We start from the raw sequence: 144,179 nt of genomic DNA on the forward strand, positions 1-144,179 counted from the left end.
TCCTCACCAGGTGGCACTGACGCAGGACTCTGGGATGTTCCAAAGAGGGTCGGGAAACAGTGTTGAGGGCGCCACAGGGGTGGTCCTGAACGTGCAGCGCTTCCCCGCTGTCGGCAAGGCGCCGGCAGCTGCTGCCCGCTGTCTGTGGGCAGCGTGTCTCACCGGCGATGCAGACGTCCCCTGCCGTGGCGTGGCCGCTGGCGGGTTGCGCAACACTGCCACGCAAACTTTTATTTCCAAATCTGGAAAAGTTGCACTGCTGCAAAATTGTGGTATCTCAGGCAATAGCTGCCCATTCGTACAGTTGTGTTAATTACAAAGTCTTTTACTCAGGTTTCGCTCTCGAACTTTTCCTCACATTGAATTAATTAATGTTGCTTTTGATGATCATTACAGTAACTGAAATATATATATTACTTAAAATTCATAATGTTATTACAGTTCTGAAGTATAATTTGCAAAAGAACACATCTTAACTGGAATATTTTTTTGATGATTTTGTGGACAGACGACGCCCACTTCTATCTGACAAATTATGTCAATACACGGAATTGTCGAATATGGGCAACGGAAAATCCACACGCAAATCAACCAGTGATTACTATATTTTAATGTTTCTTTTCTCTCACAGTGTAAAACAGATTTCGATTATGATGATTCTGTCTGAGATGTCACTACCGACATATCTGTAATTTCGATATTCGTAAGAAATGTTTGTTATTTTTTGTCATTTAATCTGAGAATTGACCGTATGTAGTTTTAGATAAATCTATATGCCCTATTTTCTTTCACTGTCTTGTAACAGAATATAAGTACTTTGTGAAAACAGCACATTTATCGACTTGAGTAGAGTTATTCTCTGCACTGTGAGAAAGTTCGAAATATTATAAAGCTTTTCTTTACCACGACATGCCAAATCGATTATCGTGATTTTAGATGACTGCACATACATTGTATTAAAATGACATGTAAATACCTTTTGTGAGCGGTGTGGCTCTGAGTTGTCACTGGATTTATTATAGACACGTACTGCACCCACATAGTGTGCTGTCAGCCGCCTCCCAAACAATCACGATACGACGCTTTCACACGATGGGATATTACAGCGTCATAAGTGCTGGAAGACACTTCAACGTGTGTCACTTCATTTACTGTGCACACTCGTGTCAACAGCTTCGTGTATGAAAGCCACGAGAAGTTATTGCTTCGATACATGTTTGCTACGGCTAAAAGACAATGTAATCACAATCAGTTACACGAGATTTTGTGCAAAATAACGACAAAGAAAAATGCCATGAATGTCATTTTTTCTCACAATTAATGACTTTGCCACTAGTGCACACTAATGTAGTGCACAATTTGTTTTTACCCTGTGCACACTTCTTTCAAACGGAATGTAAAGTTTTGTAAGTAAACCTGAACACCAATATAAACAACATTTGTAACTTTGTTTGGAGTGTACCTGAGCACGAAATGTACAAAAATTTTTGCAAATTAATTTATAAGCGACTTAGCACCACCACTTTTCATCACTTGTTTACAGTGACTATGTGCACGTGACATGTATATTTTGTATATTCCATAATCTTTTTTATGTTTCTTTACAAAATACAGTACTACTTCGAGGCTTACTACTATTTTCGTATAATATGACACAGGCGAATGTTTCAGTACAATCTTTGCCATATGTAAAAATCCTCCTGCAAAATTCTGGCCGGAGAGGCTGTGGAATAGTGAAAGAGTTCTACTGGGAGTTTGTTATTGGCATTTCAGAAATGTATACGTACTATGTAAGTCTCAGACGCTAAACGACAATCTTGGATCGCTTACCATTCGCGCGCAGCCTGTGGTGAGAGCAGCCGAGTCCCTGGGAGATGTGTTTGTCCTACCGTGGCTGGCTGGCAGCGAAGAGCGGGGGAGTTGTGACGTCAGAGGAGTAGCGAGGCGGGCGCCGAGCAGGGGACTCGTGGCAGAGTAGCCGTGGAGGTGGCTACGTCTGTGTTCAAGGAAAGAGATTTGTGTTTCAATGTTGTGAAACAGAGGAGAAAGAATTGATCAGTGTTTAGAACGGAAAGAGATGTAATGAGATTAGAAAATAGTATGAAGAGGAATGAAAGCAGCATTTCTTATTTAGTGACACCGCAGTCGCACGTAATTAGATTCACTGTTGAATGAGACACTCATATAAGGGAACTTTAGATTTTTCATTGAAGATCGTGCAATTTTAACTGTGATGTGTTTTTGATGTCTGTTAATTATTTGTCTAACGTTTGCAAGAGTAAAAGCTTGGTATCGGTGTCGTCCTTTGTCAGTGTTAATAAATGTTGTAACATGAACTGCATACAAGTAATAATATATCAGATAATTTTGAAAAAAGGTGGTTAAAGGGATTTTCACCTATGGGCATTGTCCACAACCTCGATCCAAATGATTTTCATTTAAAAGTACCTCACTCAGTGATGTGTGTAAAATAGTTTACTTGCTGTCTGGAGCATTGCATTGGGCTCTCAGCGACTGTAGTCAGAAATTTGTAACTGACGAGCACAGAGCAGCAAGCACCGCGTTTCCAAGCAATTACATTACGAGGTGAGGTATTTTCATTTCAGGAGCCGTTCGCTATGAAAGTTATCAACGGAGACTGACCATTTCACGAACAACATTATTTACAGACCATTAACGCACGGGGACCACTTTCTTTCATAAAAGATGTTAATAATAACGTTCACATTTTTTTAGAATGTTTATACAACAGGGCCAGAATCATGTCGCGTTCTGGCAGACAGTTATATTACGTTACTTTCGCAGTAGAACAGATCACCCGAAGCTAAACAACAGCAAACTAGTACGAAATCTCAAATCAAATGAAAGGAATCATTTTAATACTACATTTCATATAGCAATCTGTAAATAGCATTTGACGTAGCAGAATGTAATATTAAAAATGTTATCCGGATGTAATTACTTAAAAAGCGAAAGAAGGAACTACTCTTTTTCTACATTTGAAAGCCAGGTATCGAGTAGGGCATCTTAAAAATAAAATAATAAGAAAAATGCTGTCGATTGCATAGTAAGTAAATATTGGCAATCAGAAGAAGCTCGTTAACCTGCTGATAAAGAACAGGAGAACAACCCTATTACTACGTTGCATACAGGAATCTGTTGATTGCATTAATGCAATTTTGTAAATGTTAACCAGACGTAATTAGTTACCAAACGAATCAGGGAAGTACTCATTTCCCTACGTCTCAAAGCTATCTTTTGAGTAGGGCATGTTCACTTTCCAAATAAAACACACTCGATGGCATACTTCTCTTCCAGAAACACTATTGGGAAAATTTAGAAAACAGGCAATTGATGCTGACAGCCGAACGATTCTATTGTCACCAACATACGTTGTGTGTAAGATTCACGAAGAGAAGATATGAGAAGTTAGCAGTCATACAGAGGCATATGGAGAGTCGTTTTTGTCTCGCTCTCTTTGCGAGTGGAACAGAAAGGAAAATATCAAGTAGTGGTACAGAGTACCCTCAGCTATACACCGTACGGTGTCTTGCGGAGTCTCTGTGTACATGTAGATATAGATGTACTACATTTCATATAGGAATCTATAGATAGCACGTGAGGTAGCAGAATGTAATAGTGATAATGTTAACTAGACGTAATTACTTATCAAACGAATGGAAGAAGTGCTAGTTTCCCTACAATTGAAAGCCAGCTTTCGAGTAGGACGTCATCCGTTTGCAAATAAAATGCAGTCGACGGCAGAGTTAATGGTGGCGGACAGGTGGTACTTGTTATGTTGCTGATGAAGAACAGGAGAATAAGCGTATTACTACATCATGTGTATGAACCTGTAATGAGTGAGTGAGATGACGGAAATTAATTTGTAAAACGTTTATCAGATATAATTACTTACCAACTAACAGAACATGGTATTCCGTCATCCACATTTCAAAGGCAAAGTTGGTGTAATTTATCTTTTTTTTTTTTTGCAGAATTGCAATAGCGAGCTCTGTGGAGTTGTGGTACCCGTTGTTCATGTCCTGCAATGAAAGTCCATGGGTGAACACACGGCATGGGTTCTTGAACTTCTGAGTGCAGACCTAAGTGAAGGAGACACGATGAGTGAGGAATTACTTGTAGAAGCACAGGCTGCTCCTGCAGGGGGACCGGAGGTGGAAATTAAGTTTTGACTTTTGGTTTGTAAATAGAAATTCGAGAGAAAATGTTTGACAATTAGTGAGAGGAAGTGCTGATGACGTTCGGTCGTATTACCATACATCGAATCACTCCCGTCTCCATTAAGAATTCAATTTTCCCTGAAAGTATTCCGGCGTTTGCTCTGAACAACGTACATCATCTGAATATGGGCAGAAGTAGTACAGCGCACTTCCATAAAAACGCAGAGTTCTTTTAAGAGTTTCACGGTTTTAATGTCACTGCCGTTGAACTGCACCTGCAGTACAACTGATGGAGGAGAAAATGTATCTCTGGCTCCAAATTAGGTGATTTATTGATTGCTGCTCTGTTCAACTAGCGCAAGAATCTTTTCTCTACCATTATAAAAGCACTAAATATTTTGAATACTATTCCATGGCAACGGTGACTATGGAACGATCCTTCCATAGCCTACGAACAGTCAAGGCTTAGAACCGAATCGCTACAGGGAAGGGAGACTAGTTGCGTTGAACTACGTGAAAGAATATGGCGAGGTGTTAAAAAAGAAAGTATCAGAAAAATCTGAATCCGATCCAAGAATTAAAATTATTGTCTTGTTATGCGAATGCATGTTTAAAGTATTTATTAAAAGCAGTTTGTCACCAGTTTCCTGTTTTATTTATCAAGAAATGGTGATTGTTTTGCCTACTCCCTAATCTTTGAGAATAGTATGACCTGAACCTACTTAGACACTGACGACACTTTTCATTTGTCGTGAGTAGTTCTTTCCCAGGGAAATTTTGAGAAAAATTAACGTACAACCATGTCATACACCATGAAAGATGCTATAAAGGCATATAAGCTCCAATGGCGTAATCCTGAGTCCTTGTTAGGAATGCCGAAACTGCCTTTGTCCCCCACCACTCACTCCAAAAATTAGGGGAGGGTAAAAGGTTGGCAACAGGAAGGAGCATCCCGTGACCCTAAACCACTGACAGATTAACGTACTGACGTCGAGGTAGGGAAAAAAGAAAAAGAGCAGACAGTTTAAATCTCAACACCATTTTAGTTGATACGTTACAGTGCCCAGTCGGTAACATCCTTAAACAACTGCAATGCATTTCAACTCTTGTTTTTCTGCGAGTATTAACAGACATACGAAATTTTGTTATTCACTGCAGATAATTTTTGTTAGCAGGTGTTCCATACGTAGTGACGTTCGAATTACTGATTAAAATTGCAATATAAATCGCTGGTGTGTTTTGTGACCAATTTCTAGCGACATTGCTAGCGATATATTGCTCGCATGTGTGCTCGTAGGTGAACACGCCGTCGGCGAACCTGTCACATCATGGGATACACAACTGTGCAAATGACGGTCACTGCTATAAGTTACATATCACCGAAATCAAACACAGCATTAAACAATGACGAGCATAGCTTTTGAATGATATTTCCACCTTATGACTGTATAAAACTTCCTTATTCTATATTAATATCATGATCTTATATTGAGCAAGCAGTAAAAGAAAGAAAAGAAAAATTCGGAGTAGGTATTAAAATCCATGGAGAAGACATCAAAACTTTGAGGTTCGTCGATGACATTGTAATTCTGTCAGAGACAGCAAAGGACTTGGAAGAGCAGTTGAACGGAATGGATGGTGTTTTGAAGGGAGGATATAAGATGAACATCAACAAAAGCAAAACGAGGATAATGGAATGTAGTCGAATTAAGTCGGGTGATGTTGAGGGTATTAGATTAGGAAATGAGACACTTAAAGTACTAAAGGAGTTTTGCTATTTGGGGAGCAAAATAACTGATGATGGTCGAAGTAGAGAGGATATAAAATGTAGACTGGCAATGACAAGGAAAGCGTTTCTGAAGAAGAGAAATTTGTTGACATCGAGTATAGATTTAGTGTCAGAAAGTCATTTCTGAAAGTATTTGTATGGAGTGTAGCCATGTATGGAAGTGAAATATGGACGGTGAATAGTCTGGACAAGAAGAGAATAGAAGCTTTCGAAATGTGGTGCTACAGAAGAATGCTGAAGATTAGATGGGTAGATCACATAACTAATGAGGAAGTATTGAATAGGATTGGGGAGAAGAGAAGTTTGTGGCACAACTTGACCAGAAGAAGGGATCGGTTGGTAGGACATGTTCTGAGGCATCAAGGGATCACCAATTTAGTATTGGAGGGCAGCGTGGAGGGTAAAAATGGTAGAGGGAGACCAAGAGATGAATACACTAAGAAGATTCAGAAGGATGTAGGTTGCAGTAGTTACTGGGAGATGAAGAAGCTTGCACAGGATAGAGTAGCATGGAGAGCTGCATCAAACCAGTCTCAGGACTGAAGACCACAACAACAACAACATCATGATTTTGGCCTTAAGTCAACAATGTTAGGTAAAATTAGATATTGTTAAGTGATGTCGTTGTCAAGATCTATTGAAACGGATGTCCCAGCGTGCAGAAAGTGCAGAATCGTATAAATCTATGGCAGACTGGTAGCAAATATGTTTTGCAGTCATTAAACAATCGAACCACAGAATGAACATCAGTACAGCAGTTAAATATGTAGTGAGTTTGATCTGAAAATATACTATGGAAAATGATGGTTGACATGGCCAAATATGAATAGCATAGGTTGTAAGTCCATGATGGACAATCCATGTTCACAGGAATATCATAGGTACATAAAATCATCTGTTAATAGTGACCACAAGGTGTAAATAGCATGTTCATAGCACAAAAATATGACAGCATGTCGAAAGAAATACCCACATCATATACCGGTTTAAATGATAAAAATGTCCATGTGCCATATATAACCATGGTACAGACAATGGCGAAAGTTTGCCATTACAATATTTGTAAGCAATTTGTTGCAGACCACTATAGCGTCAGATCTATGGCCTGAATGACAAAGCTGACAGCGAAATGAACCAACATATCAGCAGCTCGAATTGGCGCAGTCTCTACTGATTCAATTCTAGAGAGGTGGGAGGCCAAGATCATGCGACAGTACTGCACTGGTGTTAAGGATACGAACTACACTGGCACGAGGACGATAAAGACGCCCCATTTAATGATACACAAACAGAAAGAAACAATGAACAAATTCTAGTGTCCGATTACACTGTCGGTCTTAATCACAGAGTGCGCATTCAGATGCACAGAACTGATTTTCTGTTGTCGACACACATTGCCACCGTGGGCACGTGATATCGGGGCGGCGTACTGAGATGTGACAACGTTTCAAAACATCGACATATCTGTGCTTTGGGAAAGTGGGCATTTGTTCCGTTATCGTGAAACGTAAATAATTTTTCGCCTTCAGATATCTCACGTTGCTTGTGTAACAATATCCAATGGAATAAACATCCAAGTCGTCATGGTACATCTACAATTTGCCACGAAAACAAAACACAATAACGAAATATAGATTAAGAAGTTACAAAAGCACACAATCCACTACTATACCACGAGTGAGCGCGGCAGAATAGGTTAACTTACGATGTTAGCAGACGGTGATACCGTCGATACTTCCTTCCCGAGAAACCTTGAGCTGCCGTGACGCGACGTGACGGTCTGTCGACGACTTGTCTGAATGCCGCCGTTTGAAGTGCATTGTGCAATCTTTCGATCTGTCGTGATGGGACCTGACGCCCAAGGTGAACTCGTCTTAAAAAGAGTCATCCCGAGATCACGTCACAATTTCAGCTTAATGTTGACAACGCGCGCAGCACGCAATGCTTACTCCAGAGATTTTTCTACTCTATGGCTTTGACCGACGTCATATCTGAGTCACAGATGCTACTTAGAAACAATATTTAAAGGCAGTGGGGTTTATTCCTAAACCAAAGAATGTATCACGGAAAAGAAAGATAATACACATACATATAATAAAATTCCATTGCAGCTCACGTGATTAATTACATAGCCAAAAGTTATATCCCAAAAAAATTGGGGTAACAAGAAAGAAAGTAACAACATAAAAAAACATACATGCATTTGTGGCAGTGATATTTTTCATGTCTAGTGCAAAGTGAGATCAAAAGTGCGCGAGAGTTTTTTTAGTCATGTGTTGTTTTTTATCTTTGCCGTAAGACTATAGAATCTCCTAGTTTTTGTTACTTCTCTGTTGTTTTTAGTTTTCTTCTCAGTGTGAGTTTTTCACGAATAAATTGTACTCCGTTAACTCATTATACCGGACGGCTATGCAATTATTTGTTGTAGGCTAGTCGGCTACATAATTGGTGACCTCCGATTAAGGAACTTTAAATCTTTCGTTAGCTACGTCGAACATTAACTGCAGAAGCAATGACCGACGACGGCAAACGATACGGTTCGATAACGGAAGAAATTCATAGGCTTCAGAATGAGATAGAAATTTTACAGTTGCATATTTCGAAAGATATGAACTTAAAGCATATACCGGACCGAAGGAATGACGTTGGTTCAACAACCATGGCAGCACAACCACAGCAAGTAACAGCAACGGAAGTACCCGTTGGTTTCAACGCTTCACCAACTCAACGGTTGCAATTACGAACGCCCCCATTCATGCCTTCTCAGCCACACACATGGTTCGCGGTAATGGAAAATATATTTCTACAACAAAGAATATTCAGTGATCACGAGAAGTTCACCTAGGTGATAAGTAATTTGGACCATCAGACCTCGGTTTTGGTATCTGACATTATAGTGAACCCACCTACTGAGGGAGCATACTGTAGACTGAAAGAAGAATTAATTTCTCGGTGTGTGAAGTCAGTCGACATCAGAGTCAAACAAGTACTGTACCAAGAGAAACGGGGAGATAGGACCCCGTCAGAATACTGGCGTCATTTACGCAGCCTGGTAGATAGATCGACATTCTCTGATAGACTGTTACTCCACGTATGGAAACAACAGCTACCAGTGCAAGTAAGAACTACACTAGCTATATACGACGAAAGATCAGTTGACAAGCTGCTGCTCGCCGCAGACAGAATCTGCGAGACGCACGAGCCTACTGAAACAGTCGCAATGACGTCGACAGATGCCACGTACGGTAACTACCATTACCAGCAAGACCAAACTGACGATATAACAGTAAACTGTGCCGCGGTCGCAACGCGACAAACACCAAAAAGTTCAAACGAAATTAGAGATTTAAAAACTGCAATAGATGATTTGCGAGCGCAACTAAGCACGCTACAACGACCACAAATTATCTTTAAGCGCAAGAGAGACCGGGCTGGGCGTGAAACACGAAGTCAACAAGAGGACGAGCGTAAGGTGTGTTGGTACCATATACGTTTTGGGAGAAATGCTACAAGATGTACATCACCATGCGCCTACTCAGACAACCAAGGTATGTACAGAAACAGTGCAGTGTTTTCATGTCAGCGACAACAGTCGTCAATACATATGCCTCCTGCTTCGAAAAGATTGTATGTATCAGACGTACTTACGGGTACAAGGTTTTTGGTGGATACCGGGTCAGACATTAGTTCGCTTCCTGTCAGCCATGCGCCACACAACGAAAAAGACATACAGCCACGTTTGAAGGCAGTGAATAACTCGGTGATTAACACGTACGGATGTAAAGTGTGCAAGATTGATGTGGGTTTTTCCAAACAGTTTATCTGGACTTTTGTGATAGCTGGTATATCGGAACCTATTTTGGGCGCTGATTTTCTGGCACATTTCGAGTTGGCGGTCGACTTACAAGGAAAACGTTTGTTAAATATGACGGACAACAGTGCAATATCAAGCACTAAAGGGCATACAACTTGTGAGAAGCTACAGGCGATTGGCAACTCTGTAGTCGAAGAGCTACATGACGAAGAAAAGATTCGGAGATGTTCTGACGGACAGACAAAATAAGTTAAACATAGCACGGTTCACTATATTCGTACCACGCCAGGACAGCCAGTTTCACAACGAGCACGTAGAATCGCACCAGAGAGAGTGACAGAAACAAAGGCGATATTCGAGGAAATGTTACAGGCGGGAATAATTCGCCGGTCAGACAGTCCGTGGTCTTCACCCCTACACTTAGTACGTAAGAAAGATGGATCATGGAGACCGTGTGGGGATTACCGAGCATTAAACTCAAGAACCATTCCAGATAGATACCCAGTACCTAATATACAGGACTTCACATGTGCTTTGGCCGGCGCGAAAATTTTTAGCGTCCTCGATTGCAAGAAAGCATACAACCAGATACCGGTGGCTCCAAGAGATGTTCAGAAAACACCAGTGATAAATGCTCACCAAGACAGTTCCGTTATATTGAGTTCATAAGTCAGTTCACGACAGATATACGCCATTTAAGAGGCGCAGAAAATTTAGTGGCTGACTATTTTTCACGTATTTGCGGGATTTCAGAAATTATAGACTATGATAAACTTGCAGTGGAACAAACCAAGGATGCAGAGCTACGACAGCTGTTAAACGACCCGTCTATAGGTCTGAAGTTCGAGCAAATTCTGGTGCCTAACTCCAAGCGGAAGCTGTGGTGCGACTTTTCTCAGGGCAGACCAAGACCATTCATTTCAGAAATATTGCGCAAGACGGCATTCGACAGTGTCCACACACTATCGCACCCAGGAGCCAACGCTACAATAAAGCTGCTGACAGACCGCTATGTGTGGCCTTCAATGAAAAGAGACGCGCGCCTTTGGGTACGTTCCTGCATTCCTTGTCAACAGAGTAAAGTAGGACGACATGTGCGTGCTGATATTGGAGATTTTAAAGGTACCTCTGCTAGATTCGCACACGTTCACGTAGACCTGGTTGGACCTCTCCCACAGTCAGAGGGTTACAGATATTTGTTTACGGCCATAGATAGGTGCACAAGATGGGCAGAAGCAACTCCAATAGTCGATATTTCAGCCGAAACTACTGCTAAGACGTTTCTGTGTACGTGGGTTGCCCGTTTTGGATGCCCCCTTCATGTCACAACTGACCAAGGACGTCAGTTCGAATCTACGTTGTTCCTCGAGCTATCCAAAATGTGCGGTTTCCAACGCCACCACACGACTGCCTATCACCCCGCCAGTAATGGTATGGTCGAACGATGGCACAGAACACTCAAAGCAGCATTGATGTGTCACCAAGAGAGATGGACGGAAGCATTACCATTAGTGTTGTTAGGCCTGCGGACAGCTCAGAAACCCGATATTGGTGGATCAGTTGCCGAGATGGTTTACGGCGAGCCGCTACGGATTCCTGCAGATTATTTAGTACCAACCTTACTACCTGGATCAGAGTGCCTCACACACTGGGTGCAGCAGCTAAAACGTCACTGCACAAATATACGTTGCCCGCCACCTTCTCGCCATGGTAACCGTAAGGTGTTTGTACACAAAGACTTGTACAATTGCTCTCACGTAATGTTGCGAACAGACTCAGTCAAATCGCCTTTACAACCACCATATACGGGCCCATTTCAGGTGCTGAGTAGAAATAAGCATACCGTGGACATAATGTATAATGGTGTTCCGACAAAGGTATCGATTGAACGTGTCTAGCCAGCATGGGTTTTACCCTCTCCGACCTCTGACACCACGCCTGTGCATCAACAACTGATGGACGCAGAGCATACCCAAACACCGCTCAGTACATCGTCTGAGACAGGTGGATCACCACCACAAACAACAACGTCACCGCCCCCGAGACATCCGACGCACACCAGAGCTGGACGTCAAATAAAATTCAAGTATCAAGATATCCCTGGGGCTCCGCACTTTAAGGGGGGGGCTGTGTGGCAGTGATATTTTTCATGTCTAGTGCAAAGTGAGATCAAAAGTGCGCGAGAGTTTTTTTTAGTCATGTGTTGTTTTTTATCTTTGCCGTAAGACTATAGAATCTCCTAGTTTTTGTTACTTCTCTGTTGTTTTTAGTTTTCTTCTCAGTGTGAGTTTTTCACGAATAAATTGTACTCCGTTAACTCATTATACCGGACGGCTATGCAATTATTTGTTGTAGGCTAGTCGCCTACACATTAAATGAATTATTACCACAGTTTATGCGAGCAAGTAAAAGAACAATAAACGGCCTTTCAAGTCCACTACAATATCACTCGCAGTAAACTAGTAATCTACATCTATGTCTACATGGATGCTTTACGAATCACACTTACATACTTGGCAAAGGGTTCATCGATCCACTTTCACAATAATCCTCTATTATTCCAATCTGAAACAGCGCGCGAAAAAAACGAACACCTACATCATCCCGAGCGAGTTTTGATTTCCTTATTTTATTATGATGATCATTTCTCCCTATGGAGGTCGGCGTCAACAAAATATTTTCGCATTCGGATGAGAAAGTTGGTGATCGAATTTTTGTGAGAAGTTTCTGCCGCAACGAAAAACGGCTTTGTTCTAATTATGTCCACCCCAAATTCTGTATCACGTCAGAGACACTCTCTCCCCTATTTCTCCATAATACAAAATGTGCTGCCCTTCTTTGAACATTCTAGATGTACTCTGTTAATTCTATGTGGTAGGGATCCCACACCGAGCAGAAATGCTCCAAAACAGGACGGACAAGGGTAGTGTAGGCAGTCTCTCTAACAGATCTGTTGAATCTCCAGCTAATAAGACGCTGTCTTTGGTTCGCCTTCCCCACAACATTTTCTATATGTTCTTACCATTTCATGTTGTTCATAATTGTGATTACTAGGTATTTAGTTCAATTTACTGCGTTGACTGATCTAACCAAAATTTAACAGATTCCTTATAGCACTCATGTGGATGAACTCACACTTTTCATTATTTAGGTTCAACTGCCAACTTTTGCACCATGCGGGTATCTTTTCTAAATTCTTTTGCAATTTGTTTTGATATTCTGATTACTTTACTAGACGGTAAATGACAGCATCATCTGCAGACAACCTCAGACAGTTCCTCCATTCTCTCCGAAATCGTTTATATGGATAAGGAACAGCATTACTTGGGAAACGCTGGAAATCACTTCTATTTCCTTCGATGATTTTCCGTCAATTACTACGAACTGTCAACAATGTGACAGGAATCTTTGTAATAGCTTCGCATCTATTGACAAATAGTCCATTGCTAAGAAACACAACTCCTCTCTCTGTTGAGCTTGTATTTCTCATGGAATATGAAGTATTCATACAACTTACAAGAATGCAGCCAACATCTTTCACAATCTCGTGTATTTCAAAACTAAAAGCCCAATCTCTTTGAAGGCCAAACGCCAGAATATCGGTGGTTGTCTAGCACACCACCCAACTCCATTAGCGTTTGTTGTTTGAACCAGTCCCCTACATTACCTGATTACTGGAACCTATTTGCTGGCAGCATGTATGGTCCTCCCTTAGATTAGTGTAAACTGCACCATACTCAAATTACTGCCACATAAGCTGTGCCGGGGCTAGCACCGTGTTTAGCACTAAATTCAGCTAAATTCGCATATGGAAATGATGCTCTAAGATCCCGTTTCCTAACTCCGACTTTTCCTTTTGCACATGGATTAATAAAAGAAATGCAAACTTATTGTTATTGACCCTGCAAGCGGAGTAGATAAGAATTTAATTTGAGAAATATTAATTTGTCAGTGGAAAGTTTAATTAATGTCATGACAGATGAAAGGATTGCTCTACCTAACTATAGAATGAAAGTCCTGTTCAAGATAACAATTGGATTTATTCTGACAAAATTCAAAATGAAAAATACATGAAACATTTACAATACACCAATTCGATAGACAGATAATCGCTGTGAAGGTGAAGTTGTCCGTAAACTAGCTTGTGACATTTATGATCAAGTGGTATGTGGAGCCAATAACGTGCAACTCAAATCTTAAGAAAAACACCCAGTAAGCAGAACATTAATTGCACTACAACAGTAGTGAGAACTCATAAATGAAAACCCAAGACAGAACCAAGATAGGAAGAATGGAAACAGGTGTGCTCCGCTGAGCTCTGATTATCACGTAGCAAAATTCCCTAATCTGCCGCTGCTGCAGGCATACATCACCAGGCTGTCTCTTTACTGCAAGAACACGATCTGGCGTACCGGAGGCGATGGCTGGTTGCTTCGACGTCCCGTCATGGTGGTGATAATGTCGCGAGTATAGCCCAATACTAATTCTCGTGGCCTGGTTGTTCCAGACTTAAGATTTCCTAGCAGTTTCAATGCACCTCTGAGGGAAACGAAGAAGGCTCGCCACACAATCACTGACGGCAGAGTGACTGATTTTAACAAGCGAAGTCACACTGTAACTCCGATACAATCAACTTTAGTCAAAACTGCTCAAGACCGACCACATAGGCCGCTTGTGCGCAGAATGCTCAATTGCCAACTGTACTCGGAAAGTTGCGTTGAAGTCTAAACTTCAGTAACTTCGTCAAACAGGTACAATTAAATGAAAGTACGTTAGACAGGCGACGGGAGGCAGGTTGTCCAGAGCAGTGAGAGCTCAGTCTTGTAAACTACTCAGACCGAAAGGCGAGGCTCTGCACTGCTAAGAGCACCCGTACAAGTCGAACACAGGCCCCATCACAGTGGCCGTGGTTAAACGTGCCAATCAGCAACTCGAAAACCGGTGGAAAATTCCACTCTATTGCCGAAGCACTGCTATTCCACCAATGGAGAATCTTGGCGCCAATTTCTGCGCCGATTTTGCTACGTTACGGAGCTATCCCCTGATCAAGCCAATCGCAGTTATGATTTTGCAGAAAAGGCGGGAATTTGCCCGCCAAGACTGCCTGGGAACACGAGTCATTCTCACACCTTGCTCGTAGCCCTTCAGACAGCGTTTTCACAAAGTTTCTGCGAAGTAACGGAATCCCTGGCCCCAGCCGCTCCTTCAGGCCCCTGTGGGCGTGTCGCCGCCGCTCTTATGACAATGTCGGCGTCTGGACAGCACCACTCGGCTCCCTCACACCCGTCGGCATAACCCTGTCGAGATCAGCAGAACCCACCTGTCACCGGACCACCCGGGTGACGAGAGATGATAAAATGTCTGGCCATAGATGATAAAATGTGTGGCCATGAAGAGTAAATTTTAAGTGTCCTCTAACTTTAGTCTTTTGTACTGGGATCGTAGAGCAAGAATTACTGGCATTGCGTTTATTACATGCTGCATCACAGAACAGTGTAACTGGAGAGCCGTAGTCAGTTGGTGCGGTGAAATTATGTGAGTCAGTTTGTACGTTTATAGCCGGATGGTACACATTCATTTGTTGCTGTTTCTTTGTCCTGCAATAGCGTGTATCTTATGTCTTCCAACGAGGTGATACGTTCTGTTACTTTGTTCATATTGTAAAAATGTGCAAACTGATTAAATCCTGAACTTTACTGTTAATCTCTTGAATTAAACAAAGTTGTCCCTGTGCTTCAATGGTCTGCCAAATAATGTTGTATATGAAATGGTCCTTGTGCGCTGATCATTTTCGTAACAAACAGATCGTGAAATGGAAATGTCTCACCTCATAATGTAGTTGCTTGGAAACGCAGTGCTTGCTGCTCTGCGTGCCAGTTGTGAATTTCTGACTACAGTTGCTGAGAGCTTACTGCCGATGCTCCAGACAGCAAGTAAACTGTGTTGCACACACCACTGAGTGAGAGGCTCCTCTAAACAAAAATGACTTGGACCGAGGATGTGCACAACGCTCTTAGGTGAAATATGCCTGTAACAAACTGTTTTTACATTATCTGATATATTATTAATTGTACGAAATTTATGTTACAACATGCACTAACATTGAAAAAGGACAACATTTATGTCATATGCTTACTCTCACAATTGTTAGAAAAATAATTGGCACAGATGAAAAAACCCTTACAGTGAAAATTAAACAATCTTTAATGAAAAATCTCAATTTCCTTCACATGGCTGTCTGATTCAACAATGAATCAAACTACGCGCGACTGCAGTGTCACAAAATAAAAAAATGTTTCCTTCATCCTAGCAGCGATGACAAAATCGAGCACACCTTCCAGCGACATAGTTGCTCTGAGCAAAGACTGCGAGCGAATAATGATAAGCGATTCAGAAGTGTCTCTTAGCGTCTGAGTCACACATAGTACGTACAAAATCCAGAAGTGCAAATAACAGCGATTACGTCTTATTAACGATTTTAACGTCGAATGCTGTCTACCGATTCCTGTATGAAATGTAGCAATGGGTTTGTTCGCCTTCTTTTTATCAGCAGGTTAATGAGCATCTTATGGGTGCCGCCACTTACTCTGCCATCGACTGCGTTTTATTTGCAAAGAAAGGGAAGACGCGCTGCTGCAAAGCTGGCTTTCAAATGTAGAGAAATGATTACGTCCTTCTTTACTCTGGTAAGTAATTACATCTGGCTACATTTTTAACATTACATTCTGCTATCTCCAACGCTGTCTACAGATTCCCTTATGAACTGCACTAATAGCATTGTTCTCCTGTTGTTTTTCAGCACATTTATGAATATATTCTGGCTGCCACTATTTTCTCTGTCAACAACTGTGTTTTATTTCAAAATGAAGATGCTCTGCCCGAAAGAACGCTTTTAAACACACAGAAATCAGTACCTCCTTCTTTCATTCGGTAAGTAATTACATCTGGTTAACATTTTTACTATTACGTTCTATATATTAAAAGCATCACCTCGGTTCCGAGAGTTCTGGAAACTGTACATTTCCGCCCTTTCTATTGCTCACGAAAACCACACATTGCATGTTGTACCACCATACAGCGAGACCTTCAGAGGTGGTGGTCCAGATTGCAGCACTCCTAAACGGCGATTCGGCGTAGATCCCTCAGAGTGGTTGATGGGGTCGTCCATAAACAACGTTTTCAATCTATGCCAGGTATGTCCGACAGGGTTCATGTCTGGAGAACACGCTGGCCACTCTAGTCGAGTGAAGTCGTTATCCTGATGGAAGTCATTCACAATATCTGCACGATGGGGGCGCGAATTGTCATTCATGAAGACGAATGCCTCGCCAATATGCCGCCGATATTGTAGCACTGTCGGTCGGAGGACGGCATTCACGTTTCGTACATCCGTTACGCCGTCTTCCGTAACAACCAGTGGCGTACGTCGGCCCCACATAATGCCACCCCAAAACAGCGCGGAACCTCCACCTTGCTGCACTCGCTACACAGTGTGTCTAAGGCTTTCAGCCTGACTGGGTTGCCTCCAAACACCTCTCAGACGATTGTCCAGTTGAAGGCATATGCGACACTCATCGGTGAAGAGAACGTGATGCCAATCCTCAGCGGTCCATTCGGCATGTTGTTGGGCCCATCTTAATGACACTGCATGGTGTCGTGGTTGCAAAGATGGACATCGCCAGGGATGTCCGGACTGAAGTTCCGTATCATGCAGCCTATTGCGCACAGTTTGAGTCGTAACACAACGTCTTGTGGCTGTACGAAAAGCACTATTCAACATGGTGGCGTTGCTGCCAGGTTTCCTCAGAGCCAAAATTCATAGATGGCGGTCATCCACTGCAGTAGTAGCCCTTGCGCGGCCTGAGCGAGGCATGTCATCGACAGTTCCTGTCTCTCTCTGTATCTCCTCCATGTCCGAACAACTTCGCTTTGGTTCACTCCGAGACGCCTGGACACTTTCCTTGTTGAGAGCCCTTCCTGGCACAAAGTAACAATGCGGACGGGATCGAACCGCAATATTGACCGTCTAGGCATGGTTGAACTACAGACAACACAGGCCGTGTACCTCCTTCCTGGTGGAACGACTGGAACTGATCAGCTGTCGGACCCCCTCCGTCTAATTGGCGCTGCTCAGGCACGGTTGTTTACGTCTTTTGGGACAGTTTAGTAACATCTCTGAACAATCAAAGGGACCGTGTCTGTGATACAATATCCACAACCAACGTCTGTCTTCAGGAAATCTGGGAACCGGGGTGATGCAAAACTTTATTTGATGTGTGTATTTTAAACAAAACATTTAGTTCAAAACTACTGACCAAATATGCCTGCTTAGTCAGCTTCATACCTGTTATCGCCAATAGTGCGGAACGAAAGACTTCGTTTCAAATAAACTAACTTCCTAAACGGAAAAAATTAATAGATGCAAATTTCTCCACAGACCTGACAGAAATAGCTTCATTAAGACATTAATGGTTGATTGCTAATAAGGTGGAAATAATACAAAATCAGAAAAATGAACCTACTAACTTATTTTAATCTTTCATTATTAGGAGAATGTATATTAATTCACTTGATGGCTGCCAGACACAGAAATGTGTTTCCTTTTCATTTGACGTAGGAGCTGTAAAGGAAGAGAGACCGGCAATATCACGTAACATACACACGAGTCACGTGGAGAATGAACCCGCACTGTAACTCAGCTTGCTCTGCGCATGCGCGAATCTGGCATTATTAAAAATATTTTCTGGGTAGCATCTGACTACTCGCTGCTGCTGCTCATACGGCAAACAGCCGCGTTTCAAGTGGCCAGGAGCGGGAGAAGGCACTGCTCATACGCGAATTCAGCTCTGCGCATGCGCACGAACGCGCTGGCAACTGCTCACAGGAACCTCGGGCTTGCTACGTAGTCGCCGCCGCGCGTGCGCAGTGGAGCCTGTTTCCTGGCGCTCGCTGGCAGCTGCTCAGACGGACGTAAGCAGCTGTAGCAAGACGAAAGGCCCCAAAGAATTGTCGCCAGAAATAGAAAATACTTTTTTCGTTGCAGATGTGACACAGGCTGAACTTAATTTGTTATCAGAGTATGACGCGGAATGTAGAAAGTAGCTGTTTAGCGGAAGAGTGGAACTGTTTTCTGGCAACACTTCGATGGTTAATTCTGGTTGGGAAAGACGGTGGCTTTTCAGTTTCATTTCGATCTGCTAAACACAAATGTATAAAGAAGAGGGATATGCTTTGTGAAAGCGGAAGGAAAGCGTGATGCATTACGACTGTAACAACACTCATGTTGCCATTTTTCCAGATATCAATGAGTCTGTCACTACTTTGCACAAGTCCTGCACTTTCCAGCCGATTGACACAGGTAACAATGAACATTGAGCCATCCAGAATGATAATGTATAATACCTTGTATAGAAATGTGGGTGCAGATACTGACTGCAAATCCGCCTCTTTACGCCTCTCAATGAAAGCGTCCTTTAATCGCAAATTCAGAGACTGGTTTCATTGTTCACGGTAGAGTCACTGTAAACAGCGGTCCTATTCTTTACATATCAGGCAAGATGTACCAACACCTAAATATGAATTATATACTTTTAAGACCTTCTTCTCGGTACCTTCTTTATTATCTTTCTAGACGTGAATTTCTGCGATGTTTTGGGAGCGGATAGTCCAGCTTGGTGAAGGTACAAATTCTTTCGCTCCTTATATCGTTAGCAATATCAGAAACCATGTCATACAAGATGGTGTTTCTGTCACTGATTGACTTTCCTATTGCTTCATAGGAATAGGTCCAAAGTGTGTATATTAAACGTCGCGATTATTAACGACCGGATTTCTCGTTATTCTGCATCTCCCTATTCATCGGATTGCTTTCCATCAGGGCTACCAGTATGTAAGCATTCCTTACCATCCAGTTCTCAGCACGTTCCTTCATCCCGTACACCAACGCTTTCCGTACTTGCGGCATGCAAATTTTAACTCTTAAAGTTATTTCGGAAACATTTGCTGGTCATCTACGTCACTATCATTGGCCGTTTCTTTACGAGAGTAACTGCCTACGATTTCTTCACTTCGGAGAACCAGCAGTCGGTTTTATCGAGCATTTCAATCCCAACGAACCACATACTGCACTATTTAAACGCTCATCTGGGAGGTTAACAACAATTTTGTTCTTCACACAGTCCTTACAGGTGTTTGCCATCGATGCGTGTTTGATTTTGATGCATTCAGTTGGCGCCAATCCTAAATCTCCGTAGCGAGCTGCGAAACATTCACGGCACTCCCTATGACCTGGGTGGCGAGACCGAATGCGAAGAATTTTTTGAACACGAATTACGCTCATGAGGTGATGGTACAGGTTTATTCTCTGCTGGGCGTAGTGTAGCTGTGGCTGTGGATAAATGACGAAACGTGTAAGCAGTGGGCGTGGCGCGAATTGTGTACGACGTGAGATCGACTTAACGGCGCTACTTTCAGTTCTGCAGGCGCCGGTGTGTGTTTTGCCGTAACCTCTCACACCTCGCTACAGGCAGCAACTGGGTACAGGAGTGCGCTGTGTCAACTCTACACAGAGTGTTCAGTACGACGGCGACGGTGTGGAAGATTGCGTGCGACGTGGTACGAAATGGTTAATGCAGTTACTACCGCAATGTTGGGTATAAATAGCAGAGGACGCGAAACAACAAAACTTGGGTCAGCGGACGAGAGTCGGTGTATTAAAGAGGTACGGCCGTGTGGGCGTCTCTGCAGACATACAGAATTCACAACTGTCGGCCGAAACCGGGCAATATTTTATGCAAGGATGGCATTCCTGCATTGTGTAGGATGCGGCAATGAAGTTACGTGTGTAAGTGGTGGTGAAATGTTGGTCTGTTTCTACTGTACTCCACTCCGTTCCACCCTCGATTGGATTCAGGAGATGATATTGCCGCTAAACTGGAGGCACACACTTTTTGGAAAATGCCCATAATGCAGAAATATCTCGTGTTGGCACTTAAATGAGAAATGGAAATGGGGTGTCCTATTTGCTGTGTCAATTTTCTAGAAGTCTGCGCCATAAATGTGGGTGTAGTCGTGAATTTGACAAATGCAATCAACTTCTGTAGTATCGGTACAACCATATTCATTGTAGTCTGTTGCCGACAGCACAGGTGTTGCTTCCTTTCACGGCAGTAGCAGGCAGTGTGTGTCTGGCGGTCTGGCTGTGTACTCGGCTGGAAACTGGCCTGCCGTGTGCTGGAGACAGCGTTAGGTCAGGTGGATTTTGTACCGACATACTTCGAGTAATGAAAACATTTCCGTATTTCACATACTTGTAACTGTGTAGTTTGTTATTGTTATGACATTGCGTATGGCTGAAGTTTTCAGCAGAAATTTTATATTGCAACGTAACGTTTTGTGTCATAAGTGAAACAACTGTTATCGAAATAGTGTTTAGTGTTAGTACACCGTATACGGCCATTAGGTAGACGTAAGCTGCTGAGATACAACGGCGAAATTACTGGTACATCGGGAGAAAATATCTTTATAATTGCCAGCCGGACGCTGGTGTCTGCAGTCACGGCTCAATTTTAAACTGTTGAGTAGAACTGGAGCTCGAATCGTCAAACAGTGTTGCAAAGTTGCCATGAGAAGTGACAATCCCGATTTAGTTTCGGCTTCACCGTCGCGTGGCCGGTCTTCTCTCTCTCTCTCCCTCTCTCTCTCTCCCCCTCTCTCTGCTCGCAGCGCCCCTACCGCCTGTTCCCGCCCTGCCCGCTGCTTCTGCGCATGCGCGGCCCTCGGCCGGATTCGCTGCCCACATTGTGCGTCGCGCCCCCACCTACGAGTTTCCCCGCGGCGTAAATGTCGCCCCCTGAAGCTACTTGTACGTGGATAACAGTGCCGTAAGCGTTTTTGCCTAACCCACCAGACCGAATGTTGACGCAGGTTTTCGTCACGTAGAGAGTAACGCACCATGTTACAGGTGTGGATCGCTTCCCACAAAGAACTCTTTCTTTGGCTCGAGTTCCATTGTTGACATTCGGTTGTCTGACATTTCTGTAGACTGTTCTCTCGTGCTCTGGCGTGCGCCGAGGCGCACTTGTATGGAAATCAGTGCCTTAAACTCATCGCTCTAATCTTAAAGCGTACTGTACGATACTCTTCAACTTCTTCCATTGATACCCACGCTGTTTGTGCTGCAGAGGAAATTTTGGTGCTGAGTGCTCAGGTAGTCTGAAGCCTGTTTCTCGTCGCTCTTGCTGAGCAGAACGACCTTCCCACCTTTCTTTGTGTTCCTGTTTACGGTCGTATTCAGCGACTCTCTAACGGTCTTGGGATCACTGATTCCCTGTTCTACCCTAACACATTGGAAAAGTTCGAGTCTCTTTGTTACCGGCAGGTGTAAGATGTTATCTTCACCAGTCGGTTCTCAGATTAATGGCTCGAGGTAGTTTTTGGGTAAAGCACTTGGATTACTTTATTATGATTTTCTGGCTCTACCACCAATTTTAGACACCTGAATCTCCCTGTGTACATGGCAGCATAAAGTTTCCACCTAAAACTATAACATGGCCAGCAAATTCACGCGAAATATTCTCCAGCTTCCGCTCAAATTGTTCCGCCACTGTTGCTGCTCAGTCTATAGAAGCGTCTCATTACCACATTTGAGCCAACTTAACGCTTCTCTTGATACAAATCATTTTACATTCGGGATCTCCACTGATCTCTCTAATGTGATCCTACTTTTCACTGCTTTAGACACCAGCGATCGACCTCTCTTTAAGACCTACGTTGCGACCCGAATTTAGAATCTCGTTGCTACTGACTTCGCGTTTCACCCAGCTTTCCGTCCCTACTGCTGTGTGGACATTGTTACCGCTTTTAAGCGAGATTAGTTCTGAGAACTTTCCGTAGACGCTCCTGCAGTTAACTAATACCACGTTGAGACAGTGAGAACAATTCAAGGCCAAGTTCTCCAGATTATGGCGTGCTGCATGCGTGACGGCGCTGGATCGGTTGCAATAAACACGTCACGAGTTGCGCGGATTCTGGGAGCAATGGCCGGCCACCGTCGATATGTCGCCAAAGGACGAAAATCCAGACAGAGCTCTTAACAGACGAGTAGTCCAAAGATATTTCTCGCGCCGTCCCTGAGGTCTAACCTGCCACAGCCTTTTACTTACAGAGTACTCTAGAGTCCTCCGTTCCGAATCATTGATACCTGTGAAGAGAGTCAATACAAACGGCACAATTTCAGCTCCGTTCTCGATTGGTTCCTGAGTTACAGTAAGCCTAGCGTGAGAATGAACCTTGTCCACTACAGCTGTCAAGCAGCTTTTTGGAAGAGGAGGACAATGCAATTTCATAATCTCAATACAGTGCAGCAGAACTGTACAAAAAATAAATTTTGATCGGAAGTATGTAAAGGATGCGCTTGGCACTTCTGCTAATCGTAATGGGAACTGATACTTTGAGCTATAAGAAAGCTGTTAACCCTTGTGGGCGTAAAGATTCTCAGTCGAGTTCAAATTTTTTGATGAGACTACAACACATTCGCAACTGGAACAGGACAAGGCTGAAACACCTGTGGTACTCACAAGGGAACCTCCCCATAGCACCCCCCTCAAATTAAGTTATAATTCGGCACAGTCCATAGGCCTTGAAAAACGGAACACAGATCAATCGAGAAAACAGGAAGAAGTTGTGTGGAACTATGAAAAAAATAAGTAAAATATACAAACTGAGTAGTCCATGCGCAAGATAGGCAACATCAAGGATAGCGTGAGCCCAGGAGTGCCGTGGTCCCGTGGTTAGCGTGAGCAGCTGTGGAACGAGAGGTCCTCCGTTCAAGTCTCCCCTCGAGTTAAAGGTTTACTTTCTTTATTTTCGCAAAGTTATGATCTGTCCGTTCGTTCATCGACGTCTCTGTTCACTGTCATAAGTTTAGTGTCTGTGTTTTGCGACCGCGCCGCAAAACCGTGCGATTAGTAGACGAAAGGACGTGCCTCTCCAATGGGAACCGAAAACATTTGATCGCAAGATCATAGGTCAACCGAATCCTCCACAGGAAAACACGTCTGATATATTCTAGACGACAATGGTGACGGCATGTGCGTCACATGACAGGAAAATGTTGTCGACCTACCTAACTTGTACACTTGACGAATGGGTAAAAAGATTCTTCTCCTTGCCCGATTTAGGTTTTCTTGTGGATGTGATAATCACTCACAAAAAAGTGATGAAAACTAAGTTTTTCACATAAACTGCAACAAATGAATGCATCAGTTTCACAGTCGCACAGTTTTCCTTTTGGTCTGTCAAAACATATGTTTTTTACGTTTTCAAATTTTTCCGTGTGTGGATCGTCAAATCCTGCATATGTCCAAGCAAATCTGAACATGTCCTGGAATGTTGGAGAGCGAAGTTGATTGTGTGTGAGTGCCTGAACTTTGATAATTGACACACGATCACGAAAACAATACTGCTCTGTGTACCTGTGCAGCTTCGCAAAATCATAGAATCTTTTCACAAAGTATTTCACTTGCCGAAAACCAAACACATCTAACGGTTGCACAAGAGGTGTACAACCTGGAGGAATGGTAATCACTAATCACGCCTACTCCCACACTAACATTGTACAATGCCTGATCCTTCTGTCCTGTATAGCTGTCAAGGAGTAAGGCAAAATCTTGTCCGCTTAAGGAGCAATCACACGTTCATTAAAGCCTTTCACTAGTCTTTTCTCCATTTTTCCTGACGCTCTGCAATTCACAATGACATTTGGCGTTTGCGCAAGTACCCTATTCACTTGTTGCTGAACTTGCGGTCCAAATACACCATATTTTTCCTGCAAACGTAAATAAAATGTAGGTAAAAGAAATACTGCTTTGTTCAGAGCGTATTGTATGGTATAACTATGCGAAGCGGCATGCAGCTGGTCTACAGTACATTCCGTGTCGCCTTGTGCAACTAATGATAACGTGCGGGTCGATTTCATTTCATAGTTAAAACCGGACTGGTCTGTGTTGATAATATATGCGTCTTGGAATCTGACGTTAGTTTCCGTAACAAACGTCTTGGAACACTCTAAAAGTTCTTCCAGCTGATTCGCGTAGTTCTTGCTTACATATTTCGTAATCTTCCTGCTCGTAATTTTGTGTTTTCTTTTGAACGTGACAAGTCAATGAGATGAAGCGTTGAAGTCCAGGCCGATTTGTTTAGCGTAATGCAATCCCCAAATCTGTAGGTCTGTATCATGCACTGCACTTAATTCATTTCTGGCTTTAATAAATTGTCGGTATACATGGTTTTCTAGTTCACTGAACTTCTGTCTTCGGGTTCCACCTCGTTCCACGATTTCTTTGCAATATTTAATTGTGCTTTTTTCCTCCATCCCTTTCAATTTCTTAAATTTATTTGTTACTTCACTCTATAATCTATATTTGCGTCTTTTAACTGGTTTGGACAGTAAGCTGTATTGGAGCATTTCCTTCATGTAACCCAAAGAAGTACAATCAGATTGAAGTCGCAGTATTTCCTCTTCGTGTTCTTCATACGCATCGTCAACAATCCCATCATCTGGTACATACAGTAAGCTATCGTCATCACCACACATAGTGTTTATCAACAAATGTAGGAAATAATCATACAAATGTTCGACAATCGTTCGATCCCTTAAGGAACTTTCCGATTCCTTACAGTTCGGAAAATATTCACTGACTTTGTTATTGAAGTCGCGAGTTATATTTGCTGGATTGATATTGCCCACGGAATACATCTCACGTATTTAATTCACTCTCGTCCAAAGTAGCGAACAGTCAACTGCCAGTCAGGGAGCCTCGTTAGCAGGAATACTCTCTCATCCGTGCGCTGTAGTCGACTGACGTCGTGTGTTTCGATGTTTGTTTAGGTGTAGCGTCCCCATACTACGGCGCAGTTACCTCGCATCGGACGGGCCGACGGACAGATAATAATTGTCTGAAAATAAAAAATTTAAACTCTTCACTCGAGGGAAGACTTGAACCAAGGACCTCTCGTTCCACAGCTACTCACACTCACCACGGGACCACAGCACTCCTGAGCTCACATTATCCTTGATGTTGCCTATTTTTTTCACAGTTCCACACAACTACTTCCTATTTTCTCCATTGATCTGTGTTCAGTTTTTCAAGACCTATCCACCGTACCAACTTCTAATTAAATCTGAGGGGGGTGCGATGGGGTGGTTCCCTTGTCAGAGTATCGTCCGTCACACACCAGATTGAATCTGTGAAGATATATCATTTCAGAAGTTTCAGATCGGTAAATTGTTTCAGAAAGATGTTATCTTGTGAATTTTCATACAGTTTTGACACAAACTCAGATGCGTTAAATTTTATGTTGATTTTCACTATAAATACAAAAGCAGTTCTAGTACAGTCATTGTTTGAAAGTGTGAAGATAGAGATTGACAGTATTCAGAGCCAACATTTTAATCTGAGTTATTTGTTTTGTAGACAAGTAGCGCATGCAAATTATATTGTAAAAGAATTTCTCTCTCGCAGGCGAATTGTTTCACGTGCTGGCTAGACAGGATTTCGCATCATGTAGCGTGTCCTTCACATACTTCCGCTCAAAATATAATTTTTACACAGTTCTGCTGCACTGTATTGAGATTTACGTATTTCCATATGAAAATAAATTTCAACAATTTTTCAGGTACCAGCCAGACACTTAAAACCAAGAGTTTAAATAAATACGAACACATTTTAAAAGATATGACGTTACTTTCGTCACCAGATGTATGCGGTGAATGTCGTTGTGTTTGGTGTTGGAAAGAACGCAGATGGAGTTCTGGGCTGTTCCCCCTCTGCTGAAGCGTGCCGTACCGCTGCAGTGTGCCGGAATAGCAGAGAACAACAGACGAAGGCCGTTAAAGGAGCGTTCCGAATTTTCGGCAGTCGCCGTTCTTCAGCGCGCTCTAGCGCCGTCACCGCTCGTTGTCAGAAAATCAGACCTGATTGGTGCGTTTTGTAGAAGAGTTTGACTGCTGTAATTTTGTGCAGGGTTTTCAACTACGAGAAACGCATAGTCTTCGTCAAACGGACGAAAATCTGAGAAGAGATCGAAAATTTTGAGGCTTTCCGGATCTTTCGTTGTGAAGCCGATCTCCTACAATGCACCGAAACACAAAATTTGGATTTAGCATCACACAACACGTAATTATAGAACCGCTGAGAAATTATGTTCCGCTGCTTCGTTACGGGACAACCTCCAGTTGACTGGGCTACATTCAGCGGCAGAGGAGAAAAACAAGACATACACACAACGTTGTATTGTAAGAATCTGGCAAACTAAAGAGGCCTAAAACTAAATTCTAGAATATTTGCAGAGTCATTTAGCGCCATTACTTTGTAGATTTTTCCATTTTTTTCGATGGTAGTGCGCTCAACACCGATTATATTAATTACTTTTCCACTTTACCTCTAAGACATTTTTTGTACAATTATATATCCAGTGCGTCATTTGAATTACATTACAGTTTCGAAATTACGGTTGAACCTTTCTTCACCTGATTGTTCTCTAGTCTACTAGAGATTGTCGCTACCTGTAAGAACTGTTCTATAACTGGAGATACGAGAAAAACAAAGTATTTTTCCTAATATCAGCCTTTACTGTGCAGCTGTAAGTAAACATATACAGGGCTGATAATATTTCGTAATGATTTTCTCATGTAGGGTGTGGGTCGTCCAGCACTGCATTCAGACTCAGTTCTGGAGACATATTGTGCTGGAACAGCTGGAGGTTGTCAACCACAGACGTATCAGTAAAAATACAAAATGTAGAAACTACCCCAAAACCAATAACAACCAGCAAACATTTCAAATATGGAACGATGTAACCAATCATGGTGGCAAGGTGGACGACGTATTTTGGATAATAGCACAGCACTTTAGTTATCAAAGCTACATGCAAAATCAGAAAACATTCTGCGGTTGGCGGATGGTGAGTTGTTTTAAGTATTTTACACGTAGTATGTAAACGAGTCGCACCAGCGAGTGTGCTTACGTGTAGTCGTGAGAACTTAATGAAAGGGTGTGTTGCTGTTGTGGCTTAATGAAACATAATTATACTTGTTCTTTTTCCTCATTTATCAGTCGTTAACTTCAATTCCTCTTTTTTCATTCTTTAACTTTATGAATGTGTTTGCTTACTTGCGTGTTGTGCGCTGCAGAAACACAATTATGAAACGTGATAAGATACCGCCTTGCATTGCATATAGCTAGCTGGTACGATAAATGGAATTTGGTTTTTGACAGTTCTATCATTATCTTAATAGTAAATAGGTTGCACAGGTAAGCCAGTAAGTTCATGCCCACTGTCACATAGTGTAATTGTCAGGATATATCTGAGAAAATACATCATTTCAGACGTTTCAAATGGCTAAATAATTTGAGAAATGTGTTACATTGTGAATTTCCAAAGAGTTTTAACACAAAGTCGGATGTGTAAAATTTTATGTTCATTTGCTCTGTAATTACCGTAAAACTGTTGGTTCAGTGATTGTTTGCAAGGCTAAAGATAAACATTAACAACATTCAGGGCCAACATTTTAAGCTGTGTCATCAAATAGCATTTGTAAGTTTCATTGCAGACGCCATGCTCTCTCGCAGGCGAGTTGTTTGACGTGCTGGCTAGTCTGGATTTCGCATCGTGTAGCGTGTGCTTCACATACATGTGCTTCAAAATTTAATTTTAAAACAATTCTGCTGCCATGCTCTGAGATTAACCTATTTACAAATCAAAATAAATTTTACCAATTTCTGAGATACCAACCAGACATTTACAAACACGAGTTTAAACAGGAACACGTTTCAGACTATTTGGCGTCCGGTTATTGAGCGATATGAGCAGTGAATTCCGGCGTGTTTGACTATGCGAGGAAAGGAGTGGAGTTCTGGGCTGTTTCCCCTCTGCTGTAGCGTGCTGTGCCGTTCCAGTGAGCCGCAGCAGCAGACAACACCAGGTGGAGGGCGTCAGGCGCGTCCCGAACTTTCAGCGAGATGCGTAACATGGCTCTCCGTTACCTCCACAAAGAGCGTTTAATATCACAGCGGAGGCGTGTAAGATTGTGTCTCACATGGAAGTCATAGTTGCACCCAGAGCAACGAAACGTCAGCTTACATGTACCACCTGTGGGGAAGATGCGGCAAAAAGAAGCACTCGAGTTAACTGCGATACTTCCCCATGACGTTTCTCCTCTGTCTCCAGTACAACTGCCGTTTCTAAGAAACTCATTTAAAATGAAAGTGGCAGCTATGGAAAGTTTTAAAAGAAAATATCGGCAACGAGAGGGTCTGTGTGGGTAGCTGCCATGCATCCATTTGCCGAGAATTGGCCAGGATTACAATGGGCGGTTGAACTTGCTAGTAACCTGGACTGCGGGAGCAACACATTGAACTAAGGAGCATTCAGAAGTATTTTGAAATTATTACGTGCAATAAACATACGTAAAGTTTTACTTCAAAGCAGAGAAACATATGTTTCAAGTAGTATTAACAAGAGTCTCACGGAAGAATTAAATCAGCTGAGAAATGTTGGGAGACTATTTACGCAGGAAGTTACGAAGTAGCAGAAAATATTGGAATATCACCTGAAGTGAACGTAATTATTGATGACGGAGAGAAACGACAAGGCAGAAGAAAACGCTTTGTTGATGAAGCAGCAGGGGACGATTTAAACCATAGCTCAAGGAACAGTTTTCAGCTAAATGTTTGCCACGTTATTAGACAGCTGTAGGGAACTTGACTGTACCGCGTGCAGCCACGTGCAACACGGACACATTCCGTTTCCCGTGGAACTACGTAAGCGAAAACGATTCTCCGGTCCAAGAGCTTGTGGGAAACGACGAATCTTCCTACAGTGTAGACGTTAACAACGACGGTCTCGGAGAAGAAGTTTTACTGTTGAAAAGATTCGTGAAGGCAATGTTGTGTCTGGGCATTTCTTCTGCGCCTTGTCAGTACTCTTTGTGAGTGAAGTGTGAGTGACGGCCTCACGGACTGTTCTGCCGTTCGCCTCACAAGCAGAGAGGCGGCTGACAGTTGTGGCAGGAGCCACGGAGTGGCGGGGAGCGGCGAGCTGCGTCAGCTGCGGCCGCAGGGAGTGGAGTGAGGCGACAGCAGCCGAGTTGACAGGCGTGCACTCTCCACTACACTTATTTACTCGATGTACGAGTCAAAGTAAGAGTAATTTTATTACCTGTAGTTCCATGACTTGCGTCACTGTCTCAGCTTTGCCGTTGTGACCGATGAGTGTCGAGACTCGTGTGCGTCGTTGCGAAATTGCTTTCGTGTGCTGAAACTCGGGCTCAGTGTTCTGTCTCGAATACAACTAGAATTACTTTGCTCGTTGCAATCTTTTACGTCAAGTACAGACAACAGTACCAGATAGAGAGGATTTCCTTCACATTTTGTATGCGTGTCATGTTGTGGTCTGATCGTGTTTAGTTAAATGTGGACTGACTGTATGGTTCCAGATGATAGTCGCATTATGTAGTGTGAATACTGCTACTAATATCTCATTGTTATTTAACACAACAGGTACGGTAGAGTAGAATGTTTGCTGAATATGGAGAAGTAAATTGAGTCTGATATCAGGAGCGAAAATTCTGGTGATAGAACTGATGTAGCGTTAATCTCGGTATGTTGCAGATTAGAATAGTCTGATGCAGCACCTTGCAGACTGCTGTGAAATACTTTTCAGCGATCAGATATTATAGAGCAGTTGTGTTTGTTCACAATGAACTTCACTTTTGCCAAGTTTAGTCTGGAAGTGTACTCGTGAGATTTTTCTTGAGAGAAGGATTGTCCATTGTTATATGAATTATTTTACTTTTATCTGGCGTTGTCTCAGTTTTGCTACAGCATTGCTTAGAGTATTTGTGTGCTGTATGTTACTCGAGGAGGGCTGAAATTAGTGAGTCACAATAGGATTGAGTTTTTTCGATCTTTATTTAAAAAATTATGAATATTGCTCTCGTACAAATTGTTTCAGTTCCTGTTTCTTTGCACAGAGTTCGCTGGACGGGCTGCCTCATGACAGCATCCCCACCAGCCGCCTCCGGTTGCACCGCCTGGCGATGTCCAGCGCTGTCTCCCCACCACGAGTTGTGGCCCCCCTGCCGGCCCCCGCGTCGAGCAGCGCAGCCGCCACTTCTGCGTGGCCACTGAGTGCCGCGTAATGCAGCGGCGTCCACCCGTCATCATCCCTGGCGTCCACCGCCGCCCCCGCCCCCACCAGCAGCCTCGCCGCCTCGACGCCTCCCCTGCGCGCTGCCCAGTGCAGGGCGGTCTGCCCACCGCCGCCCCTCGCCGCCACGTGGGCCCCTGCGGCGATCAGCGCCCTCAGCTCCCCCACTGCCCCCTGCTGAGCTGCCTGGACGAGCCTCCTGCCCCTCTCCTCTGCAGAGGGGCTCCTGCACAAAACACACAAACTGCCACTCTCTGCTGCAAACACACAGCACACAGAATGAGGAAAACACCCACACGAGGAAACAACTGTTGCGAATACAAATCTGTCCTGAAACAAACCTACCGTATTCCCCCTCCCACAGTACAAAACAGTGCACAATTGTGTGTATGTATTAAATTGCAGTACATCTGTTCTATCCCCCTCATAAGAAAATCTTCATTCATCGTCCATTACAAATAGCATTATACAACCTCTGAAAGAATTACATTGTCACATTTTGTCACACTCATTCCTGCAAGTCAGCTCCTTTGCTCTCGGCACGCAACACCTAACCAGTCGCTCACCTCCACTACAAAACAGGCTTCTTGCAGCTGATACTGGTCTCTGTCTGCAGCTTCACTGCCAGACGTCACACACAAGAAGAATCCCATCTCCTGGTTTTCAAACAGACACTTTCCTGCTATGCAGGCAAAAAAATTTCACTGCAGTTACCGGCAGTTTTCTTCATTCAGCCTCACCAAACACTGAAACTTTCTGACACATAGACAACAATTTATTCAAAACATGATAGAGATAAACACCAACTTGGCAACACCACCCTCATAAAAAAACTGTGTGTGTGTGTGTGTGTGTGACATTTTATGGCCTCATAGCATACGCACATGTATTTAACATGTGCTATCATGCTCAAAATCATCTGAACGATCTCAGTTGTCGTCCATCTTAATGTTTTTGCGGCGTAAGGACTGTTCCATAAAGTTTCTGGCGTGCAGCGGCATAAATTCAGTGGTTCGGTCCTCGGGTTTAAAAGAACAGACCAACTTTACGGAACGATCTGAATTGTGTTTCGCCTGATTTGTAATCAGTCCTCGTAACATTGTCCCTCTGCTCTGTTTTCGGTACAGTCTTTGCCTGTACAAAATGTTCACTGCATGAGGCCACAAGAGACAACTGCTCTGTGCGACCATCAGTTTACATGCAAACTGACACTTCGATAATGCAAATACCAGAAAACATGTTATTGGACATTACACAGCCATTACGCTTGCATATTCAAACTTATTGTAATAAATGAAACCTCAGAAAGCAGCATCCTCCTTTAAATGACACGACGAAAGTTCTCTCACTGCGCTATTATCCGGGAATGCAATCTAACAAGTAAAGAAGGAATATGTCAAGTATGGTTTCAGTCACAAGTAACGAAGAGTGTGCAAGTTCAAACTCGAAATGATTTGCCATAACGTTTTGTGTTTCCCGCATATTCGAACGCAGCACTTGATCGGATGGTTAACTAAGCACAATGAAACGTCAGAAATCGTCATTTTTAACCAGCAATGAGATGACAAACTGAAACCAGGAGACAAAAGTGTTTTGTGTAATTGGCATTCGAAACCAACACCTATCCACACTGACTTCTAGTCACGCATAGACGTTGAGCAGCGAAATGTGGACATGTCATAATATTTAGTGAGGGTTGGAACGTGTATCGGAAAGACAGATTAGACACCGTAGGAGGTGGTGTCTTCATTGCAGTTGACCGTTGTGTCTACTGAGGTCGAAGTAGAGTGTGATTGTGATGTTATCTGGACACGTTTAACAGGGCTATGGGAAATAATAGTGGGGTGTTATTACCGGCCACCAGGTTCCACCGTGACAGTTCTAGAATCATTCAAAGGGAGTCAACATTCTGTATTGCAGAAGTACCCAGATCATGCTATATTAGTCGAGACGACTTCAACCTACCTAGTATAGACTGGGATCTCTATGGATTCATTACAGGTCACACGACAGACAAGCCGTCGTGTGAATTACTTTTGAACACATTATCCGAAAACTGTGTTCAGCAGCTAAATCGACAGCCAACGCGTAATGGAAATATTTTAGATCTGGTAGCCACGAACAGACCAGACCTCATCGACGGTGTCGGTGTTGAGACAGGGATTAGTGATCATGATGTTGTCATTGCGACTATGGTTACGAAAGTTAAAAAGTCGGTCAAGAAGGCTAGCAGAGTATTCTTACTAGAAAGAGCAGATAAGCAGTTGTTAGCATCCCACTTCGTAAATAAACCGACTTCATTGACTTCCGGTACGATGGATGTGGAAGTATTATGGGCAAATTTTAAACACACTGTAAATCATGCATTGGACAAGTATGTGCCGAAAATGTTGGTTACGGACGGAAAAGACCCACCGAGGTTTAACAGCGCAATTTGGAGAATGCTCAGGAAGCAAAGGCAGTTACACTCGCGGTACAAGAAAGATCGGGAGAATGAGGACAGGCAAAAGTTAGTAGAGATTCGTGCTGCTGTAAAAAGGTTGGTGCGCGAAGCATTCAACCACTACCACTGTCATACCTTAGTAAAAGATCTAGCTAAAAACCCAAGGAAATTCTGGTCTTACGTAAAATCGGTAAGCGTGTCGAAGGCTTCCATCCAGTTACTCACTGATCAGTCTGGCCTGACAACCGAAGACAGCAAAACGAAAGCTGAAATTTTAAATTTAGCATTTGAGAAATCTTTCACGCAAGAGGATCGTACAAACATACCGCCGTTTGAATCTCGTACAGATTCCCGTATGGAGGACATAGTGATAGACATCCCTGGGGTTGTGAAGCAGCTGAATGGGTTGAAGATAAATAAATTGCCAGGTCCTGATGGGATTCCAATTAGGTTTTACAGAGAGGACTCTACTGCACTGGCTCCTTACTTAGTTTGCATTTATCGCAAATCTCTTGCCCAACGTAAAGTGCCGAGCGATTGCAAAAAAAGCGCAGGTGTCGCCTGTATATAAGAAGGGTAGAAGGACAGATCCTCAAAATTGCAGACCAATATCCTTAACGTCGGTTTATTGCAAGATTCTTGAATATATTCTCAGTTCGAATATAATGAATTTCCTAGAGACAGAGAAGTTGCTGTCCATGAATCAGCACTGCTCCTGAAAAACGCAACTTGCGCTTTTTTCACATGAAATCTTGCGAACCATGGATGAAGGGTATCACACGGATGCCATATTCCTTGACTTTGGGAAAGCGTTTGACTCGGTGCCCCACTGCAGACTCCTAACTAAGGTATGAGGATATGGGATTGGTTCCCAAGTATTTGAGTAGCTCGAAGACTTCTTAAATAATAGAACCCAGTACATTGCCCTCGATGGTGAGTGTTCATCGGAGGTGAAGGTATCATCTGGAGTGCCCCAGGGAAATGTGGTAGGTCCGCTGTTGTTTTCTGTCTACATAAATGATCTTTTGGATAGGGTTGATAGCAATGTGCGGCTGTTTGCTGATGATGCTGTGGTGTACGGGAAAGTGTCGTCGTTGAGTGACTGTAGGAGGATACAAGAGGACTTGGACAGGATTCGTGACTGGTGCAAAGAATGCCAGCTAACTCGAAATATAGATAAATGTAAATTAATACAGATGAATAGGAAAAAGAATCCTGTAATGTTTGAATACTCCATTAGTAGCGTAGCGCTTGACACAGTCAGGTTGATTAAATATTTGGGCGTAACATTGCAGAGCGATATGAAGTGGGACAAGCACGTAATGGTAGGTGTGCGGATGGTCATCTTTGGTTGATTGGTAGAAATTTGGGAAGATGTGGTTCGTCTGTAAAGGAGACCACTTATAGAACGCTGGTGCGACCTATTCTTGAGTACTGCTCCAGCATTTGGGATCCCTATCAGGTCGGATTGAGGGAGGACATAGAAGCAATTCAGAGGCACGCTGCTAGATTTGTTACTGATAGGTTTGATCATCACGCGAGTGTTACTGAAATGTTTCAGGAACTCGGGTGGGAGTCTCTAGAGGAAAGGGGGCATTCTTTTCGTGAATCGCTACTGAGGAAATTTAGAGAACCAGCATTTGAGGCTGACTACAGTACAATTTTACTGCCGCCAACTTATATTTCGAGGAAAGACCACAAAGATAAGATAAGAGTGATTAGGGATCGTACAGAGGCATATAGGCAGTCATTTTTCCCTCGTTCTGTTTGGGAGTGGAACAGGGAGAGAAGATGCTAGTTGTGGTACGAGATACCCTCCGCCACGCACCGTATGGTGGATGGCGGAGTATGTATGTAGATGTAGATCTATGTTATCAGTTGTTTAAAAATGACTGGGTACTGCAATTCTTTTTTGTAGCCACTGGTGAAAACTCAGTGTTTGCTGTGTCACCGAATAATAGGCAGCCAACGTAAGTTTTCAATTGAAAGACACTACAATACATATCACAAAGACGAGTGTAGTGTACTCAACAGTGAAGAACGGCAAGCAAAATTAAATGTCCTTAAGAAAATGGATGAGACACATCAACTCGATTTTACAGTACGTCAGAGTAACTGATACTTCTTAGTTTCTTGTGTTACATTTATGTCTATTTTACTGTATGCTGTACAATGTACTCTTTTCAATTTTCCAGAATGACAACCACACTAAATCTTCACTGCAAGCAAGTTTTAAAATCGCATGAAGAATTGCACAATCTGGGAAACCCTTTTACGAAGGGGAGTTTGTGAAAGGGTGTCTCAATGATGCAGCAGAACTTGTGTGTCCCACGAACGTCAGCAGGGTTCAAGAAATCAGTCTATCCAAACGAACAGTGACAAAGACGTATCAGTGCTATGGCCGGAAATGTGCACAGGCAGCTAATAAATAAGCCAAAGAATCTGTTGCTTTCTCTGTTATACTCGATGAAGCAACAGATCTTACAGATACAGCCCAAGTTTTGATATACATACTAGCTGTCGATAACGCACTTTGTGTAACAGAGGACGTTTTGGACTCAGTACCTTTGAAAGGGACTACTACAGGTGCGGACTTACTTCAAGCTGTCGAGCAAGCGATTGATGGTGTCGGTATGGATTGGAATCTGTTAGTCTCAGTGACCACAGATGGAGCCAAAAGCTAGGGCGCACAAATGGGACGTATGGAATTCACTGCATTCTGCATCGAGAGGCGCTTTGTGCAAAATCAGTAACCTTAGCAAACGTCATGCAAATTATTGTGCATACTGTAAACTACCTGAAGACACATGGGCATAAGCATCACCAGTTTCGGCAGTTCTTGGAGGAATTAGGAGCGGAGTACGGCGACATAGCTTACTATACTGAAGTACGCTGGATCAGTTGAGGTAAAATGCTGAAAATATTTTTTGATTTACGTTTGGTCATAGTAACATTCTTACATGAGAAGGGAAAAAGTGAACCTATGTTGAAAGACCCTTGTTGGATATCAGACCTTGCATTTCTTGTGGACATTACGTCTCACATGAACAGCCTGAACATCAGATAGCAAGGTGAAAATAATTTAATTTCTGACATGTTGGAAAAAGCAAATGCCTTAGAAAGGAAGCTTGCGCTTTGGGAGGGCCAGCTAATGACAGAAAACACTGCACATTTCCCGACTCTTGGACTGGTCCATGGAAGTGCTAGATTTCAAGAATACGTATCAATAATTGTAAAAATTAAGGAACAATTTCGAGCACAATTTGCAGATGATACGAGTTTGTCTCCTGCCATTCGCCTCTTTGCTCAACCGTTCTTGTCATCAGTTGAAGATGCTTCGAATGTTCTACAGATCGAACTGATCGACCTACAGTGCAATACAAGACTGAAGGATAAGTTCTTTGCAGTGGGAAGTTCAAAAGAATTCTACAAAAATTTTTCACAACAAGAATTTCCACGCCTGCACAAAGATGCTGTGATACTTATGTCCATGTTTGGGTTGACATATGTTTGTGAAAGGTTTTTCTGGGTGATGAAAATGAATAAATCAAGGCTTCTGTCAAGCATAAGTGATGAAAATCTACACAACTGCTTGCGTTCGTCAATGAGCTGATATTTTATGCCCAATATTAACTATATCATTCCTCATAACCAGTGATAAACGTGTTTGGATTTATTCCTTTCATAATTAAAAATTATTGTTTACTAACTGTGCATTATTGCATCATTCTGCTCATGGTACATTATTATCAGGAAAATTGCTCATTAAACCGATTGTTCCAATGTATACTTACATTTAGGGTTTTTTTTTAATGTGTAAAGGGCTACGCTCAGCTGCAGTCGATAAACAATAACCTTCATCTAATTGTCTGTTATTATGCAGATTTTAGACGGAACTGATAATAGTATTGAAATAGCAGGTGATCAAGAGGTCTGCAGTTATCATTCTGTTCAGAGGTCAGTGAGACAGAAATTATGTGGGTGTAACAGAGGGCACCAAGAATTAGTTATAGGAAACCTTGCATTAGTTTAATGTTATTTGAAATCATGAATAAGGTTCGCTGTAAGTCGCTAATTGCTCTCTTTCTTAAGTACTAGATCAAAACATTACGCGTATTTGCGTGCCGTCAGTCAAGCTGCCTTCATAAAAATGCACGGCTGTTAACTGTATTACTTGTCTTACTAGGTTAAACTGGTAACGTAAAAGTAGACGTCTCAATGAGTAGACTGTGACAGTATTTTAAATGTTTTAATACGCAAAATACCTTCCCATGGTTGGCTTGCAAGCTGTGGAAAGAGCACTAGAATGTGCTGGTACAGAGCACCCCAGCAAGTGCACAAAGCGACATCTGTGCATAGAAACATGCAGTACATGAACGCTGGTGGCTGCGGCATGCACGCTGTGACCCGGAAGTTGCACATGTGCAGGAGCACCGCACGGGCGTAGAATTTCTGGCCGGCCCTGAGAAAGCGAAATCTATTACTATCTTAGAAAGCAACAGTAGATCATTTTCGGCTAACCCGGACTGGCTCAAAATTTTGGATACTGTATTGCTACTCTGGATCATGGTCCTTTCTTTGTGGAACCGTATTCGGTACCTTTTTCTAAAAAACAGGCCGTACAGAATGAAACAGATAAGATTATGGAATGAGGAGTGATGGAACACAGTAACAGCGAATATATCAGTCCACTTATCATTGTAAACAAGGATGGAGGAGTACATGTTGCCATTGATGCACAAACTCTGAACAAAGTAAAAACAGAGGAGGACAGGCCTGAAAATCTGGACAAAATGTTGCAAAAATTTCATAATGAGGTGTTTAACCAGCTTCAACATGACTACTGGGTACTGGCAAATCCCATTAGGTCTAGAATCGCATGAATATAAAGCAATCCTGTTTACCGGGAAATGTTATCGATACAAAGTAGTTCCATTTGGACTGAATGCCTCTCTGGCCGTGTTTATTAGAGCTCTGGACTTTGTGTTAGGAGAGGAGTTAAGTTTCAGGTTAACTATTTATGTAGATGATTTATTTATCTCCAATGAAAACTGGCAAAAAAAGCTCCAAACTGTTGCTCTTCAAGCAGGAGGCATCACTTTAAAATTATAGAAATGTGAACTTGTAAAATTAGAAATTAAATTCTTGAGCCATATAATTACTACTACCGGCATTAATAAGGACCTGGAGAAAGCTACGTGCCTTAGAAAAATTTCCCCCACCAAAAAATAGGAAACAGTTGTAAGCCTTTTTAGGTTGGTGTGGATTTTACACAATATTTGTTAAGGGGAAACCCTTCAACAATCCACACTTGAACAATCTATAAAAAGATTTAGTGCTTTTGTTTGGACAGATGAGAGTCGGCAGGATTGTGAATCTTTAAAGATTAAACTTTGACATTATAATGTTTTACATCACCCAGTACTGTCAGAGACTTTCAATATGAATATTGACAATAGCACCTATGGGATTGGTATTGAAATTTTCCAGGAGATAAATAGTACAGGAAATTTAGCACATAGAACTATAGCTTTTGCCAGCAAGGCATTGACAGGAAACAAAAGGAACCATACCATATCAGAGGAGGTAGCCTTGGCCATATTATGGGACCTAAAGAAATTTATAGATTGGTGGGGTTTTACGATCATCACACATTGACCACAAAGCTCAAACATTCCTTAAAGGTTGTTGCCTTCTAAATGGCAGGCTCACCCAATGGGCTTTATATCTGCGACAATTTAATTATGAAATCTGCTATGTAAAGGGTAGAAAAAATTATGTGGCAATGAATTGTCCCAATGGTACTGATGAAGTACCCAAGGAATGCAATGGAGATGGAACTTTCCAAATTAATTACATGAAGAAGATCAGGAAAAAATGAATTTGAACAGATTTGCAAAACCATGCGATATCATCAAAATGAGCAACCAAATTGGAAATCTGTATAAGTAAATTTTGATTTTTAAAAGTATCTTGTATAAGAGGAAAGGCTTCATTACTGAAGAATGGATGGTGTGTTGGCCTACCCAATTTGATACAGATGTCAGATTATTTTCACTAGCATTGGGCCAAAGGACTGTCTAGATAAATTGGCTAGTGTTATAGTGATTGCCAATAGTACGAGTCGAAAGGTAACTGAACGTATTAGGTCTTGTGACATCTGCCAGATAGCTAAGGTAACCAATAGAACTAATCAAGGCCCAATGCAGAACACGTTACCTAAAGATACCATGGATTTACTGTCTGTGGACCTGTATGGACCCCTCCCCACAACTTCTGGTAATTGTATATGTATTTTAGTGATTTCGGAAGTATTTTCTAAATTTATAAAATTGTATCTCCTGAAAAAGGTGACAGCAATGTCAGCATTTGATAGGATGATTCAGTATTTGAGAACCATTGGAAAACCCAGTGCAGTACTGCCCAATAATGGTCCCAATTTAATTTCAAAACCTGGAAAGATGGAATGGAGCAGAATGGTGTAGAAACTAAATATATCAATGAAGACCTTGCCTCATGGGTTTACTGAGTTCACACCTGGGGAAATTCTGCTCAGTACCAAGAGCAAATGTTTAAATGAGGAAAAACTAGAGTTCCCACCGTTTACAGATTTGGGATTAGCCCAGAAGAAAGAATTGGCAAAAGAAAAAACAAAGCCGAAACAAGATCTAAAACGCACAATAGCAACCTGAAGTTTGCCATGTTCAAAATTGGAGACTATGTTCTTCTGAAGACCCATGAATAATCAAGTGAACTTAAGGGGCTCCAGAACGCCCTATACTTGCAATGTTAAAATAACGCTTATAAATTACATCTTTCCTCACAAAGTATTTGAAGTAGGAAGTTGAACTTTTTACAGATTATTTATTGGAATATGGGCTACAACTTAACACAGGGATTTTACAAAATTTTAGTTCAGTTATTAAAGATGATTTTTCTTCAATTGTAATGAAAATTCACAACATTTTTTTGCAATTTTTTATTTGTATATTCAAAAATATACAGTTTTTTTGGAAAAAGGCTGTGTTAAATTATGCAGAAGGTACTGTGTAACATTTACTGAAAGTTTGAAACAAATATGTTTGGAAGATCCTTAGAAAACATGTAATTAGTATGAGAAAATAAAAGTTTTGGGAATCGAGCGACAAAGATTGGATTAACTTTTTAGTGCATTCCAGGTCCATAGGATGGATTATCTTCATCCTCTGCAAACTCCTCCTCCAGCTTCCTCTTGTTCCTCCTCCTGTTTACTCTTGCTTGTATTTCTAGACTCTTTACAGCCCTCTCTGCAGCCCGAAGGCGTTCCTTGTCTAAAGCAAGCATCGCTCATACCATGTTAGAACCTATCTTCATTCCCATATTTCTAAATACCTTGCACCTTACAATGTTGCCATCATTGAAAATTGCAACAGCATCATACACACCAAAGTGAAGTGTTTCTATTCCAACAAATACAGTCTTGGGGATTCTCGACCATATAACACTATTTACACTTTCATTGGGGTTTTGAGTTTTTCCGTGAATACACTTTTTCAACAGTTCAGGTGCTGCTAAGTCTCTGAAAATAGGTTTTATCACCTCCATTATAGCATGAGGCAGACTATGCTTACAAGTGTACACTTCACCAGTTAGCAATCCTCTGTTATACAGTATTTACACCAACTGTCAAGCTATGTTGGGGATTTTCATCGGTTGAAGAAGTATGAAAAAAAAAGAGCCCAAACAGCCTTCTTCATTTCGTCGACACTGTATTTTGCCTAATAGCCATTCCATAATAGTTCTGTATTTTGTCAATTACACTGTCAGTTAACCTTCCCTTCCCATCCAACCCTTTACCATCACTGAGTTTTTGTTTTTTGTACAAAGGTTTCAGTCGCCGAAGTCTTGTTCCCATTCACTTCTGTACGTGTCCAATACACTCAAATTTCTGCACTACAACATCATCACCATAGGGCTTCAGTCCTTGAACATGTTTGAAACTTTTAGAATCACCGTCACCAAGGTAATTAACATATCACACTTTATCACACGCCTCAGAACGCTGGAATATACTGGCAACACCAGCCACTTCCATTCCTCCACTACTGCCACTATAGTTAGCTTTGCAATTATTTTCATGTGTACCTTTATATTTTTGTGGACATCTACAATACTTTGATATTACTGCTACATCTAAAACTTTCCCTGTATACATACTGGTGGCAGATACTACACCATGAAGAGATGTGTGTCCCCGTTTATGCCAGGTACCATCGAACGCTGCAGTCAAATCTCTGTTACCATTATTTTCCATTACTGCCTCTTCCACAGCGTTCTTCATAGATTCTATACAGACATCTTCTACTTTAGACCCTATTAATTTATTATAGGTCGTAAACTTGGTTGGGGGATTTGGAAGATTCATGATGCCACAGAAAATTGCACCTGCAGTAGCACCCTTACCAACTGAACGCAAGGAATAAACAAATCTAATGTGTTCGTAGATTTTGCTACCATTTTCTTCAGTTGCAGTTACTGCAACACTGTTCCAAAAGCTGGTCATGTATGAACACCTATCACATTTCAGTTGTATTTCACTAGCAAGTCGTACGTGCTTTATTATGGAGTCCAGACCAACTTCACTACAATGAATACATCTTACACAGTTTGAAAAAATTCCTTTGAGAACCGACATATCAAATATTTCATTCACATCCGATTCGCCCATAAAACATTCATAGTTTTCACTCATTGAACCAAGCTTCTTCTGTGAAGTATTTTCTTTCCCACTTTGACTGCTATGGGCAGGTGTACTTGAGAGGTTAGGTTCACTCACTTGGTTATCGTCTTTATTGTTTGCAGTAATAACACATACCTTTGGCTTTCCAACATTTCTCCTTCTCTTAAAAGCCTTCAGAGGATTTCTAATAACTTTACTTTTACTCATTATTATTCGTCAACAAAACAGAGACTCAAGAAACAGAATTAATTACGAATACTTTCGAGATAACGACAGAGTAAATAAATATGAAACAATCGACAATCACACCAGCGATATATATTGAACCAGCACAGGTTAGCCACAACACATACTTTATCTCACATCACTAAAATGTACCTGATGAACACGGACTTTAATAATAACACCATTTGACAGCAGTTTAACAGCGCCACAGTGGGTCACGCCCATGTAGAACACATTTCAAAAAAAATTTAAAAATAGTTGTAGTCTTCGGAATTGAATAAATTATATATCTATTAAAAGGTAATAGTCTGCAGATTCAGAAAACGAAAAAAGTAAAAATTGAACTTTTCATGATTTTGAGCCTTTCCGGAGCCCCTTAACCACGAAATTTCTAAATTTATGTATATATAATGGGCCATTCACAGTACAAGACACACCTCACAACAATGCCTACTATTTAATCTACCCAGAGTCGAAGAAGCTCCTTGATGTCCATAATGTAGTGGATCTCAAACTGTATGTACCTAGGAATGAAGAAATCATACCAGACTAAAAATGTATATTATGCTGTAGATGAAATAATGTATCTATCTTATGAAGCTACCATACTGTATTTAACTGTAATTTATGTTCTTATAAAAATGTTGTTACCTATGCAAAATTGCTATTACTATCTTAGAAGTTTCAGATTCTAAAACCTGTTGTAAAATATGTGAAACCCTGTACTGAAAGGGCTACAAGCAAATGTTGTTAAATTGAAAAGAAATGTGGAATGCCTTAAATACAGAATGGGCAGCATAGAAGACTTTCCAAAGTGGGGAAAAAAACTATGTCTGTAATAGACTGCCAAAACCCAAAATGGGCAGCCAATTGATTAATGTGATATGTAATTTGTTAATGTTGTCAAACGCAGTGCAAGATGCCATTGCAGGTAGCAAAATTATTTTATTTTCATATCTGTTAGTGTTGTATATGTTTTGCTACAGTTTTCAAAGAGGGACTGTGTTTCAAATAAAGGCAGTAAGAAAAGAATAGTAGGTTCAGTTTAAATATGTTTGTTTATGTAAATATCAAAGAATGAACTACTATTATTAGAATCAGCATTGATAGTTTCCTCCTTTGTAAATTCAAAATCATGCTATAGGATGTGTTGCATGTACAATGTCAAATTGCTTGCGATATTTGTAGGGGGTATACTTTTATGTGTATACCTACATTTCTTGAATGCTTACAAAATGCTACTCAATATTCTTGGCAATACATATAAATTTTGCTTACTACTCAACTTACTGTTTCACAAAATGAGTCAGTTATGACAGGTGTACATAATTCAATAATGTTGCTTATGTCTTGTTTTGGTAATGAAGTGTATGAGCGTATAGTGTTTTAATGTGTTTTGTAATGTATTCTTTTCATGCTCAACTCTGCATTAAGTGATTACTATTTTTGACTGCTTGGTACCTTTAAGGTGTTATTGATGTTTGCCTAGCAAGAATCTTCAGTGAACCATGGGGCATATGTAACATCCATTTTTGACCTACTTTGTATTGATATTTCTATTTGTAGAGTTGCTTATGTAGAGTGCTGTATCTGACATATGTAGAGTGTTTTATCTGTCGTGGAAATTCTTTGATAATGTATACATATTTCAGTTATGTGAACTTTTGGAACAAAGTTTAAATTAAGCTTGTTAATGTAAATAACTACTGGAATGATTATTATATAATGTACTGTAAATTACTTGGTCCATAGTCAGGGAATGCAGGGTTGAATGTAAAAAATGTGGGGAATCCCTGCAGCTACAGAAGTAGCCTGGCGGAATGGAAAAGGTGTCGTTCACGCAAGCGGCAACTCGTCCCTTGCGACGGCTAAGGAGTCTCGCCTGAACACTGCTGTGGTTAATATCTCGCTAGCAGTAGCGGAACATTGTGGCTCATGTTCTTGCAGTTTTGAGGCAGAGGAGCCAAAAGCGTTATTTACGGACCTCAGATGCTGCATTTGGTGATACCATTATCATGGCATGGTTTTCGGCCCTGCAAAAATGTAATTCAGAAGATCTATAGCAGGGCGAGGCCAACAGTACTGCCACGACTACATCGCTGCCATGTTAACAGCCACTGCGAATCACGCCACCAGTGCCACCAGTCTTCCACCAAATTGTTTATATTTGGCACTGTAAATGAACTAGGTATTTGTGAAATTTGGTTGATTTTAATAACAATCGTGCTGTTGCTAAAAGCTCTATATTACACCTGTGATTATCCCAAATCACAAACCTTGAGAATCCTATCCTAGTGAATTTAATTCCGAGTGCGCTAATTTATTATGAAAAGACTATTAAGCAGCCGTAAAAATAGTTGTGATTGCTTTCCAATGTGTGGAGTTATTGTGTTTCAAGTTGAGTTTAATAATTTGAGAAATACACCACTTCCAGTGCATTTTTAAAACGATCTGCATTACTTTTCTTAAATTCTTTGTCTTACTTAAAAGCTGTCCAAAAATAGTAAAGTTGTTAGTTAAAAGAATAATAATACTGATTAGAAGTGAAAAAGATTATTAATTGTTGCATTTATGCACTTTGATCAGAATTACAAAGTTTTATTACTGTTCATTCCATGAGAAGGTGTTTGAACTTGAATTTAATGGTGTTGGCATTTGCCCAGCCAACTATATTTTGAGAAGGTTAAAAGACTAGTTTTCAAAGCACAGTTGTTATTTGAAGAGTTATAGTTTGTTGTGCTTCACTTAATGAATAATTATTGATGAGAATACTCACCATTTTCCATACACACTTGTGAAGATTTGTTAATGAGCATGGCTGTTCAAACCATGAAACTTTGTGGCCCTCATGTACTAAACTAGTTAGTTAATGAAGCAAAGCAAAGGTCCCTCCACAGCCAATGTAGTTAGATTTGCATTCTGTTTAATTGCCTCAAACTGGGCTCAATAAAGAAATATTTACTGCATTAGCTACTTTAATGCAAGCTGGGTAACGTAAAGGTATAGAGACCGTGTACCAGCAGTGATGTTATATGGTATGATAATAATAGACCTCCTGATTTAAATCAATCACTTCATGCTCTGCCCTGTTCAGTATTGCTATTAGTATCGTGTGTTGGTGACGGGTTCTATTAACTGCTGCATCTAGTTCATTCAAGGCAGGGCTTAATTTTTAAACTTTTAGGTGCCATAAGGCGCCCCCTTCTACCACTCCCCCCACTGGCCACGGAGAGAGACTTGTGATACGACTTACAATGAGAAATTCTTTCTTAAATACAGTTCTGAAATTCAGGTTTTTAAACCATAATATCTTATAATCAAAAACATAACACCACAAGGTTCCACCATCTGCCGTACCAGTGTCACTTTGCTCCATAGTTCTGCTTCACACGTATTGGCACCAAGTCATACTCACGACTTCACGTTTTCAAATGCTGCCAGCCACAACGTTCAAACAGTTTTTTTGTAGCTGCTCTATGAACGTGTGTTCAGTATTTATCAACAAGGCATTTAGCAGTTAATGACTAAGAAATTCCTGCTCCATCGGGTCTAGTACAATTTTGATTTCCCACATCTTCACGCAACGTTAATTCTGTGAGCAGTTTGTACCATAGCAGCTGATCGTTGCGTCATGCCCAAGTTGGTAACAATGCAAGATAAAGTTAAAACATTCCCCCCTCCCCCTTCCTCACCCTGAGGCTGCCGTAATCTTCCTCCTCTCCTCCCCACATCATGTTACACTGCCATGGGGAAAGACTATATGTAATGTTCTTCAGTCTGATTTTGTCATTTGAAACTTTCATGATAGTGAGTGAAAAAGAAATCACAAGTTTTATTTATACAGGTAATAAATAAATTCCCTTCTGAATGTAAAATGTAGCTAATAGATTAAAAAATATCTATGACTTAACTTTTGCACTTGTAAAATAATTAAGTAGTTCCTATGTTACTAGCCAAAGAGAAAGGTCTTTACCATTTAATTAACATGACACTCAACATGTAAAAATTGAACTGAAAAACCACTATTGTTCCCAGAATGAGATTGACACTCTGCAGCAGAGTGTGCGCTGATATCAAACTTCCTGGCAGATTAAAACTGTGTGCCGGACTGAGACTCAAACTCGGGACCTTTGCCTTTCGTGGGCAAGTGTTCTTTATGTTATAATAATCAGGAAATCATAAACTCGTCATAGAGATTACAGATTTGTTCTTTTCCATAAGCCCTTAGTGTCTTAACTGAGAAACATATTTCATGAGTAGCCGCTGCAAACTGAATATTTATTTATTTAACCACAAACAATCAAAAGGGACCTGTTATTATAAATGTTAACACATATGCTGCAGTCTGACCAAAAAACGTTTTACATGTAGAATACATCTTGTAGGAAAAGCAATCAACGCATTTGGCATTGAGAGAGAATTATTACAAAAATAAACATGCACTTATATTAAAATCAGCTTCACAGTGAAGTCTACCATTTCAGTCAAAGTCGCACTTATAACAATCATCCATCTTTGGCGAATATTTTACAAAAATGTCAAGAGTTCCATTATAGCTCTGTTAAAATTACTTTTTCATTTCCAAGAACATACTGTGTATATAAAAAAATTGGTTTGTACATTAAACCATTATTTAAACAATTTTACTGCAGCGGGCTGCACGAAGATGTTATACTGTTTCAAGCAGCAGTTCATAACTTCAAGAATCCCACATCTCAGTAGATTTTTAGCTCGATTTTTCATTCAACAATTAAACCGCTAATGACCAATAAACTGAATCGGTCGGATTGAGTATTGATCTGTTAACTCATTTATGATAAAATTACAAATGATTCCAAATCAAGAATATCACATTAATAATAAATTGTACTGAGCATTAATTTTGAGATTACAGTTTTGTAGTTTTAAATATGAATTTCATTTCCCTTCACTCACGAAATAACAAGTCCTGTCAACATGCGGTATATATCTTTGACCTAAGGGTATACAACTTTGTTTAAATATTTCCCTTTAAATTTTATTACACTTTCAACATAGCGTATTAACTTAAAATGACAAACATCTGTTATCCTGACAAAAGTCAGTGGCATATGACCAGTCAGTTTATACAGAATATACATCGTGTATTTATTGTTAAAAAGTACCTTTTTAGGACATATTATTAACTGAACTCATAGTTTTAACTAAGTCCATACTCAGTGGCTCAAATAAAGGAAGAAAAAGTAAGCACTGTGAAATTATTTCAAACACAATCAATGGAGATGGATTAAGAAAAACATTTCCATAATACAGGATTATCCTCATTATACACTATCACTTCGTGCTTTTGACTGTGTAGTAAGTGCAGAATGATATCCCTTCGCCATCCAAGACACCCATTTTCATATCTAGCTACAGGTGGTCCCAGAAGTCTGATGCGTAATGAACTACAAACAGTGCTGATGTAGAGTGAAGATCTCAGTGGTGTCATAATTAAGTTCATTGCAGAAATGCCACGTTCACACTCTGCAATCGACACTGCAATGCTGTTTATTATTGATACAAAATTTTTGAACATTGGTGGCTGTAGAAGGACAGTTGGCGTTTCTCCGCTTAGTACTGGTTTCAGACCCCGTTTGTACTCCCTGAAGTCCTTCATTATCTCAGAGGGCTATTAATCTTAAATCTTTCACACATTCGAAAAATCTCACTTTCTCCGTAAGTGATCGATATGTCTTTAGGGCAGAATTTCAGGTGAATGGCCTTCATGTAATTCATAACATCATCGTAGCTTTCAGATGCAACCTGGATGACAAATTATTTGCCAAGCTGCGATAAAACTGTTTATCAGGAATCTTAGAAATATTTCTTCTTTGAGAAAGTTCAACACATTGAAAGTTCATACCGTATTTACTCGAATCTAAGCTGCACTCAGATCTAAGCCGCACCTGAAAAATGAGACTCGAAATAAAGGGGAAAAAAAAATCCCTGAATCTAAGCCGCACCTGAGATTTGAGACTTGAAATTCAAGGGGAGAGAAAAGTTTTAGGCCGCACCTCCAAATCGAAATAAAGTTGGTCCATTGTAATATGAGACACAATTTAGATCGTATGAATGACGAAACAGCTACAGTAGTTTGGTTCAAGTCGTAAGCTTAGCAGTTAAGCTTTATCAGGTATCCATTGCCATGCGTCAGGCGCTCCGTACGTGTTTATACAGGTACCCTTCCTTTTCCACGTGCTTCGTCTGGTTTGAATCGATTGCTTATTTTGCTTTGATCTGATAAGTGCCGTTTTCTTTGTTATAGGTGTTTACGTCACTCTAAGCTGAAAATGCATTACTGTACTGTGTCATGCATTGTTTGTCGCACTCTGATAGTGCGTGTTTACGCCCTGTCGCCGCTTGCGGCACGGCTTGCTTTTGTGCGCGCTACCACAGCTTTCAAAAAGGAGAGAGAGAGAGAGAGAGAGAGAGAGAGAGAGAGAGAGGAACATCTCATTAGTGAAACAATGGCAAGAGACTGCCAATTGTTGTTACGTACACTGCTGCTTTCTTTGATAATGATCAACAAGAACCGAATTATAGATTGCGTATGATAGAACACGTTCTGAACGAGAGTTAGGCAAAAAATTTTCTCTGTTTGAGAATCTTTGCGGCCGCTTCTTTAGTTCATCAAATTTTGCACAGAAATTAGTCATATTAGATTTAAAAATCTGGTCAGTTGCGGTGCTTCATTTCTGACTGTATCACTATTAAGCATAAGAATAATACGAATATAAACATGACACGATACGTATATTCTTCTGCGTTTGCTGTTGTCTCACTCTAGTTTTGTAGTTTATTAGACAGACAGGATTTAAATGAGATAGCAGCAAACGAAAGAATACATGGCAAAATGTTTATATTCGTATTATTCTTATGGTGAAGATAATACTGCATGTGATTCACATTTCATCAGGTTCCTATTAGCTACCATCTCTTCTCACAGGTAGGAAAAAATTCAGAACGTAGAGTTGGCCATATTGACAAACATCTCAAACAGTCATGCCAGTCAAATTTTCGTAGTACACTGAAATTCTGCTACATTCGAAGATGAACAATACGGAATTTGTATTTACTTTATTGGATAATGTATGAAAATGCAGTGGTCGAAACTCGGGGCAGAGAAAAAAAGCTCGTCTTCCACCTCTTTTTTGTTAAATTTATTTATTGATGCAGAGGGAGGGTTTGGCGCCAGTATTTATCTTTGTGCCTACAAAGCATGCCTGTGTAGCGCTACATATATTCGACGGCAGAAGTTAGTTGTGGCAGCACCTGCCAACATTTTTCAGAAGTTCTGCTTGCTTTGCACTCGATTCTAAGCCGCAGGCGGTTTTTTGCGTTACAGAAACCAAAAAAAAGTGCGGCTTAGGTTCGAGTAAATACAGTATTTTCCAGTGCAATGTTAGCTACATTTGCATGTTGTCCCATTGCATCAACCAGACTTTCAAACACTCTTCTAAGGCATCAGACATTACAGCTAGGTTGGAGATGAAAGATGTAGATGAGAATGTATTAAAAAGCCCTTTGTAAGTAGACCGTTGTTTTGAGTCTCGTTTCATGTCCTCTGATGCTTCTAAAAAATGACTGTACAGAGCCCTGCAATCTTTCCACACAGCTTTTACTGTCAATAAACTGGAGGCCACCCAACAAGTGTCAAACACATGACCAATTTTTAAATTTCTTGCTCCAAACCTTTAGCAGCAACTGCCAACTCACTGCTGTTTTTCAGAGAGCAGCTGAAGATATTTCTAACTTTACCCATGAATATTTTAAAGTGATTAATTCCCACCACTTCTTCTATCGTGTTGTGCACAGTGAGTTCTGAACGATGATTCAAACAATGCCAGATGAATAAGTTTGGAAACATCAGCTTTGCAAGGTCAGACTTTTTTCCTAACTTGACAGAAGCTCCATCGCAAGTCAAAGCGATTAAATGGTCCTTCAAAAACTCACAGCCTAGTCCTAGTGATTCTAACTGCTTTAAAAGTTCTCTCAAGATATCAGATGCTGTTGTGTCATTTAGCCCAAAAAGTGTCAAAGAAATTGTCATGGCGTTTTCCATTCCTTTTAACAATGTTCTGAACTATACAGTCAAAGCTTTTTTGTGTGAAAGAGAAGTGGCTTTATCCAAAAGAAGTGAAAATTTGGAGTCGCTGTTTATTAAATTATTTATTAGATCTGTTGTCATCTGGTCAGAAATATGAATCACTATATTAGATCAAGCAACATTTGAACATAGTATTCGGCCCATATCCAAACCATTTTTAATTTGGAGATCAATTTCTGTCTCAAACTCATAAAACGGTCTATTTAACTTTGCTTGCTTATAAGGTGTCCAAAAACATGCTCAGTAACAACTTCTTGTTCCTTTACCTAGTGTAGATACACTTCTACAAACTTGGCCTTTTTTTTAATAATTAACCATGGGTTTTTAGCTTTATAATCTGTACATTGTTCGACAGACCGACAATCTGGCTTTTCATCATCATTACAATTATCAATACTGTCTATAGATGTTTTGTCTGTATCCATTTCCACCAACTTATAGAAATTTTCATTTTGCTACAATGACGTAGGAGAAGGATCATCTGATTTTTTGTTTGCATCTTCTTCTCCAGCCACAGCTGACGTCATGGATTCTACATCTAAACTGTGGTTTTCATTGCTCTCACTAACTTTTTGTCTTTTAGATTTAAAGAAGTCACTAATTTTTGTAGAGAAATACGTAACTATTAAACTCTTGTGTCCAATCACAGTCTCGCTGTGTAAATAAACACTACGAACAAACCGAAACAATGCTGTCGGTTCTGAGCAGAACAACTGAACTGCAAGCGATTGACCTACATAGAGTGACTGAGTAATATCGTTGAACTTTAATTCCTAAAGTGCCTGTTGGATTGTCTGTTGGCTTCTCTGTGAGGCAGCGATGGCTAACAAAGTAAACTGATTCAAATTGAAAAAGCCGTAGACACGACCTGTCTGAATCGTGGACTACAAAGACTGAATTCACAAACAGACATACAGATAGGCGATTGTAACGTGAGAACCACTTATGGGATTTACATGTTTCTTTCATTAACTTAGACATATTCATTTACTATCTATTAGTATATATTTCGCTACTTTAGGTAGCACAAGAAATAAGCTGTGGCTATAGTTATAAATCAAGTCGCAAAAAAGTGGGCCGCCTTCATACTCTCTTACAGTACACTACATAAACTATTAGAGCAAAATCATTTGATTTTTTAATGATTTTAGACCTCAAAAAGAACCACGAAAAGTCAGCAAGAGCATATGTTTGTCTTCCACAGTTAAGTCACACTCACACTTTTTCTGCTTTGTGGGTGCTGAAACAGGTAATTTCAGAAGACAAAAATCGTCATTATTCTTCAACCTTAATCTTTTATTTAGGTACATTTTTTTGAGCTCTACAGTTTGGCACTACATAACGTGATGTAATTCTTATGGACTACGTAATGTATTTCAAGAGAGCATGATGGCGGAAAACATTTTTACTTCATATAGCTCATGACATTTAAATGGCTGAACAGACTTTCAGAAATATATCTAAGAACCGTCCTGATTAAACCAGCTGTCAAGTAAAAAAACGGCTTTAAAATTGGAACTTTCGTTTGAGAACTATGTTGGGGCAGACAGACAGACAGACTTATGGGTCAAACATATACATGTCCGTTCTGCATTGGGAGTTCAAATTTGCCCCCTGTGGGAGCTCCTCTCTACTGTATAGTGTCAACCACGTCATAACAAGGGTGGGGGCAGATAAATACAAAGGTCAAGAGTGCCGTGGACAAAGGGACATATCGGCTCGAAAGACTGCCAACTTTTAGTCATTTTTGTTCCATACGCACATTTGATTTTTAGCTGTGACATAAATTGCAACATGGAATGAAATGATTTCATGAAAGCAAATTATAAAGACATTCACATTCAAACATGGCTTACATTATTTATTTCTCATTGACACACACGAGACGTTGCCTTGCTACTACATCGCTGAGGTTGTTGGCAGTTGTAAACAAAAGGCGATATGTACCAACACAACTTTGGAATGATACTCCACTTATCTTACACACACACACACACACACACACACACACACACACACAAACACAGTACCTCCTGCCCATCACATCACATTGGCATCCCATTGTCACGTACACTTGTTCTGGTGCAGCGGAAAAATATAGTTACGTTTTGATTTAATACTATTTCAAATCTCCAGTGCTGTACTGTAAAAAAGTGAAAAAAGAGAGAATTAGAAGAAAGGGAGTTTCTGGGAGGTGCAAGAACGTGTTCTGACCGAAATTAAGCCCTGATTCAAGGTACGTGTTGTTGTGAGGCATATGCTACTGTTTGCTATCTCACTGGCCATTTGTTTGACTTCCAGATTAGTACTACATTTATCTGCAAGGCTACGTTACTCTGTTGTAATGTGAACAGGTATAAAGAGAGTTTTGTGTGTGTGTCAAGGAAAGTTAGGTTAGCCTTAGCACTGCCTTCTGCTTTATTACATTGTTTGACAAGAATTCCTAATTAGGCTGGTGACTAATTTTAATACATAACTAATATTTAATTAATAAGACTTGCTTTTGAGCTGGAGAACATCTGTTCCTCACTCAAATTTTTAGTGTTGTTATTTTTTCAATAAGTTCTATTCATGAGCTGTTTAGCTATTGCACTTATAGGCGCTTGGTTGCTTCTGTAGTGCCTGGATGGTGTTTCTCTGGCTGGGGTGTTTCGGAAACGAATCCCAGTCTGTTTGTTCTGTTCCCATTAGGTTATCTCACAGTCACAACTTTCTCAAAAATTCCTCTGAGAGGTTTAATGTAATCACTGACTGCCATTTATGGTGGTCGGTGTTACCGTTACAAGCACTCCCTTTGGAGGAGCCCTCCTGCACCATTCCACCACATGTGGACGGCTGACTTGCTGCAAGGCTATGCCCTGTGTTCTGTGAAATTTGTGCGGTTGCTTCGGTATCTCAGCATTTTCAGCTCTTAAGGAGGGAGGCAGAGCTTTAGCTGGTAAAGACATTTCCAGCTGGAGTACATCACAACCAGACACACACTCTGGAATCAGGTATTGAATTGTAAGGTGTATCCAGGAACAGATGTGCACTCAGATCACAATTCAGTTATGATAATGACTGAGCCAGATCGCTGGTCGATCATCAGCAATCTGCTTATCTTTGGTGTGCCCCGGGCATGAGCATCTTTGCGTTTTCGGCTGGGACGCGCGGGACGGCGAAAGGCAGTCAGTTTGGGGCGGCTGGTGAGATTGACGGAGTTGTGGCTCGGGCGTAAGCACATGTGTGATGTCTGTTACACTGGGGCTGTTTGTGAATAGTGAAACTCCTGCGGCGATTACTGGTTGCCTGGAAGGCATTTCGTATAAATTGTGCCAAGCCTCACAGTGAGAGGGGAGTGCGGAGTTGGTGTTGGCCTATATATTTGTACAAATTGAGGTGCCTGTGTGAGAAGCACGGCGTGGGGCTGTTGGTTGCTTCGTCCTTCTGGGAGCCACCACAAGCGGATGTTCGGTAGGAATGTGTACAGTTTGTGGTGAGCATAGTGTTAACAAGTTCTCGTGGGATGTGCTCCCAGCCTGACTCTTGGCCTATGTTATTTGTGGGCGCCGACCCCTTGTCTGTTACTGCTTTCAGGTGTCCCGTAAGATTTCACAGCAAAACTGTGATTTTGGGGCATTCTGTGTTTCTGGCTCAGCCTCCGCCTAGAAAGGGGTAAGATTTGGAATTCCTTAATGATGTAGTTTAAACATACAAAAAAATTGTATTTTATTCCTGTTTAATGCCAGACAGATTCAAATTTAGTTTACCTGGTTATTGGGTTAACTCGCACTTCACGCACTGAATCAGCTGATTTTGAAATTATTTTTTTTTTATTCCTGTTTAATGTCAGACAGATTCAAATGTAACTTCATTTATGTATTTGAAATAAATGTGTTGGATTGACCTTAATGAATTATGTGCAATCGAAGTAAGGGATCCAGTCCTTCATAAGTGCTTAACAGTGGTGTGTGGTCCGGTATGTGACCCCCGTGCTCGGACCAGTTCGTGAACTAAATTTTAAGAGAATTGTTATGAGAATTCAGTGTGTAAATTATAGGATACTGAAGTACACAGGAATGGAATGGGAATTTTAACTTCTTTGAGGCTCTAGAGAATGCAATAATAAATGGCAATCACATGAGTATTCACATTTGTCTGCGCAATCCACGAGACAGGAGTCATAACAACAGACTGCCAGAGAAACACCATCCAGGCACTACAGAAGCAATCAAGCGCCTGTAAGTGCAATAGCTAAACAGCTCATGAATAGAACTTATTGAAAAAATAACAACAACATGCAGAAGAATGGAAGACAAAGGTGACAATCTGTTTGAGAAAACTGAATTTGGAGTAAAGGATCGAGGGACAGTGGAAGGGATGTTCAAGAAAAATCAAGAGATCTTTATTGGATTTCCAGATCTTTACATGACATTTGACAGCATGAAACAGTGAAAGTGCATGAAATTTTTTTAAAAGGTACATATAAGATATATGGAACAGCAGGTAACATAGAACATGTACAATAATCAACAAGAATTGGTATTCTGAATTAAAGATGGTTAAAGATAAGGATGCAGGAAATCTCCACAAATCTTCAGATGAACACTGAAGAATCATTGGTGGAACTGAAGAAACTTATAGCAATTTAATTAAAACTGAAGGTGAAAAGGATTTCATTGATAAAATTCACTGGTGATATTTCTGTGTTCACTGAAAGTCAGGCAATCACCAGAGTTGGTGAATGTAATGAACAGTTGAATGAGTGCCAAATCAGGATTAATGAATGGAAGAAAGAGGAAAGTATTGGGGTGTGGCAGAAATAACATTGGTGGCAAAGTTTACAGAATTAAGGACCACACAGTAGACCACTTTTAGGACTCTGGTACTCGTGATGCTAATTTACACTGAGGTTCAAAGCATAGTTGTTATAAGGAGTAATGTAGCATGGAAAAACAGGAGATTCCTCGCAAAACAAAGTTACTAATATCAAAGATAGGCCTTAATTTGTGTTAGACATACCTGAATGTATGCTTGGAGCACAGTACTGCATAAAAATTAATCATGGATTATGGAAAAAACAAGAGGGGAATCGGAGCATTCTAAATGCAGTGCTATTGAAGGGTGTTTAAACTAGGTGAACTCATAACAGAAGAACTATGGAACATCTCGACAGAATAGCTGAGGATAGTGTGATATGTGGAAAACTGTGACAAGTACAAGGGTCAGCAGAGTAAGTTATATTTGAAGGCATCAGGGAATAACCGCTGTGGAACTAGAAGTTGTTGCTGAGGTTAAAAACTGTAGGGAAAGACAGAGATAGGAATGCATGTAATTGTGGATTCTGGGAGCTCATGGCACTGCAAATCTGCTGCTCAGACAGACAGACACATTGTCAACAGAAGGCACAGTTTCCCCTTTGCATGTCTGTGTTTACCGAGACTGGCTGTTACAGCAGACTTCAGTGGGGCAACCAAGGTGCTCCACACCCTGGCAAGCTGAGGCTCTGCTGGCGTTTACTTCTGTTTGGTGATTGCCGAGTATATTTCTTGTTACTAACAGAAACTTTATAGCAAATTATTGGGTTCTTTCTCCTCTCTCATTCCTGACAAGCACCAAAAATGGTCTCATAAATGTCTGTGTATGAGTCTGACCTCTACTAGACCATTACAATACATCTAAAGTAATTGATATTTACCTCATCTGACAAGTGTTACACATTCAGTGCACTCATACTCTCCCCATCACAAAATTTTCTGGGCATGACATTGTCTGAATTATTGAAACTTCCTGGCAGATTAAAACTGTGTGCCGGACCGAGACTCGAACTCGGGACCTTCGCCTTTCGCGGGCAAGTGCTCTACCAACTGAGCTACCCAAGCATGACTCTCATTCTGGAAACATCCTCCAGGCTGTGGCTAAGCCGTGTCTCCGCAATATCCTTTCTTTCAGGAGTGCTAGTTCTGCAAGGTTTGCAGGAGAGCTTCTGTAAAGTTTGGAGGGTAGGAGCTGAGGTACTGGCAAAAGTAAAGCTGTGAGGACGGGGCTTGACTCGTGCTCGGGTAGCTCAGTTGGTAAAGCACTTGCCCACGAAAGGCAAAGGTTCCGACTTCGAGTCTCGGTCCAGCAGGCAGTTTTAATCTGCCAGGAAGTTTCATATCAGCGCACACTCCGCTGCAGAGTGAAAATCTCAGTCTGAATTATTGTTGGCATTGGTTTGCTGGTCTTGATGAATAAGACACTGAACTGTTGACAATAACTATTTTTCCTACCAACCTATTCTTAACTAACCTCTCTCCCTGATACTATGATCTAGTCGTGGGGATTCCACCTCTGACTGTATATTTTGATTTTATTACCAGTTCACTTTGCTGACCCTCATTAAATCTAGACTGAGCATTTACACTTTGCTTTTCAGTATTTATATCTTATCTACCATATAATGTTGTGTGTGTGTGCGCGCGCGCGCGCGCGCGTGTGTGTGTGTGTGTGTGTGTGTGTGTGTGTGTGTGTGTGTGTGTGTGGGCACGTGCGCGTGCGCTCTGAGGGAACTCACCGCATTTGAGAGACAGTGGCCTCATCAGGTTGAGGAGTCGTGGGCCGCGCAGCAGCAGGTGTCTGGCGAGGTGCTCTGGCAGAGGTGGTGGTGGCGGCGGCAACGGCGGCGGTGGTGGTGGTGGTGGTGGTTCTGGTTGTGGTTGTGGTGCTGGTGGTGGTTGTGGTGGTGGTGGTCCTCAGCTCTGTAACGACTGGTGCACTGCACATACAGAGAGGCAGGGTGTGAGCTGGCTGGGTGTGTCCTCGTGGGGATGTGGAGGTGGCTCACTACGGCCAGCACTGCTGAGGGACCACCCACACAGGGGATAGGGCTCCAGTTAATACAAATGAATTACCAGTAAGCTAATAACAATCAGTCTTACTATCCGAGCTTTCCACGGCAGTCGCTCAACCCCGTACAACAGGTAGTTCAAATCTAAGTGCAGCCAGAAGGTACATACAACGCCCAATACTTGCACAAAACATAATTACACAATTACTGGACATGTTAGCTCAGGTGCTATCGCCATCAAAACTATCCAAACGGCCTGAATTCCACTCCACCTAAATTGTATGATGATGATGACGTCCCATATTCCTTGACAGAGTGTAGGGGAACGACGCATGCACCCACATAATGTTACTGTCTTGCAGTTCCTCTGATCTCTTTTTGATATGGACATTTCACTCTACAAAATGATTACTACAAGACCCCACTTGAAGCAACTGATTTGTAACACTGAGTCCACAATCAGACTAATATCACGATAATGTGAATATCGAAACCTGTTATAATTAGATGGCAGCTTGTAAACTCAAGTTTATTGCAATAAATGACTTTTTGGAAACTAAGTTTCAACTTGAAATTAAGTGACGAAAACATTTCTATTAAGACTACCATCCAGGATTCCAATTGAGCACCTATTGTCTCTGTTAACTAAGTACGAAAGATCTTAAATATCATTTCAGCCACAGGTAAGCATGTGTGTGCGGGTGCATGTTGAAATGACTTGGCATTGTGTTCGATGATTCAAACCTAGCAACTAATAGGATTGTTAACTAAGTGCAATAATACATTACATATCCAAATATAGCAAAATGAGAATCTGAACTGTCGAGAAAAAGTATTTTGTTCCTTTACTGGGATCTGAATCCACCACCTCTCATTGTTTTCTAAGCACAAATACATGTTAAACATCTGCTTAGTTTAGCTGTAGCAGAATGTGCCCATATATGAACTGGAAATAACCTAACGGAACATTCTGTGTGGGGTGGGAATCTATCCCTGCATGCTGCATGCACCATCGTTGTTGGCTGCACACAAGATGATGTTGATTATCGAATTCTTTTTCGCCACTTGCTACGAGGTACATGTTTTAACGTTTCAAGCAATCATTTAAAGTTTTGTGAGACAGACTTGAAATAGACACCAGCTGTCATAGTTGACAAGACATGCAGAGGCGATAGAAATCAAAATATCTTTTCTCCTCTGGTTTTATGTGCACGACACAATGAAAATCTTTGCGGACAACCATGAATACAATGGATGCTAATAACTATGGACATATCTGTGGGAAGAATTTCTTAACACAAAAGAGCTTCATCACACCAGATGTGTACTGTTACATTCTGAGGACTCACATTAGCCTTGGATTTTACTTTTTTTGTCAGGACCAAACATTTTCGTTTTATGAAGGTAAAGCCAAATAGTTCAAATGTCCACCCAACCATCCTGTTTTAAGTTTTCCTTTATTTTCTTAAACTAAGCAATGCAAATACTGTGACCTTTCCTTTGAAATGGCACTATTTCCTTTCTAACATTTGAGAGCTGTAGATTCTACTTTGTCTCTAATGGTCTTGCAGTCGATGGGATGTTTGACACTTAATTACTTCTTTCTTTCTTCCTCAACATTTCCTATTGAATTAAAGTGCTGCATGATGGCTAATTGGTTACATTTCACGACATTTGGAAGTAGTCGATTGGGCCATACTGGTGAACCACCACATCAAAACAAACCAACTGAAAATGAGAAAATTATTTCCTGACATAATTTCTTTGACACACTTTCCACATACACGCACAATAATACAACAAAACATACACATTTCCAGAATACAAAAGGACTCACAAGCTGAAAACTTACAAACACACTCAACAAACACACACAATGGCAACACCACACAGAAAAGAACCAGATGGTACACCATAACCTACACACACACAAACTAACACACATAAGCAGAGTCAAAATAAAAAAATACCACACCATAACACACACACACACACACACACACACACACACACATAAATGCACGCACACACCAATGCGTACACAAACAGATCACAGATACTTCAAAAATTACACTCGAAAGTTTGACAATAACATTCGATCTTTGGTAAAAACATTTGACAGTCGGCAGCAGAAACTAAAACATTGCAACGAAACAATCTTTCAGTTCATAGTGCTGTGGAATGTTGGAAAAAACTGCAAATTGGCATTCATAAGAAGAACAACACCAAAAATGCAATGGGAGTGTAATACGTAAGAAATTGTCCACACAACCTGTAAGTACAGTTCAAAACATTACTACTTAATGGGAAATACCAACCACCAGAACTGTTTATAACCTATAGGCACAGTGACCAAAATGTAAATTAAAAAGCTAACATATGTACATATTCCAGGCCACTGATAACGCCTTGCAGAAAATAAACTCTAAACGCATATGGCACTAAAATTGTGTTTTATTCAGTTGCTGTCAGATGGTCCATAAGTAAAAATTATCAATATACCGTGATGCACAAAATACTTCATGCACCATTTTCGAAGGTTTAAACAATCCTTCAAGTGTACAATATTCAATAAGTCACTCCAAGAATACTTTATAGCTACAAATAAAAAATTATGATTGATAAATATACTTATTCCAACCTGTATGACAACACGTCAGACAAAAGTCTATGATATTGTGCATGAATCTACTTGTTTCAGTTAAATTATGGGTGGTCCTTTTAGGCTACATGCATCAATGTAGTATGCTACATGAGGAAAAATGATGGACTTTCTTACGCACTTGCACGGTACATTTTTAGGCCTCCTTTTTCCACATGGAATATATATGGAGGGATTATCTGTGCTACATTTACTGAAGACAAGCCTCGTCTTTGCCAAGATTGATGGTGTTAATAATAACGGAAGAAATTATAATAATGGATGATCTCTTCAAAAAACTATTATATTGGATAAACAAGGCTGCTTAGTAGCTTAATACTACTTCAAAGTAAAAAATAAATTCCTTCTGAAATTATAATAAAGGGAAGCCACTTCAAGAATAACAATGGATGCATTCTCAAACAACAGTCACTGCCTATGATTGACTTCCTTATATATCAAATGCATCTCTTCTTTTAGTAAAATTATAAGCCTCTATCACAATAATAAAGAACTAGAAAATAATTAACGTTCCTTGACACAATGGCACACTACTGCAGTGATAAATGTGACAATGATCCCTGGAGAACATTCTGGAAGTTTGATTGATACCTGTCGCTGAGTTTATTTTGTACGATCTAGTGTTGGTGTAACCTAAACTCTTACAAGATCACAGCAGCTCAGGTGGGAGAAAACACTTCCTGCAGAAATTTCTCTAGCCCACAATAATGCCAGTAGTGCAGCTGACAATTATGTGATTTTATTTCAGTGATAACAAAAACAACTCTAAAGTACACATTAGGTAGCTGAGGCAATTAGTGGCCATTGATATGGATTAACAAGGAAAAGAATGTTTTGTAAAGGCTGTAATGAACCTCCAGGGAAACGGAACGCTCATCCAGTGAGGAGCATCCTTCGTTAACGGCAAAACAGTGGCACTGCATTGAAAGTAGTTTGGTGGTCTGTTAAAATTGCTCTAGCTTCATTTGCTTAAGCTCTGTGTTCGAGTCACTGATCAGCCAAACACTTAACAAGTATTAACAGACCCTCTTTGCCTCCGGTGACTTCTGTTGACCAACATAACGTTTCCACTTTCCTTCCTAATCTACAATAAAGCCAACACTCCTTCACTACCTGCTGGAGGAGAGTCTGTGTATGTTGGGCCATGACAGAGGCAGACGTCCGGCTAGTGGAAGCTCACCATTAACCCTTCTTGCACCAGAAATTTTACTTCATCCCTGAAACAATTGTCATGTAAAGTCACGGCAAACTTATTTGAACTTGCAATGTTGAAAATGTTGGTGCTGAACTGGGAATCTAACTTAGATATCTCTTTCTGCCATTTTGAACACTTTTCGGACAATACAGTTCCATCGTTTTGTTGGGTCCCCAAGATTCCATAGTTATCCAGGTTTCAATGAAAGGGGAAGGTCTGGTTTTAAATACTGGTTGGGAACAAAAATTTTCATTGTGTGATTTCAAGTTGTAGCATTCGCACTGCAAGTAATATGTGAAAAGCAATTATGATTTTTAGCATTTGTGCATGCAACGTCAACAATAACAATTGGTGCCAATTTTGACTCTGAAACAGGCAGAGAACTTTTTATCCTATCATTTCAGATTTATAAATTCCACTCCTAGTGGCTGGTGGAAAAGTATTTGACAGGTGTGTAGTCAGTGGTGATGGCATATACAGGGTTGAGAGTCCCTGTCAGCACAGAACTTTTCCTCGCATAATTTCTAGTTCAGACATGAGCATATCTCGCTGGTGGTGAAATAAACTGACATTGTGTATCTAAATGTGGCTAGAAAACAATATGATATATGCTGGATTCGAAACGCAGCAGGGGAATACTTTGTTGTATAATCATTTCAGTTTCATCATCCCTCTAGCGGTGAAAAATTTCAATACATAAAATTGTAACATTTTATTGTGCTTCATTCACAATCCCTGCCCAAAACAAAACTTTATGCCCCATCATATCAAGTTTGAAAAATTGCATATGATGTTACATGTGGTTAAAATGATAGTTAAGATCTGTAGTGACTGGATTGGAGTCCTGGATCCCAGTCGAAATACAGAAGCATGTAGTTTGAAGCTGACTCTTGCTTTTTGAAATGTCATTTATTGTAATTAACTTGAGTTTACAAGTACTGAGGACCGCCATCTCTGGTAAAGGGTTTTCTGATATTTACATTACTGTGGTATTGGTTTTCATATGGACGATAATAGACAAAGTCAAGAAAGTTATGTGCCTGCATACAAAACAGGTGGAACGCAGTTCAGGAAATTTGGCTGCTTCTGAGCATGGTAACACACGCATATAAATTTGACAGGCACGACACTCGTCTGATTGTCAAACATTTCGTATTGTAATTAATGTGATACTTTGATCATCAGACATCGTTCAAAGCCTGTCTTAAAACTGGTCTTTGAAAGGTACAGCTAACAAAATGGTTGACAGCGTGTTTTGAATTGAGCTGGAGAAGGAATTCAGTACAGCGGGCAGTAAGGCACAGTGAAACTCTTGATTTGACAATAGAAAGAGGCTGTGGTTGTGCAACAGTTACGTGTCATAACAGTATTACCACATTCATCTAAATTTCATTCATTAAATACGGTTGACAGGAATTTACATATTTTTCAAGTCAGCATCCTCGCTTTGTAAGCACACATGAAACCATGGGGTAGTTAAAGTAAGCCGTGTCATTCCCCAGTGATGGAAAAACACACACTAATTGTGTGTGTGTGTGTGTGGGGGGGGGGGGGGGGGGGGTGATGAGCAATGTTTGTGATTGGTGATGTAAGTTGTGCTGTGAACTTGCTACTGAAATAAAATTAAGTTTGTCCTCCACATACAGTAGGTATTAATGGTAAATTCTGTGTGAATCTGATGTCTATCTAGAAGGGCTGGCATGGATACAAGGGGGAGTAGGATGAACATGGGATAGTGAGACATCCTCCCCAAAAAATGGGAAAACACTGTATCACTTCACTGTGTAAAGTGGACACTGTATGAAGAAAAAATAATTCTGCTTACATGTGGTTTTATACATCTTATTTTAATTATTAAAATCATAGGCACCTGTGGTGTATAAAATTTGAGTGTGACACTATGTATAATTTTGAGAGGTTGTGGGGTGGGGGGGGGGGGGGGGTCGAGTGGAATCAGTGAAAGACAGAGGTAGTTCCAGAACCAAACATTGTATGTGTGTCTGTAACTGACACCCAATAGTGTGGGAAGTATGAGGCAGTGAACTAGGTGAAGATCACGACAAGAATCTATTATACATCAAGAGAATTTTTAAAATGTACACAAAGATTACTGTCAGTAAAAAGATTCCCGTCAACAAAAATTTTTTCAAACATAAGAGCTTGAGTCATTTCCCACAGCGTGCATAACGAGTTTGGAATAATGTAATGATTTAAATTTTTTTCAAGAATGTAAATAACAATTGTAATATGTTTATTGCTTAAACAATGAATTTTGATGTTAATCTTTATAGAATGAAAGAGAAAGACACTGAATGATTTACAACAATGGCTCTATGTTCATCACAATTGGTTCAGGGAATGCACAGTGTCATCTCGAACACAAGATTTCCAATATGTCAAATAGCACATAAAATACTACATAAGTATTAAAATCTAAACGAAAAATAAATGATCATTTATCAGTGTTAGTGGCTATTAGACTTGTATGAACATATGTAACTGTAAGATGGTGCAGAAAAATGGTAACTGGTCGCAGAGACACTTTAAGGGTCACAGACTATCAGAGTTGGAACAGCAACAACAATGGATGGGATAGATAATGTCATAAGGTGTGCCACAGGAGAATGGAAGCCTGTAGTGTTCACTGGGTGGCTATAGTAAAGCCATAGATCAACTGAAACACACACACACAGGGGTGGACACCTGTTCATCGAATACACAGTAAAGCACGGTATTCTGTGTGTCACAGAAGGGAACGTATCCAAGCACTGCGTGAGCTTTATGTAATGCTGAGTACAGAGACGAACAAAATGAGGTGGGAAGACTCAATTTTATGGGACCAGCTGGAACTGCTGGTAGGTCTGGCCTGTGATCCTGCGAGGTGGTCTCCGGCTGCAAGAGGTGTGAGCAGTCAGCCACTGGGGCACCGATGCTTACTTCACCTGGTTTTCTGAACATCTTCCATACAAGCCCTCACAGCAGAGCATTCTCTTATATTTAGAGCAATTAACATCTTCCGTGTACCGTCTGGATTTGGAGAGAACTAAAAATTATCTTGGGATAGTTACTGGCACATGGCTTGCACGTGGAAAGAAAGTGAGAGACAACTACGTAAGAGCCAAAGCTGTAATACTAAGGTGTGAATAGTGATTACTCCGATAGTCTCCTTTACTACACGAAGAAAATTCCACAGGTCAACATCAGCAATATAAAATTGTAGATAAGTTGCCGCCCTCCTCTAATCATTCTGCAGTACACTACCTTTCTCGAGGTGTCGGCTGTAAGTGACTTACTCGGTCATCATCTTTATGCAGTGTGGCACTATTCAAAGGTGTCTCATTGTCATCAGCCACAGAGGCAATGGACAACTTTAGCGACTACTTTATGGGAACAGGCCTACAGCAACCAGTACAGGCTGCCGGTTGCAAACTACACCCATCACTGTATCTGAGCCTGTGCTGGGCAATACAGCTTTGTGTCCACAGCAGTCTGGCTCATGCTCTATTCACACAGTGAGTGTACCCTCTGACATGACAGTTTATGCTAAAACCTACACAACCACTTTCTGTATACATGTAGTTTAATATAATGCCTACAAACTGGGTCTTTGATGATTTTTGTTAGCTAACATACCTGGTAATGAACACTGTTCAGTTTAGGTGTTCACTGAAACTGCTACACGAGGGTAATGATAGCATTGTGAGCTATCGTGAAATGACTGTCTATGATGGTGTATTTTACAGAAGACACACATCTACGAAAATTCAGTGGGAAACACACAGTTGGAAATACACACACCTAGAACCGAGAGACACGAATCAGTGGGTTGTCTCACACTTACCTGGTTTGTGGTGGTGGATCGTACAGCAACCGGCTCACTTCGATCAAGTCTTCCGGCTGCTTCCGCATGGCATCCGCCCACCCCTGAGTGGCCATCACCTCGAAGGGACAGGTCTTAATAAATTCGATGGCGGCTCGCCTGAGGTCACTGCAGGAGTGGCGGACTGCGAGGACGGCCGCGGCCGCCGCGGTCTCCACGGTCAGCTGAGCGGCCACCTGCCGCTCGCACTCCGCCTTCAGCCCCGACACCCCGTACTTATCCGCTGCGGCCAGCAGCTGGGGGGCCGTGCCGCGCAGCTGGGGGGCCCGCAGGGTGTACAGGTAGGAGACCAGCTCCCTCAGCACCGGGCCCCCGATGTCGGCAATCCTCACCACGCCAGTGCAGGCCTCGAGGGTGTCGTGGGCGAACATGGCCGCGAACACGGGGCTCCTGTCCGCCAGGACGGCCCTGTGCACCACCAGCCGCGTGTCACCTGCCTCGAGTATCACCATGGCGTCGTCCCCAGCGTCCAGGAGTGCACCCACGTTGACAGCCACCGTCTCTGTGATGTCCTTAACTGCTTCCATTGTGGACGATTCTGAAACACGGCAACACGGAGCAGCCCTTTCAGCATACAGGTGACTGACGATACTTCTACAAGTGACAGCCACACCTGTCTCCAGCGACAGTTGATAAATACAGGGTGAGTCACCTAACATTACAGCTGGATATATTTCGTAAACCACATCAAGTACTGACGAATCGATTCCACAGACCGAACGTGAGGAGAGGGACTAGTGTAACTGGTTACTACAAACCATAAAAATAATGCACGGAAGTATGTTTTTTAACATAAACATACATTTTTTTAATGGAACCCCGTTAGTTTTGTTAGCACATCTGAACATATAAAGAAATACGTAATCAGTGCCGTTTGTTGCATTCTAAAATGTTAATTACATCCGGAGATATTGTAACCTAAACTTGACGCTTGAGTACCACTCCTCCGCTGTTCAATCGTGTGTATCGGAGAGCACCGAATTACGTAGGGATCCAATGGGAACGGTGATGGACCTTAGGTACAGAAGAGACTGAAACAGCACATTACGTCCACATGCTAACACCTTTTTATTGGTCTTTTTCACTGACGCACATGTACATTACTATGAGGGGTGAGGTACACGCACACACGTGGTTTCCGTTTTCAATTACGGAGTGGAATAGAGTGTGTCCCGACATGTCAGGCCAATAGATGTTCAATGTGGTGGCCATCATTTGCTGCACACAATTCCAATCTCTGGCGTAATGAATGTCGTACACGCCGCAGTACATCTGGTGTAATGTCGCCGCAGGCTGCCACAATACATTGTTTCGTATCCTCTGGGGTTGTAGGCGCATCACGGTACACATTCTCCTTTAACGTACCCTACAGAAAGAAGTCCAGAGATGTAAGATCAGGAGAACGGGCTGGCCAACTTATGCGTCCTCCACGTCCTATGAAACACCCGTCGAACATCCTGTCAACAGTCAGCCTAGTGTCAATTGCAGAATGTGCAGGTGCACCATCATGCTGATACCACATACGTCGACGCGTTTCCAGTGGGACATTTTCGAGGAACGTTGGCAGATCATTCTGTAGAAAAGCAATGTATGTTGCAGCTGTTTGGGCCCCTGCAATCAAGTGGGGACAATGTTTCAAGCGTCAACTTTAGGTTACAATATCTCCGGATGTAATTAACATTTTACAATGCAACAAACGGCACTGATTACGTATTTGTTTATATGTTCGGATGTGCTAATAAAACTAACGTCGTTCCATTTAAAAAAAACGTTGGTTTGTGTTAAAAAACATACTTCCGTGCATTTTTGTATGGTTTGTATTACACAATTACACTAGCCCCTCTCCTCACGTTCGGTCTGTGGAATCTGCTCGTCAGTATTTGATGTGGTTTACGAAATATATCCAGCGGTAACGTTAGGTGACTCACCCTGTACAGTCCATCCTTAGTCGGTTCCAGCAGTATCACACCCTTTTTGTCCGACTGATGCCATTGGTGAATAACAGCACATCTTTAATAATACCATTTTCAAGCTTTACCTTTTCTTTCAGCATATTTCATTTGGAGAACAAGCTCCAGAAGCGGCAAGGACATTATTTCCATCAGTTTTTCTACAGTGCAATGTTATTTGGTATGGAAATGGTTTGAAATAGACGTCTACCAAAATACTAAATAGGCTGTACAGAACTATAGTATTACTCTATTCAACGAGATGTTCTCTTTACTTCTCCTGTTATTCAAGAAAACAACACTGTTTTATGACCTGAATCTGTATTATTCGTCATTTAACAAGCAGTCATGCATGAACCCTTGCAGGAGTTGCTTCACACAGGGGATGAAGCCTGTGTGTCGGGAGACTGACTCGCGCGTTCACAGTGAAAGATCGTGAAGTGGGTTCAGCCGAGTACGTAGTTCAAATTGTCATCCACCAGAGTACAGTAGCGGACAGACACATTCAAGAAACAGTCAAGAGTATGTTTTTGTGAATTGTAATGTTTATTTCTTGAAGGATTTTTCTTTTATGGTTGTACAGTTTTGTGTATGTTTTTAGTAGTGTGGATGATGCGTGAATGTGGTCTAAAGTAAATATGTAGATCACTGTTACAGTGACAAACGCCGTACGAAGTAACGTGAGAAATTTTTAATACACTGTGAATGAAGACGGGGAATTTTGTATTATAGTGTGTCAAGTAAGTTTATGGTAAAGGGAAGCTAATTTCAGTGTAAATGAAAACAGTTAATAATGTAAAGTATAAATAAAGTATCAGAATGTTAAATATTTTGGAAAAAAGTACAGTTCGAGTGTGTTGTTTATTGATTTGTTAGTCATGAAAAAAGCGCGCTAACACAGGAGAATAATATTTTTGTATTGGCCTTAATGCAGACTGAGCAATCAGAACAGAGTATTCTTCACGCATCTCTTCTCTTGCAAATGGAGAATGCTTACACCAATCTAAGTAGTCAGAGCCCAGCCTTTCAATGGTACGGTCGTGTGTAGTATGAGCTCCGAAGGAGCTAGAATTTGGGGGGTTATCGCTACTAAACAGTACGATACTCTAGATAAATTTAAAGAGGCGTTTTTTAAAGAATATTGGGGCAAGCAAAAACAAATGGAGTTGCTAAACAACTTCTGGGCTAGGGAAACGTTTAATCCCAGGAAGGAAAGCTTAAGAAAGTTTGCGTTAAAGTGGACGACAAACTTATCATATTTAAGCCGAGACAGAAGAAATTGTTATGGGCCTGGAAGGAAAATTGCCCATGAACTGGCGAAACAAAATTATTGCAGCTCCTAGGGATGACGTTTATAAATTCATTGCTACTTGGAGAGAGTTGACAAGTTGTTCCATGAGGAGGAGCATGCAAATCGTAACATCAGACCACCAAATAATGCAGAACCGCGGCAGAATGCAAACGATAACAGAATTGGTGTGTACCCCGGAAACAGCGGGAGGTGGCGCTACCCAACAAATGACAGGCGAAATAATGGGGAGCAGGTGCACAATTATCGGTCGTATTCTCCGGTGCGAGAGGATGATGATGCGCCAAGGTGACAGCAAATGGTGGTAAACTTAAGAAATGGTACAGAATCCGTTAAACTAAATGCCGTCTGTGAAAGGGCTAGCGTTTACAAGATGGGAAACAGTAATTTGAACCTGCTAGCAAAACCCTTTGTACGTGTTAGATAAACAGGCTGGGACTGTGAGTAAGGAGCAGAAGAAGGTAGTAACAACAGACGAAACGAGCTATATACACACATCTGTACATTTAACGGAGGTCTAGGAGATTTTTTGGACAGATATAAAATAAGCACTGTATTGCAGACGAAACGGGTGATGAATTAGCGGAGAATGTCCTTAGCAACCAAGTTGAAGTCTAGTCATGTTCTGGGGTAGGAATAAGTACAGAAGCTGCAGAATTACAAGAGATTGGTGATGTCAGTATAGAAGAAATACTATTGTCTATAAATGACATTTGTGAGGCTATAAGGGAGAGGCAGGAAAATGGTGACCAAAATGGCGGTCAGCCAACTAATCGTGAAAGAGAGAGAGAGAGAGAGAGAGAGAGAGAGAGAGAGATTGGGGGGGTGGGGAAGGAGAACACGGAGAATGGCGAAACGCCGGAAAAAATTTTTGAGCTGTCATTAGTGAACAGAATAAATAGTATGGGGGAGAAAAGTGATGTGGGTAATTCTGCAAAAATCTGTGTAATTTCTGGAAACAGGGAAGATTTCGATAGAAGAGAGGTTGTGAACGATTTTTTGGAGCAGGCTTCTGACACCAGCAATGAAGGGAAGGTGTTGAGTCAGCCAGTAATCAGTCTGCAAGTGTGTAACGAAGAAGTGCAGTGTTTAGCAGATAGCGGCAGTGATTTACGTGCTGTGGGTAAAAGTTTGTTAGGATCGTTGCCAAGTAGAAATGAAGTTGTAATAATGCCAGTAACGGGGCTGCAGATAATTGTAGCTACAGGAAAAGTTAAAAACCTGTTAAACAGGAAGTTCTGTTGCGAGTAAAAATAAAAGGTGTACTCCATGACTTCCTTATAATCCCTGATCAATGTATAAAAATGCCAATTGGCGTAGATTTCTTTAACCAGTACAAAGGGAGATTAAGTTTTAATGAAAATGTAATTTTTTAAAGTAATAGAAAATGACTTAACATTTAAACTAGTTGCCCATCCAGCGGAAATAGTAATTTTATTTCCTCAAAAATGTGAAGGCACGTTTTCAGAAACTCACTTTGGACTAAAAAAAGGAAAAAAAAGACAAATGTGCAGGACTGGTGGTGTTTACGCTGACGCCCCCCCCGCCCACCCACACACACACACACACACACACCCACACACACACACACACACACACACACACACCACACACACACACACTTAGCGTTAAATGAATGTTGCTTTCGTTTACATGGCTAATTTGCTTAACAGAAAAAAATGATACGCGTAGCAAATTCTTTCTACATCAGTGTCAGATCACTCGTTCTTCAACATCTGTTTATAACTTTGTACTCCAGCTCGTGTGACTTCCTTCACAGAGCCAAAGTCATGATATTTGAGGTGTTTGTTTATGTTCGACGCTGCCTTTTATTATACACTTGTACAATTGAAGCTTCAATCTAGGATTGTGGTTACACCAAGACAAGCTGCATATGTATCTGAAACGCTGGAGGGTTTGCAAGGGAGTCAACTGACGGACTGTGAGTACTTTCATCATTTTGGTCTTACGTTTCTACTGTTCTGTAGTGTGAGTCATTCTACAGTCCAGACCCATTGTGAGAATGTGTGTAAGGTTTCCGACCAACAGATACAATAAAATGTTTATGAACCCCAAAAATGGCACGCCACAAGATTATGCAAACGCAAACAACAACGTAACACACGAATCAGCTGAATTTTTTCAACGAACCCCGCGGCAGAATGGAAGGAGTCACCCATGAGAAAACTCTTCAGTTTCGATTGGAAAGCGCTTGGATTACTGCTAAGATGTTTGAATTCTTGTGGTAGCTTATTTAAAGTAGGCGCAGCAGTAGACTGCACTAGAGTCAAGGGAGTGCGATCCTGTAAAATTACTGATTCTTCCTACAGGGAACATTACGAGCTTTCCACAAATAACTTACTGTAACAGAAAACGAGTACTTCTGAACATTTTCATTTATGACATCGGTAGCACCTATTATCAGATTGGGTAACGCAAAGTTCTTCAATGCGCTAACAGTTTCGCAAACCGTCGACTTTTACACGCATGTTCGGCACAAACTGTTCTCCGGGTTTTCTGACGACCGACTTTCTCTCTCGTGGTATTAATCGTGTTTCGACGTCTGAGGTCCTGGTTCGGTTCTCGCCTGATTGGTTCGTGACTGCAGTCCAGAAAGGCCTGCCGCTTCGATCGCGTGGACTGTACGGCCGGCAGAAACCTTTTTGTTCTAACTTAATCAGATTTTTATGTTTTGCACAAACTGCAACACCGTTAAAGGTTTTCACGCTAATTAAGGCCGTGTAAGCATGGTCTCTCCCGAATGTAGTTTTGACCAAAATGCGATTCCGGTAGCCGGTAGCTGGAGTCCAGAGTTTTTCTTTATCGTGCCTTCTGCGTTGCTCTGCAGATATTTCCATAGCAAGTTCCATACCGTGACAAATATTTCTTTATACCTAACCCAGAGGTGAAACAGCAACTTTCATAAATGCAGCTTTGAAACTTTTTAATGCAACGAAATATTTTCTTAAAAATTTTAATCCCCTATTCCACTCCCTTAGGGGTTGAATTTCCAGAAACACTCAAACACGTATTTTTTTACTTTCTGACAGAGAAAGCAAACACTAGTTTTCGTAGTTCTAGCTCCAAAATTACCTTAATAGAGACATTTCTCAAAAATCCTTCATCCCAATTTCACCCCCTTAGGGTTGAAATTTCGCGCAATCTTCTTACACGCACCTCCTGGAGATTTCCAGTTTCAGTTTGGGTTGGGCTATGATGGGTCAGACGGGCAGGACATTCCCTTTTATGCAGAGAGATTATTAATTAATAATCGTACAGCAATTTTTGCTCACGAATTGACCTGGTGACCGTTCTCGAGTTATTTTCCGTCTAAGCTGATGGCTGATGCCGTTCATTTGTTCCATACTTTTATCTTTCGTTACTGTGTAAAAGCAGTCGCACAGTAACAATTCGTTTACAAGTCTATCTGGATTTTTTCGTATTTTCATTATTCCTCGGAACATATGCGTTCCCAAAGTAACAGGGAAAATTAGGCGCACGCCCCATGTTGCACGGGGGCTTAATTTAAATAAAATGCAAATATTTTTAGTAGCTGTATGTCCGATTACGCAAGTCTCGTAAACGGCTGGTCCTGACTAGTTTTTGTACGCAATCTGACTGCATAGAATGACAACAAACAATGAATGAAAATTTTCGTTAACACAGTTAATTAATTAAGTCCCCAGCAACTATAAAATCTACGAAGCCAACAAAGCACACGTGTAGCTGTTCTGTGTGTGGTGGTATGACTCAACGCACATCTGGCACGGTTCTTCTTCAACAATACAAGAATTTTTAAATACCAATTATACTGACGTGATAAAATAAAATTAGAAATACTATAATTGCGTAAGGAAAGCAGAATTACACTCTAATACAAGAACACAAGCCAGATGCTTTGTTGACTGAACCTGTAATGATGCATTATTTGAGATACAGGAATATTAAAAAGAAAAAACGGGGAATTTATCTACCTTCATATGTATTGACGAAAAGCACTCAGATCATTACAATATCTCCATTGGAACAACATCTGCTATCTCTCCCATCAAACCACTGCATAAAACATGGAACAACACTCTCCACCACCACATCTCACTCCGACTTCACGACAAGCAGTGCCCACCACAACTTCTCGGCAAGAACTGCCCGCCGCTACTTCTCAATAATCACAGCCAGTGGAGGCGGCGGAAGAAAACTCTCTGGCGCGATCTCTGGCGCTGTGGCTCAGTGTAGCCACCTTTCAATGTATACATCCTAATTAAACGGAAGTCCAGCTCCGTTATAACTTGCGTAGTTACAGTTTAGCGCAAGCCGCACCTCGACACACGTTCAGTCATTCTGCGTATATTTCGGGTGACCTAACACAGTTATACAACCGCTGTGAAGAACCGTAACCGAACTATGTGTGGCATCTGGAGCAGAGAACAAGTTTTTCAAGCATTTCTCAAGAGAACTTTCAGGGATTAACGATCTCTAAAACGTCGCTGCACTGCTGTTACGGTTTTCCGGCAGTGTCAGATGGCGTGCATCGCGTCAGCCCAGAGGGAGCGGCAGGGCAGCCGGCTGTGCTGGGGGCGGAGCGTGTGCGCATGCGCAGCGCCGGTCAGCTGGCTCGCCAAAAGGAGTCAGGCATCACGTGCCGCTCACGGGTCGGGTCGGATTTATTTCAGCCACAGATGACACGAAAAGAATTTTCCTCGACATGGACTTTTAGTAACTTCCAATTTGGGTAGAAAATTCGACGTTGGCTACATAGATTTTATTTCTCATTTTATTATTTGTTATTATGCAGGAAAGCTCCCGAACCAGATACGCATGTTGGGTGCGACATTAGAGAAGTAAAGGCAGCAGAATGGGCGTTCTGTTCCTACTTGTCTGCGTTACTTGATGCACTGTTTTTTTTTTTTTTTTTGCATCATCTTCACTCCCCTCCCCTCCTCCCACACACACACACACACACACACACACACACACACACAGAGAGAGACACAAAATGCGACATTGTGGTTCATCTCATATCTGCTACACGTTGTCAATATTTATAAATTCTGCCGTCCGTTACCGCTTTAACACACAGCATGTGACACAGCGTGTCCTACAGAGACTCGCATTCGCGATTTGTGCAGCAGTTTCCGCAGTCCATGGTCTCGTGGTTAGTGTCCCAAGTTCGATTCCCGGCCGAGTCGGTGTTTTCCCTCTCTACGGGTCTCGGTGTTTGTTCGGCCACCATCATTGCCGGTCGGTTTCACCGCCGCGCAAACCGACAAATTCGAGTGAAACAGGAGGTCTTTCTCCTACCGGCCGAGCAACCCCAAACGGGATCACCTCCCGGTCAGTTCACTTCATTTTTAGGGTTCTAGGCTAGGAGCAAATTGAGACGCATATAGCGCGTGTGGCGCGACGCAGCGCAGCGCGCGTTTTCCTAACTTCAGGTTCAAATGGGGCCGCGCAAACTGCGACGCGACGCGACTGGGACGCGACGCGCGCCTGCGCCAGGTCGCGCGGCGTTGTGGTTGCGGCACAGTTTCTGGCGACGCGCGTCACGCGAGCACAGCGGGAGGGGGTGAGGGAGGGGGGGGGGGAGGTGGAAGGCAGACCTGCCGTGTGCTCACCCCGGCATGGCGCGTGTGGGCAGTGGAAGTATTGCCCGTCCGAAAAATACAGCCTTATAGTGTACTGAATTTTATTAACACTGAGTAGTGTTTCGTCTTTCGCCGTTCAAGAGCTCCATCTATTTACGTTACTACATAATAATTTTCAGTTGCAAATATCTCTGGAGTTCTTTTGGTTTGTTTCTTCTTTTGTCAAGAACAATGGACAGTTCAGTAACTGGTGAGCCCTTAGCCACTGGCATTATCATCTTCTGCCTCCGCCATGTTTTCAGATCGTAAGAAGGGATAGACGATTCATCCTGAGGGTAGTGAATAAGGAACTAAGGAATAATTATAAAATCAAGTGATTTAGAAACGAGGCAGGAAATTAAAATAAGGGTATCTACTTGCTGCCTCTAATGCTGACGTATCTCTACGATCTGCTGCAAGAAGTCGAAAAGGCGTTATTTCCACAGGTATGACCTCTTTCTGCTTCTGATAAAACGTCGAAGATATGAAGTAGGTAGCTTTCACTGTCGTTACTTGGATATAGGTGTAATAAGAGACATTATAGTATGTACCTGTGGACATTACATGTCCACTGCAAGCTATAAACACTCGAAAAGCAGTCAGAAATAACAATGTTTCAATTGGCTCGCCAAGATGAGAAACAGCATTTCAATTGTTGCATGCACATTATTCAGCATTAATAAACTAATTATACAAATGAAAAGAAAATGGTCGGTATTATTACGAAAGTAGGAATATCCTAAAAGAGTGTGGTGCTTAGATATATTTAATTTGTTGAAATGTACTTTAATGACAATGTTCTTGTAACTCCAGCTCACAAGGCACACATGGCCAGCGTCTGCATTCCTGTCGCGCGTATTATCCTCCGCTGCTGACAACCCACTGACCAGTGTGTTGTGCGACAGATCAATTCTTTCCTTTTCTCAGTAACAAGTATTTCATTCGCTATCACACAGTTTGGCCAGCCGTAGGTGAGTAACCAGCATCCGGCAGGTGCGTATTATTCCGCCTGAAGGAACGGTCGTCATTATTTTAATACTGCTCAGACAAGAGAAGGAATAAAATCCTTTGGTAAGTTTCCAGTCCAGTCCCTCAGTGTTAGACACCAATGGGTTACGGGCATTCGACCAAAACTCCAACATAATTGGTAATTAATTTTTGCGTGAGTTGTTAACCTTTTCTCATTCGAAGAAGCGTCACCATTTATGAGTAACGGACACACTTCTGTCGACAATTTTAATTGTACTTTGTCAAAACACAGTGTAATTTGCGCAAACTCATCTCACAGCAGCTACTGCGGCAGAATCCTGAAACAGAGTGACTCAGAAAACAAGTAACTGGCAATCACAGAGGTCAATAGCTTACGAAAACCTCAGTGTCGGTTTGTAGTAACATAAGAGAAGAAATTTCATTTTTATTTTCATACTAGGAAAATAAAAAGAGAGGGTTGTAGCCTATCCCCGAAGTTATTCAATCTGTATATTGAGCAAGCAATAAATGAAACAAAGGAAAAGTTCAGATTAGGTGTTAGAATCCATGGAGAAGAAATAAAAACTTTGAGGTTCGCCGATGACATTGTAATTCTGTCAGAGACAGCAAAGGACTTGGAAGAGCAGTTGAACGGAATGGACAGTGTCTTGAAAGGAGGATATACGTAAGATGAAGGTCAACAAAAGCAAAACGAGGATAATGGAATGTAGTCGAATTAAGTCGGGTGATGCTGAGGGAATTAGATTAGGAAATGACACTTAAAGTAGTAAAGGAGTTTTGCTATTTGGGGAGCAAAATAACTGATGATGGTCGAAGTAGAGAGGATATAAAATGAAGACTGGCAATGGCAAGGAAAGCGTTTCTGAAGAGAAATTTGTTAACATCGAGTATAGATTTAAATGTCAGGAAGTCGTTTCTGCAAGTATTTGTATGGAGTGTAGCCATGTATGGAAGTGAAACGTGGACGATAAATAGTTTAGACAAGAAGAGAATAGAAGCTTTCGAAATGTGGTGCTACAGAAGAATGCTGAAGATTAGATGGGTAGATCACGTAACTAATGAGGAGGTATTGAATAGAATTGGGGAGAAGAGGGGTTTGTGGCACAATTTGACTAGAAGAAGGGATCGGTTGATAGGACATGTTCTGAGACATCGAGGGATCACCAATTTAGTACTGGACGGCAGCGTGGAGGGTAAAAATCGTAGAAGGAGACCAAGAGATGAATATACTAAGCAGATTCAGAAGGATGTAGGCTGCAGTAGGTACTGGGAGATGAAGAAGCTTGCACAGGGTAGAGTAGCATGAAGAGCTGCATCAAACCAGTCTCAGGACTGAAGACAACAACAACAACAACAACAACTAGGAAAATTTTGTTTCGCTAGCTGTCGATAACTCAAGAAATTACTACGAATGGAGTCAAAAAAATAAGAAGGGAAGTAGAAGTACTGATATATCGCCAAAGATAAAGTTCCCTGTGTTTACGAATTAGCAAAATACTCTCCTTGTGTGCTATCATTCGCCAATCTTTCGTTTCGATGTCTCGAGCGGTTTAGGAGATACGAGAGATGTTGCGAGTATTTCATTCTCGCGGGCGTGAGATCGGAAGTGAGCGCGCTACCTACGATCAGTTTTCTCGAGATCGGAGGCAGATAGATACGTCCTCCCAAGTCTAAACAAAAATTCAACATGTTGGCTAAATTTCAAACGCAACAACATACGGTGTAACGAAACGCAAAATCATAGCGACCCTTATTTTTCATTGCAGGCTTTTCGAAGTTTGCGTAGCGTCTTACTATAATGTGTATATCGCAATAAGTATGACCATTAGCGAGATGATGAGCACTTGGCCACGAAGCTGCCATATAACGCTACAAGCAAATAAAAAATGAAATATTTTTAGGGAGTAGTTTCTGTAAAATCGTTTGAGAAAGATTACAGTGTGCACGCGCTTCGTTTCTGTCAGCGTGGAGCGCCCGTCAGCCGGCGCGTGCAAAACACGTGCACGCGTCTCGACATGCGTTGGACACGCGCGCCACGCGTGATTCGTGCGCGTCGCGCTGTAGCGTCGTGTCGCGCCTCAGTCTGCGCCCAGGCTGTAAGACGGCCCTTCCTCAGCAACGGGAGGGCTGGCACCAGCGGGGCTCTGGTGGGAGTGTCGCGGCCTCAGTGGCGGCAGGAACGCACTGCGGAAGCGTGGAGCAGGAAAGAGGACGCTGACCGCCAATCGACGAACCACACTCACCACAAAACCGTACAATCTGTGTTGTCAAAGTACGCCAATATGTAAACAATTATATTATTTATACGATCTGAAGGAAACTGTTGTCCCACCCGTAAACCGTAAATTTTAAGTGGTCCCAGTGTTTCCTGTTACGAATGTACCGGTATACTCTCATCTGCATAATTGTTAATTCGTTACATCGCCCCTTACCCGTAGCAATCAAATCTAAACATGAAGTACTGAAAACTAATATTGTGATGCGTAATGTAGCAGGAATGAGTTACCACCTGCACTTTACGGTGTGTGGTCGAGGGTATTTCGTGCACCGAGGTCATTCTACTCTGCGTCTCGCTGGCTTCCCGCCCCCCCCCCCCCCCCCCGCCGACCATAACCAGCGTGGCCGCGTGACGTCACCTCCCGCCGCTGCCGACCCTGAACTGGCAACACGCACTTATCTTGCACCCACCGCGCGGACGCCCGCTTCCTGCCGACAAACCGCAGTGCCGCAGTGCAAGCGTGTCTCCTCGACGCTTTCAGGCCTGCAGCGAAATGAGCGAGACGAGAAAATTCGAGAAACTGCAGTCTACACACGGGCTTACCGACGATGACGCCAGCCACGTACCACTCGCGAGCGGCACAGCCAAGGCGGATGGGAGCAGTCAGTGGTACCAGAGTACCCTCTGCCACACACTGCCACGCGGCTTGCCGGCACGTACATACAGACTTAGGTGTTAGACTTGCAAGTTTGCTGAAAGTCCTACAGCGGCATGAGGTACAGTGCAGAGGTCTCACAAGTCACAACCAGTATAAACCCCAGCCCACGCCACGCCCGATTCTGTCAAGACTACAACTCGCTCTTATACTACACGTGTAATCGATTACTTTACAAATGCGCCACTGTCTCGAATATCTGACGTTGTGCATGGAAGCGAGAGAAACTTTTGAGAAGGTTTGAGATAATGTTCAAACTTTATTGCAAGTTGCCAAGTGCTGTCATTCCCAGACAATGGATGAACGTATCGTGGGTTATTTGGGCTCCACGACATGCGATGGCAATCTCCGTATCTGTCTCGTTCAGCGTAATACTTGTCTCGCTGTAAGAGGGCTTTAAACACAAGTTTGTACCTCTTAGCGAGCAGTTTACGACATAACTTTTAAATTCGCCCGATAACAGCGCGAAATACTGAGAATAAAATTTTTGTTGCCTCCAGAAGTCGTTTGAGGCGCCTTAGTTAACGCCATAGGTTCACCTACGTGATATTTGTAAGAGGCTTGTACAGACGACGTGGGCCATTTCTAGTTTGATGTAGGCTTGTCGATATAAACGAATTTTATTTAGTCAAGACAGAGTCCGAAGTATCCTACTTACTTCACCAGAGTACTTTCAGTCACAGTTTCACTTCTAAACATCGAATAAAATTTCCAGAGTGAAATTTTCGCTCTGCAGCGGAGTGTGCACTGATATTGAACTTCTTGGAAGATTAAAACTGGGTGCCCGACCGAGGCTCTACCACTTTTTTTTTTTTTTTTTTTTTTTTTTTCGCATTTTGTTCGTTGTTGAACGTTGTGTACGTCACTACGTCACATGAAATTCCGTCAGGTTCGTTTGTTGATCCTTGGACTCTTTTTTATTGCAGAGGCCAAACACCTCTCTGACCGAACACGCTGAGCTACCGTGACACCTCCTCATAGCTCTACTTCCGCAGCAGAGCACTTGCCCGCGAAAGGCAAATGACCCGAGTTCTCGACTCTCGGCCCGGCACACAGTTTTAATCTGCCAGGAAGTTGCGTGCAATAAAATTTGTTTCGCGAGAGGCCGTGTCTGAGGAAACAAGTAATTTTCTTTCATTTCTATTCTGTCACTTAGTAGCAAGCTGAGTTGATTGTACCTAAATGAGATGTGAAATGCATGTTCCTGCCTTTTCAGATCACTATAACGAGAAAATTTGTTTGTTTTGAGATTAAACTGAGTACATACTGTCAATTGTAACAGCTGTCTGTACTTTGCCGCTCTTTATACTGAATTCAACTACTAGTACCGGCAATAGCTGCAACATTTTTTGCAAACAAATCTTACACTCTTCAGACAGCATGGGGCGATCGCGCGTCGTCCCCACCTGCTGCTGCTGCGCCCACACGCACACTCGCCCGCCCTGCCGTAGGAAAGCGACGGAGCGCCGCCTCGCTGCCCCACAAGCGGCGGGCCGGCCCGGGGCAGCGGCTCTCAGGTCACGTGACCCCCCTCCGCCGCCAGCAACGAAAGCCGCAAGCCGCTTCGTGAAGCGTTTCATTCCCTTCTCCGAGAAGCGAGCACACGCAACGCTTACTGCAACAGAACGCTGCCTAACGAATAAACAACTCCGTCGCTCGCTTCTCCCTACGTCATCGCCTCTATTTTCCGTAGTTATTTTGATTTCATTCGTAACCGAGAAGCTCATAGGTCACAAGTACATAACGTAATTAATTCGCATGATCTGGCCATTTATCTTAGCGATTCAGTTGACTGCCTGCTGTCCTGGTGTCCATGCAAGAGCTTAAAATTTTCTGTCTGCTCCTATGTACTGCGGAGAGTACGACGGTCGAAATGTTTATTTTGCAGTAATCGGTAGTAATTTTTTAACAGTTCGTAATAAGAGGGTGTCATCTGTGGTGTGACTGGCTGAGGCAGAACAGACTGAGCAGTCGCCGTATTCGGTTCTATACTATCGGTGCTTTGGTGCCACATTTGCACACTTTGTATTGAAACTTACGTCCAAAGCAAAAAAGTCCACCGAACACTAAGTACCTGCGCAATTTCTCACAATACAACGGCGCAAAATAACGGAATACCAAAACGTCATCCCCGTAAGTTGCAGTTACTTTAGGGTCAAATACCAAGTTTAATTTCCGCCGCTTCAGTGTAAGGCCAACACTGTGGATCACCGCACAAAACTGTTGACGTCATAGTAGTTTTGTACACTCCTGTCTGAAAAATTTCGTTGCACTGTACTATTCGTCATGTAAAGAGTGGGTATTGCATCTCATAATGCGAGAAAAGACCGTGCCACACCAATTACTACACTTTTTTCAAGACCTTCCCAGTGACCTCTGCTCGTGTTGAGACAGTATTTGACTGCCGTGTCCTCTACTGAGTCCTGACTACTGGACCGACGTAAGGGGTCGTGGGTTCTCTCCCAGCAGTTGCTTTCCTGCTCAGAAATCCGCGCCCCGCCGTGGTGTGTCAGGACGTGGCGGTATCTGCTGGACCGCGGCCACACAGGACGGGCCTGGGAATTATTTTTGCATTTTTCATTATTGTTCACTACCGTTGTTGGTTCGAGTATTTAGCTTTGCTGCCACTCGTTCTCGGCCGACGATGAACTGCTACAAAGATAATAAACCACAAATAAAAATTTGATTAATAAAAAGATAAAAAAAATCCGCTCCTTATTCTCATATCAAGTAGACAGACTTTCACCCCAATTAATTCTGAGACGACAGATAAAGTACGACAGGTAAGACTGCGTACTTCCGAAGCTGATGTACATCGAAGATACCCCTAAAATATAGATACGCTTCTCTTTCAATTTCGCATCAAGAACTTACTTACATTTCACCATGCAATATGCAACAAAGTTTTCCAGATGAATCATTCATATAATTTATGCCACACAATATTTTCACCGTGTACATAATTACGGCGCGATTCACTCTTAAGAGCGTCTGCTTTCGGCCGGTGAGCGGCGAGGACGTCTTGTTTACGTCCCGTCCGCAGAGTCGCGGTCCCGTCCGCAGAGTCGCGAGCGCGCGTAGTTTGTTTACTTCCTCGCCGCAGCTAATACTCGCGTCCGTTAACACTGAGTCGCCATGGCTCATTCGTACAGAAAAGCTACCATCAAGATCAGCTTCCAGCCCGACTACGCACGACCACGAGCCTTTGAAGTCGAACGATTCATCCGTGACGAAGTTCAAATACCAACACAGCACATCATCGGTATCCACCTATCCATCACAAGCAGCGTCGTTTACGTCAAGATGGTCGATGACGAGTTATGTCACGCAGTTGTGAACAGATGCGCGAACACTCTCAAGTTCAAACACTCCGATGGTCACATCGGAGAGGTTACTGTTGACCATGCTGGACTAGGATTACGCACACTAAGAGTCTTCGAGCTCCCTTTCGAAGTACCACCGGACGTCGTTACCTCAGCTTTCCGCCCTTATGGGACGGTAATTAGCCACGTGGCCGAAAAATGGAACACCTTCGAGACGTACCAAGTCCTCAACGGCGTCCGACAAGTGAAAATTGAATTAAAGAAACATGTGCCGTCCTACTTAGTCATAGGTGGCTGTCGAGCAATAATAATGTACGACGGCCAACCTCGTACTTGTTCTGGTTGCGGCCAGGAGGGTCATGTGCGCTCGGCGTGTATTCAACGTCGGGTTACACAACTTCCATTGCATGACACGACACCACCTCCTACGCTCACGGCCCTCCCCCTCAATTACGCAGAGGTGACAAGATCGACCGTCATGACAGACGACAACCCCCCCGGAAGACAGGAAGCGTTAGAATGCGCACCTGTCGCCGGTCCTGGATTGACCAACAACGTTACGGTGTCTGCAGGGGTTGAAGAACGCCGCCCATCGCCTCCACATGAAGATTCAGACGAGAGAATGGAACTCGACGCTAGGGTTGTACCGACCGCTGCCTTTCTCCCTGAAGGGGATGCTATACGGGAACCACAAACTCTTTCGGACACAGAAACTCACGTCCGCAAACAAAGGTCACCGAGAAAACATAAAAAGCGACGTCGCACACCCTCAGACGATTGCCTCCAGCGGACGTCTTCTCCAGTTGACGACCGGACGGCCGACGAAACGACGAGGAAAATGGATGTCACGAGATCGCCCTCACCTGTCACTTTGTCTGATTTTGACAAACCCGATTCCGCTCCCTCGGACACACGGATGGCCAGCACAGCGCCCGCCGTTGGTACACAACCGGAAACTACTGCGGATTCACCCTTAGTCACTCAGCCCACAAGTGTTCTACCGCAGCCACCGTTAACTTACGGACCTTGGGCGGATGACATTGAAGACGATTCTACGGGCGCTGTGGTGGATGAGGAGAGGGGTCTCTCCTCCCACACCTCAGCCCCTCCCGAGTAGCAACAGATGACGGCGCGGACGCGGCCAGCAGATCACAGGCCCCACCTTTTACGGCGACACTGACGGCAGCCCCCACCGCAGGAGACGATCTACAAACCTATCGCTTAACGACCATCAACATTAACACCATTCGGACACGTACGAAGTTGTCGCTGCTCCAAGACATGCTCAATGCAGCAGACGTTGACATTGTCTTTCTCCAAGAAGTCTTCGTCGCCGATTTCCCGGGTATGTATGGTTATACGGCTCATGTGTCCCACGCCTCGCCAACTAACAGTGGAGTCGCCATTCTCCTCAGAGAGGGCCTCGAGGCGGACGAAGTCCGATATCTCCCCGACGCTAGAGGAATGGCCGTAACGGTGCAAGGCGTCCGGTTTATCAATGTGTACGCCCCTTCCGGAACGAATCGCCGTCGTGACCGATCGCTCTTCTTCGCAGAAGGAATAGCACCGCTTTTTCAGGGCAGGCACGATGACTTGGTATTAGGGGGCGATTTCAATTGCACCCAAGCACCTAAAGATCAGCTGCCACGCCATTCACCGTGCCCCGAACTTGGGACACTCATCGGCGATCTCCAGCTAGTAGATACATGGGAACATGTCCGAGGAAATAGTCCGGGATACACTCATTTCACGAGTCACTCGTCTAGTCGCATCGATAGGATTTACGTCTCCCGTTCCCTCGCGGCAACGGTGAGTGACGCGGAGGTGTGGCCAGTAGCCTTTTCTGATCACGAGGCCTATATATGTGCCGTCACCCTTCGTCGCCAACGGGTGTGGCGCAGCCGATATCCCTGGAAATTAAACCTTGCACATCTCGCTTCTCCGGATTGTCGACGCGCCATCGAAGACACGTGGAGTTTGTGCCTCCGCCGCCTCCCAACGTATCCTACGTCGATTAGTTGGTGGTTAACCTGCGCCAAGCCGGCCCTACGGCGAACCTTTATTACGTATGGTCGTGAGACTGCTGCTTGGAGGCGGCAGACCCTTGATTTTTATTTCACCGTCCTTCGCGACTGCGCCTCCTTGCCACCCACACCGGAACGACAGCTGACAGTTCAGCGTGCGAAAGCACAGATCGTAGCCCATATGCGCCGACACCTCGAAGGGACGATCGTCCGAGCGCGGACACAAGACAGACTCGCAACGGAACGACCCACCATGTACCACGTCATCCGAGAACGTACACTGCGAAGACGGGCTCTGATACATGCCATCACCACTGAGGACGGCCATCATCACACCACACAACGCGATATTGCTGCAGCCTTCTTCGACCATTACGCACGGCTTTATTCTGCTCAATGTTCCGACCCGACGACGGTGACAGCAGTCTCACAACTGGTTTACGGCATTGTCCCACAGGATTTACGAACTGAATTATTGAACGACATTACGGAAGACGAAGTTATCGACGCCATCGGTAAAGGAGCGGCGAATAAGTCTCCTGGCCCCGACGGGCTCCCTGTGGAGTTTTATAGAACTTTCCAGTATTTACTGGCTCCCAAGTTAACAGACATCTGTCGGGAGCTTATGTCCCCCGCGGTGCCGCTCCCTGCGATCTTCGTAGAAGGAATAATTATACCGGTTCACAAGCCTAAAGGTGGGGCTCGAATACAAGATTACCGCCCGCTAACTCTCGTCAACTGCGACATGAAGATATTCACCAGACTATTAGCAAACCGTCTACGACCGACCCTACCTTACGTCATCTCGCCAGATCAGACTTCCTTAGGGGGTATCAACAACATCCACACAGCACTGTGTCGATACCGTGACTTAATAGCCCTAGCCAGGGCACGCCGCATCCCGGGAGCGCTGGCATCACTAGATTTTAGCCAAGCTTTTGATCGAGTGGATCACGCGTACCTAAAGTCCGTTCTCCAGCACATGCAGTACCCACAGCAATTCACAGACGTCGTGATGCGCCTCCTCCGTGGAGCGACTTCCAAAGTGCTCGTTAACGGGCGTCTCACGCAGTCCCTCCCGATTTTCCGCTCCGTCCGTCAAGGCTGCCCCTTGTCGACGTTACTGTATGCTCTGGCACTGGAACTGCTCCTCTGTGGTCTCCGTCAACGCCTCACCGGTCTTACCCTACGTGACGTCACATTTCGCTGTACAGCATATGCCGACGACCTGGTTCTCGTGTTCCGCAATCGCGACGATGTCAACAGAGCACTAGAATGGATTACCACGTTCGGTGTGGCTTCCGGCAGCTGTCTCAACGTCGCCAAATCGGTCGCCATGGCCATAGGAGACGGGTTGACCCCAGCGTGTGTCGAACCCCTACAGCTTCGTGGCACTATCAAATGTCTCGGAATAGAGTTTCACGACGACATACGGCGCACCGTGGCTCTCAACTACCGCCGCTTATTCCAACAAATTCGGGTCCAGATCTTCAACCTTCGTCTGAGGACCCTCGACATTCTCCAAAGGACACACTTCGTCAATGTTTACCTCGCATCGCGCCTTCCACACATAGCGCGTGTTCTCCCAATACCGTTACTGATGGCACGACGTCTATTAGCGGCATTCGGAGCCTACGTCAGTACAGGCATGCTCTTCAAAGTCAGTTATGAGTCACTGACCCTTCCCCCAGAAAGGGGAGGCCTTGGTCTAGTCCATGTCCACGACAGAGCTGTGGCCCTGTATGTCAGCTCACACATCAAGCATTGGCGCCACCACCCGGACAGTTTGACAGGTTTGCTGTTGGAGTCCTTAGCTCCGCCCTCCATTATGCCCCCACTGACGACGCAAGACATACCGCCACCCTTCTACTACTTCGGGAACTTTTACATTGAACACAGCTATGTCCGTATCGCAGTACCACCGACGAAACAGGCGTCGGCGCGGGATATATATCATGTCCTACAGCAGAGGCGCCCACCAAACATCGTGGAGACCAAAAGCCCTCAGGTTAATTGGAAGGTGGTGTGGAAGACGATTCACGCGATTCCACTGGATACAGCCGTCCGATCCACATGGTACATCACTGTCAATGGTAAACAGATCACCCGATCACGCCTCCACAAGATAAACATGGCGGAATCGCCTCTCTGCGTAGACTGCGGGATACCAGACACGGACGAACACCGTCTCACATGTGGCGCGGCAGAAGACGTATGGCGCTTGGTGCGACAAATTTTGTCGTATTTTCTACGAGTAACTCCGGAACACATTACACCTCGGTTTCTACTATTTCCGGATCAACAGTATTTCCCGCGCGCCAAGACCAACGCTGTCACGTGGATCCGTGCGCATGCGGTACACTACTTATTTCACGATGGACCTAAAGATGTATTAGACTTTTGGAACTACCTACAAGAACGTCATTGCAAGATCGTACGGAACCCAAAATACAGACAGTATTTTTCTAATTACTTAGGGAGTGCCCTACGCGACCCTCCACGCAGCTGGATCATCCACAGGTAGGAGAAGATACCCATTGAGTGAGCTGAAATGACTAAGTTCGATTCTCGGTGGAACAACATGATATACGTGAAGACGTACCTGGATGATGAAGCGTAAGGAGAGTAGCGACACACCCTTCTGGATCCTGTATGAAGCACTTTTTTTTCGTTTTCCCCATATACATTACCTCGGTGTAGGAAAGTGCCGAGATATTGTTTTCTTTTTCTCAGAGCACGATGCGGTGCTAGATACATTTATTTTTGTTGTGGTATAAAAAAAAAAAAGAAAGAAAAAAAGCAGCTCCGGAACGAGAGGTCAGCAAAAAAAAAAAAAAAAGAGAGCCTGGCAGAAGCTTCATCGAATTACCCTGCGACTAATTCTTTCCCGTTATACTTTCCAAAGAGCGCGCGAGAAAAATGCACACTTCAAGACGTTCCACGACAACTTTAATTCTCTTGTTTTATTGCGATGGTCATTTCACTCTATGCAGCGAAATATTCTGCTATTGGCTGGTGACTAAATTTCGTGAAAAGATCTCGCCCCGACGAAATGGCCTTTTCACCTATTGTCATCGCAACTCGCGTGTCATATCCGTGGCACTTTCTCCCCTACTTAGTAATAAAACAAAACAAACTGTCCTTCTTTGGACTTTTTCGATGTTGTCAGTCAATCGCATCTGGTAAGCATCCCTTCTCCACAGCAAACATTCCGAACGAGGAGACGTCAAGGGATCACCAATTTAGTAGCGTGGTGTCGGCCGTCTCTCCAGTAGCTCTATTGTATCTAATAAGTGTTTTGCCAATAAAATGCGCTCTTTGGTTCGCCTTCACAACAAGATTTTCTATGTGTTCTTTCAAATTTAAGTTGTCCGTAATGGTAATTTCAGTCGGTTTTGCATATAGCTTAACACATCATTATGTAGGATCAGTTGCCAGTATTCGTACAAACAAGTTACCGTCTCCAAATCATTTTGCATTTGGTTTCGATGTTCTGTTGACCTTACCAGACGCTAAATGTCATAATTTTATACAGTCTAAAATGGCTGCTCAGATTATCTAGTAAAGCAATTACGTACGTCAGGAACGGCAGAGGACCTTCAACACTTCCTCGGAGCACCATAGATGCACCTCCTGTTTTACTCGATGACTTTCCTCGAATGGCTACGAACTGCGACCTTTCTGCGAGGAAATGACGAATCCAGTCGCACAACTGGGAAGGCACTCCCTGGACACGCCGTTTCAAATGGTTCAAATGCCTCTAAGCACTATGGGACTTAACATCGGAGGTCATCAGTGCCCTAGACTTAGAACTACTTAAACCTAACTAACCCAAGGCCATCACACATCCGTGCCCGATGCAGGATTCGAACCTGCGACCGTAGCAGCAACGCGGTTCCGGACTGAAGTGCCTAGAACCGATCGGCCACAGCGGCCGGCGACACGCAATTCGATTACAAGTTGCATGTGAGGACCGCTGTCATGAGCCTTCTAGAAATTCATAAATATGGAATAGATTTGAGATCCTCTGTCCACAACGCTCATTATTTGGTGTGAAAAAAGAGCTAGTTGTGCTTTACAAGAAATTTTTTCTGAACAAATCGCTTTCTTTGATTTGATCCATTATAAATGGTTTTTGAAAGCCTGCGACTGTAAATAACCTCTGTACAAAAGCATATCATAATCTGTGGAAGACCTATAATGTTATCTCTGTGAACTACCTGTAAGAAGATCTTTGTAACTGTTTTGTTTATATAAGATATTTTCGATGTGTAAAGTGCACAAGTTGTGTATGATGTTAAGTGTGTGTGAGACTCTACCCAAATCGACCATTAGAAAACTGTAAGTACAAATTGTTCTCAAACTTTAGCCACTATCCTCACAGAAAGAATTGATACCCAACTAAAAATCGCGTTTCTTATGTATTACAGTAAAAGTCAACAAAATGAAGCAGACTCACACACACTGACAACATCAAAAGAAATGTCTTAACACACATAAAAAACGCACTTGAAAATGGGAATTATTTCTCGAAACGCGTCGTGCGAATAGTAAAATAAAGAAAAATCGTAACTGGTAGCAGAAGATTTATTTATAAACAAACCGCTTTCTTTGAGGTAACTCATTTTCGAACAGGGTATATATTCCGAAATTATTCTGCAGATTGATTCCAGTGATACGAGGCTGTCTTTCATCGCATTACTCCCATTTCCTTTCTTGAGTATTGGTGTGACCCGTGCGACTTTCCTGTCTTTAGCTACGCATGTTTCTTCGTGTGAGTGGTTGTACGGGGTCCACCAGACGAGCCTTGATGCTGACTATTTACTTTACCAAAGTAGAATATTCAACAAGTAGAAGATTAATCACCTCTAAAGTATCACTGCACTGTTATGTTCCACAACAACGTCTGAAGCAAGATATCAAACTGGTAACTGTATCTTTCAGTATCACTCGGTACGGCTGTAAATACACATACAGAGGCAGGCAGGTTATGTGGGGGGTCAGCATGAAAATATCACCAGTGGCTGTCTTGAGCTCCAGTGGGCAGAGTTCAGCAGTACTGTGCGACACGCTTCAGGGACGGGTGCGCCGGCCAGAGTGGTGGCGGAGGGCCGACACCCGCCGTGGTTCCGCACCAGCGTTAGGAAGCAAACACAGCTCCACTGCAAAACTACGCGCGGCCAGAACCCCACAGCAGAAGTAAATTAGAGTAAGGAGAGCCTTATGTGCAGCATCCAACGAATTTAGAAGTCAAATCCTGTCTAACAACTTCACAGGATGTATCGGTACCAGGAAGTTTTAGTCCCACTTTAAGTGAATAAATAGGTCGAAGCCATCTGTCCACCCCAACCCCCCCCCCCCCCCCCCCGTTTTTACACTTCCCTCCACTACTAAATTGGGGATCGCTCGCTGTCTGAGAATGTGTCCTGCCAACTAATGCCTTCTTCTAGTCAGGTTGTGTCACAAATTTCTTTGCGCGGCAATTCTATTCAGTATCTCATTACTTACGTGATCTACACATCAATTCTTGTGCATTCTTCTGTAGCACTGCAATCTAAAACCTTTGTTCCTTTCCTGTCTGAACTTTTTATCGTCGACATTTCACTTCCAGAAAAGGCTACACACTAATACTGTCAGGAAAGACTTCTTAATATTTAAATTTATATTCGAATTTTAAACATTTCTCTTCTTCGGAAACGCTCTTCTCGTCCTTACCAGTGTGCATTTTATATCTTCCCTACTTTGTCTACCGTCAGTTAAGCATAACTAGCAAAGGTCACCTACTACTTTTAGCGTCTCTTTTCCTAATCTAATTTCGTCAGAATCGCCTAATATAATCTGGGTACATTGTATCGCTTTTGTTGTTGATCTTGTATCTTCCTTCCACGACACTGTCCATTACGTTTAACTCCTCTTCCAATTCCTCAGAAAACCTCAAAAACTTGCATTACAGAGAAAAGCCCCAAATACTAAACGTCTTTTCCCAAAACTGTTTCACTGACGAATATTGGTCCGTAGTTCCGCCTTTAATAACCGCACAAACGTCAAAATAGCAGATATCGAAAGATGCGACCATGTGATAGAAAACCGAGTGGAATCGCAAGAGAAAGTGCTACTGCGCTTTTTCTGAGAACTGTCTTGAGACGCTGTTTCGGGAACTCACACACATTGGGAATGTTTTAGACGATGAAACTACAAAGTGACCTGACTTTATAGATATTGTAATTATAAGGACAGGAATTAATGATCTCTATTTCAACGTAGGCACGACGGTTACTGAAGCTAACACATGCTTCACGAGGCCTAGGAGAATATCTATGATGGATATAGTAGATAAGCAGGTATTAGTATCTTAAGACAATGAATAGGCATCATTTAATTTCGATATGATGGACGTGAAGGAATTATGGACAAGGTGAAAAATAATTGGAAATTGCGTTCTGAAGCAGTACGAGCCGAGTGAGTGGATTAAGGGCGGTTTAATTACAAAAGTGCGGAAAACCCAAAGCATACAACTTCCATGTCATAACTCACTTTGCCAAGTACCTGAGAAAATTCTAATCCCACGGCACAGCTGGGGTGTGATCCAAAAGGAGAAAGTAACCTACTTCCAGCCGTTTTACGGTGTGTGGTGCTGAAAGTACCAGGGCCTTTCTGCGTTCCGCTGGCGCGCCGCCTTCTCTGCCGGACATTCCCCTTCCCCCGCTCCCCCGCTCCCCCGCTCCCCCCCCCCCTCCCACAACTGCAGCCAGTAGTTTTCCGCGGGTGTGGCCGCATTGCGTCAGCTGCTCGGGGAAGTCCCGGCCTCTGTGCAGCCCGGGCTGGCCGCAGCGGACGCAGATGTCTCCACCGGCGGACGGCCGCTCCCTGGCGGCAGACCGCTCTCTCCCGGCGGCTGTGCTGTGTGCCTCCCCAGTGTCCAGGCTTGCAGACACAGTGTTTACTTCCGCGCCTGTCTCCCAACAGGACGCCAGCCGCACCCGAGTATTCTGGCTGTTGTGTCGTTTGTGCCCCCAAAGAGGCTTCCAGCGCGGAAGCTTCACTCTTGCCAGCTGAGCTAGCCGCCCACGCCTTACGACACAACTTTAAACATGTCCAGATACCCAAGCTTCATCTGTCGTGAGTCACAAAATTAAAATGTCAGCAAGTTTTACAACAGTATGCGCAACCCTGCAGCGTTCACGGTTCATTCTGTTACCTCCTTTATACGGAAGATATGCAAGCGTCACATCTGACACACTAAAAAAACTTAAAAAATTGCAATTTGTGATGTTTTTACGATAGACAATCTGTTTGCGTGTGAGAAACATAACCTCAGTAGAAACGTTACCACCGATCTGTGGTTCATCTAGCTTGGAAAGAGTTTTACATTTATTGTGAAATTTATTCCCATTTCGCGAATCCGAATTGACGTCCGCTATTTGCGAAACATGAAACGTTTTGCCGGAGCGGGACTCGAACCCGAATCCCGCACAAACTTCCATGTGCCACAAACGGCTCACGTAAATCCAGATTCGTGAAATGCGAATCCATTTCGCTTTATTTACGCAGCTGTAATCGTGAGACGAGAGTGTATGCATCTCCCGAAGCAGTATAATTTGATACAGAGATGGTATTGACACAGCCATTGTAACCATAGAGTTCTATTTGTTTCAGAATATCTAGGCGTTACTTTAGCTCGATTAAGGATCTAGTTGAATACACTGGAATATGCAGTTGGAACTATCGTGCATTGACGAAGACGGAGACTATTGGGTTAAGATTTCCCACAGCAGTCTTGTCAGGGCGCGAACAAGCGCATACATCTGTGACGTAGCCCACTTATACTTAGATAACGATTTGTCTCTACTTCGAAATTACGCTGTCTGCTTCGCGAGCGGTAGTTTCAACTCTCATTTCTTGCACAGAAGGACGTTTCTAAGGTAACCTGTAATTTTCTTTCATTTCCATTCCGAGCTCAGTAGCAAACTGCACTCGTGAATGACGCTAGCAGGACAGTGTCGTACACATTGATGTCTTCTGATGTCACTTAAACGATGTGAAAACTGCGTCTTCCTTATAGGTAAAACACAGCACATGTCGATAATTTTGAAATTCGTCTCCGCTTGAACGTATTTAGACTGATGTCTGCATATAACTACCGAAAAGAGGTATCACGTTTTTGTGAATAAAGTTAACACACTAGAGAGAACAAGACGAGCTTCATGTCGTACAGACAAATGTGCCCGCCGATATGCAGCATGTAACACCATAGCTCTAATGCTCTACTGATTCATTTTGCCTTTTGTTTTATTTAATGTCACATCGCTGAGTTTCTGTAAATGATGTTTGATTGAATCGATGACAAAATTATATAGTCCTTTCTTTGTAAAAACTCTGATGTCATGGTTTGATTCTATGCAATGTAGTGTATGTATCATTTAAATTATTTGTCTCATTCGGAGGGAGACAAAACTTAATGTACATAATTGTAATTTTGTTTAAATAATTTTTTGTAGAAATGTCAATATATGCTAATGTTCTGTTTTTTTTAAACGTTTGTTCGCTCTTATGTAAACTGCTGACTTTCACTTAGGGTTCTTAAGTTATTTCATATGTAAAAGGTGTTGTGGTTCCCCTCGGGAACGGAACTTTGTAGCACGCGCTAAACGTGGTGGGCATGGACAGAAAGGAGGAACCAAGAGTCAGTCGGGGCCGAGCTACCAAACTGTCAACTGCTCACGTAAAAGTTGTGTATTGTGCTGGTACCGAGAGAGGCTTTCCGTGGCGCTTTCCAATGCCTCGGATGGATGGATGGATAAAGAGCTGGAACTATTCTGGAATTGATATCTATCATCGCCACCAAGAAATGACAGAGTCCAGCAATTCTACCTGCAAATCCACTTACCTACATGCAATTGCCACCACATTGCGCAGCCACTGAAAAGGAACCAAGGAATAGTAGAAGTGTATGGTGAAGGATCAGCTCATTGGATGTTTTAGTGTGGACAAATACAAGGTAACATACTCGAACTCTTATACCTACCTTGATTTTTTTATCCTTAGTCACACAACCTCTTAGGGTCCTTCCCATGCTAAAGTGATTACCGAGTGTCTTTATTGAAAGAACATTAAAGCTCAGTGTTTGAGCAGAACTGAGTAATATAGAAAATAATGCTTGCTGAAAATAATTTCTCTATTAAAACTGCTTATTAAAATTTTATTGCCAACTTCTAAAGTGAAAGTCCTCATAACTGAGGCTTATGAAGTTTGCTTAGTAAATGATGACAGTGCAGTCTGTTGAAAATCAACCAAAGGCGAGCTATCGTCTTATAACCACATCAAGTTGTGTTCTACTGCAGTAAGAGTTGAGAACTGATACTATTGGAGGTTTACATGTTCATACTTGTTAAGGCCTTGTTTCTTTAGTGTATTGAAATTGTGTTTAGTATGCTCTGCTACAGTGGTCATGATTAAGGGCCCCTCTCCGCTCAAAGTAGTTTCTACTATTCTTGCTATTCAAGTGAAATTCTGTACAATATTGGGTTCCTCTTATGTATTAAAAGTGACCATTAATGGTGTAACAGGAGCAACAGTTTGTGTATTGTGCTCATGTTAGATAACGATTCATAGAAAGACCACTATCTATGAAAACAATAATTTCTTTATTCAAAAGACAGTGGGAGTAATCTGTTAGTTAATTCCATTTAATTCTCATTTTAAGTAGAAAGGTGCTTAGTAGCGAAAGACTTAATCTACGCAGAGTAACTAAATTTGCTGTGGACCATATCCATATTTCATGTCAGATAGGAATTTGTTTGAAAAGTAATATTAAACCTATGTCCAATTTACGATTCTACAGTGAATATTAGTAGTAACGATATTGAGAGCACTAAGTCTTCAAGGTAATAGAGTGTTTTGTTATCTGTTATATTTATGCAAATAGTTTGTTCTGATTTGGTAGCTCCAGCCTTAACGTGAACATGCTGTATTCAGGTGCCAGAGTTCATTGCAGTCAAGTGTGGCAAAGTATAGTTTGTGTTTGTCCGGTGAAGTTACTCACACCTATTTTGTTGAACAAGAATGTCAATCATTGTCTTGCCTAATTGGGCTGGCGACCGTTTTCTTTATTCTTTGAACAGTGTAGATCAGTAAGATATTGTTTGTTACTGTTTAAATATTTACGTAATTTTGCGTTTCACTTCCGATAAACCACCTCCGTAAGGTACAAGACGGTCAACATAACAAAATTCCTGTCAGAGGGTAACACTGCTCTGCTTCTTTATACTATAATTGCTTGAATAAAAATAATTTTATTATACGAACTGCCTCAAGTTTTGAGGTTATACCATAACAGTAGCTGTATTTGACAGAAGTGTTATACGTGGCTTTTCCGGGACAGGACTATTTGCTCTTTTGGGGCATAGTACGTAATGTACCAAATTTGGTATCTGATTGCACACGCTACGTACAACCGGTTGCAGTGTTACAAGCAGCCTGTGTCTGCAGCTTCGGCAGCATTTGGTCTGGACTGGGGATACGCCACGACGCTGCAGAAACAGTCTGTGCGCGCCTCGCGCCGCCCTGTACGACCGAAGGTGTACCACGTGTGGAGCAGCCGCCAACGGCACTCTTAAACCTGAACTCCAGAAAGTAAGTTGCTTATATATGAACGCTTATGAAGAAGAGATGATATGATGTTTTCCTAACAGAGTATATGAATCAAAATCAACTGACAAAGTACTGGCGCATTTGTGGACGTCACGGACACGCGCACTCTGAGAATAGAGATTGGACAATGGCGAGTGTCTCAGAAACAGCCATTCAGCAGCGATCCGGTAATATTCTCGCTCGCCACCCTGTCGTGACACGGGAACATTACTATCCGTGAGTTCAGCAGCGCAATTCGCCTGGAAGAGCTGAACAAACTGGCACTCGCCACCCCACTGCGTGGTTCGGCCTCTGCCAGCCCGACTGCCGTCCCTCCACTCCTGAGGGCGTGGAGCGGCTCCCACTCCCTCCCTCCCTCCCTCCCTCCCACGGCACGTCTCTGCGCTCAGCGTCCCGGGCAGTTTCCCCGTCGGCGCTATGCGACACGGCGTTTCACCGCGGTGGAAAATGCGCGGGGGAAGCTGTCAGGGCGTAGGCGGGAGTGCGCGCATTTCCCGCCGCGGGTAAATTGTTCGTACGAAGCGCTGTTCCACAGGACACTTTCTCCCGGCAGAAAACGCGCGGATTTTCGGTGGCAGAACCGCTCGACCGCGGCTGCTCGCGCACCGACTGTCAGCCTGCTGTGTGGAGCGGGGCAGGGTGGACGAGGACGTCGTTTGGCTGTCGCTGTGCGCACTTCCGGTTCTGAAACTATACGGCTGCTCGAGCAAGAAGAGGAGGAGGACACCAAAATTTTCGACGAAGAAGTGGCTGCAAAGAAGAGAGTAGAGTCTCTCACCTAGAAATGTTGCCAGTTTTAGAGTGTGCTGATTTCGACAATTACCTAAGAATGGATGGAGAAACTTACCAGCACTTGCTTCCCCTTCGTGAGCCCTTTACTACAAAGACACGAGACACATGGGGAGAGCTGCGGCACCGCATGACAAATCAGCACCAACATTAAGGTACTTAGCTACTGGCCCTACATACCGTCATCTGCACCACTGTGTTGCTATTTCACAACTGGGTCTCTCGAAAATTATGCCAGATACTTGGGCCGCAATTTTCTATGCTTTGATAAATGAACACATGGAGGTAGGTTGTAAATTTAAAAAAAGTTGACGTTATATGTAGCTGTGTTTTTCCTTCCTATGTTACAGTTCCCAAGGTCTCAAGAGGGACGGATTTACAATGCCAAAGAGTTCCTAAATGTCTCGATCATATCGACGGCGAACACGTGCGCGTTTATCCTCCCTCCTCAACATGGTGCTGCTTGCAACAGTGAACGCAAATTACGAGTTCACTATGGAGGCTTTGGAACCAATGACGGGATACCTAATGGTGGCGTTGTGCGAAACAGCATTTTGCAACAAACCGAAGAAAAGTAAGTTAAGAATACCGTGTGAATCTTGTGTCATAGGTCACAAACTGCCGTATGTTTTTGCAGGAGAGATGCCGTCTGCGTAAGGCACGATTTTATTGATCCCTATAGTCCCAAGGTACTAAATTCTGAGAAGGTGGTTTGCTATTATCCCCAATCCCGTTGTCTAAGAACTGTGGAGAACGTGTTTCCGACTCTCTCTCTTCCACATTCCAGTCCTTTAAAAATCGATGCAGAAAATATGCAGAATGCGGCGCCTGCCTGCTGTGTACTCTGTAACTACTTACGACGAAGATGCGGCCAGCTCTACGCACCACCAAGCACGTTTTACGCACAAAACCCGGAGGAAGGTGCTTTTGCTGAAGTAGAGGTACCATGTTCTGAATATAGCCACGATTGGATGTGGGGAGCAGACTGGGCAGTCGCTGGGTTTATCTACCTGTTTGCGAAGCTATAATTTCGCATTTAATACTTCTGTTACTCTCACTTGCGTATTACGACGATATGCAGTTTAACTTATACACGACATTTCTGAACTCTTCAAAACGGGTCATTTTCATTACTTTTTGTCTTGAGTAAGTCTCAAGATATGTAATGTCAGCGGCTGCCCATGTTTCCAAAACAGTGACTGACCATCAACGGATAAGCCTTAGAGGGCAAAAAAAAAAACGAAATGAAATTTGCTATAGATTTCTCTCTAACATATGTAGCAAATATGTGCGCAAATGTTTTAATTCTGACGCCATTCAGTCTCTTCAGGAAAACTAATAACGTAGTAGTCTACGCCTAATCTTCCCGTTATTGCACTGGAAATGACAAAATTCTACCGTCGTTGTAGGCTGGACGTGAAAATTTACACTGCTCTTTAATCGTGTCATTTGAACCTCAAGTAAAGAAGTTTGCAAGTGACAGCGTCACACTCGCCCATTCTTTCGTAACAAAGGATGCTATTAACGCCGAAGCACGATTGCGGCAAATTTTTTGCACAAAAAGCCACACAGAACTCGAGGCGTTTCGGAGATATCCCTTGTGCTTTGCTTTGTCAGCACGTCATGGACTTCTCACGCAAATTTTAACACAAGAACAGCCAAAACAAAGCACTGCAACGTTGCATAGTACAAAAAAAAGTTTTGTGTCTGATAGCTTCCCTTTCATCAGCTAGTCTCAAAACAGGAGATGTGACATCACAGAGGAAAAGAGAAGTATGCAACATTTTATTTCACGAAGCAAAACATCACGACAACAGTTCGAGAATCCGCCTGCTGCTAATCCAGCCTTCGCCTCAGTCTAACCGAGGTGCAGGGGAGCGCAGCAGGTCTCTCGCTCACCACAGCCTTAGTTCCATAAAACTGTGAAAATACTGAAATGAAGAAGGTTGTATACATAGATGAATCCTGGAGATAATAGAAGGTATCAGATAGATTATATAATGGTAAGACAGAGATTTAGGAACCAGGTTTTAAATTGAAAGACATTTCCAGGAGCAGATGTGGACTGACCGCAAGCTATTGGTTATGAACTGTAGATTAAAAACTGAAGAAAATGCAAAAAGGTGGGAATTTAAGGAGATGCGACCTGGATAAACTGACTAAACCAGACGTTGTACAGAGTTTCAGGGAGAGCATAAGGGAACAGTTGACAGGAATGGGGGAAAGATATACAGTAGAAGAAGAATGGGTAGCTCTGAGGGATGAAGTAGTGAAGGCAGCAGAGGACCAAGCAGGTAAAAAGACGAGGGTTACTAGAAATCCTTGGGTAACAGAAGAAATATTGAATTTAATTGATGAAAGGAGAAAATATAAAATGCAGTAAATGAAGCAGGCAAAAAGGAATACAAATGTCTCAAAAATGAGATCGTTTTGAGACCGACAGGAAGTGCAAAATGGCTAAGCAGGGATGGCTAGAGGACAAATTTAAGGATTTAGAGGCTTATCTCACGAGGGGTAAGATAGATACTGCCTACAGGACAGTTAAAGAGACCTCTGAAGAAAAGAAAACCGCTTGTATGAACATCAAGAGCTCAGATGGAAACCCAGTTCTAAGCAAAGAAGGGGATGGCGAAAGGTAGAAGGAGTATTAGAGGGTCTATACGTACTTAAGGACAATATACTGTAAATAGAAGAGAATGTAGATGAAGACGAAATGGGAGATACAATACTGCATGAAGAGCCTGACAGAGCACTGAAAGACCTGAGTCGGAACAAGGCCCCCGGAGTAGACAACATTCCATTGGAACTACTGACGGCCTTGGGAGAGCCAGTCCTGTCAAACCTCTACCATCTGCTGAGCAAGATGTATGAAACAGGCGAAATACCCACAGACTTCAAGAAGAATATAATAATTCCAATCCCAAAGAAAGCAGGTGTTGACAGATGTGAAAATTACCGAACAATCAGTTTAATAAGCCACAGCTGCAAAATACTAACGCCAATTCTTTACAGACGAATGGAAAAACTGGTAGAAGCCGACCTCGGGGAAGATCAGTTTGGATTCCGTAGAAATGTTGGAACATGTGAGGCAATACTGACCTTACGACTTATTTTAGAAGCTAGATTAAGAAAAGGCAAACCTACGTTTCTAGCATTTGTAGACTTACAGAAAGACTTTGACAATGTTGGCTGGTATACTCTCTTTCAAATTCTAAATGTGGCAGGGGTAAAATACAGGGAGCGGAAGACTATTTACAATTTATACAGAAATCAGATGGCAGTTATAAAAGTCGAGGGGCATGGAAGGGAATCAGTGGTTGGGAAGGGAGTGAGACAGGGTTGTAGCCCCTCCCTGATGTTATTCAATCTGTATATTGAGCAAGCAGTAAAGGAAACAAAAGGAAAATTCGGAGTAGGTATTAAAATCCGTGGAGAATAAACAAAATCTTTGAGGTTCGCCAATGACATTGTAATTCTGTCAGAGACAACAAAGGACTTGGAAGAGCAGTTGAATGGAATGGACAGTGTCTTGAAAGGAGGATAAAAGATGAACATCAACAAAAGCAAAACGAGGATAATGGAATGTAGTCGAATTAAGTTGGGTGATGCTGAGGGAATTAGATTAGGAAATGACACACTTAAAGTAGAAAAGGAGATTTTCTATCTGGGGAGCAAAATAACTGATGATGGTCGAGGTAGAGAGGATATAAAATGTAGACTGGCAATGGCAAGGAGAGCGTTTCTGAAGAAGAGAAATTTGTTAACATCGAGTATAGTTTTAAGTGTCAGGAAGTCGTTTCTCAAAATTATTTGTGTGGAGTGTAGCCATGTATGGAAGTGAAACATGGATGATAAATAGACAAGAAGAGAATAGAAGCTTTCGAAATGTGGTGCTACAGAAGAATGCTGAAGATTAGATGGGTAGATCACATAACTAATGAGGAGGTATTGAATAGATTTGGGGAGAAGAGGAGTTTGTGGCAGAACTTGACCAGAAGAAGGGATCGGTTGGTAGGACATGTTCTGAGGCATCGAGGTATCACCAATTTAGTATTGGAGGGCAGCGTGGAGGGTAAAAATCGTACAGGGAGACCAAGAGATGAATACACTAAGCAGATTCAGAAGGTTGTAGGTTGCAGTAGGTACTGGGAAATGAAGAAGCTTGCACAGAGTAGCATGGAGAGCTGCATGAAACCAGTCTCAGGACTGAAGACCACAACAACAACAAACTGAAATGAACGCAGCACCACAACCATGTCGGCATGACGTCACGGGTTCTGTTCGCGAGTCGATTACAGGACACGCAATGCTGACACACGAAACAGCGCCCGACGACTGGCTGCTTTATAAATGAGTTAACGCGTGTGATATCTTACGTTACGCACGCATGAGAGGAGTTTAGGAACGGTTTGAAATTATTCTTAACGTGTGTTCGAGGTGGGCAAGTGCTCTCGTTCTGAAACACGCGTGAATACAATGTGGCTAGTTGACACTCCTTTTTAAACAAATATGTTCGACATGCCAATCTCCCAGTGCGCGCGCATGTTTATGTGGGTGTGTGTATGTGTGTGGGGCGGTGTGTAATTAGGGGAAATAATCTCAAGTGTCTGAAATGTTGTCTGAAGTTGGTTCCGGGTCGCTGACTGCCATCATTCTGAAGTACTGGGTGAATGACGACCACGTATTTCAGCACTGTGAGTTACGTCACCTCGAGACACGCCAAGTTTCCAGCTGTGATACATCCCATTTTCTTAGCAATCACGGAGACAACAAGAAGAACTGCACCACAAGGTGATTATTTCTACAGCAAACCAGATATTTCCATCGCAGCTCTTCAACAAATATCAGAACAACCATCAGACTTCATAAAACCATACTCAACATTAAGTTCAATAAACTATGTTTGGCTTATAAAATTGTACCTAACTACACTCCTGGAAATGGAAAAAAAGAACACATTGACACCGGTGTGTCAGACCCACCATACTTGCTCCGGACACTGCGAGAGGGCTGTACAAGCAATGATCACACGCACGGCACAGCGGACACACCAGGAACCGCGGTGTTGGCCGTCGAATGGCGCTAGCTGCGCAGCATTTGTGCACCGCCGCCGTCAGTGTCAGCCAGTTTGCCGTGGCATACGGAGCTCCATCGCAGTCTTTAGCACTCGTAGCATGCCGCGACAGCGTGGACGTGAACCGTATGTGCAGTTGACGGACTTTGAGAGAGGGCGTATAGTGGGCATGCGGGAGGCCGGGTGGACGTACCGCCGAATTGCTCAACACGTGGGGCGTGAGGTCTCCACACTACATCGATGTTGTAGCCAGTGGTCGGCGGAAGGTGCACGTGCCCGTCGACCTGGGACCGGACCGCAGCGACGCACGGATGCACGCCAAGACCGTAGGATCCTACGCAGTGCCGTAGGGGACCGCACCGCCACTTCCCAGCAAATTAGGGACACTGTTGCTCCTGGGGTATCGGCGAGGACCATTCGCAACCGTCTCCATGAAGCTGGGCTACGGTCCCGCACACCGTTAGGCCGTCTTCCGCTCACGCCCCAACATCGTGCAGCCCGCCTCCAGTGGTGTCGCGACAGGCGTGAATGGAGGGACGAATGGAGACGTGTCGTCTTCAGCGATGAGAGTCGCTTCTGCCTTGGTGCCAATGATGGTCGTATGCGTGTTTGGCGCCGTGCAGGTGAGCGCCACAATCAGGACTGCATACGACCGAGGCACACAGGGCCAACACCCGGCATCATGGTGTGGGGAGCGATCTCCTACACTGGCCGTACACCACTGGTGATCGTCGAGGGGACACTGAATAGTGCACGGTATATCCAAACCGTCATCGAACCCATCGTTCTACCATTCCTAGACCGGCAAGGGAACTTGCTGTTCCAACAGGACAATGCACGTCCGCATGTATGCCGTGCCACCCAACGTGCTCTGGGAGGTGTAAGTCAACTACCCTGGCCAGCAAGATCTCCGGATCTGTCCCCCATTGAGCATGTTTGGGACTGGATGAAGCGTTGTCTCACGCGGTCTGCACGTCCAGCACGAACGCTGGTCCAACTGAGGCGCCAGGTGGAAATGGCATGGCAAGCCGTTCCACAGGACTACATCCAGCATCTCTACGATCGTCTCCATGGGAGAATAGCAGCCTGCATTGCTGCGAAAGGTGGATATACACTGTACTAGTGCCGACATTGTGCATGCTCTGTTGCCTGTGTCTATGTGCCTGTGGTTCTGTCAGTGTGATCATGTGATGTATCTGACCCCAGGAATGTGTCAATAAAGTTTCCCCTTCCTGGGACAATGAATTCACGGTGTTCTTATTTCAATTTCCAGGAGTGTATATAACAATAACTGGAAACAACATGCCACCAGCAGCACAGCAGACAAAACGTGAGGCAGAAATCATGTGAATAAAGTAAGAAATCCGGTCTTTGTATTCCAAAAAACTGACTCTGAATATTGAATTATACAGATTGCATATAGAACTAGCTAATCACATAATGAACTAATGTACAGGGTTAGAGTATACACAGATACCATAATAGGCAGGAAACAGACAATCCAACAAAAGAAACTCACAAAAATGTTAAATCACACAAACACCCACCATTCCCACCACCAATACAACAAACACACCTTTCACAAAAGAGTGATTAATCTAACAGACATAAAATTATCTGAACAAGAAAGCAGCCTACTTGAAAAGGGTCCCAAACATAACATTAACACAGTGGTGTCACACAGGAGAGTAGAAAATATCATAACAGAAACTGAAAACATCATAAAGCAACAAGAAAGACTAAACACACCTGTATTCAATGCAAACTTAACAAGAGAACTAATTGCTGAGGAAATAAGAAACAATCAAAGAGAACAAAACCACCATAAAAGAAAACACTAGGACTCCTGAAGAAAAAACCTACAGAAAACTACAGAATCAATTAACACAAGAAAATGCCATCATCACAAAATCTGACAAAGTTAATTCAATAGTAGTCATACAAACAGGAATACATTCACAAAAGATTAGAATTCATCCAAAGCAACAACATCACAGAATTAACCAGTGATCCAACAAACCGATACCAAAGTAAGTTACAGAAAACCGTGAGAAACATAGAAACAATTTTCACAGAAACACAGATTAATAAAATGATACAGAAAAATCCCAAGGCCCCCACCCTAAAATCATTGCCTAAAGTTCACAAACCCGGAATACCCATATGTCTATTAATAAACTTCACCAAAGCCCCAAAATACCACTTAGCCAAACACACACACACTCTGCTACAAACAATATACAAATACACTGACAACAGAAGTCTTAGAAAAAGAAAGAAATAAAAACGTACCAAACATGGCAACATTGGTTTCATTTGATATAATTTCAGTGTACACACACACCCCAACAGAAGAAACCATCAACATAATAGAAAGAAACCTCCAACTGCAAGGAAACATACACACAACAAACATACAAGAAATATTAGCCATACTCAGGCTCATCACAGAACAAAACTACTTCACATTCAATGACAGATTTTACTCTCAACAAGATGGACTACCCATGGGATCCCCAATCAGTGGCCTCCTAGCTGACATTTACCTCAGTCACATAGAAAAACAAAGCTTTGATAAAATAGTAATATCTGAACAGTACAAAATAATATATTGGTACAGATACATAGATGACATAATTTGCTTGATAGATCAACCACTGTCTCGCATAAAAGAACATAACATAAACTGCATCCACCCTCAAATACAATTCACCATAGAAACACAAATAGATGAAAAACTTAATTTCTTAGATCTCACTATACACAAGAGAAACAACAAACATGAATTCACAATCTACAGAAGACCCACACTCACCAGCACCATTATTCATAACCAATCCCATCACCCTATGTCTCACAAAGAAGCCAGCTTCAAATATTTACCTCACAGGCTGAACGAAATACCCACGAACAAGCATGACTACACACAAGAACTGAACACGATACAGCAAATTGCACAGGTGAATGGATATGACGCAAAGAGAGTAGACAAAATAAACCAGAAAATACAAAAACAAACAGCACATAACCATCAAACACACACGCATAAAAAGACAACTCATCACACAACAAATCAGCAGACAGTAAGCAACAAATGGCACATAATGACTTACAACAACAAAGTCACACATAGGGTGGGTAATATACTAAAGAAACAAGGACTCAACATAGCATACAGAAGCAACAACACAATACAGAGCAGACTCGGAAGAAATACCACCAACACTGACAAATACAGCCAGTCCGGCATCTACCAACTTACTTGCAACTGCTGTCAATCTGTATATGTGGGCCAAACATGTAGGACCTTCAGAACCAGATATAATGAACACCTCAGAGCACTGAAAAGCACTCAACATTTGCAGACCACCTGGTAGCACACAACCACCACCCAACAACTGACCTTCACATCCTAAAAACTAGCAGCAGCCTATACCAAAAATTAACTATAGAAGAAAACTACCACATCCAAAAATCAATAGCCCAAGGAAAGAAAGTACTCGAATACACATCACTGTACAACAAAACCCTCTTCGCTACAATAGAAGAACTATACAAGTAAAACACACACACACACACACACACAAAAACCTCTCTCTCTCTCTCTCTCTCTCTCTCTTTCTCTCTCTTTTCTTTCTTTCTCTCTCTCTCTCTCTCTCTCTCTCTCTGCCCCAGTACTCATCTCACACACACACGCAAACCCACACACCACTAACGCCAAATGCAATTGAAGCTCGCGCGCCTCACCCAGCAGAACACGCTACGAAACAAATGAACGCCACACAGCCACAACAACACGTAATGGCAGCGAAAACTCCGCCCATGTTTTGAGTAATCGGACAAACTTCATTTCCACGCGAACACAGGCACATAAGTAAGCCTATTTACTTCGCCAACAATACAGGAAAACGTACCACAACTTCAAAACTTTAAGTCACGGAAAGAAAACGCGATACAGTCTTATTTCCGTTCGTAAATTCATAACAAAACAGAAAATAAATTACGTTTTGCTGTTTGCAGATGACAAGTTGTATATTGTGTAGCAGAACAGCTACCAAAATAAGTGGACAATAATATCATGTAACGTATGTTACTCATGATTACACCCAGTTTTCGCCAATTAAGCTATAAATGCAACTTTTACATAATGCTGTAAACGACACAAATGTTAATATGTTAAGAACAAATTTACAGTTAAAAATAGAAATAGAACCCACTGATGATAGCACAAAGGTGCCGAAACATGTATGTGTGAAACAAAGAAAAATGGTGTCTTGCATAAGGCGGAACTTCTCATCCCATTTTCTTAGCAAGCACGGAGACAACAAGAAGAGCTGCACCACAAGATGATTTTGTGATACTTTTCTTACTGCGTGTCAGATTATACCTCTTAGAAATCAGTACATTACAACATTTTAGATGTTTAAAGTCGGCCGAAGTAACCGAAATACGGAAAAATAAATTGCAACCTGCAATCGCCCTAGGCTTGCGGGGGGACTGGAGGTCCAGCGTTCCAGACAGCCACGGCTGCTGGACAAGAGGCAAAGGCGTAGGGCGCCGTGTCGCACTGAAACTCACTCTGTCCCAAGTGCTGACTTCCATGGTTTTCGCATACTTGCGTTCCACGAACACTGGTTGTTTCTTTGCAGTGACGTAATCAGGAACGCGTGGTTTCCGTGTCCGACAACTGTGGCACGAGAATTCTGTTGGAATCTACACGGGCACATCGAAACACCGCCCAACTGATAGTGGGGCCGTTTTCCGTTCGTTTCGCGTTATTCTCCCTCAAGTTATCAGCGATTAAACGACTGTAACGAGTAATAAAATAGTAAACACTCGACACGCTAATGTAGCACACTATTCGCCAGTCGTACCGACCCTAATTTTTTAAGGTAAGACACGGGAGGAGTTCCTTGACGTTGCTCTGTCGCGAGTCACGCGACAGACGAGAGAAAAGCGTGCAGAACGACACCCGCCGCTTCCGAGTAATCCAGCAGAGCCCAGCTGCCCAGCTGCCCGCCTCACCTTCCTCTGGTGTTGTCGCAGGGCGGCACGACTAGACGGACGGCAAGCTGCTGGAAGACCGGCTGCGCCTTCAGAACTGGGCCGCCGTCCAGCAGCCGAGCGCCGCCTCTCCAGCGACTGTTCCAGAACTGGCGGGGCGGCGGCGGCTCTGACGTCACGTGACCCCCTTCCCCCCACCACTGCCGCCGCCACCCGAGGCCTTCGCGCCTCGTGCAGCTTTTTATTTTTTTTTTTCCGAGAAGCGAGCACACGCAACGCTTCCTGCCGCAGAACGCCGCATTCCGAATAAAAAATTCCGTCCGCCGCTTGACTCTACAACCGCTCAGCCTCGCTCACTCACGAGACTCAGATCGTAAGCGCCTACTTTAATACCTCGAGGCCCTACTTTGCAATTTAATGCAAACCGTGCTCTACACAGTCCAACCCCCTTCTTGGTCGATACAGAAATTAGCTACACAACGCCGTATGTGCAAATCGGATACGATCGTCAAGGCAGCAGCAATTCATAGATTCAGAGCGTATCCTTAAACACTTTAGTTGCAATTCCGGCATTACAAGTCCGTTTAACTCTAAATGGTCGCCGCTTGCATTTCCCACAGTTCTTTTGATTACAGTGTTGCACAGAATGCAGCACATAGCGTAATTGGTATGATCTGGTCATTCATTTTAGCCATTCAGTTGACTGTGCACTGCTCTGGTATCCATGCAAGTGCTTAAATTTTTCTGTCTGCTCCCTTGTGGTGAGCAAAGTACGGCGGCCGCAACGGTTATTTTGTGGCAGCAGTGACTGCAGTAACCGTCATTTTCGCACAGCTTATTTATCAAAGTTTGTAATAAGAGGGCGTTACCTGTGCCGTCATTGGCTCAGGCAATTGCCGTATCCGGTTTTACACTATCGGCGCTTTGGTGCCGCATTTACTGCCTTTATATCGAAACTTAGGTCCAAAGAAAAAAATCCACGAAACACTTAATATACCTGCGCAATTTCTTACAAAACAACAACGCAAGAATATCTGGTCAACTTCTGCCACAAACTCCTCTTCTCCCCAAATCTATTCAATACCTCCTCATTAGTTATGTGATCTACCCATCTAATCTTCAGCATTCTTCTGTAGCACCACTTTTCGAAAGCTTCTATTCTCTTCTTGTCTAAACTATTTATCATCCATGTTTCACTTCCATACATGGCTACACTCCACACAAATACTTTGAGAAACGACTTCCTGACACTTAAAACTATACTCGATGTTAACAAATTTCTCTTCTTCAGAAACGCTCTCCTTGCCATTGCCAGTCTACATTTTATATCCTCTCTACCTCGACCATCATCAGTTATTTTGCTCCCCAGATAGAAAATCTCCTTTTCTACTTTAAGTGTGTCATTTCCTAATCTAATTCCCTCAGCATCACCCAACTTAATTCGACTACATTCCATTATCCTCGTTTTGCTTTTGTTGATGTTCATCTTTTATCCTCCTTTCAAGACACTGTCCATTCCATTCAACTGCTCTTCAAAGTCCTTTGCTGTCTGTGACAGATTTACTATGTCATTGGCGAACCTCAAAGATTTTCTTTATTCTCCATGGATTTTAATACCTACTCCGAATTTTCCTTTTGTTTCCTTTACTGCTTGCTCAATATACAGATTGAATAACATCGCGGAGAGGCTACAACCCTGTCTCACTCCCTTCCCAACCACTGATTCCATTTGCTCACTCGTTACTTGTGTTACTTTGGTTAATTTAATGTCATGATTTATTCGGAGCTATGTGACATACTACTGGATTTGCTTATCATGTCAGGGTTTTCATGGAAGGTGTTGGATTTGCCTGACACCTTACACACACTCCATATGTATCGAGCCCCTGTCGTACCTCTTCAATACGTCTACCATGTGATTGCATATCCTCTGAAAATACCAAAATATTATCCTGATTTGCATAACAGAAAGGTAATCGCTGGAGCACTTAATCAATGAATCATTGCCAGGATTGTGCCGTATTTTCGATTCCGAATGGCATGCCATTGCCAGTCTACATTTTATATCCTCTCTACCTCGACCATCATAAGTTATTTTGCTCCCCAGATAGAAAATCTCCTTTTCTACTTTAAGTGTGTCATCTCCACAAGCTGAGTCTTAGTCTAGCGTCAAACACCAAGTTTAATTTCTGCCACTTCAGTGTAACTCCAGTACGGTCAACAATGTAGGCCACCACACGAAAGTGTTAAAGTCGTATAAGTTTTGTATAGTCCTGTCTGAAAAATTTCGTTCCAGAAAAGCCACGTTTATAAACTTTTGCATCAACTGGAAACACTGTACTATTCGTCATGTAAAGACTAGGTATTGCCTCTCATACTGTGAGAACAGAGCCTACCACACCAATTACTACACTTTTTTCAAGACCTCCACAGTGACCTCTGCTCATGTTGAGACAGTATTTGACTGCCGTGTCCTCTGCTGAGTCCTGACTACTAGACCGACGTAAGGGGTCGTGGGTTCTCTCCCAGCAGTTGCTTTTCTGCTCAGAAATCCGCGCCCCGCCGTGGTGTGTCAGAACGTGGCGGTATCTGCTGGACCGCGGCCACACAGGACGGGCCTAGCAATATTTTTGCATTCTTCATTATTATTCACTATCGTTGTTGGTTCGAGTATTTAGCTTTGCTGCCAGTCGTTCTCGGCCGACGATAAACTGCTACAAAGATAATGAACCTCAAATGAAGATTTCATTAATAAAAATTAAAAATCGCCTCCCTCATCTTCATTTCAAGTAAACACCATTTTTCCCTCATTAATCTCGAGTGCAATAGAAAAAACTTAAATTAACATTTTTAAAGACACCTAGGAAACAGAGATTACAACGTCCACAAATACAACTTGCATGTTTTACGTCTATCTAGATGGAAATGATCGCTTGCATATTTTTTATGTAAATAAAACGAAAGAGCAAATAATCTGTACAGCCAACAGGTATAAAGAAATATGCAATACTAATTTTCTTAATAGGAAAAGAAAAAGAAACAGCTGTTTGAAACTGATAAATACGGAAAGTAAAATTGCACCTCTGACTTGGCAATCAACTTGTTGGCTTGGAGTTGGAAAAACGTACAAGACAAAAGAAAGAAGGCATCAAGGTCGAGGGCATATTTTATTGAACTGTCAGTAGAACAATATTTGATATCACGATATTTGACTAACTATTCAGCATTTCTAACCGTAAACAAACGAGTGACTGAATCATTCGTGAGTGGTAACGAAAATTAGTTACATTATCTGTACAAGCCACCGCTATAATGACGGTCCAACTGCCCTTAAAAGAGCGTCACATCACCAACTGTGGCACTTCGAAACTTTTAATCGGAATTTTACGCAAGGAAAGGAACCACACTTCAATGATACTGTAAGTGGACTATTGGTCGGTAAGACGTCAATTACAAGTTATTGAATACCAACACTGATAGCTCACCATACGCTAGGTATTTACGTGTTACAAAACACTGGTATATAAATCCCTCAGCATTATTTTGCAAGAAGAATGAAGCCATTGGTGCAGTGGTTTTTCATACTCGAGTCTGCACAGAATGTAGTTCTAAATCTAATTTTGGAATTCAAAGACTTACACGCAACCTCTTAATGCTACCTGGATGTTTGTATATGGACACGTCAGTGAGAAGCGAAACTGCGCAGGTTACATGTACGTACATAATTAAATTGTGTACCACAAAGGAGTAATATGGGTCCGATAAACGTAAGCATATACTCACAGTGTACGTACGTAATCGTTGATTGCCTACGGGAAGATTCCCGACAGTAACGTACACAGTCTATGTACTGATACTAAAGTAGTGCATTGAGTGTTAAGCACAGTGTGGTCAGGAACTACCGAAGTGGTAGTGCATTCTGTGAATTAAGTATCAGGCACTGCAGTGATTAATTATAGAGACACAGAAGTACTTTGATTGTAAACATTGTCACGGGTATCCTTGAACGCAGATTGTGTGTTCTGAAATTATCTAGATCATTGAAAGAATTCGTAAACGCAATTTTGTCAAGAGATCTGAGTAAAAATCAAAATAATTCTTGGCCTTACATAGTACCAGCAAGCGGATCTAAATCACCAATTGGTTCGCTCAGTGACGTTACCGGCGTAGGAACAAAGGACGATAGATAGGAGGCGGAATACAGAGATACCATAAATGAATGACTCGTTTCCCGAATTCTAAATTTTCCGAAGTATTACGTGTACAAATACGATTGGATGGCATTAAGAATTCAGCGCCTTGCCAAAATGCCGACAAGGCAAGGGGAAACTTTTCGCGTGTTGGGAGATGCGAGGTATCTGACCAAATGTGGCAGCTGCAGCCGTTGAGAGGGGGTGAACGAGATTTTTGTACGCAATCCAAAAAGGTCAACAGCAGGCGCAAGCCGCCAACTCTAAATACCGCAGCAAAATGTGTGGAAGACCGTGCGTCGGCGGCAGCACTTGGAACCACACCGTCTGCATCTCACACAACAAGTAAAAGCTGAATGTTACGGCCGGCGCCTTCAGATTTGCGCCACAGTTGGGGATGGGCATTTCGCCCCCATGCTGATACTCGGCAACGAAGCAATTAACACTTATCTGGAAAGATTTATCTGCGCAATGTGAGAGTGTGGCGTACTGAGAGTCCTCATGAAATTGCCTCTCTTGAACGACGTCCGCCGAGGGTTAATGTTTCCTGTGAAACGTCACAGACGAATCAGAATGAGCCGTTTTTATTCTGTATAAGAACTATGGCGAGTGCCTCTTACTTCTGTATGTTGCAGTTGTAGTTGTTTCCACAACTGAGTCCGGATTCAGGAATTTCATGTTCCAACAAGACAAGCCACCCCTTATGGGAGCATCGATGTCTGTCGCTACCTAAACGACGAACTTTCGCATCGCTGGACTGGCCGTAGGGGTGGAAGATGATGTGGCTGTGTTCGTTTGGACCTCCGGGTCGCCTGACGTAACGCCTTGTGACTTTTTCCTTAGGGGGTTCACTGAGGGCCGTGTCTACGTGCCGCCACTGCCGAGAACACGGGAACAGCCCAGACAAGGCGCCAGTGTTTGTGTGCTGGCCACTGGCAGGGTGCTGCTGCGTGAGGTACGCAACGATCTTGGCCACCGCTTGCGTTTGTTTCGAGTCACCACAAGGGCACTCTTGGAGCACTGGTTTAGTGAAAAATGCGATCTTGGTCAGTTTACGGTTACTTTCACGCATCCATCGTATTTCTACACGCGATAATTCGCTAAGTATGGATCTCTGAAAACGAATTAACAGTTTAGAGTATTTTCCAAGTTATTTGACAGTGGAGGATCGCAACATGGCTCCTCCTTTCAGTCTTCGCACTAACGCCGAAATGGCAGGCGTGAAGTGGCTGCGGAATACAGATTCATCTGAAAACGCACACCGGTGGAGAGGCATGTGGACCGCGTGAGGTACCCGCAGTGTTCCACAGGGGCTGTGGGGCAGAACTCGCTCCCGTCGCAGCAGCCGTTCACCGCAGGTCGCTGGCACCAGGCGACTGAGAAAACTCTGGCCACTCCCGTTTCCAATGAAGGTCAACGGGCAGATTAGAACAACGAGTCTGCAGTGCCGTCCGTCCGGAGTCCTTTCATGGCCCGTGTCGGCGCTCCACGTCGACATCCTGAAGACTACGCGGCAGCCACAGCGGCAGACACGCGGGCCGCACCCGGCTCTCTTGTGTGCCGACATGCAGGGCAGGCGGGTGTGGGAGTTGTCCCGCTGCCGCAGGGAAAGAGGTTTGCGAGCGGTTACCCTGTCACTGACTGGTCACTGACTGGTCGCGTTATGTCGTTCGACTCCTCTGCAATGGCTGTTTACAATGGTACACAACAGTTATCAAGCTCCGCTGAAAAACTGCTGTGTGTCCTAATTCCACAGCTGTAAGTATTTATTATGCAATCAGAACATTCGCAACACTGCCCACTATAACTGAAACCGCTGCTCGATTATTTTCAGTCGTTGTGGACGTCCTACTGGAGACGTTTCTCTGCTGCCGTACACTCAACATGTTTGAAATTTCTAGTATAAGCTCATCGAGTAGTTCCAACGATGATGTCCACCAAAGATACACCTAACATACACACATGCATGCACTTATCTTATTTTGGCGTGATCAGTGTGTGTGTACTGTGTCACCAGTAAGGATATTTCGTATCAAAAACTTACGTGTATTTCATCATGTAACATACAGCAAAGTCATATAATTTATGCCAGGTCACATTTCCTACATCTACGTGAGTGGTGCAATTGACTCTTAAGAGCCTGGCAGAGGGTTCACCTAATTACATTCAGACTGTTTTTCTGTTCCACTTCCCAGTGACACGCTGCAAAAATGAACACATAAAATGGGAGAAATGAAGAGTTACCGTCGAAAGATTTTTAACACGATGAATAATCTCACTATGTAGGTGCTAGTTAGCAAAATGTTTACGCATTCGCAGGGCGAAGTTGGTGACTCAAATTTCGTGAAAAGATCCCGCCGCAACGAAAAACACATTCTTTTTAATGATTGCCACCCCAACTCGCGTATCATACGCGCGACTCTTTCCCACAGTTTGGGTTAAAAATTTTTTTCGATATCCTTAATTAATCAGATCCGGTAAGCATCGCTTATAGCGCACCACAACTCCAGGAGAGGGCGGACAAGCGTAGTGTAGGCAGTCTCTTTCGGTCTAGCTCTTTAGACCTATTAGTTCCACTAAAAATGCAGTCCTCGGTTCGCCTTCTCCACAACATTCTGCATGTGCTCGGTACTATTAAAGTTACTCCTAACTGCAATTCCCAACTATTTATGCGAATTTACTGTCTTTAGATTCGGGTGATGTACTGTATAAGTAATTTAGTCGGTTGTGTGGATGACGTCACTCTTTTCATTATCAATTCCCACTATCCGCACCAACGGGTCATCGTCCGCCCATCATCTGCACACAATCTAAGATCGCTGCTCTGATTGTGTTCTGAACTATTTACGCAGATCAGGATCAGCGGAGGGCCTCCAACACGTCCCTTATTTATCTCGATGACTTTCCTTGAGTTGCTACGAACTGTGACCTTTCTGGCAGTAATCACGGATCCAGTCCCAGAACTGCGAAGACACTCCCTGGGCCCGCCGTTTGATTACAAGTCCCTTACGAGGACCGCTGTCACGAGCCTTCTCGAAATTCATAAACATGGAATCAGTTTGAGAGCCTCTGTCGGCAACGCTCATTACTTCGTGCGACTAAAGAAAACTTTTCGGAATCCACACTTAATATATGTGTCAAGATATCGTTTTCGTTGAAGTGATTCATGTTCGAACAGGGTATATGTTCCAAAATACTACTGCAAATCGACTCCAGTGATATGCCTCTGTAATTCATCGCATTACTCCTGTTTCATTTGTTGAGCACTGATGTGACCTGTGAGACTTTACAGCCATTAGGTACGGATCTTTCATCGCGCAAGCGGTTGTAGGAAAGGGACGTGTCTTGATACTAAAAATTGACTTCGCCAAAATAGAATATTCAACAAGTGACGGATTAATAGTCTCAAATATCATTGTACTGTAATGTTACACAACAATTTCCGAAGCAAGCCATCAAACTGGTAACTATCTTACAGCGTCACTGAATACGCCTGTAAATTTGAATTTAAAGCTGGGTTAACACTAGCAAGTCGCTTGCAGAAGTTATTGCTGCAAGTTATTGCTAGCCGCTTGCATCCCGTGTTTACACAGCAGCGCAAGAATTAAGCAAGATTTTTCCGCAAGTTCTTTGGCAAGAAACTTGCGTCAACAACTTGCTGATACTGTTTACATATGCTTTCAGTATCACTACGAGTGTCAGCCGAAATGTAAAATGACAAGTAGGCGGGTGAGATATGCTGCAGCTCTTGTAATTGTAATGAAAAACGTGAAAAAGGAAAAGAGTAGATAATGAGAAGATCGCAAAATGGTGCCTGTAATAACCTTTTGCAAGAACTTAGTATCGAGAGCATGGATACTTTTGAAAACTTTTGCAGAATGTCCTCATATGATCTGGAGTATTTGTTGATGTTAATAGCGCCCGTCATATCAAAACGAGACACAAACTTCGGTACTGCTATTTCAGCAAAGGAACGTTTGCTAGTCACTATGATTTATAGGTACCGGTGAGCTACGAATAAAATAGGCATTTCATTTGTTTATGTGAAACATACAACCAAAAAAAGTTTGAATTTAGAAATCTTTTCTTCGTAGGAGACTCATACAACTCCCGAATGTATTTCTTTCATATTCCCAGCAGCACGATTTCTCTGATCGTGCCCGATGTATGTAGAGCCATTTTTAACGTCTCGAAAAGAGAAAATTATTTGAAGGTATGTGAAAACACAACAATGAAATTAAATTTTTATTGAAATAAACTGCATTTTACAGAATGATATGCTTATAAAAATGTTTTTTTTTCTAATGCTCATAAAATGGAAAGTGACAAGCTAAGTAAATAGAACATATAATAATTACACATCGTCTTTTTCTAGACTCCTAAAACAACAAGCGAGTGGATGCAGGTGGCAAAGGGGTTGTGTCTTCAAGTTATGCTACTTTCTATGTACTTCTTTTATAGATGGGTCGAATATCGACGAGATTTCATTTAATGCTCTCATCTTCTTTCCTACTACGAACTCTGGACGATATATGCACGTCTTCCTGTGCAATGCAAGCCAAGTGGCGGTGCTGGATAGACGGCTGACTCACCTTGCTTCTGTCAGTATTATAGTTTGAATCAAGCATCGCACGGAAACATAACACGAAGTAATATTAAGAACATATTCATCACACACGCAAGTCCTCAACTGATACCATGGACGAGTACTTCTCTTTATCCTTTGTCTCATCAGAGATTGAGACTCACACAGTACTCACCACGTGGAAGTACTCGTCTATAATTTCAAGTCCTGCACACGCCATTTCTTAAATATTTCCAACTTATAGTACACACGCTAGTAATTCAGCTTAACTTAAGCACTCGGAAGTATTTCAACTTATTGCTACACGTGGTTTCATTGTGACCGTTGGTCACTTCCGAAGATTACTATGATCCCCTTAATATTACCTGCCTGACATTTAATTCTCCCCACAAAAAGTTCCTGAAATAGAGAAATTATTATTTCAAACTACTCTTAAGTATTTCACATGCATACCATGTTTCCACTCTTCTGTCTTTACGGAGCACACCTAAGACAGGTCTTACCAACACTAGATCCAGCGGCAGAGTGCTGAAACATGGCCGTTCTTCAGGTCCTCTCGCACCTCTGCCGAAGTGGGGGAGCACCTTGCTACCATATTGGTTAGCCACATTTCAGGCGCTCAAAGCTCCGGTATATTTCATCTCTTTGGTTCCACCAAAGATGGCCAAAGGATCGTCTCAAAAATGATCATATATTCACATTCACTATTTGCGGTTAGCAGACGACCATACATTCATTCATTTCGCAGATCTCACCAAACTGGATGTAGGGATTTATTTTGTGGGAGTGCACATGTGATCAATTAAATAAATAAATTAATTGTCATTCTTTCCCACACTGGTATCCGGCTTCACTGTATTAATTGAAATTGAGTTATTATTAGAAAAAATATGTTGTACTGACAAGAATAACGAAGAATGTTGTACCTATTTTCAATGTCGGGCGGTACTGTACCCTTTCAAAGTATGAGCAAGTCTTTCCTTGAAGGTATTTGTAGTGTAGCGTTGTATGGAAGTGAAACATGGATGATAAACAATTTAAACAAGAAGTGAATAGGCTTTGGATTGCAGTGCTACAGAAGAATGCTCAAGATTTGATGAGTAGTTAACGTAACTAATGAGGTACTGGATAGAAACGGCGAGGAAAGAAATTTGTGGCACAACCTGGCTAGATGAAGGCATCAGTTGACAGGACACATTGTGAGACAAGGGCTCACCGATTTTGTATTGGAAATGCGGAAGGGAAAGGGGGGGTGGATAGTTGGCTTCGACACGTTATTGACTTAAAATGGCAGCAGAAGTTAATAGTACCGGTGTTTCTGTGAAGTTGGTAGACGGAATTTGACTCCAAAATTCACAGACTGCTGCACACAGGACTCTCTGCACGCTGATTTGGTGCATAACCGAGACTTTAAGGATAGAGTGAAGAAGAAGATGAGAGCATTAAATGAAATCTCGTCGATATTCGACCCATCTATAAAAGAAGTACATAGAAAGTAGCATAACTTGAAGACACAACCCCTTTGCCACCTGCATCCACTCGCTTGTTGTTTTAGGAGTCTAGAAAAAGACGATGTGTAATTATTATATGTTCTATTTACTTAGCTTGTCACTTTCCATTTTATGAGCATTAGAAAAAAAAACATTTTTATAAGCATATCATTCTGTAAAATGCAGTTTATTTCAATAAAAATTTAATTTCATTGTTGTGTTTTCACATACCTTCAAATAATTTTCTCTTTTCGAGACGTTAAAAATGGCTCTACATACATCGGGCACGATCAGAGAAATCGTGCTGCTGGGAATATGAAAGAAATACATTCGGGAGTTGTATGAGTCTCCTACGAAGAAAAGATTTCTAAATTCAAACTTTTTTTGGTTGTATGTTTCACATAAACAAATGAAATGCCTATTTTATTCGTAGCTCACCGGTACCTATAAATCATAGTGACTAGCAAACGTTCCTTTGCTGAAATAGCAGTACCGAAGTTTGTGTCTCGTTTTGATATGACGGGCGCTATTAACATCAACAAATACTCCAGATCATATGAGGACATTCTGCAAAAGTTTTCAAAAGTATCCATGCTCTCGATACTAAGTTCTTGCAAAAGGTTATTACAGGCACCATTTTGCGATCTTCTCATTATCTACTCTTTTCCTTTTTCACGTTTTTCATTACAATTACAAGAGCTGCAGCATATCTCACCCGCCTACTTGTCTATCCAGCACCGCCACTTGGCTTGCATTGCACAGGAAGACGTGCATATATCGTCCAGAGTTCGTAGTAGGAAAGAAAAATTACGAAGTGGGGCAGTGTCGTGTGAAACTGGGACAAATACTAATTGAAGTGGGAAAGCTGAAAGTGATATGATTTTAATGTTGTGACTGTTCCTTGTGTTGTATTCCATGTTGCAGTGTGGTGTATGTCATGTAATTTAAGTATGTGTGGTTTGCATGGGAGAGTAGCAAGGCAGTTTCAGAGGTAGTGGGTTATGCATGTTCCTTTTGTACCGCTCGGTCTGGAGGAAAGTTTCGTGATGATGGTTGAAGTGTGAGATGAAGCAAAAGATCCACCATCCTATCCAGAAAGTGCACTGTAGCGTTAAATAATTACCAGACCATAAGACAGAGAATCACCAATGTAAAGCCATGCCGACTGGGCGGAATTTCTCATGTGTCATTGTTGTAGGTGATAGAATTTTTGTGTTTAGGTTATTGAATTTATCGGAATTAATAAGATAGTGAAAAGAAAAAGATTGGTGGCCTTTTCCTTCGAATAGTATGTTGTCATGATACCCAGGATTTATAAGGTGTGCGCCATACATATTCAGTGCGATGGACACGTGTTGATCAAAGCCGTTAAATAAGAAAGAAAATGTGGTATTGCCAGTGCGTGGTGAACAGTCAGAGTTGTATAAATTATTAATAGTCAGATGTGCGTTATCCGTTTCCGTTGGTTAATATTCAAACAGGAGAATCATTTGTAACTTAATTGTGAGTACTAGAGCTCATGTTACTTGATAAATAAAAAATGAATCCACTCACTTGGCAGACCACTCATCTTGCAGGCCTGACTGCTTGATGGCACAGTATGAGCAAGGCATGTGGGTGCCTCTCAACTTAAATTTATATTCGAATTTTAAACATTTCTCTTCAGAAATACTATTTCTGCCGTTACGAATCTCCATTTTTTCCCCCCTCTCTACACGGTCCACCGTCAGTTATGCGTAAAAAGCAAGACTCGTCTACTGCTTTTAGCGTCTCATTTCCTTACCGAATATCCTCAGCATCGCGTAATTCAATTCTGGTACATTCCATCGTTTTTGTTGTACTGTTCATTCCATTCAACTCCTCTTCCAAGTCCTCGGCAAACCTCAAAAACTTTAATTTTGTTCCATCAACTTTAACTCCTTCTCCACATTTCTTTACTGACTGCCCAGTGCAAAGACTCGATAACATAGAGGAGAGGCTATAACCTTGTCTCACTCCCTGCTCAACCACTGCTTCCCTTTCATGCTATTCAGCCCTTTTAACTGCTGTCTGGGTTCTGCACAAGCTGTAAACAACCGTTCGCTCCGTATTTTACAGCTGCTGCCTCCATAATTTCGAAGAGTATTCCAGTCAACACTTCTGAAGTACAAAAACGCCATAAAAATAGTTTTGCCTTTCCTTAAGTAAAGTCATAGAGTCACTGCTGTCATGTTCCCACAACTGTCTGCGACGCAACCTGATCTTTCCCGAGGTCAACTATTTCCAGTTTTTCCATGCTTCTGTAAATAATATGTATCAGGATTTTACAACCATGGCTCACTAAACTGATACTAGTTTGGTAATATTCACACCTATCAGCACCTGTTTCGTTTGGAATGGAGTTATTGCATTTTACTATCACAGCATAGAAAAGTGTATTAAAGAGGGAAGGCCGAAATACCGAATGCCTTTTTCCGAAACTTGTTCACCGACGAATATTGTCAGTAGTTCCTCCTCTAGCCATCGCACGAACGTCAAAATGACGAATTGAAAGATGTGAGCATGTCATAGAGAGGCAACTTGCGTCAGCTCAGAGAGAGAACGCTGCCGGCTGGTCCCGGCGGAGGTTCGAGTCCTCACTCGGGCGTGGGTGTGTGTGTGTGTGTGTTTGTCCTTTGGATAATTTAGGTTAAGTAGTGTGTAAACTTGGGGACTGATGACCTCAGCAATTAAGACCCATAAAATTTTACGCATGTTTGAACATTTTTTTTGAAAACCCTGTTCCACATTTTCCGACAACTGTTTTGGGCGACACAGAATGGAAATGTTTTAGACGTAGTAGAAGTAGTGATGGGGAGCTCGTGAATGAGTCGTTCAAATGAACGCTTCACTCCAGTGAAGTGTGAACTAACCACTCAATTTCAATGAACTGCTACTTCAAACTCTTCACAGATAACACACTCCACACTCTCTTTTAGTTCACTCACGCTCTTCCCCTCTCCCTCATCCCATTACATCGGCGTTACGTCACTCATTCTCCCTTCACTTCAGTCCCCCCTCTATTGCCTGTCGACGAATCGCGCGGTGTTTGTGGGAAACTATAGGTTTGCTGGGGGTTGGGAGGTGAGGGGCGAGGGCAAGGCAGCGTCAGCTGCTTCCTGCAGTGCTGACATCATTACCCGTGACTATTTGTGCAGTTATACACTCCTGGAAATTGAAATAAGAACACCGTGAATTCATTGTCCCAGGAAGGGGAAACTTTATTGACACATTCCTGGGGTCAGATACATCACATGACCACACTGACAGAACCACAGGCACATAGACACAGGCAACAGAGCATGCACAATGTCGGCACTAGTACAGTGTATATCCACCTTTCGCAGCAATGCAGGCTGCTATTCTCCCATGGAGACGATCGTAGAGATGCTGGATGTAGTCCTGTGGAACGGCTTGCCATGCCATTTCCACCTGGCGCCTCAGTTGGACCAGCGTTCGTGCTGGACGTGCAGACCGCGTGAGACGACGCTTCATCCAGTCACAAACATGCTCAAAGGGGGACAGATCCGGAGATCTTGCTGGCCAGGGTAGTTGACTTACACCTTCTAGAGCACGTTGGGTGGCACGGGATACATGCGGACGTGCATTGTCCTGTTGGAACAGCAAGTTCCCTTGCCGGTCTAGGAATGGTAGAACGATGGGTTCGATGACGGTTTGGATGTACCGTGCACTATTCAGTGTCCACTCGACGATCACCAGTGGTGTACGGCCAGTGTAGGAGATCGCTCCCCACACCATGGTGCCGGGTGTTGGCCCTGTGTGCCTCGGTCGTATGCAGTCCTGATTGTGGCGCTCACCTGCACGGCGCCAAACACGCATACGACCATCATTGGCACCAAGGCAGAAGCGACTGTCATCGCTAGAAGACGACACGTCTCCATTCGTCCCTCCATTCACGCCTGTCGCGACACCACTGGAGGCGGGCTGCACGATGTTGGGGCGTGAGCGGAAGACGGCCTAACGGTGTGCGGGACCGTAGCCCAGCTTCATGGAGACGTTTGCGAATTGTCCTCGCCGATACCCCAGGAGCAACAGTGTCCCTAATTTGCTGGGAAGTGGCGGTGCGGTCCCCTACGGCACTGCGTAGGATCCTACGGTCTTGGCGTGCATCCGTGCGTCGCTGCGGTCCGGTCCCAGGTCGACGGGCACGTGCACCTTTCGCCGACCACTGGCGACAACATCGATGTACTGTGGAGACCTCACGCCCCACGTGTTGAGCAATTCGACGGTACGTCCACCCGGCCTCCCGCATGCCCACTATACGCCCTCGCTCAAAGTCCGTCAACTGCACATACGGTTCACGTCCACGCTGTCGCGGTATGCTACCAGTGTTAAAGACTGCGATGGAGCTCCGTATGCCACGGCAAACTGGCTGACACTGACGGCGGCGGTGCACAAATGCTGCGCAGCTAGCGCCATTCGACGGCCAACACCGCGGTTCCTGGTGTGTCCGCTGTGCCGTGCATGTGATCATTGCTTGTACAGCTCTCTCGCAGTGTCCGGAGCTAGTATGGTGGGTCTCACACACCGGTGTCAATGTGTTCTTTTTTCCATTTCCAGGAGTGTACTTCGCGTCTACAGGTAGCCTACACTTGGCTTTCGGACAAATTAATATTACAGATACAAACGAAGAGGCTGGCTGTGTGAGCAGGCACAGCCAACATGAAAATAAAAGTTTTGTTAATAACACTGAAAGAGGCATTTTACCTGAAATCGTACCAATTACTACAGGTGACAGTTTACGTTTTGAATTTGGAAGGTTATATTATTCTCAACAAAATAAAATCTACAGGAAAACTTCTGAATAATTACTTAACGTAGATACATAGACTTTGTGACGGTGGTAAACATACTCACTCTGTTTTGGATTAAATTTTAAAAGGAACATGAAATTGAACTGCATTTTGTTGGTAGCCCTAGTTTTTCAGTCCATGAGTACAACAAATAATGTTTCACTTGGCAGATAAAGACTTTTTTGGGCGCTTCATGAGAAAATGTCGAGCAAGATTATATGTAATACCTTCTTTAAATGTGACAGGCTTCTCTGTTTATCTTTCCTTTGTCTCCTTCGACCATGCCCTATTTAAGTTAGCTCAGACGCTGTAAGAGCGTAAAACGTTGCGTGCACGTTACTGCATAGTTGGCCATCTGTTGGTAAAATTATGAAGTATTACGAACCTTTACTGTACGAGCGAGGCGAAGCGAGCGTAGCCGCGGCTGAGCGGCGAACTGGGCAACTTCGCCAGGCTTCCGTAGTTCACGAATGAACTACTTCATTTGAACGCCTCACGGCAAAGAGTGAAATGAATGAAGTAGTTCACGGGAATCAACGAGTTCGACCCATCTCTACTACCAAGGCACCTGACGTATCGGCACTGTTAAGTATGGAGACAGGGATTGATGATCATGATGTCGACGTAGGGGCGACGGTTAAGAACCCAGTAAGTCCCTCAGGAATCTTAGGAGATTACGTATGATGGAAAGAGCAGATAAGCAAGTGTTCGTATCTTGAGACAATGAATGGTCATCATTTTGATTCCATATGATGGACGTAAAGGAATTATGGACAAAGTGTCAAATGACTGTAAATAGCGCTCTGGAGCAATACGAACTGAGTGAATCGATTAAGGACGGAGAGGATTGGTTTACTAACAAAATTTCGGAAAATGCTGAGGGAGCAAGAATTATTACAGTCTTGCGTCAAGAAAGCTGAAACGTCGCCAGGGAAGAGTTTGTTAAACTCGTGTGCTAAAAACATCAAAGCACGAAGCATACAACTTCCACCATCATACCTCATCTTGCCGAGTACCTGAGAGAATTCTGGTGCTAGAGAAAGTTCTAGTCTTGCATAGTATCACTGAGCGGCTCAACGGTTTCCATACAGTCTCTGGTCGACGAGCATGTTGTGGCAATGAAAGGCAACACGAGAAACGCTCAAGTTTCCGAGTTGATGTGTGCTGACTGGTTCCACCAGCAGAGGTGCGGCTGGACTCCACAGAGCAGGCCGCTGGCCGAGAGTGCGCATGCGCGTCACAAAAAAGCTGCCACTCGCGGCGCGCATCAACATTGTTCTGCACTGAGCAGACACTTACACTGAACGTATTTCGAATACTTTTAAGTACTATCGACAACGTGGAACGTAGGAATTTAGATTACAGTCGAGGCGATAGAAAACTATCCTCCTTTCCAAAGCGTGACGAGGAAAGGGGGTCAGATGTACACTCAGGCGCCAAGGAAACTGGTATAGGCATGCGTATTCAAATACAGAGAGATTTCGGCGTTGCGGTCACCAACGCCTATACAAAATTGTGTGGGCCAGTTACATCGGTTACTGCTGCTACAATGGCAGGTTATCAGGGTTTAAGTGAAACTTCCTGGCAGATTAAAACTGTGTGCCCGACCGAGACTCGAACTCGGGACCTTTGCCTTTCGCGGGCAAGTGCTCTACCAACTGAGCTACCGAAGCATGACTCACGCCCGGTCTCACAGCTTTACTTCTGCCAGTATCTCGTCTCCTACCTTCCAAACTTAACAGAAGCTCTTCTGCGAAACTTGCAGAACTAGCACTCCTGAAAGAAAGGATATTGCGGAGACATGGCTTAGCCACAGCCTGGGGGATGTTTCCAGAATGAGATTTTCACTCTGCAGCGGAGTGTGCGCTGATATGAAACTTCCTGGCAGATTAAAACTGTGTGCCCGACCGAGACTCGAACTCGGGACCTTTGCGAAGTGCACCACAATGGCTACTGTCTTTCAGGCTTTGGGTTACGTAATTATTGTTGTTACTTAAAAACTATAATTAATTACTTTAAAAATGTGATGTCACTTTAAAGCGAAGTGAACAGTTAGCAAGCTAACAAAGCGACCGCAAGATTTAACTAAAACAAAAACAAAAAGAATGGCTGTGAGCACTATGTGACTTAACATCTATGGTCATCAGTCCCCTAGAACTTAGAACTACTTAAACCTAACTAACCTAAGGACATCACACAACACCCAGTCATCACGAGGCAAAGATAATCCCTGACCCCGCCGGGAATCGAACCCGGGAACCCGGGCGCGGGAAGCGAGAACGCGACCACGAGCTGCGGACAACAAACAAAATTGTGTCTCTTAAGCAATGACACAGCTATATTTAAATTTCACTATCATTTACGACAAACATGCTTCGTCGATAAACTTTCATTCTGATACGATATTCTAAATCTAGCAGTACAAAATCAGTGTTGAGCTGGAGTGTGAGCCAACCACTTCGGGGCACTTTAAGATGTGTAGCGGAGGGTACTTGAGGCACGAAAGCTGTTCTGCGTTCCGCCGGCGCGCCACCTTCTCTGCCTCACATTCCCCTTCCCCCCCCCCCCCCTCCCTCCTTCACCCACTACTGCCAGTAGTTTCCCGCGGGTGTGGCCGCATTGCGTCAGCTGCTCGGGGAAGTCCCGGCCTCTGTGCAGCCCGGGCTGGCCGCAGCGGACGCAGATGTCTCCACCGGCGGACGGCCGCTCCCTGGCGGCAGACCGCTCCCTCCCGGCGGCTGTGCTGTGTGCCTCCCCAGTGTGTCCAGGCTTGCAGACACAGTGTTTACTTCCGCGCCTGTCTGCCAACAACAGGACGCCAGCCGCACCCGAGTACTCTGGCTGTTGTGTCGTTTGTGCCCCGAAAGAGGCTTCCAGCGCGGAAGCTTCACTCTTGCCAGCTGAGCTAGCCGCCCACGCCTTACGACACAACTTTAAACATGTCCAGATACGCAAGCTTCATCTGTCGTGCGTCACAAAATTAAAATGTCAGCAAGTTTTACAACAATATAAACAACCCTGCAGGGTTCACAGTTTACTGTAAATTACCTCCTTTATAGACAACATAGGCAAGCGTAACACCTGGCACTACTGAAGAACTTACGAAATCGCAATTAATTCCGATTTTTTTCCGATACACAAGTTGGTACGGTGTGACAAACATACCTACATATCGACATGTAGGTTCATCTAGATATTAAACAGTTTTACATTTATTGGGTAATGTATTCGTATTTCCCGAATCCGGATTGACTTCCGCTGTTTGCGAAACATGGAAATTGTTGCCTGAGCGGGACTAACCCGAGTGCCGCACAAACTCCCTCGAGACGCAAAGAGCTCACGGCAATCCGGTTTCGCGAAATGCGAAGCCATTTCGTTATATTTATACAGCCGTAACCGTCAGAAGAGTCTGTCTGCGTCTCTCAGCGGCACTGTACGTTGATACAGAGATAGTATTAACTCAGACATTTACCCGTGGAGTTGCATTTATTTTAGAATATCTAGGTGCTATTGTAGTTCGATTTTAAATGTAGCCGGCCTGTGTGGCCGAGCGGTTCTACGCGCGTCAGTCTGGAACCGCGCGACCGCTACGGTCGCAGGTTCGAATCCTGCCTCGGGCATGCATGTGTGTGATGTCCTCAGGTTAGTTAGGTTTAAGTAGTTCTAAGTTCTAGGGGACTGATGACCTGAGATGTTAAGTCCCATAATGCTCAGAGGCATTTGAACCACTTTTTTAAATGTAGTTGAATACACTGGAACACGCTATTGGAATTATCGTGCATTGACGGCGACTACTGGCGTACGGTTTTCCACAATACTGCAGCTGCGTAGCTACGTAGTCTGGTACCCGGAGCAGCTGTTATTTTGTCAACCCCCCCACCCCCAACTACCAACTTCATCAAAGCATAAAATACATCATTTGTGACTAACACGTAGCTTGGAATCTCTCCCTCATTTTACAGTGCAAGTTTCGAAATTGCCTCATCAATATCGTTCGTCTTTGGCTAGTCCATTCTTATTGAGTAACTGCTGCATTGGACAGTCGTGCTTGACGCATAGTAGACACAAGATAATCCTTAATTAATTTGCATTTGGCGAAAGAATTCTCTTACATAACGCTATCGAAACACACGAAGTTAAGGAAAACCTTAGCAACAAAATAAACTTGCAAAAAGTTTCGGAAAAAATTTTAGTCGTGAAATTTGTGTGAGGAATCTCCTGATAGTTCTCAACGGATTTTTCTATAATCTTAGTAATTTTCGTTTCTGAAGATTTAATGAAATGACTAGCGGGGATGTAAAACAGCATCTGATAGACGTTCCACGGTTTTGCAGCTCGTATCGACTTGTTGCAGAAAGGTGTCCATCCACACTTAGTACTGACCTCCTCGGTTCGCAGCTTGCTGTGTAGTGTGGCTCGGGAACCTCCAGGTAGCGTCCCTCAACTGTTCTACCTGTCAGGCAAGCGGTTCAGTAGACTTTTCCTCCATCTTTTCTGGGCGCAGCTTCAGTCCACCCACTGTGCACGGGTGCGCGAGCTGGTTACTTGGACAGCGTCCCCCGACCGCGCGTCTTGCCACGGGCCGCCAGTAAGGCCGGTATTACACTATCAAATTTCTTTGTCAAAGATTTGATCAAAGATGTGATCCAATATTCCGTCCATATATTTGACAAAGATCTTTGACGTAGCGCTAGAAGGGGTATTACACTGTCATCAAAGTTTTCGTCAAAGTTCAAGATGGCTGACAACAACTTGTTATTAACCGCAGCAGTTGTACGTACCCCAATTGCATTGTGTGCACATGCGGAAAAGAAGTGGGGGAAAGACAGGAACCATACATACGAGGTTGACAGTCTTAAAGTCCTGGGATTACAACTTGATAATAAATTCAGTTGGGAGGAGCACACCACAGAACTGCAGAAACGCCTTAACAAATCTGTATTTGCAATTCGAGTGTTAGCAGACATAGGCAACATAAAAATGAAAAAGCTTGCATACTTTGCCTACTTTCATTCCATAATGTCATATGGGATATTATTTTGGGGTAAATCTTGAAGTCAAACAAAAGTTTTCAGAGTCCAAAAGCGTGTAATGCGTATTATTTGTGGAGTAAATTCACGGACGTCCTACAGAAACCTCTTCAAAGAACTGGATATACTAACTACTGCCTCTCAGTATATTTACTTCTTAATGAAATTTGTCGAAAATAATATATCTCTTTCTCCAACAAACAACTCAGTTCAAACATGATCTGCACAAGGACTTAAAAGCACTTACTATAGTTCGAAAAGGGGTCCACTACTCAGGAACACTCATCTTCAATAATTTGCCAGGAAACATAAAAAATTTAGTTAGAAATAAAGATAAGTTTAAAAGGAGCCTGAAAAACTTACTACTAGCCAACTCCTTCTACTCCATTGGCGAAATTTTTAATAGAAACAAATGGTGTATTGTATTTATTCATACTATTAGTATTGTTATTTCAGCTTAAAAAAATCGACATGTTCCACATCCACGAGGATCTCCTCAGCACGGATCTATGGAACGAAAAACTAATCTAATCTGGGTGAAGCCGTGGGTTTTACGACGACACGATAAAAGCATTCAACAAAACTTGTTACGTGAGCTTACAGTGGAAGACGTCAAGTCGTACATCAATTACTTAAGAATGGATGAGCATACATTTCTGTATGTGCTCAATGAAGTGTATCCTCATATCACAAAGCACAATATTCACTTAAGAACTGCTACATCTTCAGAAGACAGGCTCGCTGTAACACTCCGATTCCTTGCTACAGGAGAAGGTTATGTTATGTTATGTTAGGTTAGGTTAGGTCAGGTCAGGTCAGGTCAGTTCTGTTCAGGTCTCCAATCTTCTTAATCTATTTTTGTATTCAGGGTGCCTCACGTTGTAAAGCGCCTCATCAGCTTCAGACATCTCTATTAATTTTGTAGTTGTCGGTACACACCAATTGTATTTACCGGCAATGGTTATAAAAACACTACAGACGACAGAACGCTGCAGCGATGCTAGCGCTCCATATGGTAACATGTCACATTGCAGTGAACAGAAGACAAGCGGTTTCTTTGATCAAATATACAGCGAGGCCCTAGATTTGATCAAATATTGGACGACATTTGACAAAGTCCCTATTACACTATCACATATCTTTGACAAAGATATTGGACAAAGAAATTTGATAGTGTAATACCGGCCTAATCAGTCCCCGCGTGCGGATCACTGGCGACTCCGGCGCGAGGCAGTAGTGCGTGCACCGAGCAGCAGGCGCGGTGGTCGTCTCATTTTCGCGGAACAGCCAACTGAACCGCCCCTGCCTGGGCCGGTCTCCTCATTCTCAAGCCGATGAGAATGCCATCTATCTATCTCTCTCTCTCTCCCTCTCAATTGAGGAGTTGCACCATTCACCACAGTGTCCGTAATTTGTTTCCCGCTCGACTGTTCCCGTGCCTCTAGATGCAGCACGACCTGTCTCCTTTCCCTTGCCCGGTGGTTTCCTCCTGTTGTCTTCGTGCTACCAGCAGCTGCACACTGAAGCCCCAGCCAGACGTGATGCAGCCCGTTGCCGGCCGCGGCAGGGAGAGGAGCAGAACCGCAGGTGAGGTTTAGCATCGCCATGTCGTTAGGGGAACAGTGGTTGCAGGGGCAACGGTCTGGATGATTCACTGATCTGCCCTTTTAACATCAACCAAAACAGCCTTTCTGTGCTGGTACTGCGAACAGTTGAAAGCAAGGGGAAACTACAGCCGTAATTTTTCCGGAGTGCATGCAGCTGTTAAATGATAATGGCATCCTCTTGGGTAAAGTATTCCAGGGCTAAAATCGTTCTATTCGGATCTCTCAGCAGTCAGCACTTATGAGGGTATCATCACCAGTAGAAACAAAACTGGCATTGTACCGATCGGGGCAAGAAATTTTAGATCCCCTAACTGGGCAGCTAGGTAAAAAATTTAGAAAGCGTAATGTGCAGGTTAAATTTGGATATAGCGGGTATTAGTGAAGTTCAGTGGCAGAAGCAACTTCCGGTCAGGTGAATACGGGGTTATAAGTACAGAATCAAATAGCCGTAATGAAGGAGGAGGTTTAATAATGAATAACAAAACAGGAATGCATGTAAGCTACTATGAACAGCATAGTAACTAGATTGTTATAGAAACGGCAGACACAAAGCCCACACCTACCACAGTAGTACAAGTTCATACCCCGACTAGTTCCTCTGATCAAGACATTCAAGAAACGTATAATGTGGCAAAAGAAATTATTCAGATTGTTTAACGCGACGAAAATTTAATAGTCATGGGGAAGTGGAATTTGACAGCAGGGAAAGGAGGAGAAGGAAAAGTAGTAAGTGAATATGTGCTGGAGGAAAGGAATGAGAGACCAAGCCACCTGGTAAAATTTTGCATTGGGCATAATTCAATCATAGCTATGACTTGCCTTCGGGATCATGAAATAAGGCTGTACACGTGGAAGAGCCCTGGAGACACCAGACGATTTCGGATGGATTATAAACTGTAAAACAGATTTTTAAAGCGCACGACATTTTACAAGGGCAGTTCTCGACTCTGACCCCAACATTTATTGGTTTTGAAGAGAAGAATAAAACTGAAAAATCTGCAAAAAGGTAAAACAAAGGAGATGGGACATCGATAAGTTGAAAGAACCGGAGGTTGTTTAGAGTTTGACAAGGAGTGTTAGGCAGCGATGGATAAGAAGAGGGGAAAGGATTGCAGTAGAAAACTAAAAAGATATCGTCAAGGCAATAGAGAATCAAATACGCAAAGAAAGAGGCCTAGGGGAAATCGCTGGATATCACAGGAAATACTGAATTTAACTGATGAAGGGAGAAAATTTAAAATGCACTAAATGAAGCAGGTGAAAGGCAATAGAAATGTCTAAAAATGAGTGACAGGAAGTGCAAAACAGCTAAGCAGAAGGACAAAAAGAGTCTACAGGAGAGGCCTTTGGAGAAAAGAGAAGCGGCTGTATCAATGACAGGGGCTCAAACGCAAAACCAGTCCTAAGCAAAGGGAAAGCTGGAAGACGGAGTGCACAGAGCTTACATACGTGGCAGGTGTACTTGGGGCAATAGTGTAGAAATGGTAGAGGGCATGGATGAAAATGAGATGGGAGGTGCGATTCTGTGAAAAGAATTTGACAGAGCACTTAAAGACGCATGTCGCTGGCAGTCGCGGAAATGAAAAAAAACTGCAAGTTGGCACTGAGTGCCCAGATAAATCCTGTACATGACGAACCCGAACGGCGGACAAAGCGGGCACCTCTTACTGCGCCACCTGCACACGCAGCTGCCGCTGTCAGCAGAGCGGTTGGTGCCACGCGTGGACGCGCATCGTCCTGCTTTCAATTCCTGCTCTGAAGGGGATCAGCGGGCTGCTAACTTGTTCATTGATGTACAGAATAGCTAACAACAAATCACTAGTTAAATGTACTGATCTAAATCCGGCAGTAAATTTACAATACTCAGACGATGCTTTTATAGGCCAGTACGACGATTGTTTTTCGTAGAAAGTTCGATATTATTTTGATATATCGGTATGTCAGATTCCCAATATTTTGAAAGATTCCAACGGCCCTAGTAGTGGGAGACCAAGAGATGGATACAACAAGCGGATTCGAGATTATGTAGGCTGCAAAAATTACTCTGAGAAGAAGATGCCTGCACAGGATAGAAGACAATGCGGATCTCCATGCTACTCTGACTGACGACCACAACAACAGGATTGCAAATTTCAAAAATTTCTCCTCACCACAAAGGACTAAAATCCTGCAGTAACATGTCACATCTAAATTACAATTTTGGTGCCCCATGTTAAGAACCAGAGGTTGTACAGAGTTTCAGGGAGAGCATAAGAGAACAATTGACAGGAATGGGTGAAAGAAATACAGTAGAAGAAGCATGGGTAGTTTTGAGGGATGAAGTAGTGAAGGCAGCAGAGGATCAAGTAGGTAAAAAGACGAGGGCTAGTAGAAATCCTTCGGTAACAGAAGAAATATTGAATTTAACTGATGAAAGGAGAAAATATAAAAATGCAGTAAATGAAACAGGCAAAAATTAATACAAACGTTTCAAAAATGAGACCGACAGGAAGTGCAAATTGGCTAAGCAGGGATGGCTAGAGGACAAATGTAAGGATGTAGAGGCTTATCTCACTAGGGGTAAGATAGATACTGCCTACAGGAAAATTAGAGAGACCTTTGGAGATAAGAGAACCACTTGTATGAACATCAAGAGCTCAAATGGAAACCCAGTTCTAAGCAAAGAAGGGAAAGCAGAAAGGTGGAAGGAGTATATAGAGGGTCTATACAAGGGCGATGTACTTGAGGACAATATTTTGGAAATGGAAGAGGATGTAGATGAAGATGAAATGGGAGATATGATACTCCGTGAAGAGTTTGACAGAGCACTGAAAGACCTGAGTCGGAACAAGGCCCCCGGAGTAGACAACATTCCATTGGAACTACTGACGGCCTTAGGAGAGCCAGTCCTGTCAAACCTCTACCATCTGCTGAGCAAGATGTATGAAACAGGCGAAATACCCACAGACTTCAAGAAGAATATAATAATTCCAATCCCAAAGAAAGCAGGTGTTGACAGATGTGAAAATTACCGAACAATCAGTTTAATAAGCCACAGCTGCAAAATAGTAACGCGAATTCTTTACAGACGAATGGAAAAACTAGTAAAAGCCGACCTCGGGGAAGGTCAGTTTGGATTCCGTAGAAATGTTGGAACACGTGAGGCAATACTGACCTTACGACATATCTTAGAAGAAGGATTAAGGAAAGGCAAAGCTACGTTTCTAGCATTTGTAGACTTAGAGGAAGCTTTTGACAATGTTGACTGGAATACTCTCTTTCAAATTCTAAAGGTGGCAGGGGTAAAATAGAGGGAGCGAAATGCTATTTACAATTTGTACAGAAACCAGATGGCAGTTATAAGAGTCGAGGGACATGAAAGGGAAGGAGTGGTTGGGAAGGGAGTAAGACAGGGTTGTAGCCTCTCCCCGATGTTATTCAATCTGTATATTGAGCAAGCAGTAAAGGAAACAAAAGAAAAATTCGGGGTATGTATTAAAATCCACGGAGAAGAAATAAAAACTTTGAGGTTCGCCGATGACATTGTAATTCTGTCAGAGACAGCAAAGGACTTGGAAGAGCAGTTGAAAGGAATGGACAGTGTCTTGAAAGGAGGATATAAGATGAACATCAACAAAAGCAAAACGAGGATAATGGAATGTAGTCGATTTAAGTCGGGTGATGCTGAGGGAATTAGATTAGGAAATGAGACACTTAAAGTAGTAAAGGAGTATTGCTATTTGGGGAGCATAATAACTGATAGTCGAAGTAGAGAGGATATAAAATGTAGACTGGCAATGGCAAGGAAAGCGTTTCTGAAGAAGAGAAATTTGTTAGCATCGAGTATAGATTTAAATGTCAGGAAGTCGTTTCTGCAAGTATTTGTATGGAGTGTAGCCATGTATGGAAGTGAAACGTGGACGATAAATAGTTTAGACAAGAAGAGAATAGAAGCTCTCGAAATGTGGTGCTACAGAAGAATGCTGAAGATTAGATGGGTAGATCACATAAGTAATGAGGAAGTATTGAATAGGATTGGGGAGAAGAGAAGTTTGTGGCACAACTTGACCAGAAGAAGGGATCGGTTGGTAGGACATGTTCTGAGGCATCAAGGGATCACCAATTTAGTATTGGAGGGCAGCGTGGAGGGTAAAAATCGTAGAGGGAGACCAAGAGATGAATACACTAAGTAGATTCTTAAGGATGTAGGCTGCAGTAGGTGCTGGGAGATGAAGAAGCTTGCACAGGATAGAGTAGCATGGAGAGCTGCATCAAACCAGTCTCAGGACTGAAGACCACCACAACAACAACATGTTCTAAAATCATAACTTTCAGTAACTTGTCTCACTGTTTTCAAATGTCATAATGCTTTAGAAATGGATTACAAGACTATCATTACAGACACTCAAATTTTATCTGCGATGTGGATTCATCAGTGCACCTCACAGCATAGAATGGCAACATGAATCTCGAATTCTGCTGAAATTACCCTTTGCGAAGTATTCTCTGTTTTGTGAAACAATTAGATCTTCAAAAGAGCAATTTGAGAAGTCACCCGTAAAAACAGAATTTCAATACAATTCTGAAGGGTCGATTATGTTTTTATTGTGTGAGACGATTGGAGAAGGTTGAAAATATACTGATTAAATCTCAAGTTTGATCTTTCATTGAGAGCCGGCTGAATCAGTAGCTGAGGTCCCTGTCGCCTACCAGCCGGCAGCGTGGTCTCAGAACACAAAGCTCCGAAGTAGTTGACATCTCCACAGCTTGTAAAAGCACTTAATGGATTTTTGATAAAACTAAAACCGGTAATGGTTTTGTGTAATTAAACTTTGCGTATCATAATTGTGGTTGGCTGCTGTACTTAAGTTATAATACTTATAATTCTACTACAGCCTAGTTTCTTTTAATGTTTATTTTCGAAAACCTGGCGATAGAAGGAGGGGTTCACTGCGCTATCGTCACCACATTAACTTTACTGTTATTCAGAAGGCTACCACTAATCGATATGCGTTGCCACTGCATTGAAAAAAGGCACGTTTCTTCATGATATTTGCACCAGAAAGTCAGACTCGAGCATTCATTACACAATTCAGAAGCCATGCTGGACGTTACCGGTAACTCGCGTCTCAAAGTAGGCACAATAATATATTATTCTTCAGATCCATTTTGTTTCTCTTTGGACCACTCGGCCAATGGACTACCGAAAATTTGAAAGCACACGAAAAAGGGTAACTTAACAGTGAGACGCAATAAAACAGAGCAAACTGAAACAAAACCGTGGACGGAACAGCCCGGTCTGTACTCGCCTGGGACGTGGGGACTCCCCCGGTGTCCCGTACTCAGGTGTCAGCGGCGTGCCGGGCTGGCTGCACCGACGCCTCTTCGTGCACAGGCTGCGTGCGTCCTGCGCACACGGGTGGAAACGTGCCTCTACACTAGGGACGAACGGTGCCCAATACTCAAAAATACTGAACCTGCCGATTCCAACTGTTTAGATCCAGGACATCAACAATACACTCTTCCAAATCGAACATATAAGCGCAATAGCAAGAATTACTGTTATTACGATGTACCATTTCTTTGGCTCCGCTAACTGACCACCACTCTGTCACCTGTTAACCTAACCTAGACCTAGTGATTTAAAATGGAATGATCATATAATGTTGATCGTCGGTAAAGCAGATGCCACACAGATTCATTGGGAGAATCCTAAGGAAACGCAATCCGAAAACAAAGGAAGTAGGTTACAGTACGCTTGTTCGCCCACTGCTTGAATACTGCTCAGCAGTGCTGGATCCGTACCAGATAGGGTTGATAGAAGATATAGAGAAGATCCAACGGAGAGCAGCGCGCTTCGTTACAGGATCATTTAGTAATCGCGAAAGCGTTACGGAGATGATAGATAAACTCCAGTGGAAGACTCTGCAGGAGAGACGCTCAGTAGCTCGGTACGGGCTTTTGTTGAAGTTTCGAGAACATACCTTCACCGAGGAGTCAAACAGTATATTGCTCCCTCCTACGTATATCTCGCGAAGAGACCATGAGGATAAAATCAGAGAGATTAGAGCCCACACAGAGGCATACCGACAATCCTTCTTTCGACGATCAATACGAGACTGGAATAGAAGGGAGAACCGATAGAGGTACTGAAGGTACCCTCCGCCACACACCGTCAGGTGGCTTGCGGAGTATGGATATAGATGTAGATGTAGACCTCGGGCTATGCAACACTTCACTCTTCCACCACAGCCTACATTACAAAAAATAATGTAGCAGCCATGTAAACATCACTGCGTTCTGCTGAATCCGTAAGTGTCTATGACGTCACACAGCACATCATTACGCCACGGGGAAATGTCTACTCCTGGAATCGGTGGCTGCGACCTACTCCAGTTTGGACAGCCGCCCGTACCGGAAATACGGGTATGTGCACAACGTGTCTACATCTACACGGATAATCTGCAAATCACACTTAAGTGCCTGGCAGAGGGTTCATCGAACCACCTTCACAATTCTCTATTATTCCAATCTCGTATAGTGCGCGGAAAGAATGAACACCTATATCTTTCCGTACGAGCTCTGATTTCCCTTATGTTATCGTCATGATCGTTCCTCCCTATGTAGGTCGGTGTCAACAAAATATTTCCACATTCGGAGCAGAAAGTTGGTGATCGGAATTTCGTGAGAAGATTCCGCCGCAACGAAAAACGCCTTTCTTTTAATGATTTACAGCCCAAATCCTGTATCATTTCTGTGACACCCTCTCCCATATTTCGCGATAACAGAAAACATGCTGACTTTCTTTGAACTTTTTCGATGTACTCCGTTAGTCCTATCTGATAAGGATCCCACAGTGGTATTCTAAAAGATTTCGGACAAGCGTAGTGCAGGCAATCTCCTTACTAGGTCTGTTACATTTTCAAAGTGTCCTGCCAATAAAACGCAATCTTTGGTTAGCCTTCCCCACAACATTTTCTAAGTGTTCCTTTCAATTGAAGCTGTTTATAATTGTAATACTTAGGTTCAAAAAATGTTCAAATGTGTGTGAAATCTTATGGGACTTAACTGCTAAGGTCATCAGTCCCTAAGCTTACACACTACTTAACCTAAATTATCCTAAGGACGAACACGCACACCCGTGCCCGAGGGAGGACTCGAACCTCCGCCGGGATCAGCCGCACAGTCCATGATTGCAGCGTCTCAGACCGCTCGGCTAATCCCACGCGGCCAATACCTAGGTACTTCGTTGAATTTACTACTTTAAGATTAGACTCATTTATTGTGTAACAGAAGATAGCGAGTTCCTTTTAGCACTTATGTGGATGACCTCACACTTCTTGTTATTTAGGGTCAACTGGCACTTTTCGCACCATTCAGATATCTTTTCTAAATCGTTTTGCCGTTTATTTTCATCTCCTGATGACTATTAGCCGATAAACGACAGCGTCATCTGGAAACAAGCCAAGACGGCTGCTCAGATTGTCTCCCATATCGTTTATATAGATACGGATCGCCAAAGGGCCTATAACACTACCTTGGGGAACGCCAGAAATCACTTCTGTTTTAGTAAATAACTTTCCGTCAATTCCTACGAACTGTGTGACCTCTCTGACAGTCAATAAGTGAGACAATATTACATAAGCACGCAATTCTACTACGAGCCGCTTGTGTGGTACAGTGTCAAAAGGCTTCTGGAAATCCAGAAATACGGAATCGTTTTGAAATCGCTTGTCAATAGCACTAAACACTTCATGTGACTAAAGAGCTAGTTGTGTTTCACAGGAACGATGTTTTCTACACCCATGTTGACTGTGTGTCAACAGACCGTTTTCTTCGAGGTAATCATGATGTTCGAACACAATATATGTTCCAGAGTCCTGCTGCATATCGACGTCAACGATATGGGCCTGTAATTTAGTGGATTACTCCTACCTTTCTTGAATATTAGTGCGAACTGTGCAACTTTCCAGTCTTTGGGTGTGATCTTTCGTCGAGTGAACGGTTGTATATGATTGTTAAATTTGGAGCTAATGCATCAGCATACTCCGGAAGGAACGTAATTGGTATACAGTCTGGAACAGAAGACTTGCTTTTATTAAGTGATTTAAGTTGCTTCACTACTCCGAGGATATTTACTTCTATGTTACTCATGTTGGCAACTGTTCTCGATTCGAATTCTTTTGTGAAGGCATTTCGGAAGGTTGTGTTTAGTAACTCTGCTTTGGCAGCTCTGTCTTCGATAGTATCTGCACTGTTATCGTGCAGAGAAGGCATTGATTGTTTCTTGCCGCTAACACACTTGACGTACGACCAGACTCTCTCTGGATTTTCTGCCAGATTTCGAGACAGTTTCGCTGTGGAAACTGTTACAAGCATCTCGCATTCTAGTCCGCGCTAAACTTCGAGCTTGTGTAAAAGATCGCCAGTCTTGGGGATTTTGCGTCTGTATGAGTTTAGCACGTTTGTTTCGTTGTCTCTGCAACAGTGTTCTGGCCCGTTTCGTGTACCAAGGAGGATCAACTCCGTCGTTCGTTAATTTATTCGGTATAAATCTCTCAACTGCTGCCGATATTGTTTCTTGGAATTTAAGCCTATCTGGTCTACACTTGTATTATTAATTTGGAATGAGTAGAGATTGCCTCTGAGGAAGGCGTCAAGTGAATTTTTATTTGCTTTTTTGAATAGGTATGTTTTTCGCTTATTTTTCGAGGATTTAAGAAAACTGAAACACACCAGGAAATTCAGAAGAGTTTATTTTCTTAACTGACCAGATACTAAATAATTATTGACCAAATGGACCACATAGGCGACAGCAAAATTTTTACGAACCGCTTTTCGCCAACAGAGGCATGAATGTACTGGGTGCTTATAAATAAAGCCATCTAGTCATGGAGGTCCAATGTGGGCCGTAATTGGCGTCTAACAACGAAACTTGGTAGGTATGCTCTCGCTGTGCAACATCTCGCCGAAGTCTCCGATGCTCATACTGAACGAATTGTGCAAGTGGCGGTTAATAATAAAATCAACATTCTGCCTTTCTCAACTTGTTTCGCCCTTCCTGCCCACGTTCCGTTCCCAATCCATTACTTACAGAAACATTTCCAAAACTGGAAATAATTTCTTTCCAGTGTAAATCCGTTCCCCATTGACGCATCAGTATAGCTACCGAGCTTCGCGGCCCTACGACAGCTGACGGCCCACGCCGGACCTCTTGAACGTGTGAGTGTGGCCACCCAGTGGGGGAGCCCCCCCCCCCCCCCCCGCCACTCCAGCAGCCTCGCGCCAGGGCGCTGCCTCGCCACCGCCTCCACCTGAGTCGCGGCTACTGCCGGCCCAAATACCGTGTCAAGCACCGCACTGAGAAAAGTTACACAACTGTCACACACTTTGCTCGTGGACAAAACACCTAAAGAATTAAAAGCACCAAGAAACACTGTACACACTCGTAAGACGTAAGTGATCTTAGTCCCTTATTATGGACAATCTATGTGTGACTCAAAGTGTGGATTCCACACATTCGCGAGTAACTGGCGGCCTTTTTATGAAACTGTTTTTCTGCTGCGGCTACTGTTCATCCGTCAACGTCAGATTTCCCCACACTTCGACACGACTAGTCTCGCTACACACGAGACGTTTTGGAGAGGTCTTTAATACGCTGTGCATCACTTGGCGTTGCTTATTTTCTGATAGACCAGTACAAATACGAAAATCACCACAGAAACTTCAACGTCAAAAGAGTGAAAGCAATTTGGAGCACCGGTATCGGGATAATTATTATTCGCAGAATTCGTGCGACTTTTATCAAACCATCCTGTCCCTGCGACACGGAAGAAAACAACTTCGAAAACCGGTACATCAACACACCGATTGTCCAAATTGAAAATTATATAGTTGTGGTACTCAAATTTGCGTTTTATGACGATGTGCGCTCTGACACACATTTTCAGCAGTGCGTCAGTAAGACGTTAGTGCCTGCCCGTAATTCCGAAACAGAGACTTAACATCGATAATGGGTAAGGCTTCATTAACAGTAAGCAACTAAATAAAGTATTTACTACAAGTTTCAGTCAAATATAATAAGCAAATCTCTCTACAAATGTTACCATTCTGACGTGATTCACTCCTCTGACGGAAAGTGACAACAGAAATCTAGAAAGGCAAAGGTCCCGAGTTCGAGTCTCGGTCGGGCACACAGTTTTAATCTGCCAGGAAGTTTCATATCAGCGCACACTCCGCTGCAGAGTGAAAATCTCATTCTGGAAACATCCCCCAGGCTGTGGCTAAGCCATGTCTCCGCAATATCCTTTCTTTCAGGAGTGCTAGTTCTGCATGTTTCGCAGGAGAGCTTCTGTAAAGTTTGGAAGGTAGGAGACGAGGTACTGGCAGAAGTAAAGCTGTGAGTACCGGACGTGAGTCGTGCTTCGGTAGCTCAGTTGGTAGAGCACTTGCCCGCGAAAGGCAAAGGTCCCGAGTTCGAGTCTCGGTCGGGCACACAGTTTTAATCTGCCAGGAAGTTTCATATCAGCGCACACTCCGCTGCAGAGTGAAAATCTCATTCTGGAAACATCCCCCAGGCTGTGGCTAAGCCATGTCTCCGCAATATCCTTTCTTTCAGGAGTGCTAGTTCTGCATGTTTCGCAGGAGAGCTTCTGTAAAGTTTGGAAGGTAGGAGACGAGGTACTGGCAGAAGTAAAGCTGTGAGTACCGGACGTGAGTCGTGCTTCGGTAGCTCAGTTGGTAGAGCACTTGCCCGCGAAAGGCAAAGGTCCCGAGTTCGAGTCTCGGTCGGGCACACAGTTTTAATCTGCCAGGAAGTTTCATATCAGCGCACACTCCGCTGCAGAGTGAAAATCTCATTCTGGAAACATCCCCCAGGCTGTGGCTAAGCCATGTCTCCGCAATATCCTTTCTTTCAGGAGTGCTAGTTCTGCATGTTTCGCAGGAGAGCTTCTGTAAAGTTTGGAAGGTAGGAGACGAGGTACTGGCAGAAGTAAAGCTGTGAGTACCGGACGTGAGTCGTGCTTCGGTAGCTCAGTTGGTAGAGCACTTGCCCGCGAAAGGCAAAGGTCCCGAGTTCGAGTCTCGGTCGGGCACACAGTTTTAATCTGCCAGGAAGTTTCAACAGAAATCTACCTCCACGTTCGATACTATTGCACTGGAAATGAGAAATTAAATCTCTACTCTACCATCGTCAACAGCCTGCACACAAAAATTTACACAGCACTTTCATCGTGTGATTTGAACCTCTAGTACAGAAGTTGGTGACAGTTTCACAATCGGTAATATTCGTTCTTTCGTCACTTACGATGCGACTGATGCGCGAGCACGACAAGCCACGCAGAACACGACGCGTCTCAAAGAGATCGCCGATGCGTTGCTTTGTCGACACACCAGGCCCTCTTATCAGACAAATATTAACACGAGAACGGACAGACAAAGCGCTGCAGCGTCGTGTAGTGCAGAAAAATTGTGGTGTGTTACCGCTTCCCTTTCATCAGTAATCTCAAACTAGGAGACGTGACGTCCCAGAACGATAAACAATACGAAAGGTTTACTTCAACAGGCACAAGCATTAGGATAAATTCTCAAGAATTCGCCAACTACCAATCAAATCTTCGCCTCAGTCTAACCAGGATATTAGACAAAGCAACAAATCGCTCGCGCATCGCAATCTCTACTCCAGAGAATTGTAAAATTAGTGAAATGAACGCGAGTGCTGCGTTTCATGGCCAGAAGCACGTCGGCATGGCGCCACGTGTTGTGATCCGCGAGTGGACTGCACAGTATTCGGATGCCCATGCACAAAACAACTTCCGACGTCTGATTACTTTGCAGACGAATTAACGTGTGTAAGACTTGATGTTAAGCCTGTAGGCGAGAAAAAGTTTAGGGATAGTTTGAAATTATTCTTAACGTGTTTTCCAAGTCGCCGAAACAAAAGCAAGTTTTTCGCGCGGCTAAACGTGTGTGACGTCATATCTGTACAACGATGTAATTTTGCTAACACTTCGTATGGGGTGCGTGGATAATGTCGGCAAACTGTTGGCAATATAGGGTCATTTCCAATGAAGTAATAAACGTTAAGTCTGATGCCGAAGGTGACTGCATGACGGGCGAAATGTGCTACTTCACGTATGTGTGTGTGTGAGAATAACTGCCGTCATTCTGAAAGACTGACTGAATACCGTCCGCGTATTTCCCCGCCATGAAATACGTCACCGCGAGACACGCCAAGTTACCAACTGTGGTAGTTATATTACTGTGTGGACCCCGTAATGTCAGATTATACCTCTGAATGAGTACGGTAGGACAACATTTTAGATGTTTAAAGTCGGCAAAAGTAAGCGAAATATTGAAAAACAAATTTTTGTCATTCCTGCAAACCGCTAGATAGGCAACCTGTAACTGTAACCGACCTCCGGTTCAAGGCTGGCGGTCCAGTGCTAGCAGACAACCACGGCTGTTGGAACCAGTGGCAGAAGACGCCGTGCCGCCATAAAACTCACCCAGTCACAAGTGCCGAATTTGATGGTTTTCGCAGACTTGCGTCCTACGAACATAATCAAGAACGCGAGGTTTTCATATTAAATTCCTTTGGTACGAGAATTCTGGAGAAATCTACACTGCCATCGAAATACTAGCCGATTGAATGTGGCGGTATTTTCCATCCGTTCTACCTTATTCTTGCTCAAGTTTTCACCGGTTAAAAGGCTCGAGCAAGGCGATAAATAACGAGCAATAAATTACTGAACACTCAAAGCAGTAATTTAACACCCTGTTCGCGACCCCTTTGTTCATAGCCATCGTGATTTTTAAAAGTAAGACAATATGTTAGACGAGAGCAGTTCCTTGACGTTGCCTTCGTAAGTTACGCGACAAACCACACAAAAGCGTGCAGAACATGGGCAGCGTCCAGAAATTCCAGTAGCCTGCTGGCCGCCTTACCTTTCTCAGGTCGCACGCTCCTGTCCTCTCCGCCGCTCCCTCAACACTAGAGGTGGCAAAAAATAACGTAACTGATAGAAATAACCGGTTACTGAGAAGTAACGGTTACTGCGATAACCGTTCCTCTGATTCTGGCAGTTATTTCAATAACTGTTTAGTGTCAACAGTGCCTCGCGCCATCTGTTGACCGAAGATTGTACTGCGCATTTGGAAGGGGTTCTATAGACCATGGGAATAACTGTGAGACTGCGCGCCATCTGTTGATAAGAACTGTGTACTATTTCGTTGGCCTTCGTTACTTTTAGCATAAACAATTAAACAAAGTTAATGTCCAAGCCGTGGCTGATAGGAGCTGCAGTACAGGCATTAACAAGTACGGTCGTTCCCTTAAGCCACCGCCTTACGTGTTAATTTAGCTTGGACGGGTAGTACAAGGAAAGTTACTTAGGAATTCGAGCGACTATGGAAATAACTGTCAGAGACCGGTATTCTCCTCTGGCAGTTATCGTTATTGGCTCGTAGTTCTAGTTCTCTGGTAGTTATCGGGCTACCACCACAGATAACCTGGAAGCTGGTAACGGAATAACTGTGTGTCTAGACGTTCCTGACTCGGTGACTCCAGTTAAAGGTCGTAGTTCCAGGTGATATTTCCAGAGAGGATAGTAACTGGAGCGAACAAATATTTTCGTACTGCTACGGAAATAGCCGCTGGCCATCGCGAATGACAAATAACATGTCAGAAAGTATAACATAATACAGTGGAATATAATAATTATTATCCTCATCGTTTGTCAGGAGATTGTCAAAATATGTGAATATATCACAGTAACTGCTAATATTTACAGAATTGGTACACTGACAGAATAAAACACAGTTACGTACTTTTAATAAATTTATCGTACACAGAATACCCGATCTTGACTGTTGCAACCAAGTGCTGTCAAAACTGAAATATAGCAGAATTTTTACCTAAGCTGGTCTATCAGTCTCTGTTACGATATTCATCTACAGAGTAGAAGGAGGGGTCAGTGGAAGCGTCTGATTCCACCCGTCTGCTTCGACGTAAAGGTGTTGTGGTGTGTGAATGTCATTACGGCACGGTGTTTATGAGTTGGTTTTTGTGTGTGTGTGTGTGGGGGGGGGGGGGGCTGTTGATCTAGGTTGCAGTGCCGGAATTTGCTGGTGGTAATTAATATTTTTTTTTTCTAGCTGTGATGTTTTGTGTATTTATGAAGTATTGAATGTGATTTAATTTATGTAGGGATGATTGATTTGTGGACTTTTGGGATTGTGGTTTTATTTTTCGCAGTTGTAGGTGTTGGTTTTTTGGCATCAGTAGCTGTGGTGGACCTATATAGGTCACCGGAAATGACCGATTCCCATTTTCATAGTTGTGTGTGTTGATGTTTTAGTATCGTCATCTGAGGTTGACCTATGTAGGTCAAGGGAAATGTCTGATTCCAATTTTCGTACTGTTAGTTGTGGGTATTGGTGTTTTGGTATGGTCACCTATAGTTGACCTATGTTGTTCAAGGGAAGTGTCCGATTCCTGCAGATTTTTGTTGGTGTAGCAGAATGCTGTATTTTTTTTCTTTTTGTTCTTCATTTTGTGTTTTGGGATCATGGTGTGTTATTTTTACTAGCTTGTCCTCACCCTAAAACCCCCAACTTCCCGCAGTTGTCCCATTGGTTTGATTGTATTTTTGGTGGGAAATGTTATTGTATTATTTATATGTAACTTCGTGTTTGTTGCCATGTGTATGTAGTGACGTCATAGACACACTTAAAATAGCCATTTCCGGCATATTGATGACGGGTGGAATCAGACACTTCTGTATCAAATAGTCTTTCAAACACACTGTAAACCGTGCCTTATCTGAAACCAAGTTTTTAATGGTTGCTGATTTGCTGGCAGTTTATTGAAAATGCATGTTCCTGAATATTGGACCCCTTTTGGACCAAGGTAACTAATTTTAGGTCTTTATGTAGATTGCTGTTTCCATTTCTAGTACTGATATTATGTATTAAGCTATTGGTTGGAAATACTTGAAACAAATTTCATAAAGGAATAAATATACTAGGAAGCAGTGGTTAGAATACAAAGTTCCTTGAACAGGTTCCTACATGATGTTCTTGAATTGATACCACAAACGATTTTTATTACACGCTTTTACATGTGAAAAACTTTTGCTACGTTTGATAAGTTACCACAGAATATGCTCCCTTATGAAATAATAGAACAAAAAATGTGTTATGCCCTTCCCAACTGAATTTATTATCGAGTTGTAGTCCCAGAAATGTAACACTGTCAACCTTTTCTATCTGCATGTCTTCATATGTTATAAACATGCTGTCGCTGGAGAAATCGAGCAGTTTGCAAATCTGACATAAAACTTGGATTAGCGTACTCACACTTTCCCCAATAGGACTAGCTTTTACAGCACAGGAGTAAACGAATCTGTCACATTACGTATATTTTTTGTTGTATTATAAGGCTGTACACTTTATTCTATTATGCGAGCAGCACAAGAAATTAAGCTTCGAATTTAACCTACAGTACTCAGTTTACATATTACTTCATACTTAAAAACGCACGTTGTTAACATTTTACTTAAACAGTGCTTAGGGCGAAGTTCCGCGTACTTTCTGTCGCAGCTGCGAAGATAATATTTCTAATAGCGACCGATAACCTACAAACATATAATATGAAACACTAATAATCGTTCTAACATCAACTAAAATGTACCCGGAGTTAATAAGCTGAGGTTATGACACGATTCATGCGACATTCCTGCTATTTCACACTACTCGCAGTTACACTGATAACTAAACTGATGGATTCCAACTATGTCGTTATTTAATTGTCGGAGTTATCGGTATTCGCTAGCGAAAAATAACTTGGCAGTTATTAATAACCGTTAACGATAACGGTTATCAAAGAATAACTGGAACTGTGATAACGGTTACTCCAGAATAACCGTTTGGCCCACCTCTACTCAACACTCAACTGTGAACTGGGCCGCACAGACAGCCGGGGCGCGCGGCTGCCCCCACCCAGCTCTGACGTCACGGGGCGGCGTTGCCAGGCAGGCGAGGGAACGGCTGGGGCAGGGCGGGCGAGGCGTCGACGTCGGTGTCGGCACGGCCGGGCCGCCTGCGTCCCATCCACGCCACAGGCCGTTCATCTCGTCCCGCGCTATTCAGCTGGTAACACACACCCCTTCCTACATGGGGCTCCCAAAACCACATTTTGTTAACCGATTACCAAATACCGCTTCCTGTGAACGCAAAGATGAAAGGAGACGCTGTATTTTGGTCACGGGATGAGGACGGGTGTGAACAGATGATTTTCCGTCGCGTTTCGTCTCGATCATTTACTACCCCGGAAGTGAAGGACGGATGTAACAAGTTGTCGTTAAAGAACGTTAAAGTGCTATCAATGTTCAATTGTATTCATAGTTACACATTAGCTATTCACTGTTGTATGACAAATTTGTAGTAGATGCAACCGAGGTGGTGGCGTTAAGTTCCTATCGGACCAAACTGCTGAGCTCGTCGGTCCCTAAGCTTACACACTACTGAATCCAACTTAAACAATACGCCAAGGACAACACACACGCCCATGCCCGTGGCAGGACTCGAACCTCCGACGGGGGCAGGCTATATGATGCAACCGACACGATCTCCTCGGACTGTTACAGACAACAGTTAGAAGTAGCCGGCAGTTGCAACACAGGGTTCGGCAGGCTCGCTTTAGTGCCCTCCATTGTCTGTTGTTTGCTGCATGCGAGGGAAACTCGTGCCCGTTAATACGAGGGGAGGAAAGTGTTCTTCCTCTAAAACCATGACAGGAGAGTTCCCTTACCTGAAGTAAACCACGACTATACAAATGTACTCTGTGTCGTTCAGTATTTTCTATTGAACATGGGGTACGTGTCGGCAAAACGCAACACACAAAGAAAAAGAAGCGACTGTTCGCAGTTTCTGCGAGAATTTCTGGCAACATAACTTTCTTTTTAAGTGCGGATGAACTAGAAACAGAGGAAGAGTTTGGCGTATCAAGTTGAAAATTATGTCACATACTAGCGTCTATGGCATGTTGGCGGTGGAAAAGTTTTGTGCTTGTAGGTGAAGCCAGGGAAAAGTTACGGCCACTCATGTGACACTTTTTGACAGTCGAAACGACCCGCGATCAAGAGAAGTAGCGTTGACCTAGAACCATGAAACCATGAGACGTGGAAGGAAACAAAGCTTCACGCTGCGATTAAAGGAAAGTAACGGAGAGTTTTTAGTTTCTAATTACATACCCCGAAAAAGTACTCTGGTTTTTCTTTTATTCGTTAGTCGTTTTTCATTTCGTTCTTTGTAGAGTCTTTTTCTGTGGGACAGTTTGGCGTATCAAACTGAAATTTATGTCACACACTACAAGTAGAGGAACAGAAACGTATCGCTGCGGAAGAAGTCCTGCTTGGCTTCGATACCACAAAACACGATTGTTCTTTCCGTTCAATGGACAGCACCACTATCCTCGTCAGAGGGCAGTTTGAGAAGAAATTTCAATGTTCTAAGACAAAGTAGGAGTCGTTTTTAGTGAACGTTTTAAAAATTCTAAGTGTGTGTCTGTCATCTTGGATGCACGAAATCACGAAAGCTTAAAGTTATTACTGCGAAAGGTGTTTAGTGCAAAGTAATCTGTCTTCCGAACACCGGTCGAGAAATGGTAGGATTATTAGCTGGGATATAGCCAGCATATTTTAAAAAATAAAAATACAGTTGACACGATTGTCACGTTTTG

General features: G+C 42.9%; 1 protein-coding gene across 1 annotated transcript; it reads right to left on the minus strand.

Moving 5' to 3' along the window:
• Window positions 1-30,737: 30,737 nt before the first annotated feature.
• On the minus strand, window positions 30,738-104,868 carry LOC124554060 (BTB/POZ and MATH domain-containing protein 3-like). Its single transcript, XM_047128101.1, has 4 exons — window positions 104,745-104,868; window positions 65,016-65,592; window positions 57,045-57,245; window positions 30,738-31,220 (listed from the first exon to the last, which is right to left on the minus strand). The coding sequence occupies exons 2-4, from the start codon at window positions 65,579-65,581 to the stop codon at window positions 30,839-30,841; spliced, it is 1,149 nt and encodes a 382-aa protein (XP_046984057.1). The 5' UTR covers window positions 65,582-65,592; window positions 104,745-104,868; the 3' UTR covers window positions 30,738-30,838.
• Window positions 104,869-144,179: the final 39,311 nt, after the last annotated feature.

The sequence above is a fragment of the Schistocerca americana genome, chromosome 11 (genome assembly GCF_021461395.2).
Source record: "Schistocerca americana isolate TAMUIC-IGC-003095 chromosome 11, iqSchAmer2.1, whole genome shotgun sequence".
Taxonomy (NCBI): domain Eukaryota; kingdom Metazoa; phylum Arthropoda; class Insecta; order Orthoptera; family Acrididae; genus Schistocerca; species Schistocerca americana.

Bases quoted from the DNA above. Each gene is read 5' to 3' on its own strand.
- LOC124554060 (XM_047128101.1), bottom strand. From the start codon at position 65,581: ATGGAAGCAGTTAAGGACATCACAGAGACGGTGGCTGTCAACGTGGGT. The intron at 57,246-65,015 runs GTAAGTGTGAGA...CTGTATGTGCAG, and splicing joins GATCCACCACCACAAACCAG to TGCACCAGTCGTTACAGAGC. The intron at 31,221-57,044 runs GTGAGTTCCCTC...TGTTTTGTGCAG, and splicing joins GCCACTGTCTCTCAAATGCG to GAGCCCCTCTGCAGAGGAGA.